This window comes from Lethenteron reissneri, chromosome 21 (genome assembly GCF_015708825.2).
Source record: "Lethenteron reissneri isolate LAM-NWPU_2019-01 chromosome 21, ASM1570882v1, whole genome shotgun sequence".
Lineage (NCBI taxonomy): Eukaryota > Metazoa > Chordata > Hyperoartia > Petromyzontiformes > Petromyzontidae > Lethenteron > Lethenteron reissneri.
This window is the reverse complement of record NC_083799.1, coordinates 21,294,354-21,430,286: the sequence shown is the minus strand read 5'-3', so window position 1 is coordinate 21,430,286 and position 135,933 is coordinate 21,294,354. Positions and strand designations below refer to the sequence as shown.

General features: G+C 44.6%; 4 protein-coding genes across 6 annotated transcripts in view; 3 read left to right on the top strand and 1 right to left on the bottom strand.

The window, feature by feature from the left end:
• Positions 1 to 14,320: 14,320 nt before the first annotated feature.
• Positions 14,321 to 41,956, top strand: LOC133345387 (signal transducer and activator of transcription 1-alpha/beta-like). Its single transcript, XM_061556092.1, is given in 25 exon segments — positions 14,321 to 14,571; positions 19,726 to 19,869; positions 20,046 to 20,190; positions 20,902 to 21,000; positions 21,703 to 21,801; positions 22,540 to 22,618; positions 22,893 to 23,035; positions 23,827 to 23,978; positions 26,470 to 26,628; positions 28,713 to 28,805; positions 28,925 to 28,984; positions 29,148 to 29,177; positions 29,528 to 29,621; positions 31,283 to 31,324; positions 32,028 to 32,111; positions 32,891 to 32,989; positions 33,410 to 33,545; positions 35,222 to 35,274; positions 36,702 to 36,796; positions 37,213 to 37,234; positions 37,236 to 37,362; positions 37,873 to 38,052; positions 38,543 to 38,612; positions 38,998 to 39,097; positions 39,343 to 41,956. Coding segments are annotated over 24 exon segments (2,319 nt in total). The 5' UTR covers positions 14,321 to 14,571; positions 19,726 to 19,741; the 3' UTR covers positions 39,373 to 41,956.
• Positions 41,957 to 42,133: 177 nt separating this feature from the next.
• Positions 42,134 to 109,556, bottom strand: LOC133345388 (glutaminase liver isoform, mitochondrial-like). 2 transcript variants are annotated; one of them, XR_009755436.1, is made up of 20 exons: positions 107,952 to 109,556; positions 100,267 to 100,360; positions 99,349 to 99,470; positions 91,943 to 92,072; positions 91,394 to 91,473; positions 89,973 to 90,136; positions 85,618 to 85,676; positions 75,023 to 75,055; positions 73,747 to 73,805; positions 73,193 to 73,259; positions 72,050 to 72,100; positions 70,877 to 71,053; positions 56,154 to 56,285; positions 55,776 to 55,868; positions 54,891 to 54,952; positions 53,144 to 53,220; positions 52,552 to 52,615; positions 47,471 to 51,562; positions 47,375 to 47,398; positions 42,134 to 47,302 (listed from the first exon to the last, which is right to left on the bottom strand). XR_009755436.1 is itself a non-coding variant. In XM_061556093.1 (18 exons), the coding sequence occupies exons 1-18, from the start codon at positions 108,323 to 108,325 to the stop codon at positions 51,403 to 51,405; spliced, it is 1,998 nt and encodes a 665-aa protein (XP_061412077.1). In that variant the 5' UTR covers positions 108,326 to 109,556; the 3' UTR covers positions 42,134 to 51,402. The 2 variants fall into 2 exon arrangements, 1 of the variants encoding a protein (XP_061412077.1); XM_061556093.1 differs by having other exon boundaries at positions 42,134 to 51,562.
• Positions 109,557 to 110,349: 793 nt separating this feature from the next.
• On the top strand, positions 110,350 to 117,559 carry LOC133345391 (UDP-glucuronosyltransferase 2B13-like). The gene is made up of 3 exons (XM_061556098.1): positions 110,350 to 110,385; positions 116,468 to 116,687; positions 117,119 to 117,559. The coding sequence occupies exons 2-3, from the start codon at positions 116,545 to 116,547 to the stop codon at positions 117,441 to 117,443; spliced, it is 468 nt and encodes a 155-aa protein (XP_061412082.1). The 5' UTR covers positions 110,350 to 110,385; positions 116,468 to 116,544; the 3' UTR covers positions 117,444 to 117,559.
• A 6,740-nt stretch (positions 117,560 to 124,299) lies between these two features.
• The window catches only part of LOC133345390 (UDP-glucuronosyltransferase 1A5-like), a 13,577-nt gene continuing 1,943 nt past the window's right edge, over positions 124,300 to 135,933 (top strand). For both annotated transcript variants that reach the window (XM_061556097.1, XM_061556096.1), the window contains exons 1-5: positions 124,300 to 124,549; positions 127,192 to 128,061; positions 129,237 to 129,368; positions 131,156 to 131,243; positions 133,781 to 134,000. In XM_061556097.1, coding sequence (XP_061412081.1) covers positions 127,195 to 128,061; positions 129,237 to 129,368; positions 131,156 to 131,243; positions 133,781 to 134,000 — 1,307 coding nt within the window. In that variant the 5' untranslated portion in view covers positions 124,300 to 124,549; positions 127,192 to 127,194. The remainder of the gene's footprint in view (positions 124,550 to 127,191; positions 128,062 to 129,236; positions 129,369 to 131,155; positions 131,244 to 133,780; positions 134,001 to 135,933) is intronic.

The window sequence follows — 135,933 nt, the reverse complement described above, 5'->3', positions numbered from 1 at the left end:
TATAAAATACTTTTGACTTGCTACAATGTCAATTTTTTTGTTGTGACAATTATTTCCTCAAAAAGGAATCGTGTTGAATGAGCATCTTCCACTAGCTCATCCTTAAAGGTTCTGCACAGTGCAAATAATTGTAAAGATACACCCACAATCAACTCAGGACAGTAAACCATTGACGCAAGACACCGTGCTTGCTTCTCCGCGTGGTACCACGATCACTCACAGACTTCGATCTGACCCCGTGTCCCTGTTTGCCCCGGGGCCGACCGCCTAGGACAGCCACTGCCCATGGCATACACTCTTGAGCACGGGGAGACCAGCAGCCATGGTAGCAGCAGCATCAGCTTGCACAGCAACCCCGCAGGGGCATTAATCTCAGCCCACAAATATATAAACTTCCATATATGCACAAATTAATAACAAACATTTCCATGATTTTGAAATGTAAAAGAATGTTAAATGTGCAGACAATGCTTAATTGTGGAAATAATTTCAAATTGTAATATCAAAATTATGAATAGGATTTGCCTTTTAATATTACTATTAGGTTCTCACATGGGGAAATCGACTATTCCTAAATGGTGTCTCTGTATCCCTAACTCATCTGCAACCACAAGCCTCACCTCCATAATGTCCATGTCCAATTTTTAACCACGATAGCACATTAAACCCACTTAATATTTTAACTATCACACCGTTAAAGATGTATTCGAATACTTACGTTTAAAAATTGTAACCAGTTAAAAGTATATGGTTCCAAATGTTAATAAGTAACCAATATTGTAGTCACACACTTCTGTAGTGTTAGTGAGTCGGAGACAAGGTTTGTAGAAGCACCTTTATTGAACACACACGATCTCGCCTGCACACTCTCTACAGTCACTAGCCTATACACAACACGAGCCGTCTAACATCGATGGCGCTGACCGAGACAGCGAACAGGCCGTCTAGCAGCGAAATATCGGTCGAAGACGGCAGAAACGATGGCGACGAGACAACAGCAAAGACGAGACAATCCAATCCCAGAACCGGCAGCCTCGAGCTCCCACTCTCGGCCCCGTTAACGCTACCAACGCGGCCTGACTCCACCCTGTCCGCGCCTCCCTTCTCAAACGCACTAGCAGGTTCTAGGGCAGCGGTCGGGAACCTATGGCTCGCGAGACATATATGGCTCTTCCAGTGACGGCATATGGCTCCCAGGCAATTTTGAGTTGAAAAAATAAAAAAAATCAGTTTGGAACTGATTTTAAAATACTTGTGATATTGCTTAATAATACTGTGTCATTTTAAAGTAAACAGAAATTAGTTTTGAAGATAAATTTCACGGGTCACGGGTCTGAAGACCAGCTGATTCTTAAAACTTGGAACGAGCTTCCTGTGACATACCACACAATGCAGCGTGAGTATTGCCGTATTGACCATGTTTGGCTCTACATATGCATGTGAGCAGTCATTCTCGCATATGAGGAACATTAAGACCAACCTACGCTCACGTTTAACTGATGGAAGCCTCAACACCTGCACGAAGCTCAACCTCACCACGTCGTATGAACCAGACTACAAGGCCATCAGCAAAACCACGCAGCACCAGAAGTCTCATTAAAAGTAAGACATATTTAATTTATTACACGTTAAAAATTACTATATGGCTCCCAATGAAATATATTTAGAAATATTTGGCTTTTATGGCTCTCCCAGTCAAAAAAGGTTCCCGACCCCTGTTCTAGGGGCTTCCAGATAGGGCCCTCCCTGACCCTTGACCCAGTTCCTCCGCCCTGCCGACACAGCCGTGTACATGCTCACCGGCGTGTGCACTGTTTGTCCACCTAAAGTTGCCGCTGCTGGTCACCAGCCAGCGCTATTACACTACACTTCTATTGATGATTAATAAGTAATCATATTTTAACCAAAAGTTGATATGGCCTTTGCTATCCATTGTATATGCTTAGCACGTGCGTCCAGCTTTTGGAGTTGTGGTTATTGTCATTATTGCTGTACTCAATTTCCAGAGTACTTGTTATTTTAGTGATTAGTACTGTCATAAGCATCAGCCATTATCTATCCACTTCTCGATGAAGGCCTCCCACAATCTCTCACAATTATGCTATGCAACGATCAGTCTAGCTGCTGCACACAAGCTGATTTCATATCTCCATCTTGGCAATGGACATCCTCTCAGTGGTGTTCTCCTCCTTTGCCTGCCACTCTGTAATTAGTCTCGACCACCAGCCATTATTCCTTGCAGCGACAAGTTCTGCAAAAGCATTCTTGCTTTTCTTTACAGTCATATATTTAACTTGTGTATGTTATGTAATCTATGTGTTTCTCTAAATAGCTATCAGTTATATTCCAAGCTTGCACTTCTCCATGCTGCTTTGCACACTTTTTAGCTTTTGTTCCATTTTATTTGTCAACGCCCATTTTTACACGCTTTTATTTAACTCGCTTCATCTGTTGTATCCTCAAAAAAGATACCTTGCAACTCAATTTTGACACACTTCCCAATGTGCTATCGACTGCAAACTTCGTATAGGTATGTCATATTGATGACAACACGATATTCTATCATAAAAAATCCAAACATATATTTTAAAACTTTTAACACGCTTTTATTTAACTTACTGTATGTGTTGTATCCAAAAATCGTGTAACTCAATTTCAACCGTATTCCCAATGTCGTATCGACTGCAAACTTGGTATAGGTATGTCATACTGATGACAATACTATATTCTATCTTTGAAAATTAAAAATAAATATTTTTAAACGATCTTTTTTACGGCTCTAATTGTCCACGCTCAACTCACGTTGGCTGTAAAGCACCACGTGGTCCCTTACGTCACGGCAAGCCTCGGGGAGCCACGCCCAGGGGCGGGGCATGTGGAAGGAGGGGAGGGGCGATGGGGGAAGTGGGCACGGGGAGGGGCAGCTCGGACAGTACATTTCATTAAAGCGTGTTTTTTTAAAAGTATTTTTTAATATCTTATTACGATTTATGTCACAGCAGGATGGTGTTTGTCATTGGAGGTCTTTTCATATGCAGTACTTCTCCACGCAAAGTGCTTGCTACAAGTGACCCACAATACCTTGCTGAGCTCATCAAGGAGCATAATCCATCACGCGAACTCCGGTTATCCTCGCAGCAGCTTTGGGTAGCCATCAAACAAATATGGTCACCACATCGCGCACTTTCACATGCGCTTCTGCGACCGTCTGGAACGTTCTTCCTTCCGATATTAGGAAGCCACTGGAGCTATGCACTTTGAAATCTACATTAAAAACTCATTTCTTTAGAACTGATTTTTGTGTTTAGTTCATTGTCCTTCCCCCGCACGTCCGATTGGCACAGTTGGCTACGTACGGTGCGAAAAAAGTCCAACATATGTACATACATTTTCCACACTGGTCCAGTGCAGGTTAGCAAAGAAGTTGGTGGGGAGTGGGGACAGTTGGCAGGAGCAATTCAGGTATCACTTTGTCACTGATGTTACCTGTGGCCAGCAACACAGCCAAAGGCAGGCCACTGCGAGTTGCACAGGTCACACCAGACCACATTTAAGACTCCGAAGGAATAAAAGCAAACAAAAGAAACTTGTTAACGATCCTAAGCGGGGGAAACGTCGCCAGCCCGTTCTGCGTGGTTGCCTTGCTGTAAATGTATCACCAAAATAGTTGGAGCGTTATACATGGAGATAATAGGGTAGTTCACACAAATCCCTGTAAGCCTTCCTGGAGTCGTGGGGTTCTGCCTTTACTCGTACGGTACATTTCATTAAAGCGTGTTTTAAAAATCAAGTATTTTAAAATATTACTTATTTTCACACGATTCACGGCAGAGGTAAAGGTTGTGAAACAATTCACATTCGGTCAGCTTCACGCTACAGTTGGTGTAATAAGTCTAGGCAGTGCCTGGTTACGAATATCGATTGAATATATATATCAAACTTCAAACTAACTTCACAACGGTCCTGTACTGTGGCAAATTCAGCACCCTCTCTGCATACTCCGTCTGTCGCTACGTGTTGGGATATCAGTCTGTCTCCCCTGCTGCTTTTAGTTCAGAATCGGAATCTTCATTGACACTGGAGGAATCCGATGAGCTATGAAGCTCTTTTTCACGAAATAATGTCCAGTAGGGGCCGGTCAGTTCACAATTTAAAACGAATGAAACGTAATGCATTTAAACATTTTACCACTTTATAACTCAAAGAATTTTTATTTTATTCCTTTTACTGGAGAGTATTTTTTTGTGTTCATTGTTTATTCTGCACCCCATCAAGTATTTCAGTGATATTTAAAATTCAACTCGTATGTTTATATATATATAATTAACTGGCATCTCCAGACGTTGTGGGCTGGCACTTACTTTCTCTGCCAGTGTGTAAGAACAACGCTGATAGGTTTAACTTGAAAAGTGCGACTGTGTCGTACATTATCAATGGCAGAAATCACTGTCCTGTTCGCCTTTTCGCGTTGTTCTCCGGTCTGACACTGGCAGTGAGACGAGGCCCTAAAGAAGGTTGCTGTCTCCAGTGTAGGCTAATCAGTTTCAAATAATATAAGAATAGGTTTGACCCTTTCTGGCAATAAACAGTTGTGTTAAGATGTAAAAACACCAAACAGAAACCTTTTGCAATGAATCATGTCTGCATTAGCCACATATAATTGTGGTGAAAATGCAAACAAAAAACATGCTCCGGTAGTATATGCATTGTCTTTGAAACTGACTGGTCCTCACCAGAGACAGCTTTCTTTAGAGCCTAGTCTCAACAGACCAGAGGATGCCAAAAGGCGAACAGCACAGAGACAATGCAACTATCAGGACATTGAGAACTCGGGGTGTTTTTTTGTTTGCATGTTCACCACAAGTACATGTGGTTAATGCAGACATAATTCCTTGCAAAAGGTTTCTGATTTGGCGTTTAAACATCTTAACACCTGTTTCAATTCCAGAAAGGATAAAACCTATTCTTATATTTTGATACTGGGAAGGGAGGTCCCATGATGATACAGTTTCAAAGACAATGCATATAATCAAGCATGTCTGTTTGCATGTTCACCACAACTATGTGTGGTTGATGCGAAATTAATTCCTTGCAAAAAGTTTCTATTTGGTGTTTGAACATCTTAATACAACTGTTTTATTGCCAGGAAGGGTAAACCCTATTCTTATTTTTTCCTACTTTAATGCCAGAAATACTTGTGTGAAACCTTTCAGCACATTATTTAACGACACTACTCGACTACCCTTTCGTTGCATGGCTATGTGCTCCATTTGCTTCCCGACAGAGCCCCCTGGTGGTGTTGTCGACAAGTGAATGTGCTCGAGCATTCTCTGTCTCGCTCCAGTCGACACGAGTCGCCCTGGTAAGGGAACTTTATTGTAACCGATCAACACCAACACTTGGTAGGACACGATACTGTTGTTGACGGCCAGCCTCCTGGCTTTGTAGTGACATCGGGGATGTATGGTGCCGGCCCGAGAGGGCCGTGGCGTGCGATGCAGCGTCATCGCGTTACACTCCGTAGGCGGGTGTAGTACCAGCCCTAGCGGGGCTTGGTGAGCGCTGGGATAGCGCGGGCACCCCACGCATTGCGTGTAGTGCGGGCTCCCACAAGGGGGAGTGTGAGAGTGTCAGCCCAGGGGCAGGGTTGCCCCGGGCCATGGCACTCTGGTTGACCCCGTAGACACGTGATCCGGAGTGTCCACAGAGAAGCGCCCAGGTGGGGGGACTCGGGGGCGATCACGTGTCCGGGGAGAGCTCTCGAGAGGGAACGAGAGAGAGCTAGAACGCTCGTGAAGGCGGGCGGGGCGAAGGGTGGAGCAGCCCCGACCCAGGGGGATATAAGGTGGGTCCCTGATAAGGACCGGGGTCGCTGTATTCTACAAGCTGAAGCGCTACGTCCTACAAGCTGAAGCTCGACGTCCTACAATCTGGAAGCTCTACAGGCATCAACACCTTCTTGGTTCTTTCGGTAAAGTCACGTAGAAGGGAAGTAATAAAATAATAAAAATAAAACATAATAAAATAAAATAATTATATTCCTTTTAAATAAAATAATAAAATAATTTTATAACATGGTTTGCTATATTATTATATTATGTTTTATTTTTATTATTTTATTACTTCCCTTCTACGTGACTTTACCGAAAGAACCAAGAAGATGAATCCCTGCAGTCACGAAAGCTTTAAATCGAAGGCATCAACACGTGGCCGGGACCCGAGTGAGAGTCAGACCCTTCGTAGCTGTAACTCCTCCATATAGGGTAGTTAGCTGGGTGGCCACCACCCTAGGCTGTATCTGAAGGGGCAGTTACCCCTTTGTGTTACGTGTTGATATTAGAAATACATGTGTTGCCTCTAAAGAACGTCTGCGGCTCAGTTGGACTCACAACATCTTTATAAACCTGCCACTTCCTCTCCCTTTTCTCACCAATTTGTATATTTTTGAGTTCCCCCCCCCCACCCACGACCAATGCCCTATCCCCCTATTTCTCACGACTTCCTTTCTCTGAGCTTGGTCCCTTGTTCTATGCGTGGCCCACACACTCAATCTTTCTTGACCGTGTGGACCTCCAACACACTAGACCAGGGGTCGGCAACCTACGGCTCCGGAGCCGCATGCGGCTCTTTACGGGCTGCTTCTTGACGATGAGTACGATGTACTCAGATGCATTGCGGCTCTTGAAATACTGAATTTTGTACCGAATTGGAAAGAAATGGCTCTTCTTGTTTTTTTGGTTGCCGACCCCTGCACTAGACTAATCTCCTATGGGGAATTTGTGTTCCATTATTTTCGTTATATTCCAAGACAGCATGGTCAAGTTCCGTAAATGTTTGCAAGCTCAAAAATAAAGACCTTTACTTGGAATTCTGCAAGTGTGTGAGTGTGTAAAGTTACACAAGTATCTTTGTTTCGATTTAAAGCTTTCGTGACTGCAGGGATTCATATTCTTGGTTCTTTCGGTAAAGTCACGTAGAAGGGAAAAAAAAAATAAACAATTATTTATTTTATGTTTTTATTTTATTACTTCCCTTCTACGTGACTTTACCGAAAGAACCAAGAAGAAGTATCTTTGTGTGTATGTGTACATCTCGGGCTTTTCATCATAATGAACATGCAAATTGTAATGCTTGACATTTGAAATGGAGTGCATTACAATACGTTTTCAGTGGTAAAATAATGTATAGCTTATTTAGAAAAAAAGCAATATGTTATACCTTGAAAACATACTTATTTATAGACTAATTCATAAGAAATTCAGCAAAAATTAGCCTTCATGGAAAAACAGTGGAAACTATGAGACAATATAACTATGATTAATGATTTCAATAAAATGCCCAAGCATTGTTTTGAGACCACCGTGTACGGTTTTGGGAACCAATGCTGGCACAGTGCCTCAGTTTCGAGTGCTGAGGTATAAACAGGAACTGTTTTGCTGACCACAGCCATCTGCCATCATTGCAGATATTGACCCTTTTTTAAATACCAGCCAAATGTACATTTAACACGCAACACGTGATTTCCTGTATAAACAAAAATATGTTGCTAGAAACAGCATGGCACCGTTGTTGTGCATGATTGGTTTCATTCTTGAAATTACCTTGCAGTATTGTAGAACATAATTTTCTACGCACAGTACTGCACATGGAACCCAGTCATACTCAAGTTCAGTGCATTTGTGAGCTTGCATTGAGTAACCATTAACGGCAGGATGTGCAACAATAGAAACCCTACGTGTTAAACTAACAATGGCCTTGTTTATCTTCAATCTCAAGCCGTCTTTACACTTAAGCAATTCAAGCCCTCAGTTGGTTGCCAGCAGATTTGTTCTGGACAGTTCACCAGCATGTGACACTGGCACCATTTGCCTCCTGTTGTGAGTTGTACAGTTGCCTACTGCCACATAAGAATACATCCCACATCCATTCACCCGTGATGGTTCCACGTGACAAGTGGGACGTCAAGCAATTGGTTCGACTGAGCCATCAGCATTCGCAGTCGGCTCGCTGGAAAGTTGTCTCGGTGGTCAAATTCACTTCTGAATTTTTTGACCAAATAAAGCAATTGACTTCTATACTTGTGCGGTGTGTACTGTTGTCTGTCACCGAGTGAACGGTGACCGCAAAAGTAGAAGCCTACGGGGAAGCGTGTGTGTAATGTGGGAGGGGAAAATGCCCATTTACGCTTTTGAGTGCGATCAGCCGCTGGGCGGTTCTTTTAAAGGTCATCTAAAATTCCTAAATGATTGTTTAGTTCATATTAGCAACATCGGGCATGGATTTCTCAGTAAATGATAAACATAGGGGATCTTTGGAATGTAAATAATTCTCAAACGAAGATTTTTCTGTAATTACCTACAACCATTAAATTCCCCTTTTTGTGTTACTAGTGTAGTGAGTTCAAGGAGACGTAGACGACGTAGTTGGAGGCACACTTTTTTATTATAACTTTACACTCAACACAGGCCAATGTATACAACACTTGTAGGGGTAACAGCCCCTTCACCCGTCTAGGTCCTCCACTCGAGAGCTAGGGGAGGCTAGCTGATCCAGCTCTGGCCAAGCTAGAATCTCGGCACCCTTAGTCAACCAGACCGGCTCTTACAAGAGTATCGGCTCTGGGCTCTCAGGGCCACGCCACTGGCTTGCCCTGGTCGGTCCTTAGAAGGACAGCGAGCCAGGGGAGTCCCAGGGCCTATCTAGCCGGTCTTCACTCTTCACTGGTTAAGCTGAAATACTGAACCCTGAGCGCACCGGCTCTCCGCCTTATATAGCAACTCCCCCCCGAGGGGTGGGGCCGTGGGGGATCACAGCGCCGTTACAGCCCCCCAGGGCTAACCGATGCGGACGTGGATGTAGACACCCTTATGCGTGCGGGCGCAACCACCCCTTGTGTGTTTGTTTGTCCTCCCGTAACACCCCTACACTAGTTCAATACTATGCAATTAACAAACATTAAACTTGAGAATTAAAAGTGCTGAACAAAAAAAATGTACGATTTTTTTTTTACTCATACCACCTGTGTATGCCCTCTTTAGTCAAACACCAGCTGCTTGAGTATATTTTAATTGAGTATTGACGATACGTTGTCCCATCCACTATAGCCTTAGCCTGCATGAGGAATCCATTCATGCATTTGTAGTATGTGACTCACGAGCCACACACAGAGGTCTGGAGGCACCACGGTTTATTAAACAACCAAGAGGGCTTAACTACACTCCGGGTTATCCTAGACCCAACCGGGTCTCCACGTAACATAACTCCCCCGACAACTGTTGACCGAAGATCCAAGATGAAGCGAAGTAACACGGTGAGTTCCTTCTTCCAGACAACTAGATCGCTCCGTCCTCCCTCTTATCCTCTTGAGCGTGGCCTTGCTCCACCTCCGGCCACGCCCCCTGATCGATCTCCTCCGACGGAACTGGGGCCAGCGTCACGTGTTCTTTAAGCCCCCTTTTCGGGCCCCCTTCACTATCCCGTGTTGGCAACGTCCCCTCTCTCTCCCTGTGACGAGACCCTGCCCTCAAGGGCCCGCTTCCCCGCCATGTCTCCGCCGGCGCCAGAGAGAGGTACGTAACATACACATTTACTAGATGTGGGCATAGCTGGTGTACATGCCCTCGAGACGCTATTTATCTCTCTACATCACCCCCCCCCCTTTATAAAACTCAGCCGTCCCGGCTGATCAATATATGACCATAGCAACGTGTGGGCCTCCAACTATTAAAAATGCAACAACATGAACAACAATAAATAATCCCGAATGAGCAATAAAACAATATTTGCAATATATACAGTACCAATTTACAAGGGCCGACCCCCCTTCAGGACATGCCCACCCTTACACTCCGAATGTGTGCCACCGCACACGAGCATAAGATGAGCCCAGCTCAGCCAATGACCCATCTGGCTCGAGCGGCGACCACCAACCACCAGTGCAGGTGCACTTTGATGCCAGAGGAGGGACATTTAAATTGGACAGTCTTTGACTGTGTCCTTGTTGCCGGGCCTTCCAGCGAGGTGGGTGCGGGCTCCCTGGAGGCTCCGGGAACAGGCGGAAGATGACCCGATGAGCACGGCACCTCCCCAAATGAAGAATCGCCATGTGGTGGGGGGTCGGGCGATGGCAGCTCCGAACTCCCCCGTCCGCCCCCGGCCGGCACGAACAGTGATGTTGAGGGCGTTAGGCGCTTGGACCCTGTGGGCGGAATGATAGAACCATCCTCAGGCAGGGCCTCAGGCGACGCACGCCCCAGCTCATTGGACTGACCAGACACCTGGTCCTCGGGAAATGGAGATGAAGGCCCAACGGCCGGTGAAAAAAAACTTTTAGACGCGATGGGTACACAAACCAGTGCCTGCGACCGCACTGAATCCGCACGCATTGCGGACTCCTCACCTGCACTACTTCGACGGGGCCCTGCCATGGTTTGTGTAATTTCGGGGATGTACCCATGGGGACATGGAGCAATGAAGCCAAGCCTTATCCCCTGGCGTCCATTGATGTGTGGACTGGCGGGGTATGACAAGCCGTTCATTGGCCGCCTGCCGCAAGGCCAAGTTCCCCTGGGACGCCTCCCTGGCTTCTGCCAATTGCTGTAGGGTAAGGCTCATGGGGTTCGGCATCTTTTTACAATCTTGCAGCGGCTTCAGCTGCACATCAATTGGTGGGTCACGCTCCCTTCCATACGTGAAAAAGAACGGAGAGAATCCGGAATAAATGTGCAGGGCGGAACTATATGCAGTAAACACACTTGGAACATGCAAGTCCCAGTCCGACTGGGCTTCATTGACACATTGGCACAACATTGAAGTCAGGGTCCTGTGTAACCTCTCAACAATACCGTCAGTCTGGGGGTGATAAGGCGAAGTACGCACCTTTTTGGTACCCAATTGTCCGCACACTTCCTTCAACAGCTTGGATGAAACATGTTTGCCCTGGTCCGTCAGGAGACGTTCAGGGGCGCCTTTGTCCAATACGTAGCCATGAAGGAACGCGTTCGTGATGGTTTCCACCGACTGGATCGGCCAACGCGACAAGTACTCCACCCCGACCAATAAATATTTATTCCCCCGCAGGGTGATGGGGAACGGACTGAGAACATCGAGCGCGACGAGTTCGTTTACCATGGAAACACATATGGATTTCAGCGGTGGACGATCCGTTTTCGGCGGAGGTTTGCGGCGAGCGCAGTCTGTGCAACCCTGCAGCACGTTATAAACGTCGTCAGCCATGCCGGACCAGAAAAAGTGCAATTTTAGAGTAGCCAATGTTTTTTGGACGCCAAGGTGCATTAACCGCTCGTGATCCCCACGTATAACCTTCCCCTGCAGAACGGATGGCACCACAATGGCATATCGATGGGATTCCTCGTCCCATCTCATCAGCAAGCCCCCATTAAGGATCACAGGAGATACCCCTCCCCTGTTCCCCTGACCCTCTGCCTTGCCGACACGGTGCCGCAGTTTGAGCAGGGAGGCGTCCTCCATCTGGAGGCGCCCCCATTCATCATGCATGATGTCGAGCATCCTATCACGCATCTGGACCGTGTCCGGAAGCCGCCAGGTGCGGCCCCAGCTGCCATGGCTGGTGCATGACCACCCGCTCGGGGGCCATGATGGGGAACGGCGCACTCGGGAGACCCTGCGTCACCAGTATCTCTGGCCCACAGGGCTGTCACGCTTGTCAGCAGTGTGGGAAGAAACCGGCGCGGTATCAGGTGCCCCTGAGGCCGTTCCGCGTCAGCTGGGCGAACCAGCTAGTAGGGATCGACCTACAGGGGCCATTCCCACAATCCCAGCGAGGCAACCGGTATATCCTCGTAGCGGTGGAGTATTTCACACGCTATCCCGTGGCGGTGGCCATCCCTGATAAAATGGCCCTGGTGGTTGCCCGGGCATTCGTGGAGCACTACGTGCTTAAACATGGAATCCCCGAACGAGTAATTACTGACCAACGTAGCGAGATCGAGGCAGAGCTATTTCAGGCGCTGTGCCGGGAGTTCGGAATCCAAAACGACTGAACTACGGCGTACCACCCCCAGGCGAATGGCATGGTGGAGCGTATGAACCAGACCTTAGCCGGGAAGCTCAAACGTATGGTGGCCGCCAATCACCAGGATTCGGACGAACACCTCCCCTATGCCCTGTTTTGCCTACGCCACCACGGTACACTTCTACGGGACAGACCCCGTTCCTAATGAGGTTTGGTCGTGAGTCTCGTCTACCCGCAGATCTGTTGTTCGGCGTTCCCCCACCGCGCGTCGGGAATAAACTCTAGCATAAAATACCGACGTTGTGTGATTTCTGTGGGTGTGGAGAGGGGCTGGGAGTGGTGCAGTGCAGGTGTGAGTAACGGGTGAAATACACGAGGCAACCTCGATTCGATTGTCGTTGCGTTTGCGCCACGCTAACCACGCGCGGTTGCGCAACGGATTGACGCGCGAGTGTCGTCGGTAATAATTCGCCATTGTGCCCGGTTTTTACGCGCAAATCCCGTCGACGTTCCTCTGTCATTTCACCCGGGGTTTGCGCGCGAATCCTGCCGACTATGCCCGAATCCCGTCGACGTTCCTCCATCATTGTACCCGGGTTTTGCGCGTGAATCCGGTCGACGTTCAGCTCCCCGTAGTGCGGGGAATTGGCGCGCAAATAAATAATTTCTATGCTACTCTATGTAAATAAAAAACAATTTGCTCAACCTTGGCCACAATATCTGGACTTGTCTTCATATAAATCAATGCATAGATTTATGTTTATATGATTGTGGTTATGGTTGTACTTTATTAATCCCTAATCTCTGCCATTACATACGATGAAACAAGAAATGGTAAAAAAGTAAAACCGAGCAATCTAATACAATATACTTTTAGACATTATTGTTACAAAAAAAAGTACATCCCATGTGTTACTGAATTTTTTTATATTTTAGGCAGGAAATTAGTTTTAAAATTTAGATATTTTTCAGGGTTGGGACCCCCAGACACCCTGGAAGATTTGGTCCCCCCCAATGTTGACTCCATGGCTACGGCCTTGCCGCTCACAATCAATCACGTACACAGAAATCACGTGGACAAAACAAAGACCCCCCCTCCCCCTATAGGCTCAACAGACTGTTGGGGCAAGTGCTATTAGCGAGCACCTATGAAGGCCGGCACGGCACACGACGAGGGTGGGTAGGACAATACCACGCCCGGCCGCCTTTGTCTCCCCACAGCGGCGATGTTCGCACACCGCATCAGGCACTTATTCGATGCTGAGTCGACCTAGGGGAGGAGGCCCAGGACCAGTTCAGACAATCGTCACCGGTGTCGTAGCGCACGACAACTCTCCATCTCACCCACAGCCCCAAGTTGAACGTCTGCCAATGCGAAGCGGTGCCCGTGGATGCCCCCTCCCCAAACCCCCCCGCAGGCTGCCATTGGTTCTGCCCTTTGTGATGATACACCGACTGGGGGGGTGGTAAGGGGGGTGGTAAGGGGGGGGGGGTGGTAAGGGGGGTTGTAAGGGGGGGGGTGGTAAGGGGGGTAAAGGGGATTATTAGGGGGGGGTGGTAAGGGGGATTGTGAGGGGGGGTTGTAAGAGGGGTAAGGGGGATTATAAGGGGGGGGTGGTAAGGGGGGAAAGGGGGGTTATAAGGGGGGGGGGGTGGTAAGGGGGATTATAAGGGGGGGGGGGTGGTAGGGTGGTAAGGGAGGGAGGGAGGGGGGTGGTAAGGGAGGGGAGGGGGAGAGGTGGTAAGGGAGGGGAGGGAGGGGGGGTGGTAAGGGAGGGGAGGTGGGAGGTGGTAAGGGAGGGGGGGTTGTAAGGGAGGGGAGGTGGTTAGGGAGGGGAGGGGGGGTTGTAAGGGAGGGGTGGGGAGTGGGTGGGGGGGTAAGGGAGGGGAGGGAGGGGTGGGGGGTGGTAAGGGAGGGGAGGGGGGAGGTGGTTAGGGAGGGGAGGTGGGGAGGTAAGGGAGGGAGGTGGGAGGGGGGGTAAGGGAGGGGGGGGTAGGAGGGGAGGGGTGGGGGGTGGTAAGGGAGGGAGGGGTGGTAAGGGAGGGTGGGTGAGAGGAGGGGAGGAGGGAGGGGGGTAAGGGAGGGAGGGAGGGGGATGAGGGAGGGGAGGAGGGGGGGTGGTAAGGGGAGGGGTGAGAGGGGAGGGGAGGGAGGGGAGGGAGGGGGAGGGGTGGGAGGGGGGGAGGGAGGGTGGTAAGGGAGGGGTGAGAGGGGAGGGGTGAGAGGGGAGGGGGGGAGGGGCGCCGCTCGTGACGACGTTTCTCGTTGGTGGCCGCTCCCGCTTCCCGGAACGCGACGTGACGTCACTCCCCCCCCCCATCATTCTCATCCGCGAGCCGCCGTCGCTCAACCTTCCGCGTCTAACTTCACGTACACACTTGCACACTTACGCACTGCACTGCACTCGCGTGTACTTCACTTGCACACTTACGCACTGCACTGCACTCGCGTGTACTTCACTTGCACACTTACGCACTGCACTGAGTGAGGTGCGACCGACGCTGTTGTTGCCGCCACCGCCGCGGCCGTCTTTGTCTCTCTCGGGGAGCAGCTTTCGTGAGCGCACCAAGAATAGGTGAGAGGGACACCCACACGCGCGCACTTCCTACTAAGTCTTCTGATTTTTAACAGCTTATTTTTTACTCTTTTTCAACCCCCCCCCTCCCCCCCCACACAACATATCGTTACGTTCACAAACTTCGCCGACCGTCCGTGTGTGTAAGTCGACGCTTTGCCGTCAAACATTGTGGAGCGGCGTCAATAATAACAACAACAACAACAATGTCAACTGCGGCGGCAGACACGGCGCTGTTGAGGCTGGAAGTTTGCCCTGTCGTGTGCTGAGTGTGTGCCGTGGATAAGGAATGTTTGTGAATGTTTGTGAATGTTTTGCTCGTGTCGGTGTACTCGCACGCGTGGCTACTTGCTGGCAACACAGACTACAATTGTCGCTTACAAGTCCAGGCACAAGCGGATTAAGCTAGTGCGGGATCTGTAGCATATGTTATAGAGGGGCCCTAAATAAATAAAAAACGTAAATATAAAAACATAATATTGTTTTACTTGCATAGTAAAATAATCGTATTTTTAATCCTTTATTAAATCCTTTATATTAAGTTCACTTGCTTGCTTGCTTACGACCGTGCAAATCTTTCGGTCGTTTTTTAACCCACTTCCCGTGATCCAATCGAGCTGACATTTTGCACACAGACTCGTTGTGCCGAGACAATTAATGTTCGTGAAATTTTTTTTCCAAAATTTTACACTGTTTAGGGAAAACAAATTAAATATTTAATTACCAATTGTTTAATACTGGCAGACAATTATCTGACCAATAGGTGGTAGCCATCTCAAGCCAGAGGACGAGAGGACTCTAGCCGCCACGCATATAAGGGATTTAGAGTGAAAAATTTTGTTTTTAACGGGTTATACTTATTTCATTTGCAATACAGCCAGATAATACGACAAATCGCTAACCTTAAACACTCAGTCGTTCATACAAGTTGAAGGCGGTATAGTGCTATAGCAATAGAGCAAGTGCAGAATTTCTGAACCGGAATTGATAGCTTGAAAGCATTTAGCGGCGGGGCCCTTGAAAGGTCGGGGCCCGTAGCTACATATGTAGCGACTTTTGCTCCTAAGATAATCCAGCACTGTGTGAACAGTGCAGTGGAAAGGGTGGTCATTTCCTACTAAAGTAAAACCTTGGATTGCGAGCATAATTCGTTCCGGAAAAGTGTTTGTAATCCAAAGCACTCGTATATCAAAGCACTCGTATATCAAAGCACTCGTATATCAGTTGTGATCACGTGACGCTAGGCAGACAAAGCGTATACACGTACTACTCGTATTGCAAGACCTCGCTCGTTTATCAAATTAATATTTGTTAAAAAAAATTGCTCGTCTTGCAAAACACTCGCAGACCAAGTCACTCGCAATCCAAGGTTTTACTGTATAATGAGCCAATAATGTTTGTGTGTCCTGCGCGTGACGTCACTCACGTCGGCCAGCCCCCCTCATTAATAATCATGAACAGGTGGCATCCTCCACATGGACCCCCCCCCTCATTAATAATCATGAGCGGGTGACGTCACTCCACATGTAGCACCCCCCACCATTAATAATAATTAGTGGATGACGGCACTCCACATGGGGGGGGGGTGGCGAGGCGCATCGTCCCCCCTCATTGGCGTCAACTTACAACCCTCACTACAAAGGCAGAACCCTCACGTCACGTAATCTCCGTGACGCTGTTGAGACATCAAAGTAAAAAGGACGTCATGATGAACAAGGGATTATAACCTTTAAATGAAATGAGTCTGTGTCATCGCGGCCTTACAAATTGCACACGAATTGATGCAATGAATATCACGTCGCGGTCTGCTTTTCGCTTGCAAGTTTCAGATTTACTGAAATACACCCGTCCTTGGACGGGCAAAAGGCTAGTTAATTATATATTCAAAGTAAGTTGCTTGTACTACTGTACAGTAGGCTCTTGCCCTAACTGCCCACCACGATTGTAGCCACAACTTTCCCGGGATATGTTGACACCCGTTGGCAAGACTCATCAAGCTCATACCAAATGCATGTGCCGCGCATTGCTATGGATGTAGCGTGATTGGAAATTTGCTGGAACACGCATTCAGTACTCACAGCTCTTCCCGCTCTCTACGGTGGCCTCAGTAAGACGTTTTGGAAATTACCTTCGACCATGCAGCATCCATGATGACTTATTTACCGTGTAAATTATTTTCCACGAAACATACGCAATGGGGTGATACAATTCAGTACTGTGAAGACTTAACCAGCAGGGTGGAATATGGCCAGAGTAAAGGTTTTTGTTTTCTTGTATTGGGATTATCGCCAGGACAATGTGGACAAGTAGCCAAGCTGTTATGGATGAATACCATTCGATCTGTCAAAACCATCCAGGAAAATAGTCCAGCATCATAATTATTGCTTTGTTAAATCACTACTAAATAAACGCTTCTTCATGCCATGCCCAGCGTGGTCATTCTTTAGGCATAACTCCTTGTTGGCACGCGTGTTCTGCTGATGCTGCTGACAGTTGCATTTGGGGGAATATAATATTTCTCTGATGTTCTTTTAGTCTCGTGCTCATCATTCGTCCTGTTTGCCCAACATAGCATTTACCACACGTGCAGTTAAGCTTCTGTTGATGGCTTCGGTATTACATATTTTGGATATCCCAAGGCATTCATTACGTTCTTTTTTTGCATTCTGTTCCATAGAGTAGGTAGTACTGCTGTTTACGATGATTACACATGGAGGCACATGCTTAAATTAGAAGGCCACTGGATGGTCATTTTCCAAATGGCATCTACCAGAACATATGACTCTGTCATCCGGTTCGGTTACACACATTTTCTTCTTCACCAAGGGTGCCATGACATAATAAAGCACTATAATAATGCTCTACTTTATGTTTTAATATAATATTTTTTTTGTCTGGGGGATTCAGACAGTTTAGTTGCTGGATATCGTAGCAAGTGTATTAGCACTGTGTCGTCTGTTTTGCAATAACTAAATACCAGCAACTGACCAATAAAGCTGTGTGGCCTTATCAGCAGTGGTGGAAATGGGCCGGAATGCCCCGGAACACCATGATGGAAGTAACAATTTGAACCCGACTGCTTTCCGGAAGGAATCAAGGATTCATATTTTTATTTTCTTTACTCACAGAAAGACGCCTAGATTAACAGAGAGACCCACAGACATGCACATAAACCCACAGACATGCTCAGAGACCCACAAACACGCATAGAGAGTCACAGACATGCATAGAGACCCACAGACATGCACAAAGACCCAGAGATGCACACAGATGATCACAGAAACCCACGGACAGATGTCCAGAGACTCACAAACGCACACAGAGACACACAGATACCCAGAGAAATGCACAGAGACTCATATACACGCATAGAGGCCCACAGATGCACACAGATCCCCACAGAAACGCACAGAGGCCCACTGACAAACAGAGGCCCACAGATGAAGCAAAGCTCCTCCTAAGATATAGTGTACGTCCAGATTTAGTGGGAGGTGGGGGGAATCATTTACGAGTTCCCCCAGTAAATTATTCTCATTTCCAACCCTGCTTATTAGAACATACCATCTACTATATATAACGATGGCCCAATCACAGATTTCACAACAGCGGACCATTATTTGCACTTCTAATAGCTGAAATCCCAAATGTGAATTCCCATTGTATATTTGCTAAATTTCCAATCGGCTAGTTGCAAGTTCAAATGCCAGTCGTGCCTCAAATTAACCTATAATTTATCTGGGGACACTACAATGGGTATCATGTTTGTGTATGGGGAGACTGATCCCTGCCATAGAAATGTGCAATGGCGGAGCCAGGATTTTTAGGTAGGGGGGGGCAACCCCTCCAGCAATGAAAAATGATAGGAGTTGTTAGTAAGGACTTGTCCCTTGCTTTTTATTCGACGCGTGTGCGGTGATGGCGCAGCCATCCATCGAAAGTCAAATTCGAATCGTGTGTGATCGGCATCGCGCTCGCTGAAGGTGTTGATGCCTTCAGGGAAGTCGTGTACTGTATACGCGACTGCGCACAATTCTGAGTCACAACTGCTTTGCCGTTACTTATTGCCAATTATGGACTCGGACTATTATCCTATCATCTCATATAGTCCCTGGCACATAATATGCTACACAGTGGCAGTGTGGTCGCAAAATGCCGATTTATTACTAATCAACCTCAGTGATCCGATTGAAATTAGGGATTTTGATCGGATCATTGGGGCGGCACGTGCCAACCCCCCCCCCCCCCCCACTGACTCCGCCAGTGGAAATGTGGAGCTTTCACCTCTGACTCGGTGTATCAAATAGAGATAAGTGCTGTTGCATTGCTTGCTTGAACTGTGAGCAACTTTGACAGACGCCTCCGGGTTAACTCCTCTAATTGGTTTGAGCCTGAGACGAACTTGTAACATTCTTCCCTTTTCTGACTTAAACACGATCTCCTCTAAACAGGAGATAAGCCAGTGCTTGTACATAAACTCAAACAATATTTAAACTATGGGGACCTCATTTGCCAGTAAAAATATGATAATTGGTTCTTTACCCTTCTATCTGGCAACAAAACTGACACCTTTTTGCAAGGAGTCATGTTTGCATAGACCGCAATACCTGCAGTCATAATACAAACAAAAGAACAACTCTGTTATGTTCTTTGAGTTGTGCGCCTTTTGGCGTCATCTGGTCCAACCCATATGAGACTAGGCTCGAAGGAAAGCTGTCTCGGGTGTGGACCAATCAACTTCAAGGACAGTGCACATTATCAGAGTTATGTTCTTTTGTTTGTATTATGACTGCAGGTATTGCGGTCTATGCAAACATGACTCCTTGCAAAAAGGTGTCAGTTTTGTTGCCAGATAGAAGGGTAAAGAACCAATTATAATATTTAAACTGCAAACTATTTTAATTGTACCAGGTAAGGCCCGCTGAGCTATATAGCAATTTTTCAGAAGCGATCTGGCTACAAATTATAGCTCAACGAAGTGGCTTATCATGTGCACATTTATAGTAGCCAAATGCTCTAAACTCACATTGATTCTAAATGTGGAGGGAAAAACCGGAGGAGCCGGAGAAAAATGCAGGGTCGGGATCGAACCCACGACCTCCTTGTTTACCAGGTGAGGTAGTTAACATCTCGCCATCGCTGTGCACAAATCCCCAGTCTACGAGGAAACATCATGGCGCAGTGGAACAAGCTCCAGCAGCTGGACATGAAGTACTTGGAGCTGTTGGACCAGCTCTACAACGAGAGCTTCCCCATGGAGGTGCGGCAGTTTATCGCCCCCTGGATCGAAGGACAGGACTGGTGAGGAGCCCGGTTATGCCAACGCTGCACACTGACGATGGCCCAATGATGATGATGATGATTACGACAATGATTTACAGCAACCTGGTCCGATTTGCCTTTAAAATCTTTCATTGAAACTCGATAGCGGCAATGCTTTTCCAAATCGGTGATTTGCGTGGGACATGTGGTTCCAGGAGCCATGCAGCGAGCGATCCGTCGCAGGCTTCTCTGCTGCTGCATACTCTGCTGAGCCAGCTGGACGTGCAGTATGGACGGTTCTCCTCCGAGCACAACCTGCTTCTGCAGCACAACCTGCGCAAGATAAAACAGAACATTCAGGTGCCTGGCTGAGCCTAAGCCCAACTGCAAACACAACTCCATATGCACACACCAACGGTGTGAATACATTCACAAGGACAAGCAGTAAACAGGTATTTGTGCATAAGCCAAGGTCTGTGTGGACATTTGCTTTCAAATAGATGTGTGTGTGTGTGTGTTTGTAGGGGAGCGGTAGTGCAACTGTTAGCGTGTTGCACTATGAACCCGGGCATCCGAGTTCCATTCCCGCTCACTGCCAACACCAGTGACGGTTTTCTGAATGGGTCCTGGGCCTCCCCTAGGTCGACTCGGCCTCACATGAGTACCTGGTGCGGTGTGTAAACATCAGCACTAGGGAGACAAAGGTGGCCAGCCTGTGGTGCTGGCCACCCATCCCCTCGGGTGCTTTGCCGGCCTTCATAGGTACTTCTAACAACACTTGTCCTGTTAAGGCTATATGAGGGATATTTGTGTTTGTAGGGAGTGGTGGCATCGTTGTTAGCGCACTGAGCTACAATTCTCTACTCTTGATGCAATTCCTGGGCACACACACACCTTCACTTACGTCGGGAATATGAACCTGTCCTGTGCCTCCCCTAATTTGACTCAGCCTTAAATTAGTGCTTGATGAAATGTGCAAACAACAGTAACAGTGCTCACGAACAGGACTTTCCCCCACCAGCCATATAATGCCAAGCAAGTTATCTGTCTCTGTATATATGTGTTCCACAGGCAAAGTACCTGGAGAACCCCACCCAGATGGCTTCCCTCATATCTCAGTGCCTGCAGGAGGAGCAGCACATCTTAGATAGAGCGAACAAGGCCCACATGGTGAGTTGAACTTGCGTGCATTCATGCATCACTTGTAAAGGTTGCCGTTATTTTTGCTATTGTTTCCTATTCACTCTTCAGCATGTAAATGCAGAGACAATGGTGAATTGCAAAGATTTACCTCTAGGTCACTTCAGTAAAGATTTGTTTCAAAGTTAAAATATTGCTGCATTGTGCGAGTCCATGTTCTCCTGAAACTCCGATTTCCTCTAACGGCACATGCATTTAACGATGACCACATCACCCCAAAAATGAAATCGCCCTGAATGCACCCGATCTATCTAACCAGCTAATCAGGTACCAAGCCTGGTTATTGCTTGATAGGGAGACTCCCTGGAAATACCAGATGTTGTAGGCTTGGGCTGTGATGTGGTCAGTAAATCATTATTGAGTACATCGGTGCCAAGCTCTTTGCTTGCTATCCCCTCGCATGCATGGGTGTTCTCCAAATCAGGATTCTCTGAAACAACCCGAACGACTGGGTAAGGCTTTCCTCGGTAAATAAAAAGCATGATTGTGAAAGTGTTTTAATGCAACAACTTGACCAGTTTTGCAGCCTATCTAATTGGTTAATAGATGCAATGAAGTGCATCGTACTTCATGTACAGATAGTTACTCATGGACTCACCATTACTGGTCACTACCGATTGTGAGTATGGACGTTCGTCCATGGCCATGACACTTTTCTTGTCTCTGCCACAGGGGGCTGAAGGTCAGCAGTATCGACCTCAGAGCTCCATCCAGTCTGAGAAGCAGAAGAACCTGGAACTAACCATCGCAGAGGTCAAGAAACGCGTGCAGGTATAACACCTGTGGAGAGTGGTGCTGTAAAACTAGGCTTGTATGGAGCCCGAGTGAATGGATCTGGATCAGTCGAGACACGATGATGATGTTACTGCACGGATGTGCACTTGCATATCTATATATATAAAAGGGAAATTTGTGAATATGTGTGTCTGTTCGAAATGTTTAGCATACTTCCCGACATGCAACAAACTTGACTATTTGGCATGTGGGTAGCTTCCAGACTGTACACAATGCAAAAAGTATAAAAATAGACTTTTGTATTTTGGGGGGCGGGGGGGGCGCAATAATGGATATATTTTGCACGGCAAGTGAGCGGTGACGTCACATCTGTGATGTCACCCGCATGCGGCAGCGTCACGCAGTGTGCCTACTGACGTCACTGCATCCCCCCCCCCCCAACTCTCCGCGTAGGCCGTGTATTAATCCAAGACAAGAATCCAAGCCCGGGCGAAGCCGGGTAGTAAAGATAGTGAGAAATAAAATGGAAACTTATAGATTTATCTGTGTTCATGTTCATGCACGTGCAGGTGTGAATGTGTAGTGTGCTCATTAAAAGACGTAATAGTAGTAAACTATTGGGATGCTGTTGGCGAACAGTAAACCTAGTGATATATTTTCATAGGAGATTAATGAGTTATAAGAGTTCTCAAATTACATTTGTAAAAAATGTTGTTTAGTCAAATAAATGGTACTGCACTATATATGTGTTCATATGTTGATATGTGCCTTCAGGTGACGGAGCAAAATATAAAATCCCTGGAAAATTGTCAGGATGAGTTTGACTTCCGCTACAAAGACTTTCAGACCAAAGGTGAGGACAAATGTTCTCAAAACGTGGGCATTGCCTACATTATTGTATCAGCTACTGGGCTGTTTTTTGACCACTGTTCTATTTTCTTATTCTTCGGTGGGGGCTTTTAACAACATTTTTCAGTCTTAAGTCTCTTAGAAATTGACTTCTAGATGAAAAATGTATCCAGTTTTGTCTTTTTTTTTAAACTGTCCACTTTCAAAGTATTTGCATATTTTATATTGTGTGTGTTTGATTTCATTGAACACGTGGCTGGATTCTTGTGTCACCACAGACGGTCCAGAGAGCAATAGCGCCAGTCTCTTGTCAAAACAGCAGCCGTCGCCACAGAACGGCAAGCCCAACGGGCAGGGGGACTCCAAGAAGCAGATGGCACGGCTGCAGGTGATGCTGCAGAACCTGGACCAGAATCGCAAGGTGCGGACCCTACAGCAAAACGTGTCGCGGCAATCTCGGTCTCCACGTCAGGGACACAGAATGATCTGGTTCTGGGTTTGACCACATTAGGCGGCTCTGCAATTGTGGTAAATCTGCACATTCATATCAAGCCACGCGTATGCATTGCGGTGGGTTGCGATTTGTTGCTTAATTATGGCGAGCGGTCGGGTAGTGGTGAGCAAATTGCGCTACGAAGCCCGACGACCCGAGTTAAAATCCCGATCACGGTCAACATTGCTAAATTACAGAGATGCACCGTATATATCTACCCATTCAGGGCCTCCTGCCTAAGTTAACTCGGCCTGAAATGAGTACTTGTGTGATCAGTTTAACACGTAGGCTTTCGCGACCAATATTATTCATAATCAACGTTTTTGGCGAATTGCCCGATGATGCTGGATGCAATTACGAGCGAAACGTCGTACTCAAATTGTAAATGTTGTGGTTTCACGCTTCAACACACCGGTGGGCTAAAGCAGTGAACTAATTGTCTTTTGTCAACGTGACACTTTTTTACTGATTGGCCGTGTCGGGTGGTGGAGGGTTACGACACATTTATAAATAACGCGATCTAAACACAAAACCGTTGATTATGAATACTTGTGTGATGTTTAAACATCGCCACCAGGGAATCAAAGGGGGTCGGGGGTGTGGTTCTGACCACCCACCCCTTCGTGTGCCGTGCCGGCCTTCGTAGGTGCTCGCTAACAGGACTCGCCCCAACAATCCGTAGAATCCTTCAGGTGATCTTATGTCTCTGTGCGACGCAGCAAATCTTGCAATCGATGACAGAGCTGCTGGCCATCGCCGACTATGTCCACACCAAGCCGCTGCTGGAAGAGCTGAACGAGTGGAAGCGGAGGCAGCAGCTCGGCTGCATCGGCGGCCCACCCAACATCTGCCTCGACCACCTGGAGAAGTGGTACACACCCTCCCACTCGCCCTCTTGCCAAGTCGCACGTGCCCGCTTGCTGCATGATGCCTGCTTTTCCCCCACCTGAATTGCACAATGATCAGGTGAATAAATCTGGCCAGGTAGCTCAGCGGTCGCGTTGAGTGGCTCGCAATCGTAAGGTTGCAAGTTCAGTTCCCGGCCGGGGGGTTGACTCGGCCCATAAACCCTCTGCGGTCGGTTAAAATAAGTACCAATTGTGTGGAGGGAAGTCAACAGTGGTTGTCTTGTAGATAGTCCCGCCTCCACCATAGGAATGTGGAATTTGTAAACAGGAGATGATCACCACCCTAATGTTAATTAAAACAGGAAAGCACCGTGATTTTGAACTGATGGTGTCTTACCCAAGAAATTATATTTGCAGGTAGACTACAGTGGCAGTGAGGTTGCACTCTGCAAGCACTTCACTTGATTTTCTAGGACGGGGATGCTTCTTGTGCTGCTTGGCCTGGCAGCACCACTGGTCCGGGGATGTTGTGTCGTAAAATCTCATCTCTGGGAGCCTTCAGTAAGAATTTTATGTATTTTTGCTCTGCTAAAGCAGGAACTACCATTATTCTCCAAGTACCGATGCAAATACAGATTTTCATAAACGAGTCTTAAAATACTCCAGAGCTGTGAACTTTAAGTTTTCAGGCCGCACACCTGTTCTATCATGCACACGTTTCACAAGCAAACTCCTGCCGATAAATACTGTTGATGTGGCAAGGATGAGTTTTCTCCAAGAGCTGCGGTTATTTCCCACAAGCCGCTTGATCATGGTATTGGCCAAATATCCAAATGCAAGAAGAGCCTTCTAAAATGATTCTTGAGACTGGTTGAAGTGTTTCCTGTTAACTACCTCGTCAGGTCTACAGGAGGTCATGGGTCCGATCCTGACCCTGCATGTATATTTAGAGTTTGCTTATTCTTCCCGTGGTCGTGTGGATTTTTTCCGGGTCCTCCGGTTTTCCCCCCCACATTTAGAATCAACATTCATTCAAGAGTATTTGGCTGTAATAAATTTCCACGTGATTAAGCCACTTCGTTGAGCAATCATTTGTCTGTAAATACATATTTTGAATGCCAATGATGTGTGGCAATTCAATGGATTAGAATACATCACAAAAAATGTCCCTCAGGCTTTTCATTATAGGCACAAGTGCTGTTCACACGCATCACACCCATCATTCTCTGTCTCACCAGTACTACAGTTAAACAACTGCACGAACTGTTTATTTTGAGACTGTATGTATGTTGAATTTTTTTCGCACCATATGTAGCCAACCGTGCTAATCGGAGGTGCCAAGGCTGAGTTGTTTTAAGCTAGTCATGAACAGCATGACTCCCATATCTGGCACTGACAGTATAAAAGTCATTGTCACGATTTGAAGTAAAAAAATATTTAAATTCATCTTAAATGTAAATTAGTTTTTCATTGTGTGCTCTTAAATATATGAAATTGTTGTTATCGTGACAAGCTAAGACATATCTAACTCTGTGCTCGATGGTTACCTGGATATGCCCTTGCACACTCCTGACCAGCTGGCTCAAAATCTCTGTAAAGTAACTGAGAAATGAACCCAGCTCAACTGGATCTTATAAATCACTATTCCACCACTCTCCTCATAAAAATGCAACGTAATCATCCCTGCATAAACCCGCTGTCCTTTTCCAGCCACATGAACAGGACTGTTTTAATTAACTATTGCTCATGACAATGCTAACGCGTGACAAAGCAGCTACATTAGGGTTATACCAATACTATACACAGTAGTGGGGAACGATAAACGGAACCCTGCTGGCTTTAGATTTCACGGAAAAGTAAAACGAATATAGGTTAAAGGTTGCTATGCCCTTAAACACGTGGTGGTGTACCTTGCTGAGGAAGGTTGCCCAACTGGTTTTCACGTTACTCCCAAAAGCCCGGGGGATTGGTGATGCCTATGGCAAATAAATGCAATTCAACAGGTTTGGCCGTCTGATGAAGTGAGTTGTGGCGCAATGTCGTACTCTGGATTGTAAATGTTTTGATTTGCTGTCCAACACACCGGCGTGCTGTTGTAGTAACGAATTGGCATGTTCTGTTTACGTGACAAACATTACTAATTGGCTGTGTGGGGTGGTGGCGGGTTTAACGACACATTTATATTTACACGATCTAACCCCAAAGAAAAACCTGTTATGGATGATATTGGTCGCGAAAGCCTATGTGTTAAACATCTTCTAAAATGCTCGTCTGTAAGATTTAGAGGCATCACTTTTCACAACATTAAATCACCTGTTGAGAAGAAAGTAAAATGATCAGTGGAGTATATATAAATGAATTGTCCTGTGTGTTTGATACATGTGGAGGAACAACCTTTAAACGTTTCCTGGCCGCGCACTGAGAGCATTGTTTTGCACAGTGACGAGGTCTGAAACACACACCTTGTGTGTGCGTGTGTGGGGGATCGTTGTCTTTGTTGTGTGCGCATTATAGGTACACCGAGTTGGCAGAGGCACTGCTGCAGGTGCTGAGGCAGCTCAGGAAGCTGGAGGAGCTGCAGCAGAAGGTGACCTACAAAGGGGACCCCATTGTTTCATACAAGGGCGACTTGGAAGAAAAGACCAGCAACCTGTTGCAGGCTCTCTTCAACAAGTACGCACCGCACGCTGTCACAGGCTCGAAACCCACAACCACACTGCGTGTATTTGAAGCCATGCGTATTGAACAAAAAATATATATTTTTTTGCTATTTCAACAGAAGAATCGCCTGCTTCTATTATTTCGCGCATCAGTCACGTGATCAGAATATTGATTTATACTGGAGGAATCCGATGAGCTGTAAAGCTCTTTTTCAAATGTCCAGCAATACAACCTCACAATGGTTTTAGTATTTATTTTTTATGAATCCTGGATTTTTTGTGTGAAAGAAATCATTATGAACCCACTGCTGGATGAAGGTCTTCCCATGTTTTTGCCATTGCCTCTCGATCTTGCAATGTCGTCGTCGTCATCCATCTTGTCCCTGCACATTGGCTCATCTCATCGCCCCAACCCATGTGGTGGTCACACATTGCTGTGTATGACTTTTGCTTTATTTCATCAAATATAAAAGCGTTACCAACATATGTATTGAATGAATACTTTAATGCATGGAACCTGGTCTGATAATAAGGTTCATTCCACAAAGTGTTGCAGCAATGTCTTTATACTTGTGTAGTGGGTTCTACGGAGACACACACTAGAACTTGGAGGCAACACGTTTATTATAACATCCCAACAGGCTAACTGCATAAACGTACACTTGGTTAACTATACCACAACGGGGTAACTATATAACCGGGTCAGTCAATAACACACTGCCTGACCCACGATGCCGAGAGTAAAAACCAAGGACCGAGGATCGAAGAGACGTAGCACCGACGGGTTCCATTCCAACAGACAGCCCAGATCGGGACTTCCCTTTTATGCCTCTGAGCGTGGCCTGGCTCCGCCCTCGGCCATGCCCCCTTCTAGATCCTTCTAGATCCTACTAGAAGGCTCTGGGCCATACATCACGTGTCCCTCTTGCCACCCTTTGGCCCCCCTCGCTACCCTCTCCTGTGACGTGCCCTCTCGGGTTCACCCAGACTGTCACGTCCTCAACTGCCCTCTCTGTGACCCTCAGCAGAACCATGCCCCCTAGAGCCCGCTTCCATGCCATACCCACTCTGGTGCCAGAGAGAGGCTCAAGACGCACAGTTCCACTCTTGTTACAGTAGCTGGCGCTTAACGCCATAGTGACCCCATTTACGTCAATACACTTGTGAGTGGTGATGCAGTGGTTAGCGCACTACACTCCGAATCCAGTGTCTAAGTTAGATTTCCGGCCACGTCTAATATCAGTGGCGAAATGATATCTGAACCAGTACTGCCACCCAGCCCTCCCTCCCTTCACCAACCCATACTGACCAGCATGGTGAAATATGGTCAAATGACCCCTAAAATTGACATCCCATGGGGAAGCCTTAATCCACTAGTAGATTGACAAGGGATTTATTATTATTAACAATTATTACAGTACCATATTGCTCCATACCCAAGCAAGCTTGTGCACAGTAAAAAAAAAACACATGAACATCTTCACCATAAGATTATCCTGAGATTTAATTACTTAGGTCTCATTTCTATGGCCTCTGTTTGTTGTGCGATAAAGCACTGAACACTCATGTGCACAGCCATTGCTGCAATTAAACCTGCAACAACGATTGGACAGTAGCTCCTGATTGAAATTGTCCAAAGCCTTCAACTTCATATCGCCTGCAACAAAGCACACGATTACTAGTTTCGTGTTTTTTAATGCTCGAAGAAGAAAACAACATTTTAACCTTTCACAAATGGAACATATTTCTAGATTATCCACTACTCTAGAAACAAACAGGAGAGGTTTACCACTTTGATAAAGCTGTTGTTACTTTCATATTGATAACGAAGTACCATGCAACTCACACCGCGTTAGTTTAACACATAGGCTTTTGCGACCAATATCCATAATAGGGGTTTTTTGGGTTAGCTCTCGTTACTAAATCATATCCTTCAGAACCTGTGAAATGGGTGTTTTCCTGCTGGTACAGTCTCGCCATGCAGCAACTGATTTATGGTAGCTGTTGGGTGCAGTCTGCAGGAGGGTAGGTTCTCATGTTACTCTGTTGCTCATCTGTCTCGCTTGTGTGACTGTCCACCCACGTGAATGACCTCAGCGCCTTCGTGGTGGAATGCCAACCGTGCATGCCCACGCATCCACAGAGGCCACTGGTCATCAAGACGAGTGTGCAGTTCACCGCCAAGATCAGGTGCGTGCATCGCACACGGTGATATTTTCCAGCAGAGCTCCGGCAACGCAGCCGGTACGCAACATAATTTCCACGGTTCTAAGCTGATACTGCATGTGCGTTGCTCCTTGCTGTTACAGGCTGCTCGTGAAGCTGTCTGAGTTGAACTACCAGTTGAAGGTTAAGGCATCCATTGACAAGTGAGTGATGCTTTCTGTAGTATCGGTCCCATTTTGGCCTACATGTCCCCTAAAACTAATGCAGTGCATGTTTTAAAATGAAAACCATAACTCTTGTCAGTTTGATAGGTGGTAATAAAGACTAACCTCGTGTATTTTTATTTTTATTTTCTGCCGTCATCAGGGATATTGGCGATAAGCCTCCAGTCAAGGGGTGAGTGCCTGAAATGCATCTTTTATAGTTTGTTTAATGCTCTGACATTGTGCATATTATTAGCAAAACAAAACATTTTAATCTGTCATATCACACAGCATCTTTGGCTGGGCAATATTTAATTCCAAAAACAAACAAGACTAAGTATACCATCAGTCCTTAAAGTCAGTTACTCTCAGACCACTCAGTGGCCTTAATTACCTGCAATATTGCTATGCATAAAATATCACTAGTTAGTTGACAGAGTACTCCGAGTCCATCACATCTTGTGCAATGTGAGCCAATCAGCGGCAAGGACAGCTGCAGCCAGTGTCGAGGACTAAAGTCACCATGTGTCCCACCAACCCTAGCTTCCGTCGCTTCAACATCCTGGGCACCAACACCAAGGTCATGAACATGGAGGAGTGCAACAGTGGCAGCCTCGCGGTGGAGTTTCGCCACCTGGTGAGCTCCTCACATGGCACACGTTCACAACGCGAGTGGTCACTGCACCTGGCAGTCAGCCACAGCTCACCGCTACAGCTGCCTGGGGATGTATGTATGTTAAACATATTTCACACCGTATGGGGACAACCGTGCTAATTGGTCGTGCAGGTGAAGGACAACAAACTAAACACAAAAAGCAATTCTAAAGAAATGAGTTTTCAAGATAGATTAGAAGTATATATCTCCAGTGGCTTACTAATATCGGATGTAAGATTGTTCCAGACGTCCACAGAAGCGCATCTGAAAGCGCGTGATGCACACTGGCGGAGCCAGTTGGGGGGGTGGGGTGGCACGTGCCCCCCCAATGATCCGATTGAAATCCCTAATTTCGATCGGATCATTGGGGTTTATTAGTAATAAATTGGCATTTTGCGACCCCCACTGCCACTGTGTAGCGTATTATTATGTGCCAGGGATTCTATGAGATGATAGGACAATAGTCTGAGTCCATAATTGGCAATAAGTAACGGCAAAGCAGTTATAAGTGACTTAGAATTGTGCACAGTTGCGTATACAGTACACAACTTCCCTGAAGGCATTCACCTTCAGCGAGCACGATGCCGATCACCCACGGTTCGAATTCGACCCTCGATCGATGGCTGCGCCATCGCCGCACACGCGTCGAATAAAAAGCAAGGGACAAGTCCTTACTTACTAACAACTCCTCTATCATTTTTCATTGCTGGAGGGGTTGCCCCCCCTACCTGAAAATCCTGGCTCCGCCATTGGTGATGCAGTGACCGTCTTTGTTCGATGGCTAGGTTTATGCTTCTTGACGAGATCAGCAAGGTATTGTGGTATTGTGGCAAGCGTGATGTTACAAAGCATAAGAGCAAGGTGCTCTGCAGTAATTTTGATGTGCAAGACCTTGCAATGTCATGCACAAGCATTGCCAGAAGAGTACCGGTGTCAAAGCCAAAATACTGAATTTAAAAATCACCTGCACACAAATATAAAATATTTCTTCCCATGCATGGGTTAAATTTCCCTATTGTTAAATATATATTTGATCTCAATGGGCTCTCACCTGAATCGAAGTAAGTCAAGCTGAATAAAAAAATCTCTGCATTGCAGTAGCATGATAATTGTACCGCAAGCAGCTCTTTGTTGAGTGTTTACCTGCCAGTGCACTAGAGAATATCAATGTGTGCAGGCAAGGTTCATGCTACACCTCCTCACCACTGTAACACTGCGTTAGAGCAGCAGTGACTCATATGCACACACATAGTCGCCTCTTACATAAACCGATCTATGATAGCCCCTTCCGCCTGTTCTACTGCTTTTGAATACTCATAGTTTAAAATAACTTTTAAAGGAGTCTTTGTGTGCGTGTGTGCGTGAGCGGTATTGTAGCGGTTAGCACACTGCGCGACGAACCTGGCGATCCGAGTTCGATTCCCGCTCACGGCCAACATCAGTGACGATTATCTGAACCGGTCCCGGCCCTCCCCTAGGTCGACTCAGCCTCAAATGAGTACCTGGTGCGGTGTGTAAACATCGCCACTGGGGAGACAAAGGCGGCCGGGCGTGGTGTGCCGTTCTGGCCTTCATAGGTGCTCGCTAACAGCACTTGCCCCTGTTAAGGCTTTATGGGGGATCTTTGTCTTTGTCTTCTGCAGCAAGTACGAGAACAGCGCACGCAAGCAGGAGGCAGGAACGAGGTGAGGTCCCCTTTACTGCACCCAGGGCCTCCATGAGGAACGCAGCTTGCCAGGGGATCAACAGTGCCCCACGTTTGATGGAGAACTCTTGATAATTCAGCATGTCGCCCAATAGATTTCCGAGCTCGTATAAGTAGTAACATCGCGAGGTGCCCATTAATTTCCATGGAATAGTTAATTGCAGGTTGGGAGATTAAAGAAAAAAGCATGGATTTCAGGGTCAATGTGAGGAGGAGGAAAACGTTGGTTGAGTGTCTGATGTGCATGTCAAAGTAGCACGGTGACTGTAGTAGGGAGCACAGGTGATGCATCTGCAAAGTCACCGTAGTCTGCTGACCCATAATACCTGTGTGTTCACCTGTCAGACTACTCCACATACTCCCAAAGTAAAACTAGCTTGGCACTAAATCTGTGGTGATATCACCTTCACTTTGCTGGTGTCAAATTTGTACGTATTGTGCTACATTCGCCATTATCCAGATTCGAATCCTGTATTCGTTACCTCTCTGAGTAGGACTGTGGCTAAATATTTGTTCTTGATAGTGTGCCAACAATTGTGACACTTGGGAGGCAAAGGCAATCGGACAATGATGTCTCCACCATTGTCACAGGGCATCCCAACCATATCAGGTTATTGATAATCAGCACTTGCCCTGCAAGTGTAAGGTGGCTTAGAATGTATTATTTGTGTGTGTGTGTGCAGGGATCACTGATAGTGACGGAAGAGCTCCACCTCATCAGCTTTGAGACGCAATTTTACCACCAGAGCCTCAAGATGGATCTGGAGGTAGCTGTCCCACGTGCAGTGACAAGATTATTGGTTGGAGTTTAGATTCGAGTGGTAAAACATAACTACTTCAGGTTTAGTAATTTCAGTGGACTCCTATCACCAACAATACAATTTGGATAGACATTGCATCTAAATGCAACTACATCTGAAGTCCGTGCAAAACATTCACAGATTGGTTAAACATATGGGATGATATAATGGATACACATTTACATTTCTGGCTAATATTAGTGTTGTTTTTTGTATCTGTGAATAACATTGGGGTTTTTGCATTGTTCGTAATATCAAACGCGACCATGAATGCTTTGGAGTCTGGCTTTCGAGCTTGGCATTAGTTATTTCTTTCCGCACCTTCGATAAGCACGGTTAGCTATGTATGGTGCGAAAGAAGTTCAACAAATTATATTCTTGGTTCTTTCGGTAAAGTCACGTAGAAGGGAAATAATAAAATAATAAAAATAAAACAATAAAATTCTCACGTTGTGAGAATATTGTGAAAATGTTATTGTTTTATTTGTATTATTTTATTATTTCCCTTCTACGTGAGTTTACCGAAAGAACCAAGAATATGAATCCCTACAGTCACGAAAGCTTTAAATCGAAAAAGTTCAACAAACATACTTTCATAAATGGGTTTAGAGGGCGTGATACTGCAGATGTCATCTCTTCTGAAACTCAGTGTGATGTAGTGATTGCATTGTCACGGAAATATCTTTGCAGCTTGAATGTGCATCACAGTGCGTGCATTGTGTGTGCGGTGCTTTCGTCTAACACAGACGACGTCTCTGCCTGTTATTGTCATCTCCAACGTGAGCCAACTGCCCAATGGCTGGGCGTCCATCCTGTGGTACAACATGCTCACCAACGAGCAGAAGGTGAGACTACATGCACAATCTTCTGGGTGGATGGGGCAGTGCAAGGCGATATTTTTTCCTCCGTTTCTAAATTCTAGTGCTTGGAGAAATTAAATGACGGCAATAGCCCTCTATTGTAAAAAAAATCTAACTTACAATGCATTTTTTTTTCTATATGTATGTTGAACTTCCTTCGCACAGTATGTAGCCAATGGTTCTAATCGGAGGTGCAGATATATAAATCATCTGGCATTAATATTGGTTGAAATATAATTATCTCTGCTAGATTGTACGACTAGAAAGGTACTTCCAAAACATTGTATTGAATGTGTTTGTGTTGCGCTAATTAAAGTCGTATCCATTACATGTCAGTGGTAGTAAACAAAATAGAACAGTCAGGATAACGAGAAGTGTGGCGCCACGTCTCTGTCTCTGCCACAGAACCTGTCCCTGTTCCTGAACCCACCGGCAGCGAGCTGGAGCCTGCTCTCCGACGTGCTCAGCTGGCAGTTCTCGTGCGTCACCTCCAGAGGCCTCAACCCCCAGCAGCTCGTCACGCTCGCCGAGAAGCTGCTCGGTGGGTCCAACGCGCGTTTCCCCCCCCCCCCCCCCCGCCAGCGGCGCGGCCGGAAGAGGGCCCGCTGTAGGGTCAGCGGTGGTGACGCAGCGCTGCGTTTAAAGGGTGCATCGATCCCATCGATTCTCAATTGTCATATCAGGGCTCTACGACACATTTGACCACTATTGAGTCGTGACGTAGCCAACACGTTGGCGTGTAGCATCGTATCGACAAGGCTCGGTTATTGCAACTCACTACTCTACGGGACGTCTGGCAAAACCATTAGCAAGCTGCAGTGTGTACAAAATGATTTGGCACGTGTCGTTGCGGGTACTGCAAGATCCGACTGTGTCCATCCAGTGCTCGCCGAAATGCATTATCTTCCAGTTGCCAAGCGAATACATTATCAGGTAGCACTCATTACACACAAAGTGCTTGCCACAAATGAACCACAATACCTTTCTGATCTTGTCGAGGACCATACACCATCACGCGAACTCCGGCTTTTGGCTAGCCATTGAACAAAGACAGGTTACTGCATCGCGCGCTTTCAGATGCACTTCTGCGGCCGTCTGGAACGTTCTTCCTTCAGATATTAGGAAGTTATGCACTTTTAAATCCAAAAATCATTTCTTTAGAACAGATTTTTGCGTTTAGTTTGTTGTCCTTCCCCCGCACCTCCGAATACCGTAGTCGGCTATGTATGATGCGAAAGAAGTTCAACATACATACAGGGGGAGGGCCCGCATTAGGGTCAGCGGTAGGGACGCGGCGCTGTGTGAGAAGTCGTAGGCGTTTAAAGAGTGCATCGATCCATCGGTTAAAATTTATTCTCACGTACACGGTTCACACGTGGATCATCCATGTGAGAATCGATTGCATTCAACTTATGCAAATAACATACAAATGATATGCGAAAGTTATACCTGCGCTGATGAAGCAAACTAAAATACAGAAAGATGCACAGTACTCGACTTGTGTTTAGTAAAAAGTCAGTTTCTCCTTGCTCAAGCAAGTATAGGGCAGTACTCATCTCTGTTGACAGGCCTCACCCAGTTACGGTAATTATACATTGCTATGGTGGGACCCAGTCTCTTCATAGGATGACCAATGTTGACTTCCCATTAAGTGATGTGAATTTTGACCCTGGGAAGGATGATGGGCTGAATTGACCTGTGACAAAAAATATATATTTCATAATTCAAACTCTGGGATAGAATTCTGGGATGACACGGTGTGTCTGTACCACCTGTGTTTATGGTGATTAATATGATGGCAGATAATTATTACTGGTAGGAATTATTATTACACCAGCCCACAGGGGATTATTGTGTCCGTCCATCGTGCAAGGAGGGGCTGGGTGGGGATGGAGGGGCTGGGTGGGGAGGGGAGGGTGGGGAGGGGCTGGGAGGGGAGGGCTGGGTGGGGAGGGGAGGGTGGGGAAGGGCTGGGTGGGGAGGGGCTGGTCACCCCGTGGTGCCCTTATAAAACTCAACGTTTAACCTACTCACGCCGGCTTGTGCCCGCCCTCACAGTCGGGCATATTTGCGGAATACACCACGCCGCCGTTGACCCTGGCCATTGACCGAGCAACCCAACGTTCCTACCAGCTCCCTCCGCAGGAATGTGTTTATAATGGCATAGCTTCTACTGTGACGATGCCTGACCCTGTCGATGGCTCGACATTGTTCCAGGTCTCACTACAAACTACAAGGAGTGCCAGGTGCCCTGGGCTAAGTTCTGCAAGGTGAGATCAGCAGCTCTCACTGGCAGCAGGTTCTAGCTTAATAAAGTGATAAATCTTCTTGGTTCTTTCGGTAAAGTCACGTAGAAGGGAAGTAATAAAATAATAAAAATAAAACATAATAAAACAATTCTCACGACGTTTCGGCCACAACGCAAGCAGCCGTCCTCATGCTTGCGTTGTGGCCGAAACGTCGTGAGAATTGTTTTATTATGTTTTATTTTTATTATTTTATTACTTCCCTTCTACGTGACTTTACCGAAAGAACCAAGAAGATGAATCCCTGCAGTCACGAAAGCTTTAAATCGAAAAGTGATAAATATAAAAGGGCAGAGAATATGCCTCAACATATCTGTCTCGCCACATAAAACGCAAACGTATTTCTACACATCCCATCAGCCACACATTCCCCAGGGAGTGCATATTATTAGCAGCCATTGATTCAACACGAGAAGATTTGGACTGGTTTTCACATTGAGTGTGTCTCATCAGCAGTCCGGCTTGCTTGAACCAATTCTGGTGACCTGCCAGATGTTTAAAGTCAAGGGCCCTCTCTATTATGCAAGGGTCATAGATCAATGCTAAACGATGAAATAAATACACATCACAGCATGACGCAAATTATAATGTTCGTGTTAATAAAGTAATGTAGAAGTTGACATGACCACAATGTTCTCATAAAGCATAATTAATAACCCAGGCTGCTGTTTTGTTTGTATTTTTGCACTCACTGCATAATGCGATTCATATTAATGGTTGTTATTTCATGATTACAAATTTGAATAGTTAACGACAATCATGACATTGTTTTTCTGGGTACTCAATAGACATAATATTTTAAAAAATAACGCGTCCCCCGCAATCCACTTCTGATTGAAGGCCTCCCAACAGTGTCTATCGTGTGCGGGGTTTGACCGTACTCTAATTGTTTCAACGTTTGAAGAGGCTGCTGTACTGCTATACTGGGTTGATGTAAGGGCCATCTCGTGTCATACAGTGCTAGTATTGGTAAAGGGTATTGAAAATGTTTGTGCAAGGTATTACTGATGTGTTGTTAAAAGCAGTGTGAAAGGAGTCTGTATGGTATTCATATTCTTAGGTTTTTTCGTTAACGTCACGTAGGTAAAACATCAAAATTAATAAAAAATAAAATTAAAATAAAATAAAGATCACGACGTTTCGGAGGCAACACAAGTCTCCGTCATCAGGTGGGACCGTCACAGCCAGATTAGCTGCATCAAGTGAGGCAATGATTCAAGATGTAATCCCTTAAAAGCAAGTTAATTTTATTTTTATTAATTTTGATGTTTTACCTACGTGACTTTTACCGAAAAAACCTAAGAATATGAATCCATGCAGTCACGGAAGCTTCAAATCTAGAAGAGTCTGTATGGCGTTACTGACATACACCGTGTGTACGTGGAGTGCAGGAGAACATGCCCGAGAAGCAGTTTTCGTTTTGGCTGTGGCTGGATGGGATCATTGAGCTCATAAAGAAGCACCTTCTGCCCATCTGGAATGAAGGGTAATGTATGAAATGGAGGCAACATTCACCGATTATTCCTGCACCACTTACCTCACCGGTACATCTCACTTTTCCATCAGCAATCGATCTCTCCCCAACACTAAGCCTCCCGCGCATTACTCACTCTTTCATAACCACACTCGCCCTCTTCATAGCACTCAGTCTTTCCGTGCTAGTCACCCACTTCACCATGAATGCTGTGGGCTTCCAATAGGCTGAATCAGCCAAGTGCAGTGCAGTTAGCAAAAAAACAACATGAGGACAAGAGGTTGGGCCACGCATGCGTGGTGCTTGCTCCATTTACCCCTCCACACTATAGCCACGCTCGCCTTATTAGACACTCGCTCATGGTACCTGTCCCAAGGGGCAAGCTGATGCTCAACGGACGAGCTTTGTCTTTGTCTGCGCACACACAGGTACATCATGGGCTTCGTGAGCAAAGGACACGGAAAAGTCCCTGCTGAAGGACCAGCTGAGCGGCACCTTCCTGCTGCGCTTCAGCGAGAGCAGTCGTGACGGTGGCATCACCTTCACCTGGGTCGAGAAGCAGGATGGCATTGCCTGCGGTGAGCTGGGGGGAGGTGGGAGCGTGCGTGCTTTGAGAATCGCCCACCGGGGCATCCCTGGCAACAAGATGAGGCGGTGGGCAGTGGGAGTATGGAGAGGTGGGAGAGAGGGAGGAGGGGTTCTGGAAAAAGGCAAGGAGAGGTGCGAATGTGATAACACGGCCACGACTAGAGGGTGGGCCGGCGTGAAGAGCACCGGGAGAGAGTTTGTGAATGGAATTGTAATAGAGGGTTAGGGAAAGAACAGGAATCTTACAACACTTAAGGCCACTCACTGCAGGCCCGGTGAAAACATGGGCAGAATAATGCATGTGGAGCAGTCCGTGAAGCCGGGTGGAGCAGGATCCTATTTTTAATTGAGTTAAGGAGTGCTGTGACCCTTGTTTGAATCAGCTGCTTGCCCCTCCTGTGAGTGGATCACTATGAGTGGAGGCTCACGTGCTGCCCATGTGATCATTGCCACCGCCCCTCCTTCTCTCATCTATTGTCCACGGGGTTGCGCGTCTGCAGGTGATGTTCAGATCCACTCGGTGGAGCCGTACACCAAGCAGCAGCTAACGGCCGTGTCCTTCCCCGACATCATCAATTCTTTCAAGATCCTGAGTGACGCCAACATTCCCGAGTGCCCCCTGAAGTTCCTCTATCCGAACATCGGCAAGGACCAGGCCTTCAGCAAGTACTACTCGCGCAGTAAGTCCTGAGCCTCTGCGTTTACTTGTGCGCATTATATGTATGCACAATACAACAGTCTCCCACTCGCGCTGATGAGACTCTCAGCAAGCCCCTGTGAAGGTCATCATGTCGCATGAGAAGGTGATGTGACCAGGAACATGCTAGGCCATGCCTCTGTCTCCTCAGTGTTACTGTTAACACAATTGCAAGAGTATCCATTTCAGACTGAGTTACCCTAGTAGAAACCCAGGTCATGTTCACCTATCGATTTCCAGATGTGTGCATAGGCACGAATCGAATGTGGGTTGCCAACATGAGAATGCACTTTTGACTTTTGTGGGTCTAATTGCTTAACCCCATGTTCAATTTTCCTGTAGTATCATAAACAATATGTTCTGCACAGACTTTTGTCATTTTTACAGAGCCAGTGAATAGCACTCTAAAAAGTAATGACAAATTACATTTAATTCTGGATTGTGTGTGTTTCATCTGTGTGTGTGTGTGGCAGAGGTTGATGCCATGGAGGAGGATAAGAAAGAGGGCTACATCCAGACTGTGTTCATCCCGGTGCATGAGTTGTAAGCCCCTCTTTGCATCATTGTATTATGGAGATTACCACCTTGGTCTTGTTTGTGCTCGGCGCGATGGACGAGCGACTTAGCCTTTCTCTGTACATCAGTTGAATGCGTTGTTACGTGCGCTGTGTTGCGAGCTCTGTGCCGTGTGCCACACTGTCTAGGGTGTACTGTGCATGCTCTGTTCTGTACTCTACGCTGTGAACACCGCTCGCTGCACTCGCTGTGCCATTCGGTGTGTGTACACTCGCACTGTGCCGTGCGTGTTGCTTGCTGTGCCGTACAATGTATTGTGCTGCGCGTGCTACCTGCAGTGTGGTGTTTACTGTGTGCCGTGGTGTGCTATGGGTCACTGTGCCTGTGTCCACCTTGTGGTGTGCCGCGTCAGCAGGAGGGTACCCCGTAACTCCGACATCTTCCCCATGTCCCCGGAGGACTTTCAGCAACTGACAGATACCTTCCCTGACTTTGACCAGATCAGCATGGAGGTGAGGTACTATTCAGTCAATCCCACATCGATCCTCTGATTTAAATATCATTCATCACAATCACAGATAAACATTTACTGTACGTGTATCCAAAAATATTTTAACTGCATGAATTAAAATTACATTCCGCAAGCAACGGAGTTGTGCATCATACTTTACACCAGTAGAGATTGACCTCGAGAGATGATATTACGACTGGATTACAACTGGTGTTTAAGAGAAACTGCTGTGTCTTGCCCCCGCAGCTGTGCAGCCCACCCCATCCTCCCCTGTGATGGAGGAGACCCCTCTCCCAATTGCACAAACCAGCATCGCGCGCCGGTGGTGGGAATGGAAGAACTGCCCTCATTCCGAGGCAATTGCACCAGTCCGATGATGACAACAATTAACAGTCGCCCTTAAACGCTGTCCCTTAGAGACAGCCATTCAATGAGAAACCTGCCCCCCCCCACTCCTTTCCTGTCCACAATTCTTGTCTTTGCTTGCCTCCGAGGTTATAGCCTGGAAGCGTATATGCCAACGCGTGTTGCTGCCGCAGTAAGTACATTTGGATCGCTAGCTCAAAGTGTATGAACGTTAAAGCTGGTTTTTTTTTTGTAAAATGTTTAAATCACCCTGAAAGTTGTTCATGAAATAAGCTCCTAAAAAGCTTTATTGATGAGGCGAATGCCCATTTGAGGTGACTGATTTGGCACTTGAGATTCTGGCTTGAGGCACTGGAGTGGATAGGTGTGGTCTCCCTCAAATCCCCCTACCCAGGTGATCATGAAAAAGGCCCAAATTGATGTTTGCACTTGGAACTCTCTGTGCTCTTCTCTTACCATTTGCAGCAGGAGTATAGACGGCCAGTGCACAAGAATACGCTGGTATCTGGCCCTACAGCTTACATGTATTAAGAGTTTGTGAGGATTCTAATTGGCAACGACAGGTGGGGTAAATCCCACACTTTCTGTTCTGCATAGCATTACCGCAGAAACAGCTGCTGTGCTATAATAATAGGTTTTTTTTACCCTTTTTTCTGGCAACCAAACTGATACCTTTTTACAAGGAATCATGGTTGCATTAACCACAATACCTGCGGTCAGAATGCAAAAAAAAAAGGGTAAAAAACCTATTATATTTTGCTGCTGGCAAAGGAGGCCTCATGATGTAAATGCTTACCCTGCACCCTCATACTCTGATAGTGCATTGTCTTTTGAGTTGTGCGCCTTTTGGCGCCATCTGGTCCAACACCATGTGAGACTGGGTTCTTAAGAAAAAGCTGTCTCTGGTGTGGACCAATCAATTTCAAGGACAATGCATACATTATCAGAGTTGTTTTTTGTTTGCATTCTGACCGCAGGTATTGTGGTTAATGCAAACATGTTTCCTTGTAAAAAGGTGTCAGTTTTGTTGCCAGAAAAAAGGGAAAAAAACCTATTATTATATTTTGCTCCTGGCAAAGGAGGCCTCGTGATGTAAAAGCTGCTGTGCTGTTCCTGGGCACTCCACTGTTATCCAGGGCATTGCAGGCAACCTGCATAATGCAGAGAACATCACGTGTACGAGACTCACAACTTCCAGGTTACAAATGAGCACGTAGTCAGTCGTTCAGCAATGTGTGTATGTACGGACGTTGAACTTATTTCGCACCATATGTAGCCAACCGTAGGTATGAGCAAGAAGGATGCTTGAGTGATTTCTAAATATATTGAGCGATGTATAATAGATTTTTGGGTCAGATCGAGTCAGTGGCATGCGTTCTGTAAACCCTGCTCCATTCGACACGGCCTGTTAAAGTTGCCACGTGATGTGCCAATATATAACCTGAGTGTTGGACAGCAATTCACATTTAGCTGGTAGTTCCAACCAGCTTCCATGAAAACACATTTTGAGTATTACCCCTAAAATTAGTCGTTTCTTTAGCACTTAGTTCCTCCCCTCCCCCCAACCCAACATTCTTAGTCAATAAGGAATTTGGTCAGTGTTCCAAGCAAGAACCTCCTGACAAATATGCACTGAGGCACCACGGTGGTGAGATGCTAACTTACCTTGCCTGGTATGCAGGAGTTTTTGGGTTCGATCCCGTCCCCAATGTCTGTGTATTTGGGGTTTGCATGTTCTCCCCATGGTTGCGTGGATTCTTCTCCAGTTCCTCCGGTTTTCCCGCCGTATTTGGCTGCTTAAAATTTTCACAAAGGCCACTGCATTAAATATATTATTTGTGGCCACGACGCTTCTGAAAAAAGTTCCTAGTTGAAGGACATTGTTGTTTTTATTAATATTAGTAGGGACTCCAATTGAGGGAAAGCCTTGGGCTGTAACATTTGCACACTGAAAAAAACAATTGTAAATACATTAGCAATCATTACAATTCGTGAATGTCAATGACTTCCAAACTTATTGCTTCTGCTGCAATTATTTTAATGGATATGCGTTTCTTTTTTGAAGCACCTATATATTTGTCTTTGTAATGTTTAAATATCGTGCATATGCTTTTTGTCTAAAGTAACATTACTATAGTATACCTGTTTTTGGAATTTCAGTCTGATATTATTCTTGCAACATATGTATATATGCGTAACATTAAGTAATGGGATGCATGTTCGATAGTGGTTCAGGAAAGTAGTCGACACTGCTTGTTCCATTAAATAACTTTATTGAAACAAAGCCTTTTTTGTACACAAGCACTCGGGCACTTAGATACATACGCGAACACACAAACAACAGTTGTCCGTTTAACATTTTGCTTCATGTCAACTTTACTTCAAAGTACTGCACCTCAAACTGCACTTAATGGGATTGCAAATAACACCAAGACGAACAAAGCGGTGTCCGTGATTCTGCTATCAATCATCAAATAAAGTTGCCCACAAGTCTTATTTGTTGCATCTTTTATCCTGCTTGAATCGATAACCTACAATTCACGATTGTCATTTGGAAGTAAATCTGCTGTGTACTTTTGTAACCATGTGCTTGTAAATTATTCAGAGCTGTCAGGGAACTAAAAAGGACAATAAAAATGATGCAAATGGTTGATTCGGAGCTGATTCTCCAACTTCATAGCAGGTACTTTTGAGAGCATGTTTTTTGTTTGCATTCTGACCACAAGTATTGCGGTGAATGCAGACAATTACTTGTAAAAGGTTTCAGTTTGGTGTTTTAACATCTGTTTTGTTGCCAGAAAAAAAGGGGAAAACCTATTCTCAGGTACTTTTGAATTAAAAAAGTGGTCACGTGTCGAAATAAATGAAATATTTTCAATGAAAATGCTGTAAATCTTGACTTAAAGCTTTAGCCACTGCAGGAATTCATATTCTTTGGGTCTTTTGATAAAGCCACGTAAACAAAAAAAATCGATTTCAAGCTTTCGTGACTGCAGGGATTCATATTTTTGGTTCTTTCAGGTAAAGTTACGTAGAAGAGAAATAATAAAATAATAAAAATCAAACAATATTTCCCTTCTACGTGACTTTACCGAAAGAACCAAGAATATAAATATATTATTTAATATTTTTATTATTAAAGCCACGGAGATGGAACAAATAATAAAAATATATTTTTAATAATAAAAATTATATATTTAATATTTGTACTTGTTCTATGTGGTTTTACCGAAAGACCCAAAGAATAAGAAAATGCTGTCCGTCTGCCCTTGGAAGCTGCCTCCGACAGACCAGTATTATTCCTTATAACGGGGATTCCGAGGTGTGGGGGCACAGTGGCCCTGCCAGCCCTCAAGCCTCTTGAGACCAAACCCAATCAATCGCCAACTCCATGCATCTGATTAACAAGCAGCCACAGCAGATCTGCCTAAAGGTCAATCAATCCAATTACATTTATTAAATTACCAACTATGGGCAAACTCAACTGGAGGAGTGCTGTACTCCCGGTCACAGGTATAATAAAAACCCATGGGTGTGTGTGGTAGGGCATTCAAAGTAATATCGTGTCCTGGTAAATTGCTCGTGTCCCAACGCTGCTTTCAGATTTTGGAAATCTTGAGCTGACTCCAGGGTGTGGGGTACCTGGTAATAGCGATGAGTGCTTCCATTGTTTTTAGTAATTCCTGAAGCTCATGAGCTGTGTCACTGTGCTAAAGGACCTCACACTGGCAGGAAAAATGTGATGTCTACATTGCTGACAATTCTGGAAATAAAAGCAAATTTAAAGCCTACTTGAGTGCATGCCCATCGATTTGCCTCGTACAAGATGTCTTTCACTGTCATTTTAAGACAACTTATTTGATCTTTGGGCTTGCCAATTCCACAATACCTCGTTTAGCATGAGTCACCAACTGGAACCAAACTAGATTATGCTATATCCTATATGTTTTGGTTGAGTACCAATTCTGGTTGTGGGCATGTGATAAGCATGCAGGCCAGTTCCCTCAAAATACGGGCTCACTCGCACACCCAATAGCTCATACCAAAAGCTTGCAATGAAAAACTCAACCTCCATTGCATGGAATATAGCTGGAGGCCAACTTCTAGCATAACAGTGAAAAGAATCCTAACGTTTCTACAGTGTATCACTTCTGCCCATGGTGGTTCACACAGCAGTAGCAAGTTCAGTGCATGCATCAAAACAATGCCAAACATGCTGATGAGTTGTGTTAACAGGCAGGACACTTGAGTACAATTATTCAAGTCAGCAGATGATAGGCTATCTTGTCTTGCAGCCATAAATAATGAACACAACATACATTCAGAAACTCAATAGTGATTCATGCTTTTTGAACCGATTGCCTTGAAAGTTATGTTTAATTTAAAACCGGCGGTTACATAACAAAAGTCGCAAACAGCTGTGGTGTATGTTAGATAGCCATAACATAAATTGTCGACATTTCAGACTAAGTTAAATGCCTCGACTCTAAAACACTGCACATCATAGTATCCTGTGTTGGAAGGCTGCATGTCCAGGATGAAGATACTTTGAACACAACCAGCTTCACTTCAGTTCACTATAGTTTAAATAAACATCAATACTAAACATAAACAAATGGGGAAATTACAAAAAAAAACACAAGACCGCTCATGACAACATCACACTGGAAAAAATCAATACAAAATACATCGCCATAAACAACGTGGGTTTGCAACAAAGAAAGCCAGTTGCTCATGCTGTACAAATACAATGAAGCAATACTCTTCTTAACAATAACTTAACTGCACATTTGTAAAAAGAAACACATTCCGAATAAACATCCTCACCTTTGGTACTAATGGTTTACTCAGGTCACAGAGTGACAACCAAAAACGATGGCGCATTCATGCACCGACTCGCGGAGCGAAAACGCTCGGCTCCTCGAGGTGTTTTATTCCGGCCAAGTGTGCGTCTCCTGCGCATCCACAATTGCGTGAATATTGCAGAATGCAATACAGACACGTATCAGTGCAGCACGTGGATCCACAACTGGCAGCATTGCGGGAAATCTGCTCGAGGTGGTATGCTCGCAACTACTCTTTGGTTCTTTCGGTAAAGTCACGTAGGTATCAAATAAAATACATTAAATCGCGACGTTTCGGGCGCAACACAAGCGTCTGATGCTGCGGTTGTCCCACCTGATGACGGATGCTTGTGTTGCGCCCAAAACGTGATTTAATTTATTTTATATCTACGTGACTTTACCGAAAAAACCAAAGAGTATGGATCCCTCCAGTCACGAAAACTTCAAATCTAGATTGAATGCTCGTAACTGTAAAGGCAAACATCTGAACCAAGCCAATGTGACAATTATCGGTTTACTAATAATGTTATAATGCCTCATACTTCAAAGTGGAAAGTGTTGTGAGACCCCGAATGTATTCCCAGAATGTTACTTGTGGACAGTGTTGACTCGTCATTGCATCCCTGCAGGTCTCTCCATATAGGAATAGGAGAGTAACTGCAAATCTGAAGACAGTGATTTTAAACTAATGTATCAGTTTCAAGTCTGCTTGGATATATACTACTAAAGGCATTGCTCTACATAGTTAAACTATCACTCAATTATCCTTTAACAAACCTATCCAATCGATCAACTATGTTAAATTGGCGCAAAAAATGTATTGCCAACAAAGATTGACTTTAGAATTTACGAGTGACGAAACGAGATACGTTCCAATTTGGAGGTCTTATTTGGTTTAAAAAAGAAAAAAAACCTTTTAAAAGTCAGAGCCAGCAAGTCGTATGCAATCGGTCCCAGGACACAGCGTTCCAATTTGGAATGCTATAGCATCACCTTAAGACTCATCGGACCTGCTCCCAACAAACGCCAGTCTCACCCAACGTGGCACAGCGATGCCAGCGATGATGAACAATGGGCAAAGCTGTGGCCAGCAAAAACACAACACCCACTGGGAAGGATTCCGAGATGTGCTGTGCGCCATCGGAGTACTGAGCTCCAAAGGATTCGGAATGAACACTACACCTCTCATTTGGAGATTGGCAGAAGCAAACAAGTTTGGTTTGTAACAATAAATATATATTTTTGTTCCGTACAACCAATAAGAAACATTTGTTCTTTCCATTTGTAGTGAGTCACTTCTGAGACACTATTCTAGGAGGCAACGTTTATTCTACACTATATATCTTACACACTGTTCACACACGGGATAACTAATTACGGGTCAGAGCAGCCAACACGCTGCCGGAGACGAAGCACCTCGGGTTCCATTCCACCTGTCGAAAGCCCTGATTCAGCCTCGGGGCTTCCCTTTTATGCCCCTCAGCGTGGCCTGGCTCCGCCCTCGGCCACGCCCCTTCTGGAACCTTCCAGGAGGTTCTGGGCCGACCTCCACGTGCCACCTGCCCGGCCCCGCCCTTAACCACGCTCCCTCCTGGAACCCTCCAGAAGGTCCTGGGCCATGCTCCCCGTGTCCCCTCGGTCACCTTTGTCCTACATCCTTCACCCCGACCCATCACGTGCTTCACCAGCCGGCCGGATACCGTGTCCCCACATGCCCCTCTCCGCCAGCAGCCAGCACCACGCACCCTAGTGACCCACTGCGTGGTATTACATGCTGTGCTGGCTGCTACACCATATTCCCTCATTCTATTGTACCCAGCTCTACGCGCCATATTGATCCATTCTATGTCACTACACACTTAAGATTTATCAGTTTAAGTCCGTAGTCTACAATGAGTAAATTTGACAAAGGAAACTACCACCACCACCACCACCACAGTAACACCAGACCAGCACGAACACTCAATTATCTACTTTAGGCACAGCAAGGTCTACAAGTGCAGTTCAAGCAACAACATCCACCTTGTGCCTTTACCACAAAGCTGCCATCATCCCACGAGCAGTGCACTCGTCACGGGCTCGTTATCACTACATCGCACTCCGATGACAACCTTTATATGCGTCTCGTCAGATCTTACAACTTGCACATGAAAAAAATTGAAGTCCGTAAAAACTAATTTCAGAAATGTACATTAGGTGTGTAAACATTGCGGTAAACAAATGGTTACAATTTCTATTGGGGTGTTTTTGGCAGGATACTATAGTCTGAGGGTCTGATGCAATGCAAGTTGGTGCTGATGCACAGCTCAAATCCATGTGACTGACACAGAAATCAAACATGACCCTTAATCTGAAAATGTTCCCATGCGCAGTGGATACAGCTCAGTGACTACATCGTCTGACTAAAAAGTTACTTCATAGTCACTGACCTATTCCAAATGTATTTGTATCAGTAATGCTCAACTCCGGAGAAAGCAAAACCAGTAGCATCTATAAAGGAAGTCTCGTATTGAATGGGCACTGGGAAAGAGTTCAGGCTGCAATTAGGGCTGTGATTAAATCTTGAATTACTGTATATTTGGTCTGGGCTGGGCCTGTTACCAGCACGACTAATTTACAAAGTCATTGAACACAAGGGAAAAAAAAACATCTACAGATGAATGCCTTCATTTGATAAAAGAGCAGTCAAACCACACTAGAAACATCATGCAACTTCCGATGTGACTGCTTTTCTGATTGAAAGGTTTTCAAGTCTCGGACGTCTCTGACTGCAAGAGGGATGATAACAGCCTTCATTGCACGCACGTACTACACCACTGGTTACAAACACATCTCACGATGCTCCGAAAGCTTTAAATACAGACGACACCCACCTCGCAAGGCCACAGCAGGACGGCCAAACAGTGCAAACATAGAAGACCACAACTCGATTCTGACTACAGCCATCCCAGAAGCAGCAAAACCCCAAAACGCACACTCAGGACCTGGATCAGGATCTAAGTCAGGACCTGGGTCAGGACCTGAGTCAGGACCTGGGTCAGGACCTGGATCAGGACCTGGGTCAGGACCTGAGTCAGGACCTGGATCAGGACCTGAGTCAGGACCTGGGTCAGGACCTGAGTCAGGACCTGGGTCAGGACCTGAGTCAGGACCTGGGTCAGGACCTGGATCAGGACCTGGAGCTGACCGCCAACGTCGTGGATGAGGGGCAGGGAGAGACAGTGGTGGAACACGTGATGATAGATGAACCCCTACGCACGTGGGATTGTGAGTCCACGCTTCAGCTGATCAACGCCTATAGGAACTTTGTGGAAGTGTTCAGCAGACGCCTGCACCTTAAGAAGGAGATATCGGCAGAGATCACGCGGCACCTGCAGCAGCTCGGACTCAGATTCCAGGCGGTGCAGGTCGAGGGTCGCTGGAAAACGCTGACCACCGCCTACCGCAGGGCCCTGGTGCTGAACCGACAAGCCAGCGGCAGCACGGAGCGGCGCTTCTGCCGCTACTTTAACGAGCTTCAAAGCATTTTGGGAGACGGTGGGGCGCAGGCTGCGGGGGGCGGCAACATGGCCGCCGGGAACTCGGGAAGCGCCACAGGAGGAGGGGAGGTCGCTGATGGAGCTGAGTCTGCCATCCTCCACCCGGCCGCCTCCACAACCGCCAGCAGCACCACGGTCGACTTAGCCTCAAATAAGTCGTCGGTCTCCCTCGCGGAGGCGGAAAAACTGGAGGAGGCTGTCCGCGTGGAGCGTAAACGCTGGCGTCGTACGACGGCCCAACAGCCACAGCCACCACCGCCGCAGCCAATGCTACCATCACCACAACTACCGCCGCGACAAGTACAGTGACAGCAACAACCCCAGCCGCCGCAGCATCTATACCACCATCATCACCACCACCATCAGACACCGAAGTACAAAATCGCAAGCTACTCGCTGTTCGGCTCTACCGCAACCCCCCTGGCTTCTGTGAGCGTGGCCGCAGCCTCCTCATCCTCCTCCACCTGCTGCTCACCTGGTCACCCCTCTCACGTGACGCTCGGCAGACAAAGCGTATACGTACTACTCGTATTGCAAGACCTCGCTCGTTTATCAAATTAATATTTATTTTAAAAAATTGTGCTGGTCTTGCAAAACACTCGCAGACCAAGTTACTCGCAACCCAAGGTTTTACTGTATTTGGTTGGATATAATCAAACAGGAAAAGAGAATTCCTGTAATTGTTTTACATCGAATTATCTGTAAAGATGTGACCGGAGATGAAATTAAGCAATCAGATCACGCGCAGGATCTAGACGGACTGTTGCATTGTGAGATTGTTATACATTGAGATTGCTTAGGGAGGCATTCATCCCAGCAGTTGATTGATCATGGCTGATATCTGTTAGAAATTATTTATGTTAAAATCAGTGACTGCACAGAGCTGCAAGCCAATCTTTCACGTGGACACTCAATATAAATATGTAGTCGTAGATCCGTTAGGCGTGCTTCAGCAGAAACCGTATGGTGATGCGCAACGGGCCTAAGGTACAGAGATGTACTGCCTCGTGTCTGTATGCGTTGGTGTGTATAGAAATGGAGTGCTCATATTTACAGTAAACAAACATATTCACGATAACAATAACATGCAAATGTAAAAAGTTTAGATGTAAAGTTGTCCGATTTTAAAGAAATCCCATGTTGTTGATGTATTGGTAAGCCAAACATTTTCAAGGATCTGCCTGTTTAGACTAAGCTTGTCCATTTTTATAATGTAAATGTCGGCCTAGTTAATTAATTATATTAAGTTGCCAGGTTTAAATTCCTAAATTTCCTCTTCTTAATATATTAATTCCCTGCACAAATGCATCACAGGGATTTTCATTGTATGCATATTTATGTTATATAACTGTGACTTGTAATGTGCATACGAACTTTATCTGACCAGACACTTAATATTGCAGCCAATTTACTTTAAAGTACTGCAGATGCCTTAGTTATAAGCAGCTCAGCACTACTTATTAACCAAACTCACAATATACAAGTGACCGGCTCATTATAGACATACAAACATGTCTTTAATGCCCTTATACACACACTTTTGATGATTGTTGGAACTACCAAATATTTAGCATATGCATTTGACGTATGATACTTCCTCATATAAAGCCTGCTATATCAGCTGAAAAGAGCCAGTACCATTTTAGTTGCTTTTACTTTGCTATGTCATGAATATGTGCTTGCATTCAACTAACAGGGGACAAGTCAGGTACTTTGAAGGGTGATCGCTGCTCATAAAAATGGGCAGTGCTTAAGACTCAACACATGTAAACACAACAAACTAAAAAGTATCTAACGTCTAACCAGATGAGAGCTTCTCAAAGAACCCTGGCAATCACATGACCATTTCTTTGTTCTTACGATACAAAAGCACAATTGACATGTGGCATGTATACACGAGCTGGACTCTCGCCGTCTGTTGGGGCTAAGATTCAGTGTGCGGTATGTCCAGTAGAGGCCACTGAAAGCCCACGCAATGCTCACTGAAGCTGCTTGCAGTCTCGGAAAATGTAGATGCATTTGCAGCAAGAAAAGTGTTTCACTGATACACTTTGAAAATCGTGCTGGAGATGCGGCTGCCGAAGTCTTGCCAGCAGGGTGTGCGAAATCTATTGCCGATGAACCTCACCTGCATCTGCATACTTTTACTGAAAGTCGTATATATGCAACTGTAATATTATTGTGAATAAAAAAAATCTGAGAATGTTATTCAACTAGCATTAGAGAGAGTGGATAAGTCTCCTATTTTATTCACACATAAGCAACCATGTTTAGCTGACATTTCATGCCTATCACGTGACCATAAGCAGCCAATCAGAAGGCAGATTCCCTCATGCAATCTCATCCTGAATTTAAAAATATCACAATACTTTTTGGCAGTATTTAAATGTGTCTTTTGGAAACACTTTCTTGCGGCAGATGCATACACAAGTACTGAAACCCGAAGAGCAAGTGTTCCCTGGTGCGTGAATTTTAGGGAAAGAAGTTCTGTAACATTCAGTTTATCAAATGTTTTAACGCGATTTTAAAAATGTAACGTTGCTTAAGAGAGACCACTCTGTTAGCTTAACTAAAATGCCCTGAAATAATGTTCTGACCACAACAGAAATAAAATAAAAGCAATTTAAATATGACGATAGCTTACTTTAAATGGCCGCAGAGTGTACGCTCAGAAATGTATAGAAATATAAGCAGTGAGCGAGTTCCACAGTTTAGATGTGTAAGTAAAAGGGAATTGGCCTGCTGCGTGGTTTTATACGAAGAGCCACACAATACGGACGGCACGTGAGAGCAGAGAGAAAGTTTGAAGCACAGCTATCTTGTCCTGAACACAGCAGTGGCCAATAAGTGGCTCGCAATCCACTTGTGGATCTCAAAATATTTGTTGTGGATATCAGAACAAATCAGAACACTTACATAAGCAGACAGCAATTTTCGTTACGGCTGACGGCAAATAAAAATCCTCAAATAAGAATTCACTTAAAAAAACTTCTTCCAATAGATGGCGCTAGTACTTTATGTCGATATGTTAGTGTATTGGCCACTGCTGCCTGAACGCATTTTGATCACCCCTTGTAAATACTGTCGATGCTCAATGTCATATTTATTTAAGCACTTACTTCTAAGTGTACAGCGAGCAGAGGTTTTTAATGACCGATTATATTCGGTGATGCTCTTGAAGGGTTGCAATAGATCTAAGTTGTCTTGTGGTTGTTGTTGTTGTTTGACTTGCATCCCACTGGGATTTTTGCACACAGCGTTGGTGTACGGTGTTTTTTCTGCAATATTTTTGCTGTCTTTTCTTGGATTTTCTGTTTGCACTTAGTCACATATTCACTTTAAGATGTTTTTTGTTCATGTTTTTGTTTTTTGTTTGTTGCGGTTGCACCCGATTCAAGAGCTGAATGGCTCACAGGGCTATACCTAATAAATGAACTTGAACTTGAACGCAGTGTCAAAGTCACAGGGCCACATGTGAGGTCGATACACTTGGCGTGCGCGCGCACACACACACGTACATGAGTACCCCGCCCTGTGCCGCCCGCTCGCTCGCTCGCTCACACCATGCTCTCCAGGTTGTCCTTAGTGGCAGATTCAGGCAGTGGCTTGTCGGCCACATTCCCCGCCTGCAGGTACTTGTGCTCAAACTGTTGCAGCAGGTGAACAATCTCCTGGTGTCCGAAGCGCACGGCCTCATCCATCGGGGTGTTACCCCACCTGTGGGTACATCACGCACACGTGAATGCACACACAGCAACAGTGCACATCAAAGCACCGCAGCACAGAGTAATGGTCAGAAATGGATAGCAGCGTGCAGCAATGCAGTCCAACAGAGAGTAATGGTTCAACAGTACACAGGTTTCTTATTTGAGATGTATGTTCTACAGCTGTTGATCACGACAACGCAAGGTTAAGTGGCATTTGCTATTTTTTTTTACGAAAAACTATAACTCTCAAACAGCCAAACTATGGCAATCTAGTGTGAAATCTAAGAGCGTGGAAATCGACATTCCAGGCCGGCCTGCATGGTTGCTTTGGTATTACTCGTGAGTCATCACTTCCAGTGCCAGAAAATAAGCATAGAGCACAGGCAAATTCTGTACGCCACATTTCATTCGGCACCATCATGTAAGACCTAGCATCTCCATATTCTCATCACTCAACAGGCATTCAAGTGGCCCCCTGTATCAACCCTGAATATTCCCCTCCCCCCCCATATGCAAACAATTAAAAGTCAAAAGCGTTTCCATGGCACAAGGGACAATATTGATCTTCACTGGCAGCTTTGAACAAGCGTTTGGAAAGCCACATTCTATCACAAGAGCCGATTTTCATACTGAACAAACGCTGTTGATCTCCACTACCATACTGATTTCATAATCGACAAAGGGATGAGGAATCCCAACTGTAATTTTAACGTGCAGTCTTTAATTTGTGAGTAGGGCACTGCCACTGTATATCTCAGACAGACAAGGCCATCACAAACATCACTGATCTCCTTCTGCACGATGAGCCACTTTATAATCAGTCACAGAGCCACTACTGCCACCAAAGACCTCATCATCTGAAGGACCGAGTAAATGTGTCAGTCTCTTCTTAAGAATTTCCCTTGTTTAGTCTAAAGAACACTTGGGCATATGTATGACCTTAAGTTATTGTCATCAAAGACAACGACTCCCTGCGACGCGTACTGGCGACACGCTTACCTGTCTTTGGGAGTCGGGTTCACCTTGCATTTCTCCAACAGGAAACGCACCACGTCCTGGTGGCCTGTGGTAAAGCAACCCGTCACGTCAGATTGAGCTTGAAGTACGCGAACAATACAAATACCATAGGGCGGATGTGAGATTAAACCGGCTCTTTTTCAGTTATCTCTGGGACCAGTGCACTTTTCAGTGATGTAAACACCACGTGTTAAATGACACGTTAACATGAGGTTAGTGCTGTCATTTTGACAGTCTCATTCTAGAAAACCATTTAACTCAAAGAAATGAGTGTCAGTGTCTCCATGCTCGTAAAAGAGGAAGACTCAAACATATTAGTGGCCATGCGCCAGCAATTGAAGTGTCTGTTGATTACCAATGGGTTGATATTGATTTTATCAATCCCACAGACACGATGGGCTGCAATGACAACCGACTGGAATTTGAAGTAAAAAAGTGATGACTGTAAGATGAGCGCCTAAAGTAAATGACACAGTGGCACTCGGAGGGCCCAATTGATAGGAGTGCATGGGCCACCAAATACGCGAGTTGCGGTCCAACAGGGTGGTGTCTACATAGCACACAGGGACCTCACCTTCAGCAGAACCCACGTGCAGCGCTGTGCGGTAGTCATAGTCCCTCTGCTCCATGTCCATTGCTGACAAGGCATACCTAAGCACAAGCAAGAAACACAGAGTTAAAATACACCACTTAAATGTGCCATTCACACCAAAATAGCATACACAAAAACCTTGAACAGTTTTTTAAAACTGTATGGTCCCATTGGACAGTTATTCAGTGTTATTTATCTCAAAAGAATGTATACTTGTTTTTTTACCAAATTGGTTTTTAAGACTATGAAGATTGCAGGTATAGCCAGAGATGCCACGAAATGATCAAAACGCCACATCGGTGGTAGCTTTATATAAACATCGTGTAAATTTTGACTTTGTGACTGCAGGAATTAATATTCTACCATCAGGAACCTGGAGGTTAGCCTCTGAGGGCAAGCTGTTTATAAAGGTTTAGAGATGGGCGGGGCAGTTCATGTTAATGTAGGAGAGGGCCTCCGACACCGGCAGTAGGTCTACACCAATCAAAACATTGCACCTCGCTCCACACACCCACACTGCTGACGGTAGAGGTGGACAAGAAAACACAAATCAAGTCAACAAAACTGACACCTTTTTTACAAGGAGTCAGGTTTGCATTGACCACAATACCTGCGGTCGGAATGCAAACAAAAAAACACAACTCTGATAATGTATGCACTGTCCTTGAAAGTGATTGGTCCACACCCGAGACAGCTTTTCTTAGAGCCTAGTCTCACATGGTGTCGGACCAGATGACGCCAAAAGGCACACAACTGGTACAAATCAAGTCATGACCCAAAGTGGTTGATGACATCTTTCCAATGATTTTATTCACTTTATTTTAATTTTGATTATTTTATTGTTATTATTTTTTCTATCTACGTGACTTTACCTAAAGAACCATAGAATAAATGTCATATAAATATATGCAGCTCTTTTGTCAATCCACTGCTGAATGAGGGCCACTCCATGCCATGCAGGCCATGAAGGATGTTTGATAGTACTTGACCACGCTGGTGAGCTTGGGTTGATAAAGGCAGGGCACATAGACGATGGAGTATAGTACAGTCCAACAATGGATTCCTCTGTATTACCTTATTTTCCCACAACTTAGCACTGCAGCAGCCTAAAACAACTGCTTACGTATAGTGGTTGTCAATCCAAGCAATATCCAAGCTCAAATCTGCTTAGCTTCTGAGATCGGTTGAGATCAGGTAGGTGCATTCCAGATTATTTGGTCATTCACATGTGTATACAAATAATTATTAGTTAACTATAGAAAACTGAAACTCACTATTGCAAAGCTGCATTGTATGGTGGATCCTCTGTGCATGCTTTTAGAGGAGAGCCAATAAACATGGGACCTTTTTGCCAATATCAAAGTATGAAAACTAAGAAGAAGTTTTACCATTTCTGGCAATAAAACAGGTGTTAAGATGTTCAAACACCAAATAGATATATTTGTAAAAGGAATCAAGTCTGCATTAACCACACAGTACTTGTGGTGAACATGCAAACAAACATGCTCTGATAATATATGAATTGTCTTTGAAATTGAATGACTTACACCAGTGACAGCCTTCTCTATGGCCTCGTCTCATCAGTCTCAGACCAGAGAACGGCAAAAAAGGTGAACAGCACAAAGGCAATGCACGTATCAGAGACTTTATAGCTCTGGGTGAGGAGCTATATCATGGGACCTTTTTTTGCCAGGATCAAAGAAGCACAAACAAAGTGCAGAAGCGTCACCTTCGGAGAGCCGACACATCCCCGCTGTAGGCCGCAAACAGGAGGCTGATAACCGACTTGGCCTGAAAAGAAACACACAAGAGCTTTTAGGCACTTCTAGATTTGAAGTTTTCGTGACTGCAAGAATCCATACTCTTTGGTTTTATTCGGTAAAGTCACGTAGGTAAAAAATAAAATAAAATAAAAATGAAATAATTTAGTTGTTTTTCATTTTTATTTGATTTTTTACCTATGTGACTTTACCGACTAAAACCAAAGAGTAGCTTTTAGGCACAATAAGGGATTAATAGAATTTCACCCACCAACGAAAAATTTTTTATATGACAAAATATATATTTAAAATAATATATATAATATATAAAATTATCTTATCTATGGAATACACTGAGCGAAGGATGACAAAAATTATCCGTATAATCTCCGTCATATAACATATGATAACAATTTGTTTACCCAGGAAAATATTTCGACTCTTTGTTAGAAGGGCCCTGCTTTGGATGGTTGGCTAATTTCTTGTGGAATTGTGTTTGTTTTCCAAAGCTCATAGAGATAAACTTTCCACTTCCCATTCTGCCTCCAAATAGTACGTTACTGCTTCTGTAGGGTGGGAGTCTTGTGCACGTAATTACAGTGACACCAACAAATCTTGCCTCCGAATCTCTGAATTACATGGCTATAAATGTACTTCACCTGATTCACAATGAACTTTGATAATGATGGCCAATCTCCCCATACAGATAGGCAGAACAAACGATGATGATGAACCAGTTTTGTTGTACGAGCCTACAGTGACCTATCCTCTGAGTAATAAGCATGCGTATGCACGTGGATTTGTAAATAAACGACTCAATAGAGCTCGTGTTGGTGAAGGGAGGAATATCTTACCTGTGCATCGCGACCCTCCGTCCGTGGGTCCAGCTTCTTGACAAAGTGTCGCAGGTTGTCATAGTTGTGGAAGTTGAAGACGGAGACCAGTTCCTGATGAAAACATGGGAGGGCATGAGACATCCACACGGCAAATGTACAGAGGCAGACACTCATGCAGCATGCTCTCAATGATATAGCCACACACAGCAGCACACATCCAATAACTGCAATCTCAAGCAGACCCAAAGCAGTGGTATCCTCAACACAATACGCACTGCTATCGTACATAAGAGTAATTAACTTTAAACTTGGCATCACCACATGCCGCAAATGACAATAATGAACGCCGCATCGGCCAGTGCCAATTATGTGCTCTGGCAATATTGCACACCATACCTGACAGAACTGAATGCCACGGACGCTGTTGCCCAGGCGATCGAGTGCGGGCGACCAGCACATGACTCCCATCACGTTGGGCACCACCAACAGGATACCACCCGACACCCCCGACTTGGCCGGGAGCCCCACCTAACATCGCATGGCACAATACACGGTCAGGAGCTCTACAACAAAGACGGCAAAAATTTCAGGCTAAGTAGCATGGCTGGCAGTGTATGTGCGGTGTTATACGCAGTGGTTAGCTTGCGTGATGCGCTACAATTTTGGTGACTTGGATTGATTTCCCACATGCCCATATCAGCGGGAAGTGGTATATGAACTGGTTCTGGGTTTCTATGGCGATTCAACCTTAATTGAGTACCCCATGTCGTCTTCGAATATTAGCAGCGGAGAGACAAGGGGGTGGATTTGTGCTGTGTGTTGTATATGTTGGGTATGAAAATTTGTTATGTTGTATGCGTGCGTGGGTGAAATTATTATGTTGTATATGTGGGTTATGAATATTCAGTGAAAATAATAATAATTAAATGAAATCTGGCCAAATGTGTAATTATCCGAAAATGTGTTAATTATGTAATTACGCACATTTTAATTATGCCAATTCGATAGGTAATCGTATTAATTATGCGAGTGGGTGTAATTATGATAACGCAAGTCGTTATGATAACCAGACCCCGGTTCACCCCGTTATCGCTTTAACATTTACTGAGTATGTATTAGTGTGTTTATTAAGGTCACCAAGTTCAAATCTCAACGCAGAAGCAGATCTTATGCATAGATTTCAGGAAAGAATCACACAACCACTTCTGTATTGATCAATTTATTACTAATTCAACCTTAACTATGATATAGTATGCGAACTCTCAATCCCGGAACGTCAATACGGCATCAATACAGTATCATCAACGATTGTCTGATTTCACTTTGACAACGGCACATGGATCCCGCATAACGCGATGGTTGTTAGTGAGAGAGAGAGTCGTTAAAACGTGCAAATACTATGCTAAGAAAACCTTAACGTTAATAAATGATTATACTCAATATTGTTCACGCAGTACCGCACTCCTTATTGATCATACGCAACCCTTATCACGTTGTTAACACCTTGGGTCACGGAACAGTTGAATATTCTGTAGAGGATGCGAGTACGTGCGGCGATTATGACTGAAAGATACTTGAAAGATTATACGGCGATAAAAAAAAAACACAATCAAAACAGTTACTATTCTTAAAGGCACCAATCTCAACAGATACATCGGCAGGTTATCTGACAGCAGAACGGCTCGGAGTAAGGGCCTGCGACGGTGCTCCTTTTCCGAAGATCGTTATCTTATACCAAGTTTACTAATTGGGGACCAGATCACCTGATAAGGATCCGGTGGCATCCACTCCCCACGTGAGCGTGGCTCGGCGGAAGGAGGTGCCAAGAATCAGTTCGTATTGATGGATCTGTTGGGAATTTATGCGATTAAGAGTACAGCCCACTAAATATTAAAGATAAAAATTAAGAATACTCTTATACGACGGAGGCCACCACTCGGTCTCGTTGTGATGCCTTCCCAGCCACGGATGACTTATGGGTTCGAGTGTGTTTGAGTGGTAAGAGTTGTCTTGAATAGTCAGTGTTCGGAGTCGATTCTTTAGGTCAAACAGACGCCTGGTGGTCGTGTGGTGAGGGGGCGGTGCGCGTCATACGTATCCATCGCTCCCCTGTCGGATGGCTGTTGATACGCTGTCGCAGTTCGGAACCCGGTCGGTAGGTGGCGCCCACAACTCGCTCGTAGCGTGCAGCGCTGGATCGTCGCCAAGTCGCGACGCTCACCACCGGCGGCAGCGGAGATCTCCGGCGGCAGCAGAGATTGACGAGCTGAAGATGAGTCGAGCCGACCCGCTGGTCGCAGCTCGCTCCTGAGTCGACCCTCCCGGTCGAGCTCGCTCCTGGGTCGACCCGCTGGTCGCCCTCGCTCCTGAGTCGACTCTCTGGTCGCACTCCTGAGTGGACCCGCTCTGGTCGCACTCGTTCCTGAGTCGACCCTCCCGGTCGAGCTTCTGAGTGGACCCTCCCGTCGCACTCCTGCTGAGTCGACCCTCCCGGTCGAGCTTCTGAGTGGACCCTCCCGTCGCACTGGTTTCCAATGTTCAGGATCCGTTCCTTTATGCTGAAAAATCCCCCTGGATCCCGCCCACAAGGCGGGGCTTCCGATTTTTGCTGTGTCAGGATCTGTCCGTGTAGGCAGGTGTGTCCATGTGTGTGTCCGTATGTCCTTGTGTGCATCACTGACGGTATATTCCGTTGTCAACTCCCTCCATAAAACCCACGAGCAAACAACCAGATGTTACAAATTGTCTCGAAGTCGTCTCTCTGTCTGGGTGCAATTTATCTCTTGTCTGGCCTTCTTCATGAACCCAAAACACAGACGTTACAAATCGTCTCATAGGCGTCTTTGTTCGTGTTGCACAACCTGGAGGGGGGCAACACTCTCTCCGACCCGGCGCACAAAGAAATGGTTAAAAGTTTTAAGTTAACATTTGTCCCTTACTATTTCACAGTTATGATTCTGTATGTAACCTAAGGTCTGTCGTTTCCCATCGTGGTTCCCGACCCAAGTGTAGGTGTTTCCCCGAGCGTACACACACTCCTATCCCGCGCTGCGGGGATACAAAGACGGCCGGGATCTCCCTTTCTCTCCGACCCTGGGTTTAACATCGTTTTTTTTATTATGTATTTATATTCGACCTGGTGGTGATTCATCCCGTTATCCTGGCTTTTCCATAAGTTTTACTTTTGTCTTTCATGCATATACTTATTACTATTAATTTATTTCCGATATCTTAGGTTAAGGGGTAAGTTTCTTGATCCTAGGAATTCGTATTCCTTGGTGCCTGGATGGTTATATAAGCGGAATATAGTTTACGGTGAATAGCGTTAACATTGATGTTATGTGCGATATTATGTATTGTGATGTCTTTAACTTAACTTGTTTGTCAGGGCTTTACTGACACGAAGTTGCATTCCTAGCCCGCAGTCTTTGCCCCACCCTATCTCTGCTCGCCGTTGTTGTTGCCTGCCGTTAATTCAAGGCCTCATTAATTTCCGTCACCCCTGAGTAGGTGAGGGCGGTTGAACCTTGGAGTCAGTTCTGGTTTTTGTCTGCCTACTTCTTCTTGTGTCCCCTGACCCCGGGAGTTATTATTCTACTTTATGGCCTGTCGAAGCCCCACTCGCTGTTGCTGGGCTGGTGTTGTTCCCGGCTTTTTGCTTACGTTTGCAGTTCGCCGTGCTCTTGATTTCCTTCCCTCTTCAACCTTATATTGACTATTCGCTCCTGTCTGGGTGCGATTCAATTTTGACTTAGGAAGGTTCTGATTGTCATATGCTTCGGGTCGAATTGTATAGAAAGTATTGAAGTATGGAAATAACATTTCATATTGACTTAATGATGGTGATGGTTCAGTAGGCGTAACTTGTGACCTGGTTTAATTGGAGTGGGTGTGAATATCAATAACTTTAGCCTACTCTGTTGTTAAATTCCGACTTTAACGTTACTTTAATAGCAATACAGAATAATTGAGCTTTTTGTCTTAACTAGGCGAATGCGAACTTCTGGTGACCCCCGCAGCCGTGTTGTTCAGCTGGGTCTTGTGCCTTGAGAGATATACAACCCTCTTTTAAATCACCTCTCCCCCTGCCAACCTTCTGCTCTGGGAGTGTTTATTCTTGATTCCAGGTCCAAGGCCCCCTCACATCCAGACGCGCAGGGTTGTTTACATCAGCTCCCCCCCCTGCACGTGTTCTAACTAGCTCGGAATTCCTGAACACACAATCAGTGATGATTCCTGGTTTTCTGTGGTTGTGATTTAGACAAAGGCGCCTCTGTTTTCTTCCATTGCCTTTGAGTCGACACTGCCCTATTATTTGCCCATGTGCTGAGGTCATAGAATTCGTTTTGACTTCAGTAATATTAACATTCAGTATTGGATTAGCAAATGGGCAATGGTTCATTGATGTAGCTCGCAGCCTGGTCTCCAGTTTGAGCGAGCGCGAGGATCGATAATTTAGCCTACTCTGTTGTTGAATTTCGAATTTTGACGTTACTTTAAAACCATGCAGGATGATTGGGCTTTTTGCCTTAACTATGTCTGGCTGACACTCCCACTGTCTCTGCCGCCTGCACGGGTGACATGTGCCCGTTCATCAGGCCTTATCTTCCCTTGAAGCAACGTTGTAAATTCTGCCATCCTAGCCCTCCTCCGGTTCATTACTTAACAACACCTGGTGTTTTGCAGTTTGCTGCGCTTGGTGTGTTTCACTCATTAAAAAAAACAAGTAAAAAGATAATATATAAAAATCATCAAATATTATTAATCTCAATTATGGAAGAAGGGTTAGTATACAACATTCCGCCCTTTTAAAAATGACCAGTGGTCAAATGGCCACGGGTTATTTTTAAAAAAAATGTATACCCTTCTTCCATCATGAACCATCGATTGTCCTCAAGTTTTGCTGCTATTCCTTACAACGCGCGCGTACGTGTCACAACTTAACATGGTTATTTTGAATTGAGCAAAGAAAATTAAACAAGCGTTAAACATCGATATTGCGTTACATCGGTTCTGATACATCATGACTCCGACGAATATTCATTTTTGTTTTTGTTAAATCCTGGGAAACGCTAGGTAGCGGTTTCGAACGCATTTATGCGTTACTTTCCTCATGTTGCCTCGTTCACCACTTATCACTTCGATAATTCGATCACGGTTTTCGGGGTTCGTTTTTGTAGTTTCTTCTCTCACTCTCTGTGTCGTGGGAGTGTGTGGTGAAAAATTGTGCTGCACATAACCAGAATTCGCGCACCCGACCCACTTTGACCCTTGGTTCGAGGCATTCGCTCTCTCTGCGATTACATGCACATTTGCCGAGTCCGTGTGTCGATTTAATTCTGTCCCTCGTAATGTTGCCCTCTTTGTTTTTACTAGTGTGTTGGATTTCAACACCATTCCCGATACGTCATGGACATTCGTCTCCATTTTAGCACTCCGATCCACATAATTTTTGGTTTCCCTTGGATATTTTCCATTCAAAGGCTCATGCCTGCGCTCCTCAGGGCGTGTCCCTGCTGTCTGTTTTTGTACTGTCCGATCACGCTTCAATGCAACCCTGTCCTTGTATTCGATCCGCGCGTCATTTACGGGAGTGCTGTCCACGTTTTTGCCCGCCCTGTCACTTGCAGCCTGCCTGTATTTCACATTGAGCGCCGGGTTTAACACCTCGGCGGGTGTGGCGCGTATGGGCTGCCCGCTCTCAATCACTGTGGATGGTTCATCACGTATTTGGACCGTATTCTGTGTTATTCCTCTATTCCCTCCTGGTATAGCCGGTGGAGGAATTGGTCGGAATTGTATCGATTGTGTTTGACCTCCCATCCTGCGATTCTCGTGAATGTTCGCATCCATACCTCCGCGGTATGTGTAACACCTTCCCGCTAGGTGGTTATCTTCCCATCTCTGTGCGTAATTTGAACCTTGCGTGTGTCGTGGGATGGGGTGTTGATATGGTTCTGTTCTGAACCTCCCCCTCCTACGATTCTCCTGCACCCTTGGCCCAGTGTTTTTCCCATTTGGGTGCCAAATTTTTCCTGGATTGTTACTTCGCCATCCCTGTGGGTAATCTTGACCTTGCGCATGTCGGGGCATGGGGTGTTGGTATGGTTCTATTCTGAACCTCCCCCTCCTGCGATTCTCCTGAATGTTCGGCTTTGTGCCGCTCTCATTCTCGTGCCAACCTCTCTCTGGGTTATTTTGCCATGTGTGCGTGCGTTTCTGCTGCTCTCTGCATGGTGGGACTGCTCGGTGATTTTTATTCCTCTCTGAGAGGCTGGGTTCCTCATCCCTCTCCCTGTGTTCTGGATCCGAATTATGATTCTTAGCTCTGTATAACCATGCCATGTACGCCTTGCTCTCTATGCGGCGTAAGGATGCGGTTTCTGGATTCAAAACCATTCTCACCCTTTCTGTAATCTCTGGGCTCAAGGATTCAAAAAACATTATTTTGAACATTTTATCCCCTTCGTGGTATTGATTCACATCGCCTGCGTAATACGCTCTTTTAAATTGGACGAGGTAGTCACGTGGATCTTGGTCCATGCCCTGGGTCATCGATTTTACAGCATAAAACCCCTCAGTGAGTGTCGAATATTCTCCAAACTTCCGAATCACTGCCAGGCTCAATTGTTTAAAATCATTTCTAACCTTGTGTGGTAGTGACTTTACCCATGGAATAGATTCTTTATGTAAGGTCCGTTTCAACAAACTCGCTTTTTCATCCCGTCTCCTCAGCCCTCTAATCATTGCCTCCTCTTCCACTGTCGCGATATGTGTGTGGATATCCATAGTCTTATTGTGGGGGTCAAAATCGGGAATTCTGACTAGAGCCTTGTCCATCAACTTAAGGGTTTTACTGGTGAACAGGTATTCCGAAAGTTGATTGCTGACAGCGTCATCATCAAACAAGTTATCATCAGGCAATCTGTCACTTTGGTCTGTGCTGTGTCTCTTGTGTTTAAGTGGTGTGCATTTTCTGTGTGCGCGCCCAGGGCCGTGTCGCTCGTGTTGCCATTTCCCTTCAGTTTTTGCCTCTGCCCTTAGTGTACCATGTCCTGGCGATTTTACTTTAACTTTTGTGCGATCAATCCCTGGACTCTGTCCACGTACCCAAGAGAGTGATTTGATGTTACTTCCATATTTATTTTGTGGCTCAACGTCTGTGAGTTTCGCTGGTGTCGCGAGCTTTGACTTCTCCTCCCTCTCGAGGGCGTCTGCTGCTTCAATTTGTTGTTCTATTTGTTCTTCTATTGTAAGGACTCTTCCCTCTTGGTTTGGATCTAGGGCCTTCGTGGTTTCGGGCGGCTCAATTGAAAGTTCCTTTTGCGTTACTATCGGTTGAGTTGCCTTGGCTTCATCCGAGGGTAATACGCTCTTGCCCTTGGGTTCTCCTTCATCAGTTTGCAGTTCGTCGGTTTGGCCTCCAGGGGGCGGTATATACTCCATGAGGGGACGGTCTTTCGGTGATACTGACTCTAAGTCGGCTTCCTTTCGGACTTCTCTCAGTCTGTTAGTCATTAGCTGAGTGATTCGAATTCCTGCGGGGAGCTTGTCTTCGTTCCTGATTGTCGTTGATAGGTCGTCGAGCTCTTGTGTTATCACTTGGATTCCCGTGGAGTCTCTCATAACGTCTTCATCTTCTGAGTCCCTTTGTTTCTCCGGCATTGACTGTGCCCAAATTTGTCGGGATTCAAGGTTCACAATGGGTTTCAGGCGATTCAGTAGTTCGATCCCAAAAATCAGTTCTTTACCTGGGTATTGTACGACATATAGGGGATGGTTCATGTTGATTTTGTTGAACGTCAACTTCGTCATAACTTTGCCCAATGGTCGCATGTGGGTCCCTTCACATCCTGAATAGGTAAGTTTACTTGGCATCACTTGTAGTGTTTCACTCTTCCTCTGGAGGGCAGTCTGGAGTTCGTCAAATAATTCTCTGGATATCATGGATATTTCTGCTCCAGTATCACAAAGGCCTTGGCTGGTCAGGGTGTCTTGCAGTATTACTTCCACGTGGACTCGTCCGACTGGTCCTACGGGAATCAATTCCCCCAGATGGTACCCTTTTCCCTCTGGTACCACTTCGGTGATTGCTTCGAGGCTTCTTGTCTTCTCTACGTTCACTTGGGCTACCTTTGCTCTGGGTGTGTCCTCCTCCTGTGTGGGTATAGTTGGTATTCTTCCCTTCGCTACTTGCATGGAAGTCTTCATACTCCCTAGGAGCTCTTTTTCCATCCTAATGTGGTGAGCATATCGATTCCTGTTAGCTAACGGTGGTCTATGCTCTATTGCTGGTGGAGGCGGCAGTAGGGGACGATATGGTGACTGGTTTGGTGGGTGTCGGCCTCCGCGGTGTAGGTATGGCCCGTCACTCTCTCCTCCTCCTCCTCCATAATTCCAGCCTCCGCCCTCTTCTGCATTCCATGGTGGTGGCGGCTGTGGGTGCCATGTTCCTCTGGCCTCGTTCCTCCTCTCACGTGGAACGTTATTCAGCGTGTTGTGGACGGGTGTTGATTCTATTGGGTTAGGCGCCCTCTCCTGGGGGAATTCATGTTCACCCCGTGTGGCGCTAATATTATTCCTTGGAGATTCGCTTCCCTCCAGATCGAGGCATTCTTTATCTCTGGTGACGATGTGGGTTTTGGCTATGCCAGTGGTTTTCCGTCCGTTCACCCAGGCCGTGTGGGCCTTGCTTTCAATCTGGCGTAGGGAGGCAGTCTCGGGGTCCAACATCATTCCTACTATTCTCACTATTTCAGGTCTCAATGATTGGAAGAACATCACTTTTAAGACTGTCTTATCTCCCTGGGCATTGTCCACGTCCCCTGCGTAATATGCTTTCTTAAGGCGCAGGAGATAATCTCGTGGGTCTTCGTCTACACGCTGGGTCATCAACTTTGCCGCGTTCAATCCCTCGGATAGTGTGGAGTATTCCCCAAATCTCTTAACTACTGCTCGGCTCAATTGTTTAAAGTCACTCTTCACCCTATTTGGCAGGGAGGCTACCCATGGTCTGGCGGGTTCATGTAGGCTCCTTGATAATAAACATGCCTTTTCTGCTGATTTACCCAGACCCCGGATCTTAGCCTCCTGTTCTACTGTAGTTATGTGAGTGTGGATATCCCTGTTTTTGTTATGTGGATCGAAATAGGGAATTCTCACGAGTGCTTTGTCCATTAGTTTTAGTGTCTTACTGTTAAAAGTGTGTTGTTCGTCATCAGTGGTGTCGGTTCCTGAAGAGTGCTCCCTTGAGCTACCCTTGTCTCCACTATCACTGTTGTCATGTGTCCCGTGTCTGTGTCGTGATCTCCCTCTGTCCGAGGATTCGTATCTGTCCCGTTGCTTGTGTCTCTTGTTTTCCTTATGTGGGTCTTGTGATTCGTGCTTGTGGGTTGGTGTGCGTGATCTCCTTGAGCGGTGTCTATGTGGTGAGTGTTTTTGTCCTCGACCTTCATGCTGCCTACTACGTGTGTGGTGCCTGCTAGGTGAGGTGTTGAATTTATGTTTGTCTCGTGCTTCATGGTTATCGGGATTCCTGTCTCTGGGATTTTTGGTGCGGGTGGTTTTGCGTGGGTGATTTTTACATGTCATGCGTCCCTCTGGTGAGCTCTCTCTGGTACCCATGTCGTGTTGGTCATTGTCAGAGAAGTCAGTGTCAGATGAGCCGTCACCATCACGATGGCTCTGCTTAACATAACTTTTGTAGTGCCTTTTGCACCTGTTACGTGGGTCAACTTGGCTCGGTGATTTCTGCTTATCCCATGGCTCCTGCTTGTGTGATGTGCGTCTCTCTGGTGAGCTCTTGTTACGTGTGTCGTGTTGGTCGTGTTTGTGCGAGGTGCGTTTCTCTGGTGAGCTGTCTCTGTCATCTGCATCATGTCGGTCATACTTGCGTAGCGTGCGTCTGCCTGGTGTTCTGTTTATGTCATGTTTCCCGTCTTGCACCAGCTCCGCCCTTTCCCGCTCTATCATTACAGTGTATCCTGATGACTTAGGGTTAATTATTTGTCTCTCTCTAACGTTGGGGTGGTCGGCCTCATGTTTTCCCGTTTGTATTATTATTTCCTCTTCTCTCTCCTCGATTTGCGAGGGTGTTACTTTATCAAAATTGCTTTGCATAGTAGCCACACTCATTGTGGGATCTGGCCCTGGGCTACGTCCCCGTGGCTCGGAGTGTGGTAAATTGTTACTCCCGTATGTGTTCTGTGTATCAACGTCTGGGTGTTTCACTGGTGCATTTAGTGCGGATTCTTTCTGTCTCACGAGGGCGTGCAGACGCTCTACCTGCACCATTAAGGACAGTTTCTCTTGTCTCTCCCTTTCAAATTTTTCCTCATTCCATAATCTTTCTCTGTCTGTCTGTGCGAGGAGATACGAGTCTACCCTCGCTATTTCTGCAATTTTTACGTCACGTTTGGCTTTGCCACATTTCATCACATCCTTAAGTAGTTTCCTTCTATGGGCCTTAACATCTTCTGTATGGCTCCCCTCCCATATATCTCTCTGCTCCGTCTGCTGGCTAGCAGTCCGTCCAGTACGTTTTAATACAAATTCCCGATATTGTTTTTCCATAGATTCCATCTCCTCCTCAGAGGTCCACTCTGTATCAGTGTTATGCGTTGGTGTGTCAAACTCAGAATGTTGTGGATCCTGTGCCCTCTCTATTATGTAGTGTGGTTAATAGACTTAAGAGTGTATCTTAATTCTAACATCTCATGTGCGTCGTGAGTTACTCTAGAATTCCCTTTCAGAGCACATATAAACAATTGTATCACAGGATGCGTCAGTTTAACTCGAGCAAATAATCTCAGCCCAGCTGTCTTTTTTATACTCTGCTACTCTGGTACCTCCCTTCAGAGCGCGTTTTGTTTGTATACCCCCGTTTACAATCACAAGGCAACGTTAGTTCACAACACTTTGATTAACACATCAGTGATTCGTTCCTGAATTCATGCATAAACTGTCTGCGAGAGATCCCGGAAGACGAGCCCCCATTATGTTGTATATGTTGGGTATGAAAATTTGTTATGTTGTATGCGTGCGTGGGTGAAATTATTATGTTGTATATGTGGGTTATGAATATTCAGTGAAAATAATAATAATTAAATGAAATCTGGCCAAATGTGTAATTATCCGAAAATGTGTTAATTATGTAATTACGCACATTTTAATTATGCCAATTCGATAGGTAATCGTATTAATTATGCGAGTGGGTGTAATTATGATAACGCAAGTCGTTATGATAACCAGACCCCGGTTCACCCCGTTATCGCTTTAACATTTACTGAGTATGTATTAGTGTGTTTATTAAGGTCACCAAGTTCAAATCTCAACGCAGAAGCAGATCTTATGCATAGATTTCAGGAAAGAATCACACAACCACTTCTGTATTGATCAATTTATTACTAATTCAACCTTAACTATGATATAGTATGCGAACTCTCAATCCCGGAACGTCAATACGGCATCAATACAGTATCATCAACGATTGTCTGATTTCACTTTGACAACGGCACATGGATCCCGCATAACGCGATGGTTGTTAGTGAGAGAGAGAGTCGTTAAAACGTGCAAATACTATGCTAAGAAAACCTTAACGTTAATAAATGATTATACTCAATATTGTTCACGCAGTACCGCACTCCTTATTGATCATACGCAACCCTTATCACGTTGTTAACACCTTGGGTCACGGAACAGTTGAATATTCTGTAGAGGATGCGAGTACGTGCGGCGATTATGACTGAAAGATACTTGAAAGATTATACGGCGATAAAAAAAAAACACAATCAAAACAGTTACTATTCTTAAAGGCACCAATCTCAACAGATACATCGGCAGGTTATCTGACAGCAGAACGGCTCGGAGTAAGGGCCTGCGACGGTGCTCCTTTTCCGAAGATCGTTATCTTATACCAAGTTTACTAATTGGGGACCAGATCACCTGATAAGGATCCGGTGGCATCCACTCCCCACGTGAGCGTGGCTCGGCGGAAGGAGGTGCCAAGAATCAGTTCGTATTGATGGATCTGTTGGGAATTTATGCGATTAAGAGTACAGCCCACTAAATATTAAAGATAAAAATTAAGAATACTCTTATACGACGGAGGCCACCACTCGGTCTCGTTGTGATGCCTTCCCAGCCACGGATGACTTATGGGTTCGAGTGTGTTTGAGTGGTAAGAGTTGTCTTGAATAGTCAGTGTTCGGAGTCGATTCTTTAGGTCAAACAGACGCCTGGTGGTCGTGTGGTGAGGGGGCGGTGCGCGTCATACGTATCCATCGCTCCCCTGTCGGATGGCTGTTGATACGCTGTCGCAGTTCGGAACCCGGTCGGTAGGTGGCGCCCACAACTCGCTCGTAGCGTGCAGCGCTGGATCGTCGCCAAGTCGCGACGCTCACCACCGGCGGCAGCGGAGATCTCCGGCGGCAGCAGAGATTGACGAGCTGAAGATGAGTCGAGCCGACCCGCTGGTCGCAGCTCGCTCCTGAGTCGACCCTCCCGGTCGAGCTCGCTCCTGGGTCGACCCGCTGGTCGCCCTCGCTCCTGAGTCGACTCTCTGGTCGCACTCCTGAGTGGACCCGCTCTGGTCGCACTCGTTCCTGAGTCGACCCTCCCGGTCGAGCTTCTGAGTGGACCCTCCCGTCGCACTCCTGCTGAGTCGACCCTCCCGGTCGAGCTTCTGAGTGGACCCTCCCGTCGCACTGGTTTCCAATGTTCAGGATCCGTTCCTTTATGCTGAAAAATCCCCCTGGATCCCGCCCACAAGGCGGGGCTTCCGATTTTTGCTGTGTCAGGATCTGTCCGTGTAGGCAGGTGTGTCCATGTGTGTGTCCGTATGTCCTTGTGTGCATCACTGACGGTATATTCCGTTGTCAACTCCCTCCATAAAACCCACGAGCAAACAACCAGATGTTACAAATTGTCTCGAAGTCGTCTCTCTGTCTGGGTGCAATTTATCTCTTGTCTGGCCTTCTTCATGAACCCAAAACACAGACGTTACAAATCGTCTCATAGGCGTCTTTGTTCGTGTTGCACAACCTGGAGGGGGGCAACACTCTCTCCGACCCGGCGCACAAAGAAATGGTTAAAAGTTTTAAGTTAACATTTGTCCCTTACTATTTCACAGTTATGATTCTGTATGTAACCTAAGGTCTGTCGTTTCCCATCGTGGTTCCCGACCCAAGTGTAGGTGTTTCCCCGAGCGTACACACACTCCTATCCCGCGCTGCGGGGATACAAAGACGGCCGGGATCTCCCTTTCTCTCCGACCCTGGGTTTAACATCGTTTTTTTTATTATGTATTTATATTCGACCTGGTGGTGATTCATCCCGTTATCCTGGCTTTTCCATAAGTTTTACTTTTGTCTTTCATGCATATACTTATTACTATTAATTTATTTCCGATATCTTAGGTTAAGGGGTAAGTTTCTTGATCCTAGGAATTCGTATTCCTTGGTGCCTGGATGGTTATATAAGCGGAATATAGTTTACGGTGAATAGCGTTAACATTGATGTTATGTGCGATATTATGTATTGTGATGTCTTTAACTTAACTTGTTTGTCAGGGCTTTACTGACACGAAGTTGCATTCCTAGCCCGCAGTCTTTGCCCCACCCTACCCCCGCAGCCGTGTTGTTCAGCTGGGTCTTGTGCCTTGAGAGATATACAACCCTCTTTTAAATCACCTCTCCCCCTGCCAACCTTCTGCTCTGGGAGTGTTTATTCTTGATTCCAGGTCCAAGGCCCCCTCACATCCAGACGCGCAGGGTTGTTTACATCAGCTCCCCCCCCTGCACGTGTTCTAACTAGCTCGGAATTCCTGAACACACAATCAGTGATGATTCCTGGTTTTCTGTGGTTGTGATTTAGACAAAGGCGCCTCTGTTTTCTTCCATTGCCTTTGAGTCGACACTGCCCTATTATTTGCCCATGTGCTGAGGTCATAGAATTCGTTTTGACTTCAGTAATATTAACATTCAGTATTGGATTAGCAAATGGGCAATGGTTCATTGATGTAGCTCGCAGCCTGGTCTCCAGTTTGAGCGAGCGCGAGGATCGATAATTTAGCCTACTCTGTTGTTGAATTTCGAATTTTGACGTTACTTTAAAACCATGCAGGATGATTGGGCTTTTTGCCTTAACTATGTCTGGCTGACACTCCCACTGTCTCTGCCGCCTGCACGGGTGACATGTGCCCGTTCATCAGGCCTTATCTTCCCTTGAAGCAACGTTGTAAATTCTGCCATCCTAGCCCTCCTCCGGTTCATTACTTAACAACACCTGGTGTTTTGCAGTTTGCTGCGCTTGGTGTGTTTCACTCATTAAAAAAACAAGTAAAAAGATAATATATAAAAATCATCAAATATTATTAATCTCAATTATGGAAGAAGGGTTAGTATACAACATGTGGCAGCATAAGTAGCTTCTTGCTATGAGCACTATTTCCCACATCCTCAATAGCACTTTCCACAAGAGTCTATGGCGTGATTCACATGCTGAAGGAATGCCATTTAAAGCTTGCGGATTGCTCCGTCTTGGCCTTGGCAGAGCGCACGCAATATACCCAGCCAGGCTTCATGGCCCTCCACCAGCTTGTGAATCAGACCTTCCAATCCTGAAAGAAATGTTTTTCTTGTATATGGGGGGCATTGGTGTGTTTTACACACTGCACAATTGTTTCGGTCGACCCAAGCTTGATTATTTGCCATACACAACATGAACAATCAAATATAGATTCAAGCTTTAACAAGCAACATAGGTCATGTAGAACAAGGGCACCAAAAGGAGGCAGTGGGTGGGCAAGGTGAGAGCAGAAGAGCAGGGTTGAGGGGAGCAGACAAAGTCATAAACCAGCCAGGAAAGTTTCACAGACATGCAAGTGTTCACTCACTCAAAAACAAGTGAAACCAAATTAACCACCGTGAGTGCATGTGTGCGCAAGCGACAGAAGCAGATCAGGGAGAACCTACTCGTGGCAAGAGCGTGCGAGCTTCTTGGCATTCAGTGACCAGTGACACCGAACAGTGAACAGCGACACCGTTCATCGAATGCCAAGAGGCTAAAAATGTGGCTCACCACACGCAAGCCGGCGCCACGAGCGTACTCGGACAACTCACCTGGAAGGCGAACTGCCCGGAGAAGTCGTACATGCCACACGAGTGCATGAGGCTCAGCGTGTTGCGCACGGCCTCAGGGCTCATCACACGCTCGCCCGTGGTGGGGCAGATCCCGCCGTTGGCTAGCGTGGCCGCCATCACGCTCGCCGACTCGCACGTCACCTCGATGGAACACAGCTGGAGTACCCATGCACAAACAAAGACAAAAGATCACCCCTATAGCCTGAACAAGCTTTTGGAACAGGTACTGTTAGCAAGCGCCTTGCACGCCGCCACGGCACGTCAGGGGGCGGGTGGCCAGCACCACGCCAGGCCACCAGACTCCACAGTAGCAATATTTACACATCACACCAGGTACTAATTTGGGCTGAGTCGACCTAGGGGAAGCCCAGGACTGGTTCAGTTAATCATCACCAGTGCTGGTGGCCATGAGTGGGAATCGAACGAAGGTCACCAAGTTTGTAGCGCAGTGTGATAACTGCGGTGCCACCTCTCCTCACAAAGACAAACACACAGAGGCATGGTTCCTGCCATTCGAATGTGAAATGTTCACCACTTTCTCATCTCTGGACTACCAACAGATGTGAGTGCCACCCCAAATGCTTCTTTAAGCAGAAATATATTTTGTACTCAACTGTGACTTTCAGTGCCTAATCAAATAAGTATCATGTTACTTTAAAAAAAACTGGGTAATCAGTTACGACACTAATTACTTTACAGAGCTCAAATTAAGATACTTGCCAAATCAGATCCATACTCACAATCGACCAAGCTAAATTAATTAGTTACCTTATCGATACAGTGTTTATAAATAATAACAAAATAATGAATTTAGTATGATGTATTCAAAAATTGTCAGAAGTACAATTGAAAATTGTGTACTCAGGGGCCATAACCATTTCTGCAACACTCAAGAGAACAACCATTCTGTTTCCATCCAGGTTTGTGCTAAGTGACCATTGCACTGCTCTTACTATAATACAGCAATGCTACATGACAAAATGCTGCATGCTAATCTTCATTGCCTACTACATTTTTCCAAGCTACATTTAAAAATGACTACTTTCGATTGTTAAAACTAGTTAATAGTTGACATCCATTTCCAAGTCACCGGCAAAAGGAAGGTGCCTGCAAAGCACAATGCAGGTGGGCAGGCAACCCAGGCTCACCCACCTGGAAGTAGAAATCCAGGCAGCCAATCAGATCTGTGCCCTCAGGAAAGCACTGGGGTTTGGGAAAAAAAGACAATGTTGTTATAGACCTTGCATACAACACTCTAAGAGATCCCGAACACTCCCACAAAGCAATGTGTGTGCGCGCACAGAACGGAAATGGCCTCGTGGTTCACATACTTTGTTAAAATTCTGGTTCCCTGATTTTTATTTGGATTGCAAAACAAAAACACTGTGGGCCTCTGCGATCAGCTGAGCATTAAATGAGTACCGTGCCTGATAAGGTGTATAAACATCAGTACTGGGTAGTTGTACGTATACATGTTGAACTTCTTTTGCACCGTACGTAGTCAAGCGTGCTAATCGGAGGTTAGCACAGTTGGCTATGCCAGTTGTGCTGACTTTAATAGGTACTCTCTAATGGCAACCTGTGGCTGCATACCAGGCCAGGCAGTTAACATCTCGGCAGCGTCTGCTCTGAGCTGTGAGGCTCTGAGAGCAAGAACGAACCGCAAGAGTCAAATAGCACAGTCAAAATCCACTGGAACAAATGATCGACCTTGGAGGAATTTACCAACATATTTTATTACGGTCATGATAGCACAGTGAATGAGTAGCAACTGTGATAATCATTAACCAATAAGTTTAGGGGCTGCAGGAAAGTAAATTTCTTCATCAAAACCCATAACTGTTACACAGCTATAGAGCTATATAATTTCCTATAGTTGCTCACAAACATAAAGCTTAAAATGATATCTACATAATGTAATAGGTGGACAATAAACCAAACTATAAATTGTAAATATGTTTTATTTAGCAATTCATATGTATGCAGGGTATATGGTTACATATATTTAAATGTTGACTTCCTTGCATCCCAACAGTAAAAACGATGACGTTGACAAAACAAAACTTGCTAAGGTGGATACCTAGGTTCTGCCTTAACCCACTGGCATAAATATTTAAGGTTTGGAAAAAGACAGAATCTGCACAACCCTCGGGAACCTTGGCCAATGAAGCGTGCAGGCATGTAATGAGAGAATGAGCAGCAGCGGTGTGGGCATGTGAAAGGATGTAAGTATGGGACGTAAGACTCCTATATAGCAGAGGACGGGGGAGGAGGTGTGTGTTTTAGTGAGCTCACCTTCTTCTCCTTCAGGTAGTAACCAATGGCGAAGTTGCGATCGCCCGATTCCCTCTCTGACTGGAACCTGCCAAGGCACAGCGAAACATAAAAAGTGTGCACGGGGTGAGGTGGTGAATGCTATTGACTGTCACACACCAATGAGACGGCCCAACAATAATGCTGCGTATAAAAACACACACAAGATGGCAGCTGTACAGTAGTATACATAATAGACTCTAAAATGTTAGCGTCAAATTGTCTTCATCGTTAATGGCGGTTCTGAGACAGCAGTGAACATTGCACATTCATATGACAGGGGCTAATATCTACAAAGGACAATCACAAATGACTTTCAAGAGTGTTTCATATTTTACCGACCAAGGAGGGATGATGAGCTGAGTTAACCAGAATTTTTTTGTAAATGACCATAGTTGCCATCCTGCAGAGTAGCTGCATACTGAGCGAATGCAGCAAATCACTATGATAAATGCACAAGGCTGACCTAACATGAGCGCACTGTGGATTGAAAGGGGAGTGAGAGTATGCCACAGGTTGCAGGGAGGTGAACTCACGTGGCATTGCTGAAGCCCACGTACTCGTGCCCACCCATCTTGTTGAGGTACTCCATGACCTGCGTTGGGAAGCGTTCGGCACAATATTGATAGCACAGCAACAGCAAGGTAGACCGTGATGCACAGGACAGGAGCAAGTGTATGACATGCAGCTGCTTTAGTAAAATTACATGAAACTTTTCACTGCCAGTGTGAAATGTGCTTCTACCAGGGCAATGGATCTCATCATCGCTGCTTGCCATTGCTTTTTTTTTCTCAGTCAACTTCTCAGATTATTTCAAGTCAAAGGTCAAGTGCCTCCATACTTAAGCCCTGGGGAAGCGCTCAACTCAACTCAATATTATTAACCCCAGATGGATGATGTGCTCAATGAATAATTCCCAATTAGGATTTGAACTCGAAAACTTTTAAATTAAGTTATGCAATCTTCAACAGCACCACACTAAACAACGTATTTAAGTTAGTTGCATTACTAATAATGCTACCATATTTATATGCACAACAGCATTATCTCTGCAAGATAGTTCTCACGCTCATTATTGTCATGAACAATAAAGACCGCCTTGTAAATGTATCCATGCAGATCATACACAGTGGCAGTGTTAAAACCAAAAATAAGCAGAGCAGCCTCAGGGCTGAGAATAGTTGGTAATTAAAGAAGACTTTCGATGGGCAATGCAAAGTGCTCATTATTGCATTTGAGCACTGATGAGCGACCATGTAAAATTAGCCATGGTGTTCTCTGGTGTACAAACCAATTAAGTCTGATCCTTGGAACTCGATATATAAATATAATCCTCATTCAAATTATTGGGATGGATTACACCACGACTGATTTCCTTTATATCTATGCAGCGCCATTCAACCCTGGAAATTATTCAAGAATCAACAATTCAGAATAACACAGGTAAATCTCCAAAATTCAACTCTTGAAAGTATGAACAAACACACAAGGTTTACAACCAGGATGTGTAATTGATATCGATTTTGCAGCACGTCATCATGGGGCTAAATTTGCCTTGAAACCCACAAAAAGACCACGAGGTCAATGACTAATTGTACTTGACACCTGAAGAGACGCAGGGGTTGGAGGAATGCCCTTGCTGCGGTAGACAGTGATTAGAAAAGTTATTTGACGCGAGCAAATTATGAGGCCCATTGGCTGGTGCTGAATCTAAATCCAGCGGAGCCCCATGTGGAGATTTAGGTCAGGAAGGCACTCGTGATCAAAGCTTGTGGGGCACACACGAATGTATTCTGCAGGTGAGTTACTCACATGGTCAAACTTCTCAGAGGTGTGTGCTCCTTGCTGTGAACAGAAATAAAATGCCTATGATGTTATGTTTCCAAAAAGATAAAAGGCCATTTTAGTTAATAAAGTACAGTATCATTTTAAATGATACTGTACTTTATGAACTAAAATGGCCTTTTGTTGGGGAAACTAAACGATATGTCTCTGACCGTGTTCGTGAACACAACACAGATCTGAAACACAGCAGGACCAATGCTTCTGCCATCGCTGATCATTACTTTATTGTGGCTGGCTCACGTGAAATTGATTTCTCTAAGACGATGGTACTTTGCAAGCCGACGGGCTATCAACAAAAATTAGTTCACGAAGCCATCCATATATACAGACACAAACACAATTTCAACCGAGACGACGGTTTTAAACTCCGCAATCATTAGAAAGATGTCATCAACCACTTTGGGTCATGACTTGAATTTGTGTTTCCTTGTCAACCTCTACCGTTAGCAGTGTGGATGGGCTTAGCGAGGTGCAAGTCCCACGCCCCTCCCATCTCTACCCCCCCCCCCCTATCTCTGCTCCACCCCCTCTCTCTCCCCCTGGCTCTGCCCCATTCCTTCCCCCCCCCCCCCCATTTTCTGATGGGTGTACCGAGGTGCAATTCCTCCCTTCTCCCATCTCTACCCCTCTCTCCTTCCACCATCTCTGCTCCACCCCCTCTCTCTCCCCGTCTCTTGAGCAGCCCCTTGACCCGCCCACTCACTCTGGAGCTCTTACAAGCAGCTACATTTGGAGGCTTGCCCCCTCTTCTCTCCATCTGATGAAGACCGCTCATGTTGTGATCGAAACATCGTGGGTTTTTTGCTTTTAATTTAGATTTTTGTTTTCTATCTACGTGACTTTACCGAAAGAACCAAGAACGCCATAAATAATCTATGGTATCGCGTTCCAAACTGATGTTTGTTAGTATCACGTATTTAATGGTGATATCATTATTGGGTAGAGCCACCGAGATGACGTCTCAGCTCATGTGAGATCCATGCCTAGCTTGAGAAGACCAGCCTCTTTGAAAACTGTCCTTTCCAGGTTGACGTAACTTCTTAACAGAATAAAAACAAAACGAGTCCTAAAGATCAATAACCTCAGTGTTTGGGCTTTAAACACCATTAAATTTAGATTCACTTATACACATGTGTACATAATATATCATGTACATAATAGTATTTGAAGGAATAGAAACCTAACTGATATAGCAATGACTAAGACTGTGAACACCTGGAATGTTTCATCAGTATGTATGTACGTTTAACTTCTTTCGAACAGTTTGTAACCAACCGTGCTAATCGGAGGTGCGTACGAGGTACATGTGGGTGCACGACGTCAAGTGCTTAGAAAGTCGGGTGAATTTTCCACTCAGGGATAGACTTTAGACAGTCCAGCATGGTTCTAGAAGCCACTGCACTGCAAGAGGTGCTGCGACTATGCAATGAGATATCATGGTGTGCCACTGCCTCATCTGAGAGCACTATGCAGTCATCATGTACATTGTTGCGTTTTATGAACCCATACAGTGCTTAGGTAATACTGCGCTGTAATACCTAAATAATGGCACGTTAGAACTTTGAAACTGGAAATGTACACAATAAGGAAATTTGACAGCCAATTTCTCTGGTGGCTATGTGGAACAAAGTTGTTCAGGTGCCATGTCCATGATTGTTTATAACCTACTTTAATGACATGTAACATTTTAAGACATTTGACATGCAAATGTGATTCATGGTATATATCAAAACACAAAAAACACCTTTCGGCTACACTGCTAAATTTAGGTCCTATTATGCAAATAAAACTACCAGAAGGCATTTCCATGCACTCATAATCCTGAAAATGTCAGGGAGCTGAGTTTTCATCATGCAATCAATGGATTACTTTGGGCTCGATATTTTCAGTGCTGCCCATTTGTACAAATTGGGGCAGACGTGCGTCAGCACAAGACCCACGGCTACGTGCATCCCACTTCAAGGTCAAACCAGCTCCACACATAAGCTACACTTGGCCCTTGCACCAACGCGGCAACCATGTCTTTGAAGTGATCATAAATTACCCAATTATAGACAAACTAGCTTGTTAGCCCGTCCTAGGACGGAAGCTGTAATATTAAAGATGTAAATTCACGTTTTATTGTGTGATTTTCATTTCATTAGGAAATGTAGCACATAAATACAATTTTCTTAACTTATTAAATGAAATTTTGATTTAAAGCTTTCGTGACTGCAGGGATTCATATTCTTGGTTCTTTGGGTAAAGTCACGTAGAAGGGAAATAATAACATAAAAAATATATAAAACAATAAAATTCTCACGACGTTTCGACTGCAACACAAGCAATCATCATCAGGTGTGAAATCCACAGCAAGAAAATTTTGAAAAAAGTGGCGTTTTTTTCTTAACGTCAGCACCACGGACAGCGATTTGACAGTTGGTCAGATGGACGAGTCCATCTATGTTCAGAAAAGAAGAGGGGGGAGAAGAAGATAATGGAATGCGGTCTGAAAATTACCATAAGTGTGAACACAATCAATTAAGACCCGAAATGGATTATCAAATCCTTCCAATGATTGCTAAGCCAGAATCCATCTTCTTGGTTGAAATTGTCTCTGTGTTTGTATATGTGGATAGCCTCATGAACGAATCTCTCATGCCATCTGGCTACCAAGTCTATTTTAATACTTTTTGCATTGTGTACAGTCTGCCAAATTTCAAGTTTGTTGCATGTCAGGAAGTATGCTAAACATTATGAACAGACACACATTCACAAATTTCCCTTTTTTATATATATAGATGACCTGAAGAATTGGCATGCCAATTGGTGTGTGCATTTAGCAAAATTTAAATTGTGCATTGCACTGTAGTTTTATAAAATATTGAAGATAGAAATGATACCTACCATGGCATACAAAGCCGCAATGCATAATGCATCGGTGGGAGCTGTGTTTAATGCTGTTCGTGCAAGACATTCAGAGCATGCACAGTAATGCAGTTTTTTCTGCAGTCAATTTACGGTTACAATTGCATTGAAATATTCGACTTGGCATGTGCTCTGCTCGTTGCAAACCTGATTTGAATTCGGCACAAAAGTTGGGATTCCTGGAGAATTTTCCCCAAGAAACAACTGTACTCATTGACAGCATGAAGAATTATTATGCACACACAGATACACCAACATATCTGTCACCACACTGCAGCGCTAACACATCGTAACAGTAAGAGCCCTGCTCATTCACATTCATCGCGCAATTCGTTTTAGTTAACGTAAAAAAAGAAATGCAACAGCACTGCCCCGAATAAATATTATAATGATAAACAGGAACAATTCAAGCACTGCTCAATAATAATTTGAGAAGCAGAGGGAGCGATATTATCTAAAAAAAACAGGTTCTTCCAGACTGACAGCTCTAACAAGGTCAATAAACATGGACTTTTAAACATCTCGCCATGAAACGCAGTCACCCGTTTTATTGCGCATTCAATATGCACCCCCACAGCAATATTTTTTGTTTTAGACAGGCTCCCTGAAATAACTAAAAGCCCCTCGGGGACAAACAGCGAATTAATAAGATCCCAGTGCTACACATACAATTCACCAAACTCCACAGCACTGACGCTGGGCTGCAAGTACCAGCTGTGTACACGGACATACGCACACACTTGGGCTGGCCAGCAGCACAGGGAGGCCCACTTGCACATGATCAACAGTGAATGGAGTGAAACCTGCCAAAGTCAAACGAATTCAGTATGTGGCTTCTCTGGTTATGGTGGGGGGGGGGGGGTGTATGTGGCATGCTGCAAATAAATAAAAACAAATATATATTTATTTGCATTATTCACACGTAATTAACACTCAGAAAATTGTAATTAGCACATACTATCTTAATGATAATTCACTAAATACTGATAATATAATAATTGCAATTTAATAACAGCAAAACAGGTCAACTGTACGGTGTAATCCAAGTCATGTACCAGCACCATGAAGCAGTAATAGAAGAAGCTCACTGCATTTGGAAGTTTGAACACATTTTCTGACAGGCCTGTATAATTTATTTTGTTTATTTGTAAACGAATTGCAAGATAAACATGAGAGCACGTTAGACAGAAAACGAGTGGAGCACGTGGAAAACCAAGGCACCCAGGAGCACGGGTTTACTGAATTCCATACAGGACACAAGTATCACGGCACAAATGCACATCAATTGCACCAATTACAACTTGCTGGTGTCGAGAAGCTGTCTCCTACACCACATAGCTTAATTAGCACGTATACAATGTTCTTTCTAAATGTGATCGTCATAATCATCGTGAAATTTATCGTGAAATATCATACCACGGAAACCCTCATATGAACGCTGTTTGACCATGACCACATGAGAGCTCTTGTATGGGTCACGTGGAGACTTTTTCAGACAGCCTTGTGGAGCCCGCAGACGTTTGCCCATGAATAAATCAGCAGGTCTGCCATCTGAGTGTGTGCCCTGCGCCGCGTTTTCCTGCACTGCCAGTCAGCCGTGATCAATCCTTTTTTTCTGTTTATTTGTCCGAACAGTGCAATGACTAATTGCTATACTGTACTGTACAGTTCTGTGCACTGTTAAAATAAAATGCATGGAATGCCTGGTGCTGTTGCATGTGCAAATTCGTTTACGTGGAAATGTTATTCGGTGCGAAGAGAGGTGCCGAGGAATGCACAACATGCCACGCGGCAGGCAGTTAAAGAGCAGACACACATCAAGGGCTTCTAACTCGTTTCGAGCTTTACCGCACGCTATTCACTGTCTGACATGGTAAAAAAAATGCTGCAACAGCAACCAAATTGCATGCATATTTTCCTCAAGAACCAGCTGAATAAAACTTCTATTAAAAATGGAATGGATCCAATTACAATATTATATATTTTTGTTAATCAAGCAGTGTAAATGAGATGTTTGGGCAAGGCCAAACTTTATATGGCAGAATCGCAAGCCAGAAAACCGACGGCTTATTTACGTATGAACAACATTTTGAATATACTCTAGTGTCTTCATTATATTCAACAAAACACATTTGGGTAATTGGGAAAATACCAGCTGCATCACTGAAAGCATGATTGAATTATGAGAAAGCTTGTTTATATATAGAAATGTGATGCATGGACTTGTTGCATCTAGCCTACTGTGCTCATTATAAAGGTCACTCTGAAAATAGCGCACCCATGCCATCTAGTTCAGCTTACAGCACATAACCCTCTTATGCAAAGATTGGGGCTCAATACCCAGTCTGGCACGCGTGCAGGATTACCCGGCACACTAATCGCGAGCCCCAACGAGGACTCCCTGATAAATCCAGCGACACAAACCAGCACGGGCGAATACTGCCTGGCATGAACACGGCAAGAAGGTGCGTCAAGCGAGACCGTCATGGGCCATTCACCCCGAGTGGAAGCCAACAGGACAGTAAGATGGGGAGAGGTGGCATAGCCAAGTAGCTTTTAATCACTGGGATCATAATAACCCACTCGCGTATTCTGCAGGTGGTGAATGGATACTGAATTTAGCATCATTAATAAATAAGGGGGCACACCATGGTGGCGAGATGTTAACTACCTCGCCTGGTATACAGGAGATCGTGGGTTCGATCCTGCCCCTGACGTCTGTATATTAAAGAGTGTGCAAGTTCTTCCTGTGGTCACATGGATTTTCTCCAGGTTCTCCGGCCTCTCCCTCTGCATTTAGGAAAATGCTATACATTTCCACATGATAAGCCACTTCGTTAAGCTATCATTTGTGGCCAGGTAACTATTGAAATATAGCTATATACCTCAGTGGCCTTACCTGGTAAAAAATATATAGTTTAGCAGTTAATAAGTGAGTCAGTCGTGAGTTGTAAGCAATAGAGTAAATTGCCGACCCCAAACACTGTTAGGCGATGTCAATCAGGCTCACTTGGGAAAAAGCATGGCTGAGATCAAGCCAGCGGAAGAACAATTTTCATTTTTCCTGACATTAAGTAGATTAATATTTGTTGTTCTGTTTTCCAAGTCATCAAGAGAATATATTACAAGTACATTTGCCCATATAAGCCAGTGTCTAGTAGACCAACGCCCATTCAAATATAAAGGGCCTCTGCATACATACAGACGTGTGCATACATATGTATAGAGACATAATGCAATGTTATAGTTGCCATTGCATGAATAATTGTTTGCTTTTTTGAATGACGTGTATATTTTTCTTGACTCAAAATAATGTATCAGAACATAAAACTGTACCTATAATTTACATCAATGTCAATTTGTGAATAAGCATAGATGCCCTTCTAGACTGAATATACAAAGGCCTCATTTAGCACCAACCAACACAAGCAATAGCCCCAAGCAACCACTCCCTAACAGCGAGTACAGCGCCTGAATAATGAGTAAAAACCATTAATATTAATATTCTTTATTTATCCAGGAAAGCCTCACTGAATGTTCTGCATTGGGGTGTTTGGCCAACTCCATTAATGTGTTGCAAATGCTTCTGAATCACTTCTGATACTCATTAACTGGGGACACCACATTGGAAGATAAAACCAGTTACACTGAGCATACAGTGATAGAGTGATGCATGCCAATTATAGAGCGTGCCTTAATATTGTTAACTCAATTTTGGAGGGAAGTTGATAGCTTACACACTGGCTCTGGTCACATATATCATGAAAACCCACACGTAGCTGGCCCTGATACCCTAACCAGAATTGTGCATCCCTCTTTTTTTCAAAGCTCGTACACAAACATGCCCTTAATGAAAACCCTTCTGTAGTCAATTCACTAACACAGATCAATGCATAAACATTAAAACTGATCCGCACATCAGATAGGCACATATTAATTGGTCTTCATAAGGAACGCTTAAATATTAGTCCGTTATTTCTTTACAGTGTTATAGGCAAGGCATTTTTGCTTAATTGCTCGCACTGTAAAAGCCATTTATTTTTACAAATGTTTGTATCATTCATGTAGACGGTTTTGTGAACAACTCTAGCAATCACATTCCAGAGTAATCATTTGTCCATCTATATTCACAGCTCGCACATACAGTAAATAAAAAATAAAGCCTCATTGCAACCTACTCTAACATACAAGTCATTCTCATTTTCAAAAATGCCATAAAATGTGCCCTAAAATTAGTTACAAATAGCTTTCCCTCCCATATCCCAAGGTGATTCTCCGTGGAAATCCTTAAGGAATTTGGCATTTAATCCATGGCAGTGCTGCCGACTTCCTACAAAGTGGCACTACATATATGGACTCTGGTGTGGTAATAGGCCGAGTAAAATACTTTTAAAAGGAAGGGGTGTCATTCATATGACCTATAAACTATCCATGACCTGGAAGTGTTTTTGAGAGCTACAAAGCCACGGTAAACCCTGCTCAGATTACAAACACAAACTTGACTATTGCAGCCAAAGCAGCAGCAGCACAGCCTAGTGACAAAGGAGGTGTGATACATTCTTGCCACATACAAGGCAAGGTCATGATGGACAGACCCCTAAAAAAACATTTTAAATCTGGCTAAAAAATGTTTATGATAGCGAATAAATTCAGCGCAGAGGACAGTTGTTCCAAGGGCAGACAAGTGCTGTGCCTGTGAAATATCGAGCTGTCGTTTTTGCCGACAGCGACACCTACGAACTAAATTATTTTTAAAAAATGTGTTGCACAGCTCTACGCTGTGCAGCGGAAGGATGGTAAGTGAGATCGATGGTGTACAAGGTCCGCTAACTGATCTGTTAAATGCATGTTAAATACCACCATTGTTGATCTTAACCACCGTGCATGCCTATTGGATTCTGCACTGCAGCGCAACACACAGAGCGAGCAATGGCAAATAAATTTAATCAGTCAAGGGAAACTTTCAATACATTACAATAGCCGTAATGTCAGCAATTCCACCTGACTTCCTTCTGATTAATATTGTGCTGCCGTGTTCATTGCGTCTCGTCTGCGCTGTTGCCCAGGCTGCCTGCACTGTTGCCCAGGCTGCGTCGATGCTGCTGTTAAAATGCCTGACTGCACATCACGGCTGAGTGCAGGCAGGCAAAACGCTTCCCACAGCCACTGTTGATATAAGCTTTTGACTGCGATGTGAGAAAACTACTATTTCCCACATGACATTGACATATACTCGAAGTTTAAAAGGCATATTATTTTCAAATTAAAATTTTTGCTTTGGTTATGAATAAATGTTATATATTATCACCAAATTGTAGGTAGCAAATACCATTAAAAATAAAGATACAATTGATAACATTTTAACAGTGGAATATGATAATAAAATGCCTTAAAAACTGGCCATGCACACGCCTTCGGTGGGAGTGAGAATTAGAAATGCAATAAAAATAAACTAAACACTCAGGTAAATTCTTCACCGTCTCTTGTCCCCCCCACCACGATGTGTGCAGTTATTACTACTATACAGTCGCTAGATGCTACCACTATAGGCTGTAGCTTTTACTGCAGAGCTGCCGGGGACATCGTGCCTGGGGGGGGGGGGGGGGGGCAGGAGTAGCAGCCCAGCCCCAGCCTGCCAAGGTGCCACCTCGGCAGGCTGGACAATCTAGGCGAGGCCGAAGGCTCTGCACGGGACTAGGCCTCACCACGCCCACTCTGTCAGGTGAGTACTTTGTGCAATAGAGTCGATAAATACTGCTATAGAGTCAGCATGCACTACTGTAGTGATAGTAGGTACCACCACAGTCGGTATGCACTGCTGTAATCATAGCAGGTACCACCACAGTCGGTATGCACTGCTGTAATCATAGCAGCTACCAACACAATATGCATTGCTGCAGTGAAAGCAGATACAGTGATCCCTCGTTTATCGCGGTTAATGGGGACCGGAACCCATCGCGATAGGTGAAAATCCGCGAAGTAGGATTGGCCCCCTAGGAATTTCCGTATATGTGTGTGTGGGTACCAGAATGTTTAAAATATGTATATTTATACTTTATATATATTTTACTTAAATCTATTTCATTATAAAACCTTAATATTATACATTCACTCACTCACATATATTTTACTTAAATCTATTTAATTATAAAACCTTAATATTATACGTTCACTCTCTCTCTCTCATACGATACGAATTATGATGCGCAGCCAATCAGCTCACGGGATACTGTACATCCACTCGTGCTCTCATTCGTCGATCTCGCGCCGGGAACCAATCACGTGTCTTGTCTGAGTGCCCGTGGGTACAGTATGTACAAAGCCTCTGAGAGAGTTTCTCTCTTTGTCTGGCATCCTGGGAAACCGTTTCTCTCGCGCATCACGATGAAATAACGCTGCTTTCCGCAATACGGCTGCCGATATGGCGGTATTTTTTTATTTTTCGATGAATATTTTTGAAAAATCCGCGATGCACTGAGGCCGCGAAACTTGAACCGCGAAGTGGCGAGGGATTACTGTACCACCATAGGATGCACTGCTGTAATCATAGCAGGTACCACCACAGTCAGTATGCACTGCTGTTACATATTTAAGAGTTATTTTGAAATATTTTTAAGACCCGGGCAACGCCGGGTACTTCCTGCTAATATTATGTAAATTTGTTTCTACATCTGCAAACATTTCATTTTTGCTGTGTTGCTGATGTCTAATAATGTTACCACGACCTCTGAAAAAAGCCCATTCAACACAACAGATGCAAGTGGATGCATGTATCCTCAATGGCTATGGACATCGGGCAGCAGCTGTCTCAGCATCTTAAGACAGAAGAACCGATTCTCTGGGTCAACGTCAAAGATGTCCATTTTATTGTGCTCTATGCCTCCCTACCCAATGGGGGCACAGTATTCTGGGTAACCCAACCATCACAGCTAAAGTCTCCCTGACACACACGCGTGAACATGTGATCAGCAAGCTCATTAAATCACATTCCATTTGACCCAGTCACTGCACAGTCACTGCACAGTCAATACTTACAGACGATTCTCGGTGTAACAAGCGATTTCATCTGCCTCGTGAACCAAGCAGGCACAGCAATAGACAACACGCGCAGGCGCTCTCGTGGCACAGACACACGCTCTCACATGAGCCACGGGCCACGCACAGAAATCAACAAAGTGCTGTTAGCGAGCACCTATGAAGGCCGGCACAGGACACAAGTGCAGTGCCGATGTTTACACATTTGCACCAGGTACTAATTTGAGGATGCGTCGGCCTACCGGAGGCCGAGGACCGGCACGAATAATCGTCACTAGTATTGGCCGTGAGCAGGAATCGAACCCAGGTTACTGGGTTCTTAACGCTAAACTACCACTCGTGACCAACGAACGCACAAGCACAAATCCAGCCAACACCACTCCTGCAAACATTTGCAAGTGAATTAAAAATCAGCCCACGTCACGGTTTGCGGCAACAGCATGCACATCCCCAGGCACCCTCTCACCACCGCCAGATCGAAGGATCCCCGAGCAAGCCAAGCAGCACTGTGTGCCCCCTGGGAACGGTTGCTGAGCAACGGCGGGTTCGGCGCGGCACTGTTGCCGAGCAACGAGCGATCGGGTCAGGCTGCTGGAAAGCAAGTACACTCAAGAACTCACCTTGATGAGGGACGTGATGACGATGGCGCCAGCATTCACCATGGGGTTGTGGGGTTTGTCTGCCAGAGTGAGAGACAAACATCAGCCACAGTTTGCATTGAGAACTTTGGGAATTGTGCATTTCAAATGGTATTTTTGTATTGATTTTATGAAAAACATGGACATTTATCTTTCGTCAATAATCTAATCTGTTTTAGTCCGACAATTAATGGTTCATGTGTTCAATAAAAAAAAAATTTGAAAAGGTGACAATCATAGCAATGAATGCCATCGTGTACCGCTGCCTGCATATCAATGAAGGTCATTGCTGAAGGTCATGTTTTATTGCAGTACCCACGCATGGGAGCAAGCAAACAAGGACACCCACACATTCCACTCACCCCGTTTATGCAAGAATTCTCTGGTGACATAAGCGTCATGGTGACTGTTGAATTCAGGTCCATTAGCGAGCACCTATTCACATTGGCACGCCACAAGAGGCGACTGTATTGCAATCACCATGCCTGGCCATCTGTCTCTTTAATTATGTTCAGTATCACACTAGGTACTCATTACATGCATAGGCTGATCCAGTCGAGGGCAGTCCAAGGACAGGGTCAGAATCAATGTCAATTATATTGTAAATGGCCAGGAATCAAACTTTATTTGCCTTGATTTTAGTGCAGTGTGCTTATCAGAAATGTGAGCACTAGGAAACTATCTCTTTCATGCACATACTCTGCATAGCCTTGGGTTATTGTGGCATCGCGGCTAACAAGGCACATACATGAACATAATGTGTTCGGTTAGCATGCTGGGAACAACATACATAACCTCTGTGAGCCGGTAAAATGTCACACCTTGCAGATGCAGTATCCCATTGCATGACTCAATGCACGAAGGATCTCGGTGAAAGATACTAAGCTTATTGTGAACATTTAATTGTTGATCATATTTTTTAGTATGGTATTTAATGGTTAAGTGTGTATATGAGCTTTCGAGAAACGGGATTCTTTCTGTTCATGCAATCTACATTTCTCAAGAAATATTTAAAAATGTTGCAATGAATCCTAGCAGTGATTAAAAGTCAAATTTTAAATGTAGTTATCTGTGGCTGACCACTATGAAACCTGGTTACCCGAGTTTGATTCCTGGCCATAGCTAACATCAGTGGCAAACGATACCTGAACTGGGTCCTGGCACACCCCTTCACCAATCTCCATTAACCAGCGTCGTAAAATATGATCCAACAACCCCCCATGTAAGCCACAGCAATAGGAGGCCATCATTACTGTATTATATAAGAACGGGAGACAGAGCAGAGCCTCACCATTCTGGCGAATTGCCCGATGATGCTGGATGCAATTACCAGCGAAACGTCGTACTCAAATTGTAAATGTTGTGGTTTCACGCTTCAACACACCGGTGGGCTAAAGCAGTGAACTATTTGTCCTTTGTCAACGTGACACTTTTTTACTGATTGGCCGTGTCGGGTGGTGGAGGGTTACGACATATTTATAAATAACGTGATCTAAACCCAAAAACGTTGATTATGGACTGTACGCATGTTGAAATTCTTCCCCACTATACATAATCAACTGTGCTAATAGGAGTTGTGCAGGAAGGACAAGAAACTAAACACAAAAGCAGTTCTACAGAAATTAGTTTTCAATCTAGATGTAAAAGTGCATAGCTCCAGTGGCTTCCTAATATCGGAAAGAAGAGCGTTCCAGACGACCGCAAAAGCGCATATGAAAGCACCCGGTGCAGTCTTTGTTCGATAGCTAGCCAAAAGCCGCTGTGAGGATGACTGGCGTGATTGTATATGCTCCTTGATGAGATCAGAAAGGTATTGTGGTTCATAAGAGGTTTTTTTGGGTTAGATCGCGTAAATATATAAATATCGTTAAAACCCGCCACCACCCGACACAGCCAACTAGTAAGGGTTGTCACGTAAACAGAAGGTGGCCAATTCGTCACTACTACAACACACCGGTGGCTTGGCTCTCCAACATACTGGTGTGCTGTACTAGTGACGAATTGGCACGTTCTATCTTGATTTAAAGCTTTCCTGACTGCAGGAATCCATACTCTTTGGTTCTGTCGGTAAAGTCACGTAGATATAAAATACGTGACAACGCTTACTACTAGTTGGCTGTGTCGGGTGGTGGTGGGTTTAAACGACATATTTATATATTTACGCGATCTAACCAAAAAAAACCTCTATTATGCATGATATTGGTCGCGAAAGCGTGTCTGTTGTGGTTCATTTGTGGCAAAAACTGTGTATAATGAGCGCCAAGGCATTATAAATTACGTTACCATTATAACAAAATATTGTTCTGTCAAACGAAAATGAATTCCTAATAATGTGTTGATAAAATACCATACTTCCACTCGTCGTAATAATAACGCTATAGAAATCCACCCAGATATTGTTATATACTATAGGATAAATGCCATGAACAACAAACGGAAACATCCAAAAGGTTATTAAGCTTCTCGTGTACTCTACCGCTTGGGAAAAAAATGATAAGATTGCTCTCGAAGTTAAATGATCACCAGTGGACTATTTTTCACCATTAAACTGAAATGTCATTGCCGCTATCAGGAATAATTGATCCCATTGATCATCAAATTTCACACTGTCCAATTTGTCTCCACCTTGCAGAAGTGCAACTTATGTTCTCAGCTGCTTGCGAGGCTCTTCCAGCTATGCCACTTTAACCAACGTTGTTTAATCCCCGAGCTTGCCACCACAAATTCCCTTTTCCAACAATATTCAAGTTTAAGCCAGCTCATGGCTATCAACATAACACTTTCCCATCTTCTAAAAAATAATTTTCAACGCTCTCTGGCCAGTCTGAGCATCTAATCTCAATGAATCCGAAAACGTCACTGACATAAAATGTGTTCATGCTTGCAGACAGAGGATGTTAAAACTGTTATCAAAGTACGAGTTTACTACAAAAAAAGAGTTCAACGTTCTACAGATGGCCAGGTTGTTCAGAGCACTGGGTCAACACTGCTGAGATGCTCGTTTCGATTTTATGGTGTTACACTGGTGACCAATGAGTGCACAAAAACACATTCCTGCGGAGGGAGCTGGTAGGAACGTTGGGTTGCTCGGTCAATGGCCAGGGTCAACGGCGGCGTGGTGTATTCCGCAAATATGCCCGACTGTGAGGGCGGGCACAAGCCGGCGTGAGTAGGTTAAACGTTGAGTTTTATAAGGGCACCACGGGGTGACCAGCCCCTCCCCACCCAGCCCCACCCTCTCCAACCAGCCCCTCCCCACCCTCCCCTCCCCACCCAGCGCCACCCTCCCTACCCAGCCCCTCCCCACCCTCCCCACCTAGCCCCTCCCTCCCCACCCAGCCCCTCCCTGCACGACGGACACAATAATCCCCTGTGGGCTGGTGTAACCAGGAGGTTCCTACCAGTAAAATTTCATACTATACTTATTTGTTTCAATGAATTTGCCTTATTCCAATTAAAATAAATGAACATTCTTCGCAAAGCATATAAAAGGTATCTGGGTGTGGATGAAGTAGTTTGTTGGAGTGATATCAACTTCTGAAGACATTGTTGACAATGCTAGGAATGACACTTCTAAATGGAAATTTCTTCTTCCCGTCACATGATAGTGAGTGAATTAACAAAACATGATTTTGAGAAAAAAGCAAACAAATATAATATTAAAACCAAGTTCAACTTTCCAGCCGGCCTCAAAATAGGTTGTACACACCAAACATGGAACATGAAAGTCACGTTAAGCTCTTAATATATCGCTCTGTCTGAAATAATGTGGCATGTGGAAAAGCAGGGGTCACTGGGGTTATGGGGCAGCCAGGGCACATTGGCTCTCACAGCTGCAGCCAAGCCCACTAAAAACTTTACAATGCTGTAATCCTCCGCATGTGCAGCCAGTGGAAAGGCCTTTCCTGTTTTTATAGCAAATTCCACAAGCGGCGAGGATGTAGCAAGACAAACGGTATTTCCATGTGGCTACAAACCTAGTTATTAACCAATAATGAATTGAGTCAAAAACCTCACCAACACCTGTATTAGGCTAATCAGGCTACAGGCTCTCTATCGGTCTGGGCAACAGTTATTCGGTTGATAAATTCACGTTAGTGCCATTTATTTACACGACTGTATACGTGTATAAACAAATATTCATAAGTAAATATGTACACAGTAGTTCTGTCCTTGATATAACAGGGGAATGAACCTACACAATTGCTATATGTGCATGGACCTTCCCCAGAACCCAGTGCAAAACACAGTCCCAAAGCGAGCCGAGGCAACTGGAATGTGGGGCATGTGGACATGCGAGCGGTGGGGGGGCATGTCCGCGCGTGTAAGCGACGTACTCTCCTCGTTGAGAGAGAGCGTGTTGAAGCGTAGGCCACTGGGCTCCTTGCCCACATAGCGGTGCACGTGTTGCGTGCCCAGCTCGTTGACGGCCACCGAATACTTGAGCGGCTTCACACACGACTGCAGGCAGAACGGAATCTTGGTGTCACCTATCGAATGCCTGCAGAACACATGCGTGCAGGAGCAGGCGTAAACAAACGTACGCCCACACGTATACCGACACTCGCCACTGACAGTCACCACGGCGCTTAAGGCCGAGGTGAAGCGTTGCTCGCTCGCAGGTCACAAGCCTGGCCTAGGTATTATGGGTGAAATGACTGAGATCACAGCCAGATATACGTGTGTGTATACACACATGTGCATTTGCACTTGTGTGTTTACTCACACACACACACACAAGTGCAATGCACAAACACAAACAGGCACACATACATGCACAACAACAAAAACAAATACAGTCTCTTTAGCATTAAAAACTGTTGAGGAAAGTACTTTTAAATTAGGAGACACAGACACAAATGGACTCAAAACCCCATACACAGGACACACATATACGAATGCAAATCCACACATACATACGAGTACAAATGCACCTGACACACACACACACAACACCGATATTCCATCTCGGCGTGGTTACACTTATCTATTATCATTTATATTCTCCACAATTATGCTGATTATTTTAAGTTATGTAGAATAGAATTTTCTCTCAAACTAAGACCCATATCTTATGACACGACGTATTATTTTGAGTGAGCTTGAGGCCATTATAATTTTGTAGGTATAAAAGACATAATTTCCCCAGGAGGATCCATGTCCTATGCTAATTGTGAGCAATGTGAAGTGCACAGTCAGCATCTGGCAATGCACACTGCAGACTCAGTACTTGTAGAAAGACAGCACGGAGTCTAGTGGCGTAATTCATGGTTGAAGCCACGGGAACAGACAGGATCACGTAAGGACAGCACGGGACCTAAGTGGTCGTAAATAATAATTGAAGCTGCGGGAACAGACAATATATATACATACCTGGACAACACCGTCTCCAAGTGCTACATTACACTTGCATCAAGAAGTCCACTCAGCATGATACCATTTCTAATGTCTCAGTCCATCAATATAATACACAATGCAGAGCCAATGTGCTAACGTCAACAGTGAAGCTGCTTCTAGAAGCTGAAATAATGGAATTAAATTTCATACATTCACGTCTTTTTTACCATGAACCAGGTTGTATATTTAGAAGATTATAACAAAACCATCAATTTAAATAAGCACACTTCAATTATATTATTGGTGTGTCAAATAGTCTATATTGTCATGGCAATAACATAACATCTGAAGCAATGAATGACACTCAGATATTTAGATGCTTTTTAACTAACAGGACAGGTATAGGAGCACATGCACCCACCTCTGCCCATCAACTGTACACATGGAGACCCCCCACAGGTCAGGGCTGAACTTGGCCAGCTGAGGGATGTAGTCAGCCACCTAGTCATGGACAAGCAAAACAATCAAATACAATTCACCAGGAACTAACATTGAGATTCCAATACACGGATGAGTCAATGGATGTCCACGGATATCCAAGGAGTGCCACAATGGCAAGATGTTAACTGCCTCGCCTGGTATACAGGAAGTCGTTGGCTCGATCCTGATCACAATCCAGACTCCTGCATATTTGGAGCTTGCATGTTCTGCCCATTGGCCGCATGGATTTTTCTCCAGGTTTTGCGGTTTTTCCCTCCGTATTTAAAAACATGCGTTTATAGTATTTGACTACTATACATTTCAACACGTGATAAGACACTTCCTTGAGCTACCATTCTGGCCTAGGTCACTTCTGAAAAAGAGCTATATAGCTCAGAGGACCTTAGTTGAGTTTAGATATTTGTATACATGTAGCAAGCAATTGATTGATCGTGTCGATGATGATGCCAGACTCATGCACACTGCTCACCTTCCCCCAGGTGAGGCCCCGGGCGTTCTCGTGGATGCGGTCCATCTGCGCCGTGAAGTTCTCAAAGTCAGGGATGACGAACTTGCGTCGGAACGCCTGCGTCAGCAGCACGATGTTACTGCCCATGCACCTGCAGCAGGCATATGCAGAAGAGCGGCCAGGTCAACGTCAGGGTCAATTGCCTGAAAATGTATCCAAGTGAAGGCTGGTACTGTAATCCCAGACGACAATGCACGGTGGGCCTGCATGGGCTTATTTCCACAATGCATATATGATCTGGGGGCTATTATGATAAAAGAAGATGTGATACAAAAGGTGCAACGGTCTGGCACAGCACGAATAGATTCCTGGGGAATGAAAGCAGGGCGAGAAAAAGCATTAGAAAAATAATGTTATGGTCTAGGCAATGAGGATGAACCCTGCTATATCAAATCATGTCAGCTTAAGTCACATTACACCACTTCCTCATTCACAAAAAAGAATTCACAATCCCAAGTTTTTTTCTTAATGCTATTGAAAGCACACTTGAGGGATTTGTGTTCAATTATTTTTTATACACATTTGGACATGTTCTTATAAAGATTTGAATTTTAAAAAACAAGACTTCAACAGAAAAATGTGGTTCAATAAAACCAAGCTTGATAGTCACATGGTCTCAAATGTATTTGCAATATCTTCTTTATGTGCGCACTGTTATAACCAAGTGGAATAATGTGCCCACAAGATAAATTTGCTAATGGACACATATTGCGACATGATGTGCAATTTTAACGTACAATTTGCAATGTAAACCTTTTACTTTTAAAATATAGTTGATTTGAAAACAAAACAAAATCAACCCTTAATATTTTTTGTATTTGTTTGTTTTACTAAATCTGAAAACGTACATTTGCTCTTACATACCTCGGCACCAGAGCACAGCTAGATGCAGAGGGAAGGGCTTTATTGCCACATAACCAGGGCACAGTTTATTTGGCCAAATCCACAATGAGTCTAAATAAAAACCAGCCATTATTTTACAACTTAAACAAATGAATAACAGATGTGGTTAAACCGAATGCACCAAACATGGCATATTTACAATTAGTTATGTAACAATTAACCTCTGAAAAGTTGTGTTGAAAAGTGGCAATTTGAGGTCACTATTAACTGTAAGAATCATATATTTTATATTTTAATACAATTTTTATGGTCTTGTTAGGAATCGTTTTTTGGGATTTTTAGGGGGATTGTTTTACATCTTATTTGTCAAGTTTTGTTCTCTCCATTAGCCTGATGTATCACAAGCACATAATTGAAACAAATGGTAAAGTAAATTATTGCTCAATTTATCGAAAGCATAAGAATACATTTCAATAAGTGAATCAGCATTGTTATATGCCTACTTCTAATACAAGTACATACCCTACAGTAGCCAGTATTACAAAGGCATTATCTTTCAGCTTCCGACTCTTTACATTTTTATTTAACTTGCTTCATGGTTCTTGACATTGACATGCTGAATTATGACTGGGTCTGGCCAACGATAAATAACCTCTGGAGGCAGCCACAGACACTTTTGTCTCTGGGAAAACACCGGCTACACCTCGGAATGCATGACAGATTGCAGCAATTGGTCACCCCCATCCAGTCTGTCGCAATACGCGATTAACGAGCATTACCGGCCATAAATAGTATCTCCAATCCAACTAAAGCCCCAGCAGGCAGAGTAATAAATTAGTTGCATGGGTTTTTTTTCACCCTACTGGTGTCATTTAAGTCCTCTGTGTTTGCACTCTGATACTACCATAGATCATGCCTTAATTTGACAGGTAACCAATTAATGTTCCAGCAGGCAATGGTAGCTCAGTATGCGAATATTCATGATATGGGGATATTTTAATATGACCCATTTACTCAGCAATATAGAGGCTGACCAAAACATAAACTAGTGAAAATTATGTATTTTGTATTTTACAAATGTAATTTATATTATATACCAATTTACAGATGAATTTCAGATTGTTATGGATAATTTCTGATATTTTTCTGATTTTCTAATAATTTCCATTATATATACGAATGGAAACGTATTCGTGCTAACAATAACATTGAATAAAAAACTAAAAAGTGACGTCATAAAAATGCCACTTTCGGTTTTGGATCAATGTGAAGAAAACATTTCAGAATGTCTGAAATTTCAAATCTAGGTCTGATTTTCCAATTTGTTTTATTAATCTGAAAATCGGGAGCATATTCAGACTACAAATCATTAAGGGGAGTCATTCTAGCCACTCCCATGGGTGTCCTGATTTAATCATTCTGTCCCACCTCTTGTTAAAGACAAACTACTGAATATGCATGACAATTATGACTACAAATTACGATTTCAGTGACTGAGTAAGTTGCACATAGTAAGATTTGGCACAATTATAATGACTCATTTATATGTAATCTCTGCACATAATTGCCAACAGTTGATGCAAGCTGCTTGGACCATTTAACTTCTGATGAAGGGCATAAGACAAATATGCATACTTTTTTACATGTCAGAATAGGTTATTCTAAAGCAAGGGAAACTATAATTCTGGCTGCTTGGACAATAAATATCTGAAGTCACTCGAAAACAGGTGGCTCTGCAGTACAGCGAACAACTTGCAATTGGCAGGTTGTAAGTTCAAATACTGGTTGGCGATTGACTCAGAGAATCATTACTCCATTGTCGATAAAATACTTTGAGGGGAAGTCAAAAGTGGTCAGCCAATGGAGACCTGACCCCTGCTACAGGAATGCGAAATTTTGATCAATGGCTCAGGGCTGTAAACAACACTGCCTCGAAGCTCATTTGAACAATACAACAAGAAATCATTGCTTCCAAAAACAATGGAATGTTGAAACAAGTGTAGTCCTTTCGCAGCTTTACGTATTGCTGTTGTTTCATGCTAAGACGGTTATTTTGTTACAGGCTTTTGAATGGTTTTCCATGAGGAACACGGTAGCCAGTACATATGTCCTATGAATGCTTAAGCAGTTCACTTTCAGAAAAGCCTTGAGGTGCTCACGAAAACATCTCAATGTCTCAAGACTATGCTTGTGCCAACATTAACCAATTATCATATTGATACCAAAGAATATAATTTGGTCCATGGTTCCCAGACTACACTATTCACTGTTTGGAGCACTATTTGTCAACCACCCAAGTTTATGAAAATTAGACCACATTGCTAAAGTGGGGACAAGTTCATAAGACACGTCATTTCTTTCAGCTGAAAAGTAACACAACCTCAGCTGTGCAATGTGAGCTTAACATCTATAATCTGGAAGGGAAATAATAACAGAATAAAAAATAAAACTATATTTCCCTTCTACGTGACTTTACCGAAAGAACCAAGAATATGAATCCCTGCAGTCACGAAAGCTTTAAATCGAAAAATCTATAATGTGATTAACTATGTATTCCAAGAAACCACTAAGTAGCTAAGGCGCATGCAACTGTGCATGGGCTGCGTATGATGTTGAGGCAGGAAACAGCTCCTTCGTAGGATGATAAAACACGGTGGTTTAGGTGGCTTCCTCAATGCAGTACCAGGTCTTCATAGGCAAAGAACATAACAAAACAGAGCCCTCTTCTTGCATAATGGCACAGCAGCCCCACCCATCCTGCAACCGGTTGGAATGCAGGCCAAGTCGACTTCAGAGGCTTAATATGCATGAGGTCATAAAGCAATCAGGAGTGCCTACACTGTAGCAGTGCTGACCAGCTTGAACCAACACTAACTGATTGCTACATATCCGTTCAGGGTATTTACACTTTCTAGAAATGTTAACAGCTACTGAAATTTCACAGGCTGCTTACAGGTGTATTGTGTGATATCCAAAACACCCAGCATGAACAACAGACAGTCTAATATCCTATCTAACTTGTTTTTATTGCTTGGGAGTTATTTACTATGTTTTTCTGTGCAACAGCACAAACACATTCACATGGACCATAAGATGACCTTAAATACCACCTGCAAGGAGGATAAGTATAGCAACAACGTTAATGCTCTGTTTGGGGATGCACATGAAATGCATCGTCGTGCCTCTGAGAACAGTGAATAAATCATGGATGAAATGCACACTGGACAGAATGCACAATCAAGGGCATTCTAGGACGGCATATAACTCAAATAAATAATAAATACATTAAATATGCATTCGTTTATCAAGGAAATCCTCACTGAATCTCAAATATCTCTTTAAAAACCCTGCACGGATATATTTCACTCATCCCATTTTTAAAGTAAGGATAGGCATGTAGGAGAAAATGGGATTAATCTGTAAAATCCCATGAATACGACCATCCCCTGATCACCTCAAAGCCTAGCAGGTTTGAAGATTAGACATATCTATGTGATCCATCAACATTTGCCTCTCAAGTTCTGAATTGCAGGTGTGCGCAATCACACATGTGTAAGCCACCGAGTCTTTAAGATGGTTTCTGAACAGACCAGTGGTTGTCCTTAAGAGAAACTGGCTTGTGTGATAGAAATGGGCAAATTTACCGCTTTCATTGAGCCACGAATAAGGTTGAGCATACACAACAGTCATACGAGCCGGGCGAAAACTTAACCATATGAAAGGTAATGTACAAAGCATTTTGGAATGTCACCCCTTATTTTGAATTTAAACAAATTTTATGCAAATGAAGTGTATGCATCACAGGGGAAGGACACAGAGACACCTTTGTAATGCGGAAAGCGGTTTAAAAATCAGGCTTCCTTCTCTCAGTCAACATCAAGAGGAGTCTTTCAGTCATGCTGCCTCTTAACGTTTTCCAACTGTAGTGACATCGCGGATGTCACTATATGGTGCAGGCTCGGGAGGGCCGTGGCGTGCGATGTCCTTACGTCACGGACAACACCGTGTGGGTTGCTGTGTGAGGCCGGCTCTAGCACAGCACGGCGTGCGATGCACAGTTATTGCGTACACCCCGTAGGTGGGTGTAGTACCAGCCCTAGCGGGGCTTGGTGAGCGCTGGGATAGCGCGGGCACCACGCATAGCGCGGAGTGCGGGCTCCCACAAGGGGAAGCGGGAGAGTGTCAAGCCCAGGGACAGGGTTGCCCCGGGCCATGGCACTCTGGTTGACCCCGTAGACACGTGATCTGGAGTGTCCACAGAGAAGCGCCCAGGTGGGGGAACTCGGGGGCGATCACGTGTCCGGGGAGAGCTCTCGAGAGGGATCGAGAGAGAGCTAGAACGCTCGAGAAGGCGGGCGGGGCAGAGGGCGGAGCCGGCCCCGACCCGGGAGGATATAAGGTGGGTCCCTGAGAGGGACCGGGGTCTCTTCGTTCTACAAGCTAGAAGCTCCACGTCCTACAAGCTAGAAGCTCCACGTCCTACAAGCTGGAAGCTCCACGTCCTACAAGCTGGAAGCTCTACGTCCTACGTCCTACAAGGCATCAACATGTGGCCAGGACCCGAGTGAGGGTCCGACCCTTCGTAGCTGTAACTCTTACGTATGCAATACCGTTGACGACTCTTGACGCCGGAGTTGGAGGCACACGGGTTTATTTCACAGCACAACAGTGGGCATATACCACTCGAGGGGGTATCGGCCCCCTCACCCGGCTAGCTGGGAATACACACGCTAGCTACCCTAGCCTGCCTCTTAGTCCTCCACTAACGGGCTAGGGGAGGCTATCTGGCCCGACACTGGTAAGTCGGGCCCGGTACCCGGAGTCCCAGACCTGCTCTGACAAGAGCACCGGCTCTGGCTCTCGGAACCACGCCGCTGGCTTGATCCTGTTCGGCCCTGATAAGGACGTCGAACTAGGGGAGTCCAGGGCTCTAGCTAAGATGTCTTCAGTCTTCTCGTTAGCTTAACATTTTTCCCCGAGCCCTCTGACACATCCCCTTTTATACTCAACCCCCGCTGAGGGGTGGGGCCCCGGGCTGCCCGGTGCGGACGTCGTTGAGAGCACCCCCCTGTACACTCACGTAGCCCCGCCCACTGTGTTTGTTTCCCATAAGCTGCCATGCATAACGGCTCTCTCTCTAACACCCCTACACGTATAGTGTAGTTAGCTGGGTGGTCACCACCCCAGGCTGTATCTGGTAAAGGGGTAGTTACCCCTTTGTATATACGTGTTACAATAAATGTGTTGCCTCTAAAGAATAACGTCTGCGACTCAGTTGGACTCACTACACAACTAAGGTTGCATTAGCTCTGTCCATCTACATTGGGGGGTGGTGGAGGGAGGGCATGATAACGTTCACCCAGGTAAATGAATATGAACAGAACTTCAATATCACAGTTATGTTATTAAAGACTTACCATATTAACGGACAAATGTATTAAAAAGTTAACGTCCATGAAAGTGTTCAATTCTTCTTCTTGTTTCGTATGGCTGATGTAGATGCAGAGCAACAACTAAAATTTTGCATTCCGGTGGTCAAGTCAGAAAACCGCGTCAGGAGGAGCTGAAAAGTGTTCAATTAAAATATTTAATATTGATTTTTCATCGGTTTATAAAGATCACCTTACTTTATTAGTTTTCACTGGTGGTGTACAGCACCCCACCCCCCATTATTTTTTTTCCAATATACCATGTGTGGCAATGCACCAAATTAAATGTTAAATTTTTCATAGGAAAGGCAGAGAGAGTGCCTGAACACAGACTGCTCATGACACTGAGACTTGGGGTCAGATACTGTGCAGCACAGTGTAACAACACATGCATCAGTATGCAACAGCATTGGCTCTTTAAGCCAATTAAAACGAGGAGAAAAAGCTTGTGATAAAAGTACATGAACACACAGTTCACCATAATGGCTAATGAGCCACACATAATTAGGCGAGCTGCACTGTCTCCAATACCATGAATCACTCCTAATTGACCCATTTTTATCACCTGTGATATCTGGATAATAGGTGATAGCTAAATTAATAATTCGCCAAAATAACCAAAGAAAAGTCAATGGTGTAGTAAAAATATCCTATTTAATGCAGTAAAATTGAATGTACAGGACTCCGAGATGTACGAATCTATTAAAACAAAACGACTGCTTTTAATTGAGATATTCAAAATGTTTTGCGTTTACATTATCGGGAAGCATTATGCACTACCCTTTCTCGAAGCCACACTGATAAAAAATCAAAACACATTACATACTATTCTTTGGGTCTTTCGGTAAAGTCACGTAGATGGTTAAAAGAAAATAACAAAAAACTACGACGTTTCGATCGTCATTCCTCCCGATGACAAATGCTTGTGTTGTGATCGAAACGTCGTCGTTTTTTGTTATTTTCTTTGAACCATCTACGTGACTTTACCGAAAGACCCAAAGAACATGAATTCCTGCAGTCACGAAAGCTTTAAGTCAAGACATTACATAATACGGGCCAAAGTCACCCAAAGCCATGTAACATTGCATCACTTACTTGCGGAAGAGCATTTTGTCCAGGACGACTCCGTCAGCTGCTGTCTGCACCGTCTTGCGCAGGGCATCCATCGAATCCTTGAGACGGGGGTCTGAGGTGCGCAGTCCGGTCGCTTTTAAGGCCTGATGACAAACAGGAGAACACACACAGGTGAACTCTTCATATTGGTATTAGGTTCTATGAAGCTGCATTCATCCCAAACCAGAATTTGAACTCAAAATCTTCTGATAATGAGGCAAGTGCTCCTCCGATAGCACCGTTTCAGTAGAAACTGAATATTTCGTTAATTTATAAATGACACCGTTCATTAGTTATACGAGACCATTAAAGCTGGCTTAGACATCTTTCCTTGTGCATTCTATATGTAAATAATTCCACTTTTTTTTAATGCAGCAAATTTACAGTCAATAGAAAATGGTGAATGATTAACATAATTGTATAAAGTAATAATTAAATACAGAACATAATCTGTAATGCTTTCATACAGCCATGTTTCACTAACAGTGCGCATGCTATCAAGAGTGGTGAGGTAACGTGCATGCCTGGTAAAATTTTGTTAAAAGTTCTATCTTGGTACAAAACCACACCAAGCAGTAATATAATGAATTCCATGTGTTTTATAGCATACCCCGTGTTTCAAGATATCAACCATAGACGCATGAGTACTGATGTCCCTTCAGTAGGGGTCATGATATTTACGAAATATAAATTCTGTTTATGACAAGATTTTTGTAAAATAATAACACACTATTTTATTTATTCACACTGTTTTTGTTGGGGTTATTTTTTGTAGCCGATGGTTTTTTTACAAGCATTTCACCCAAAATATTGATTTTATCAGCCCCCTGGGCACACTAAACCATAATTAATTTTAAAAAATGAGGTAAAAGACATAGGCATGGGGTGGTGATCACTCACAGTTATAAATTTGACAACAGGGATCTTGTCCTGACCCTCGGCGATGGCATCAAACAGCAGGTCTTCAAGGCGGGGCAGGGGCCTCATCTTCTCTCTGCATGCACAAACCCCCACACACAAACACACACGTGTCATCAGACGCACAACACACGGTAGAGGCACTCAATGCCCACATATGAAACTTCATTTGGCATAGCTAGTTTAATCTGGCAAGGTGGCACAGTAGGCAGAATGTTTGACTCACAACCAAAAGGACGCAAGTATAAATCTTAGTCCATCATGAGTAGTAGTAACTTTGTAGTAATTCAACAGCAGTCATGATGCGTAGAGGGTAGTCCCCCTTGCCATGAGAATGTGTAATGTCCACAGCTGCCTCAGTACTCACAGAGATGAATTCCCAATGTTTCTCTGTGCAGGCAGACACTTGAGGCCAGATTCATATTATTACGAGAGACAATGACGCATGTAATAAAAACAAAACTAACATTTTCCAATAAGAGAATAGAGCCTCTTGACTTTTTGATATTGTTTTACAGCAGCAATGACTGCTGAGGATATAACACCTTATTCCAGGCCTTCAGAGACCTCAGACCTCAGACACCATCAATAATGCAAATTAAGTTGAGGAACATTGATCACATCAATTGCCTCCCAACACGTAGACCCGTTCAAGGGCGGGGGATGGGGAAGGCATCATGGGAAGCCCTGCTTTGCAACGGCGTGCAATAAGCTGCAGTCCGAGCCGCCATTTCATTTCTCGGATCCTCAACATTTAGAGAGGCAATGCCTACAAAACCTCGCTACATATGCCTGTGCCCTGTGATGAATCCTGGACAAAGAAATAATGTAACCGCGAGGCTTTGGATAAAAAAGAATTAGTGCGTAAATAGAGCCATCAGTGTATTGATTGTGTGTCACGTTAATGGGATTATCTCATCCAGTGTTGATTTCCTGCAATATTCCAATGAAATTGCAGGACAATTTACCATTTTGCATGTCATGGAATAAAACATTACATGTTTAAACTTGTTCAAATACAGTCTATTCTAAAAAAAAGCTATCACAGTCTGTTCTTATCAGTTGCTTATTTTCCTTTTTCACACATATGCTTTCACATCCTCTTGTTACGTAAATGCATAAAATGTGTGATTATTGAGGTGGTTCTCTTCCCAGATGGCAGCCTTGAACCAGTGATGGAAATTGGAAATCCATATTCCCATGTCAGGGGGCACATATTGCATTCATAAAAATTATAAATATGTAAGTGGAATGAATGTATTTGGTTGCCATATTTAAACCAAAAATACTGACTGCAGATGCTATGCACACCCCTAAACAGCCATTAAAAGGTGATGTCCTACAAGTACACCAGAAAAACCGATGTAAACTTAGCATCAATATTTCACCTGCAGTCTGCAAGCCTTGTAACGTGATCGTGATGTACCATTAGCAGATGGATTTCGATAACAGTACACAGAGGGCTGACAGAGAAATCTATAGACAATTTAGGTAATGGTATACTTAATACAGGTAGGAACAACAGTTCCACACTGCCCACCAGGGATTATTTGTCTGTCGTGCATAGCCCCTCCTAAACATGTACGCTCCCGGATTGGTTGAAGTGCGTCACATGACCACGAGCTTTCTGTCGTGCACGAATGCGCTGTCCAACCAAGTTCCTACCTGCCCACTCCGAAGGAACGTGTTTCATTCTTTTAGTTTTACCAGGTAAGGCCCACTGACCAATATAGGTTTTTTTTCCAGAAGCGACCTGGGCACAAATGATAGCTCAACAAAGTGGTTTATCTTGTGGAAATTTATAGCAGCCAAATCCTCTAAACGCATGTTTGTAAATGTGAAGGGAAAAACTGGAGGACCCGGAGAAAAATCCACGCGACCACGGGGAGAATATGCAAAGTCCAAATATACAGGAGTCAGAGTCAAGGTCAAACCCATGACCTTCTGTGTACCAGGCGAGGTAGTTAACATCTCGCCACCATGGCACCTTACAATTTTAAGGTTGACAACGTAATTCCCAGTTGGAGATTTAATAAATGGAGCACAATCTACTTTGGAATTCAACAGCAGTTGTCGTATGGCGGTACTGGCACCCAATGCTTGTTTGAGCATGGAGACACGTTGACTTCTCGATGACTAATGCATCTGTTTGGTCAGCATCAGCAATCAGTACAATTTCTTGGCAAAGCACGTAGAAAACTATCATGAAATGCTCACCGTCTTGCTCACATACTGTCTAGTGAAGCACAACATTATCCTACTCACTAACTTCTTTCCACACAGCACAGAGCAAATGTTAGATAACACTTGCGGCACCGAAGCAAGAGCGAGTTTTACTGCAATGCTTTAATTACCCGAGTTTGTTCACGCTTTTAGTAGGGCTGTAAAGACCCACAGCACGCAGGAAGTGAAAAGGTCAACAATCCAGACAAACCCAACTCCACAGTATAGATAAAAACTTGACGAATACTATTCATTTATCTGAGATTGGATTAGCACCATAAAAACCTAACAAAATGTTACAGCTCCCAAACAGGATATACATGAGAATAGATCGTATTAACAATGGGCAATTTTCGGAATTGGCAATGATCAACTATTGCAAAAGATGTCACAGGATTGTATTACACCCACTTTATACTGCTGTAGCCCACTGATACCCCGTGACACTAATGGGCGCCAGCAGGACCAGCTTGATTCAACTAGCTCAGTGGTTAGTGATCTAACCACCGTGACTTGAAATGTGTAGTGAATAGTCATTGAATGTGCTAACAGGTAAGACAACAAAAGTCTAGCAGTGATCTTTTACCAATTGATGATAATCCGTTCTAACGTGAACTTATACACTTATATATAAAATAATTCTAACCACTGTATGGCATAGCCTTAAGTAAATTTTTGAAAAATATAGTGAACAGCAGCATGCAAGGTAAACAGTAGGAATGTATGAATGGTGTTGGGGATTAGAATGCCTGACTCACTCAATGAAGGGTTCACTTTTAAATCCCAGCCTAATGTTGACTCAGCCTTTCATCTCTTTGAGCTCAATTAAATGAGCACCATGAAGTCAACGATGGTTGGTTCGAAAAAAAGGGGATTTGGAATTATCACCACTGTCTCAGAGCTAACAATGGAGGGAGGAGAAAACGACCTTACACTTGCTGGAGCAGGGAGACAGATACTTTGATTTATTCTCTTGTGTCCATTTAAAGACAACACATGCCTTTGGAAAGACATCTATATGCTAAAAAAGCACCGCAACCAGCATTCTGGCACCGCTCACAAGGCAGGGTGCATGACATATTAATTTTCCAAGACTATTTCGGTGCCAGGAGGCATTTTTAGAATGTTTGAGAAGAAAAAAGGAACTGAAAATGTGTATGTATGCATATTAAATGGTTTCAGTGATGTATATACCGTATTACTGTACATGTGTGTAAGTGCTTGTTCCAGGTTTCAGAATGAAACGTGCAGTGTATTTCTCAAATACTTTCCCATACACACACGCACATTTCACGAGTCAATCTTAGTTGATGAACATTTCCATTTCAGTGCGAATTATGTAATACTACAGTAGAGTACACTTGTCCAATGATTAGTAGACATTGAAATACCACTATGGAAATACTCATCATAGTCCCTTTCATTAACAGATTATGTCTAGCTAAATGAAATGTTTCTCATTGTGTGACGAGAATAAGCTCATTCTATACATTGTCTCCAGATGACATCAATCTGATGCACAATTGTACACTGCAGTGAATTCAAAGTGAGATATGGAGAGCTTCAGTAACATAGAAGATTGAACATGAGCGGTGCTCGTGCAGTTTGCCCAAAACCAAATGCTGCTTAATCCAGGAAAATCGTAGGTTCTGCTGGTTGGCACTCGGGCACAGGCGAAACATTTGTGGATCAGGTGTGGTGGTCGCAGACTCCAGGATTCAGTGTTCGACTCGTGTAATGACGCTCGGCACCATAATCGACTTGAATGTTGTTTGAGCATCATGTGCAAAATAGATAGGTCCTGAAATTTTAATATCAGGGCTCTACAACACATTTGGCCACTATATGATCCTTATGGCGATACCCCAGGGTTCCAAATAATAAAATGGCCGAGGCAATTAAATAATTTATTTCTGGGACACTTTTTTCCAGGGGTGTACTTAACTCCGCGACTGGGGTACCAATCAATCCGAAATCAGTGCGACTCCGTGATGTCGAAACGCAAAACATTAGCATAAAACATCCGTTATCGAAAAATTCTACTTTGAAAAGTGCATCGTGTACAGCTCGTCGAGATAAGTCGATTGCCGCATCGCCGACCATCAACAGACTGAAAATGACTGCATCACAGACATGATGCGAGAGCCGGAGTACTATGGTACCGCCATAAGGTTCAAATGTGATATAGGCAACACGGTGGCGTGTAGCATAATATCGACAAGGCTCGATTATTGCAACTCACTACTCTACGGGACGTCTAGAAAAAACACATGAGCAAGCTACAGCTTGTACAACATTATTTGGCACATGTCGTGACAGGTACTGCAAGATCCGACCATATCCATCGGTTGCTCACTGAGCTGCATTGGCTTTCATTTTTTGTACGAATACATTAGAGTCACGCTCATTACACACATCGTGTTTTCCATAAATGAATCACAATACCTTTCTGAGCTAATAAAAAAGGAGCATAAACCATCACGCAAACTCCGTAGATGTGGTGACCATGCGCAGAAGCGTGGTCACCACATAAACGCCTCTATATAAGGAACGAAACGGTTAGACTTCTCCACAAATCTGGCTGTTGCCTGATGAAGCTAGTTGTAATTACTAGCAAAACTTCGTACCCGGATTGTAAATATTTCTGGTTTGGCTCTCCAACACACCGGTGTGCTGTACTAGTGACGAATTGGCACGTTCTGTTTACGTGACCACCCTTTCTAATTGGCTCTGTCGAGTAGTGACGGGTTTTAACGACACATTTATATATTTACGCGATATAACCCAAAAAAACTCTATTATGGATGATATTGATCGCGAAAGCCAACGTGTAACTGTCATTAGGCAGTTTGCTAAAATGTTGGTGGCTCAGGCAGATGTCATCATAGACTGAGACTTCTAACCTTCTGGCTGTGACAGGAGAATTAAATAAAGCAAATGGGTTTCTGACTCATCTGTGCAGCTTTTGAGTGGTATTCCTTTGTAAGCAAGTTTGCTTACACATACAAAACATCCACTCATTACATAACTTGTCTAACAGCGAAATGCAGACACTCCTAAACAAATATGCTAATCCCGGTACTCAAGACTTCTGAGAAATCAACGACTTCGTTATTATAGTATTTAAAGAGTATAATGACCTGAGTGCGGATAAATCATAAGATTGTAAATTTTAAACTCAATCAGGGGCCTACTCAGTCAATCTGGCTGACCTCCACAATAGGAATGTGGAAATTTCACCTCTGCATCACAGCTACCAACAAAGATGACTACCCTCCCAATGATGCTTGTTTGAAAAAGGAGACGCTGCGTCCTTTTGAATTCATAAGGAGCATTTATTTTATGCAGGCAATGAGGCAAGTATTGGAAATGAACAACAGATTGAGCCTAAGAATGAGAGCACTCAGGAAACCAGCCCACTGTACGGTCCAAATGAGTCATGGCAGAAAACAGACCAAGCTCCCTCCAACTCCAATGCATGGGATTCTGCCATAAATAGTGAATGTACCTGCACAGCCCTTTGCCAAACCACTGTGGGATTTAGGCCTCCCCCCACCACGGTGACTATATCGCGTAGGGGAAGATGGGGGGGAGGTTAGATGTGAGAAAATATAAGTCCAGTACAATAATGGATTTTTCTATACTGACTTTTTTTTCTGTACTGACTTTTTGCATTGAATTTTAAATGCACATAGTCAACAGAGCACTAATTCTGATTCATCTGCTTTTGGTGATTTTAAAGTAAATTCCATTAAGATCTTTTTTGCCAATACTGTGGCCACCACACATTTATAATAACATATTTCAAGTCTGTATTTTTTTGCTAATGTGCATGAATATAAACGTTTCAGTACATGAGCTGCACTTGTTGAGTGACCTATATAGCCAACACTTTAGCTCAGTTTCTTTAGAAGAAGCATATACTGGCATAAGCTAACGTAGTTTCTGGGAAAGCAGCAATCACGCTCGCTGGGTTTTGCAAAAATGCCTGGTGAGACAAATGTGGATGTTATTTTATGCCAGTGAGCGTAGCCCGACTTGTCAGTATTAATGGACAGTCTAACAATCTATTGATGGTGCACCCGTTATGCCATAAACCGCGTGATTGGAGTGTGATTTATGTAGACCATTCGCCAATTTGCATGTATTCAAGCATACAGTGCTGCATCCATCTCTCAATTTCAGACAAGGTCTCTGGCCAGACTTGCCGACGCCCGGCATCCCATTCAACTGGTGCGCAATTGCATTAACCTACACAAATGAATACCCCGTTTTCAATAACTTTATCGTTTTAAAATGCAAATTAAGTTGGCCGCCATTTTTCATCATGCAAATTATATTTTAGAAATTATATATTTCAATATTTTCATTTTTATATGCAGCTTAACATGGTTATACTTTAGGCCATGTTAGAAGAGGCACAATGTGCGTGTTTGCTGTTGATAATAATGGGGGTAATGATGTAAACTTGGTAAAGAAAAGTACAATGACCGATGAGGGTGGGCAAATATTCACTTAGTCATAACCACCCACCATAGCTCACTTCCCAAAACACTGCCTCAATCCTCAACCTATGCTCCTAAAGAGCAAGTAAATATTGCTCATTACTCTACGAATTCCACGGTGGTAAGATGTTAACTACGAGTCCTCTGGTTTTTCCCTCCACATTTAGAAACATGCTGAATATATCGCTCTCCCATGCTCACATAACTCTAAATCGTTTGGATGTGTTTCCTAGCAGCGTTTCTTCTCTATCTCCTCCAGTGGGAATTAATCCAATACCTTTGCTCTTGCATCATGATGATCTCATGCCATTAAAAGCTTCTTCACTCCCACACATCCATGGTCTTTGGCATGTTACATGCAAATCCTCCTGCTCCTCCTCAAGCAGCAAGGCTCTCCCACCAATTATCCCTGCCTTGGGCATCCCTTGCTTGATGTCTTTGTACTCTGGACAATTATAACAATGGTAGGCACCTGTTTCTTTTATGATTTGTATCCTGGTCCGCCTTAAATAAGTGCCGTAAAATATACCCCAGTTGTTTCCCTCTGACAGATTTTTTATTTGTTTATCGAACACGACTTTAGTTTTGCGCATATTTATCTTGAGCCAATATGCAAAATATTTATTTAATTATTTCCTCTCGGTCATTTCCCGTAGTTCATTTTCCAGTAACTGAGATTGTTCATATTTTCCGCTTTTTACCCCTTTATTTCTCCAATTATCAGAAAACACATGTTCATGTTGCTGCTAATAGCTTTGTCAAGATCGTCTCCGACTCCCCTTCTGATGCTGTCATTTCCTTCGTGCAATTTCTACGTGACTGTTCCTGTTCACATTAGGTGTTGTCATCACTTCTAAGGACAGGACATTTACGCAGTTTTTAAGATGACCACAGCAACGGTGATGCCAACCAGATGCCACTCGCCCTTCCCATACTCACGCATCCGTTCTCTTGGATGCCATTCCTTCTCCTGCAACTCCATCATCGCCTCCTCCTCCTGAAGTTGTTGCCACCGCTGCTGCTGCTGCCTCCTCCGTTCCATCTCCATCTGACTGTCCGTACAGCGCCCGTCTAGATCCCCGCGTCCACGTCTCCGTGGAATCGAGGGGGCCTCGACGTTTGGTCACAGGGTCCAGGAGGAGCAGGGCAGGCCCTCCGCGCTGTCGCTGCAGCAGGCACTGGTGATACTGATGGTTACCCAACTCATTAGGGATCCCAGTTCGAACCGCGTGCCAGGTCTTCTTCGCTGCCACGCCCCGCCAGGAAGGGGCATTGTGACGTAAGAACGAGGAGGCTCGTACCAGAGAATGCATGTTCCACGCACAGACTGTGCACAAACTATATTACCCTTTCTTCACTATAAAGACGCACGTGTCACCTAGATTTGCGCTTATGGTCGAACTGATATTGGCCCTATGTGCTGTATATGATGTTTGTATGGATTGTTTCTAGTCTATATCACTGTGCTGTCAGTGCTAGCACGTGTCTCTTACACTTAATTATGGTCGAACTGATATTGGCCCTATGTGCTGTATATGTTTGTATGGATTGTTTCTAGTCTATATTACTGTGCTGTCAGTGCTAGCACGTGTCTCTTACACTTAATGATGCCAATACGGAATCGCCGTCACTACAATAGAAAGTTCTACAGAGTACTACGTGTCTATATATAAGCAACGTGTCACTATTCGTAGTGTACGCCTCTTCACTATTGCTCAGTTATTATTATATCCGCGCACTGTATATTAGACGTCTGCGCTTCCTCTATACACGACTTGATACAGATCGCTGTGTGTCAATAGCCTTGGCCAATGTGCCCTCCGGCTATGTTACTATATCCTATCGACTGAAATATGACACACTGTGCAACAATCTATCGGCATCATACGCTGTATATATTGACGAGACAATCTCGGATGTCAATTATTGTCCCACACGTTGTATTACACTCGGGGTAGTTAGTACATCCTCGTCTACTTAACGTGTATGGCGTATTGTGCAATTAGTATGCCTGTGAATGTGTCTATATCACAGACGTATGGTGTATTATACCATTAGTATGTCTACGAATGTGCCTATGCCACAGATACGCCCTGCGTTATATAACATCTGTCTGCCTACAAGACGTCAGGTCTCGGCTATACACTGCAATGTGCATGCCTCTGTGTGTCTTATGTATATTTCCTAGACACCCGCTCTTATCGTACATACAGTGCCTGTGTGTCTATATCCTCTGCTATATCCTCTTGCCGTTACCCAGACGTCTGGCCTCCGTGCAATGAGTCTTATCACCTTACAAGACCACGCGTCTTCTCTGCTACACAGTGTGTGTGTCTCTCCGTCTACCGGGCGCGTATGCAGGCCGCCTCTCGCTGCCCCTCTCTTGCCTTCCTCGTCAGCCCGGTGTCCACCGCCACCCGCTCAGTCCTCCTCGGGTCGGCGTGCGAGGGAAAACCCTCGGAGTGGACAGACGAACAAACAGAAACACGCCGGAGCCGGCTGAGAGCGGCAGTGAAGCGAGCGAATGTGGGTCGCCTCCACTCGATCACCTAGCCCCACCCCCTATGCCACGCCCCCTGCCCTAAGCCACGCCCCCTCCCCTAAGCCACGCCCCCTCCCGTAAGCCACGCCCCTCCCCTAAGCCACTCCCCCTCCCCTAAGCCACGCCCCTCCCCTAAGCCACTCCCCCTCCCCTAAGCCACGCCCCCTCCCCATAAGCCACGCCCCCTCCCCTAAGCCACGCCCCTTTCCTAGGCCACGCCCCCCTCCCCTAAGCCAAACCCCACCCCCTAAGCCACGCCCCCCTCCCCTAAGCCACGCCCCCTCCCCTAAGGCACACCCCCTGCCTTAAGCCACGCCCCCCTCCCCTAAGCCACGCCCCCTCCCCTAAACCAAGCCCCACCCCCCAAGCCACGCCCCCTCCACTAAGCCACGCCCCCCTCTCCTAAGCCACGCCCCCTCCCCTAAGCCACGCCCCCTCCCCCAAGCCACGCCCTCTTTCCTATGCCACGCCCCCTCCCCTAAGCCACGCCCCCTCCCCTAAGCCAAACCCCACCCCCTAAGCCACGCCCCCCTCCCCTAAGCCACGCCCCCTCCCCTAAGCCACGCCCCCCTCCCCTAAGCCACGCCCCCCTCCCCTAAGCCACGCCCCCATCCCACGTGGTACCGCCTCTGCCCAATGGCAAACAACAACAACGGTCACACAACGGCGACGCTGCGTCTTCCGGAAGACGCAGAAGCACTTCCGGAAGACGAATGCTCAATGGTAGTTGAGTAAAAAAAACGAGCAGATGCATCTTCCGGAAGATTACTTCGCAGTGGCTGCGGGTGGGAGGGAACGCGTCGCTATCTTCCGGAAGAGCACGCGCGGCGGGTGTGTCTCATATAAAACGGGCCCGTGTCTTCTGGAAGATATTTTTGGAAGCAGGGTGGGGGGGGGGCGTTGGACGTGGTCGTCTTGTCAGACCAGAGGGCCTTATAATTCTAGATTTTAGATTTGAAGCTTTCGTGACTGCAAGGATTCATACTCTTAAGTTTTTTCGGTAAAGTCACGTAGGGAAAAAAATAATAAGAAAAATAAATAAGAAAAAAATAATAGAAATTAAATAATAAAGCACTATTTTTTCTATTATTTTTATTATTTATTTTCATTATTTAATTTGTTACCTACGTGACTTGGGAAATAACTTTGTGGGTTAATCTCAGACTTGTCAACGTGCAGTTCTTCATTATCCCCTGTTATGTGTGGGTTTTCTCCAGGTACTAGTTTACCACCACCAACAAGCAACAACACAATAAGGCTTTGGTCAAATATCACAATGCAGGACCCCATTCACTTCAGACATGAGTCAACGATAACCTCCAGAATGTGAATTCTACTGTATGATGACTCGTATTACATTCTTCTTGAAACGTGTTTTTTTTATTTCGTCCAGCAAGTGCTCACTGGGTCAGTTTAAACGTTTTGAATAGTTTTAAATTTTACAGACCAAACTATTGAGGCTTATTGAGCTCAAATATTACAAGTAAAATAATTATATTTGTGTTTGGAAATTTACAATGCGCATAAAGCCATGACATTTTCAACATTTCTTTTGAAGTAAGTTCATGACCCGCCCCTACTGGACATTTCCACATGAATTTCCACATGATAAGCCACTTCGTTGAGCTATCATTTGTGGCCAGGTTGCTTCTGAAAAATAACTAAAAGCTCAGTGGGCATTAGCTAGTTAATAAAAAAAATATTTATATTTAATTCATATCTTGATTTGAAGCTTTCGTGACTGCAGGAATCCATACTCTGGTTCTTTGGGTAAAGTCACGTAGGTATAAAATAAAATAAAACACGACATTTAGATCGCAACACAAGCGATCGTCATCAGGTGGAACAGATACAGCAGGAGAACTGCTGACATAGGAGAAAGAGCTGCTGCAACAAGAGTTTGTACGTAAATGTGAGAGATTAGCATGCCAATGTGAGACGGTCCCATCCACCGGAGGTGGCGGGGATCCTCCTGTGGCTGGGCTGCCACACAGATATTTAACCTGGTGATGTACTCAGAGAGTCGGAAATAACAGCTGACATAGGCAGGTAGGATGGAAACATCACAGTCAGTTAAGACTTTACTTGGTTAATAACGTCCTTCCAATGATTGCTCAGTTTGTATCCATCTTCTCGGTTGAAGTTGTGTCTGTGTTTATATATCTGGATGGCTTCATGAACAAATCTCTGATAATAGCCGGTGTGTGAGCTCGCAGCGTTAAAACAGTGATCAGCAACGGCAGAGGTATTGGTCCTACCGTGTTTCAGATGTGCCTTGTGTTCATGTTTTGTGATTTGCTTACCTTTCATATACTTTGCACTCCTATCTTTTTTAAAGAGTTTATTGTTGTAACTTTCTGACCCGCCCCTAATGGACATCTGTGAAAAAGAGCTTCATAGTTGATTTGAAGCTTTTGTGACTGCAGGAATCCATACCCTTTGGTTATTTCGGTAAAGTCACGTAGGTATAAAATAAAATAAATCACGACGTTTCGGGCGCAACACAAGCGTCCGTCGTCAGGTGGGAAAGCACGGTCTGCTGCTGAGGCAGACTGTTTTAAAAGTTTGAAATGGGTGTAGCCCAAGGGTCATAAAGACGTGGCGGGGCTAGTGATGTTAATGTGAGAAATTAGTATGTAACTGTAATATAGCTATCCGATCGGTTAAAATTATGTTTTATTTCTCTCTATTGGTAAGGCACTGCCTTACCAACACTTCACCTGGAATGGTACTTTTTACAAACAGAATGAAGGCACCCCAATGATGGGGAGAAGAAGCAAATTTCAGGAAGTTTTTTGCGTGATGTGGTGTTTGCGGAAAAGGGTAGCTCTACAGGATTCCACTTTACGCACTTGGAGAGCATGAATAAGAGGTTTGCCGTAATGTATGACAGCTTACTCGGCAATGTTGCTGTGATGCAGCGACTTCGTGCCCATAACTTCGAGGTTCTTCTCGCTGACCCCATGGATCCATGTGGAGCAATTTTAGCTGATGCACTTGGGCTCCCTTCAGTATTTCTAATGCGTGGTATTCCTTGTGATATCGACTTAAAAGCTGCTCACTGCCCAGCACCATCGTCGTACGTTCCCCGAAGTACTTCAAGGTTTACAGACCACATGAGTTTCACAGAGCGGGTCACAAACATGTTGACGGGCCTGGAGCAGGATCACCTGTGTATTGACTTCCTTCTGAAACGCTTTGATGAGCTGGCCAGGCGCCACCTGGGCCGGGACGTCACAGCCATGGAGCTGCTTAGCAATGCGTCCATCTGGCTGCACCGGACAGACTTTGTCTTTAACTATCCCCGCCCGACTATGCCTAACATGGTGAACGTCGGAGGTATGACATCCGATGATGTGAGACCTCTTCCACAGGTAAAAATGTTACCGTCAATGTGCACTCTTTACCTGCATTTGTTCAGACTATTAAGATTTATAATTATGATGTTCTGATGATATGGATAACATAACTTAAATAACTTTGGGCACAGCTTGAAGAGTTCATTTTCTGGAGATAAAAAAATACGTGGTGAGGGAAAGACGAATATTTAATAAATTCTAGCTCATGCTAGCCAAACTGGGTGTAGCATTTAACTTGTTTTAATTACATTTTTACACACTGGAGAATATGATTTGACACCACAATGGCCAATGCAAAACGCCTAATTAATCCATTTGGGCGTGTTTTTATCCTGAGAGATTTGGAGGAGTTTATGCAGAGTTCTGAGGAGCATGGTGTGGTCGTGGTGTCATTTGGATCCATGGTGTCGGCCATTCCTTATAGAATAGCAAACGTTCTTGCAGAGGGTCTGGGCAGAATCTCATAAAAGGTAATAAGGAAATTACGCATCACATGTACCGTAGATGTCTGAAGTAATATGTGGTCCTATCCCGTGGCTTCCAAACATATGTGTAGTAGGTTCCAGGAGACTTGGACGACGTAGTTGGAGGCACACTTATTTATTAACCGCAAAGTACATAACAGGCCGAGATGTACGACACTCGAAGGGGTATAGGCCCCTTCACCTGTCTAACAGGGAGATCACACGATCTATGTCACGGCTAGCCTACTCCTAGGTCCTCCACTACAGGGCTAGGGGAGGCTAGCTAACCCAGCTCTGGTTAAGCTGGGATTACGGCACCCTGAGTCCCCAGACCGGCTCTTACAAGAGCATCGGCTCTGGGCTCTCGGGGCCACGCCACTGGCTTGCCCTGGTCGGTCCTGAGAAGGACAGCGATCCAGGGGAGTCCCAGGGCCTATCTAGCAGGTCTTCTTGCTTCGCTGGTTAAGGCTGAACACTGAACCCCGAGCCCTCCGGCTCACCGCCTTATATAGCAACTCCCCCACTGAGGGGTGGGGCCGTGGGGGATCCCAGCGCCGTGTTAGCCCCCCAGGCTAAACGGTGCGGACGTGGATGTAAGCACCTCTCGGCGTACGGGCATAACCACGCCCAGTGTGTTTGTTTGCCCTCCGTAACACCTCTACATCTGAATCCAACTCCACTCTGACAAAATACATGTTGCATGATTGCACAGGGTATAACCATTCCCTTGATGATACCTTGTGCAATCTATATTGAAAAGTTATTTTTGTTCGAACTGCGTTTTGTGTTTAGTGTGTTGTCCTTCCCCCACACAACCGATCAGTACGGGTGGCTACGTACGGTTGCAAAATAAGTTCAACCTCCATGCATATCTGTCAGTAATTTGTTTTACTGATTGCTGCTGGAAGATGGTGGCATAAATGTTTCTCTCATGGTTTGGAAAATAAATATAACCGTTTCTATGACATATTGTATGGAAGGAGTTGATACAGAGCATGAGCGAAATCCCAAGGGGGCCTTCAGCCACGTGCAGTGGTTACCCACGCGTTCTGTTCGACACAACGCTTAGGAAAAAAATACAATTTGATGCAACTCGGTGGCTCAGAGGTCAGAAGAAGCATTGCCTCAAATAATGTATAACTCAATCCTGAAACAATTGCTTTATTGCCTTAATTATAATGCAATTCAGATACTAATTTATGTTGAGCTGTGTAATATGTAACCTATGGTGCAAACCAGTCTACACATTAATATTTCCTGGGTTACTTTCAAAGTTAACTTTTTTAATGCGTTTTTATCTGTTATACTATGTTTGGCTCTTAGTTTGATACGCAGTATTTGCATCTGGGGGACATTGGCTAGTCTTACCCGCCAGCCACACACATTATTAATACGCAAGATTGTCAGATATAACCGTCTGCTGTCCAGATCCCGTATGGGTATTGTTTGCTGACATTCCATCGAGGTGAAAGATGCAGAGTAGTCCACCAGAGTGTTTACATACGTCCCGTAATTATGTATAGCCTAGAGAGCACACATGGACAGAGAATTGCAATATATCTATGATTTTAAAAAATCTCCTACCTTCTCACCCATCGTCTTTCCTTGCTCTTGCAGCAATGGAACAAGCTCAACCGGTATGCAATGCTTTTTAAACACATGCACAATGAATATAGTTAGGTCCGTTTATGAAATGGAACGTAGTTGGGTCGATTGGGCGAGTACACGGAAAGACTAAAGTTTCCTAATCATTATCATGATCACCACGATCCATGGGCAGATAGTCCGTAGGTGTTCACTGCATATTTCGATAACTTCCTACCCATTACCAATATTCATAAACGATGTGTATATTCTGTGTTACCATGTAAGTTGATTCCATGGAATAAGCTCCTGCGACGTTACAACTAGTGTCTCGTTTATTGGTGAATATTCTGTCGATTCATTTGTGCTTTACTCCAAAGGTTATATGGTGCTATGAAGGACCAACTCTCGAAAATCTCTCAAACAACACAAAAGTGATGTCATGGTTATCACAGAGGGACCTCTTAGGTGCGTGCTGCAATATCTGTATTCAGCATTTGTTTAATTGCATCCGTCAGTGTCGGCTCCAAGTGCCAAGGCCCACAGCCAACGTGTCAGCACTTCCTCGAGCACTGCACATGCTCACATGCTATTCCCCATTATGAGATGTGTCTACTCCTTGATGTCATCCTACCATGTTCATCTTAACATTTCTCTTGCCTTCTTGGTTCTTTCGGTAAAGTCACGTAGAAGGGAATTATTTTATTATGTTTTATTTTTATTATTTTATCACTTCCCTTCTACGTGACTTTACCGAAAGAACCAAGAAGATGAATCCATGCAGTCACGAAAGCTTTAAATCGAGTGTGGAACCTGTTGTTCCTACCTGCCCACTCCGAAGGAACGTATTATTCTCTTTTAGTACCAACGTCCACATTCCGGAAATGGTCTGCATGCAGTTACCTCAGTTTTCCAATAGAGATCGCAATACATCTATCATAACAATATGCATGCTGCAAACTCAATTTTCAACGTTTTGCATTTATTTTGGTTAAGTTTAATTCAGTACATTTTATTTGAGCTTTTGCTTTTCAGGGAGTTTTTTTCTCTTTAGAATAAAGTATTACTATTTTTAGTTCCACTTGCAGTTGTTGAGGTTCTTTTATTTTTGGACAGCCTCAGTAAGAAATATACCGTAGTATAAGCTATAGGAATTCCCTGGCCATGTCAAAGCACGAGACGGTTACTCCTCCGTGTAGCTATAGCTCAGAGCATCCAACTCTAACGTCAGGTGTGGTTACAGCTCCGAATTACACTTAAGCTCACGTGCCATCACAAACTGAGAAAAACGGGCTTGTATAACATCTAAAATCATGATTTTTGACCAAAGCCACTGTATGTTCCAGTTCCAAAGCCATGTAACACGCACAACATAAATGAACGAGGCGTTCAAAGAAGCATCCGAATATGTGTGTTGTATGTTTAACTTCTTTCGCACCGTACATCACCAACCGTGCTAATCGAAGGTTGTCCCTGTCTGGCTGTGATGGTGCCGGTGGATGGCAGCCCACGCTAAGACTTGTGTATTCGTGACGCACGGGGGATTGCAAGGCATCTTCGAGGCCATCTGCTATGGCATCCCCATGCTCGGCCTGCCACTGTTCGGGGACCAGTTCGAAAACGTGGCCCGCATGCAAAGCAAGGGTGCAGCACTGGTGCTCAACATTCACTCCCTCGACGCTGGCTCTCTCGCCTCGTCCATCTCCACAATCGTCACCCACAAGAGGTACGGTGGTGGGTCGGTGCGTCTCAAGCGATTGGCTGATAATATCGCACCGGTGGGAGCTTGTGTAGGAAAGGCGTGCAGTCTCATCGCACTCTGCCATTCCACGCTCTTGTATTTTGTAAACGTGTTTCGAAGTTTGCATTGTTGCATACAATGTCAGTGACAGATATGATGTTGGCTAAATATGAGGGTTTAAACTTGGAATAAATAGTGCAATTTTTGTTGCTATCAAATGTATCACCAGCCACGTGAACAGGTGATTCAAAGCATGCACCAAAACTGTCACGTGCAACAAGTGTCCATAAACGTACATTTTGTTTAACCTGTGGCAGCGGACCACTCTCTCAGTGTGACAGCAGTTTCTGGGTGGGTCTTTACGGTCATGCGAATTGGATGATACTGCAGCGTTTGCCGTGTCTGGTTTTTCTTAGCAGCTACAAGGAGAAGTCATCACTTCTCTCGCGTCTGCACCACGACCAGCCGCAGAAGCCCGTGGACAGGGCAGTGTTCTGGGTGGAGTTTGTGATGCGGCACGGTGCAGAGCACCTGCGAGTGGCGGCTCACCACCTCACCTGGTACCAGGAGGCCGGCTTTGATGTGGCGGCGTTTCTGCTGGCAGCCATAGTCCTGGTGACAAGCGTGTTGACTGCGCTCATCACGATCTGCTGTCGCTGGCTCTGTAGGGCCAAACACCGTAACGCCACTGTAAGCAAGGAAATGGCAGCCTCTAAAAAACACAAGTCATTGTTATGTTAAACCGATTTTTCAAACAGCCACGCATGCTTAAATCGGACAGTGGGGGCAGCCTTTTGGCAAATTCCCTTCAAACCATTTAATAGAGAATGCTCTTCCCGAAAAATGATGATTTGTTGATTAAATGTAAGGTTGTGATTTGTTTTTTTTATTTAAAAGAAAGTTATGCAAAACTTACGACGATTTATATAAAGTCAATTGATTGGTGGCAAAGCCTAATACCCGTGGCCCTGTTAATGAGGTGATACCATTGCTCCGATCAGACATGGTCACACCAGAACAATAACGGTGGACCCTTTAATGAAGGATAAGCAGACAATAGTCTCCTTCGTATATCTGTCACTCCACAAAAAAATTGAGGAAAAAGTATTGTCTTGAATGAGACATTGTCTGCTTATATATTTTGTTACTTTAATTCCCCACACCAACGTGAATGATTGTTTAGTGTCTTCAATAAAGGGGCAATCACAGTCAATGCCGTTACTCGATTGTGCACGTGAGAACACGATCCTTGCATCTTAGATCATCGTGACCTCGCACCTTTGATTTGTGTCATACATAGGAACACACGTGGAGCAACAATAGGAGGATTAAAAAAAATGCATGCAAATCAAACCTTCCCATTATATTTCATACACTAAAGAAGGCATTGGGGCCCAGAAAACTAGTGGGAGTAGTCAAGTCACAGTATACTATACTCCAAGCCTTAAATGTTTGTTGCGAGGAAATCGATCCTAGGCAATTGGAAGGACCGTGAACCCCCCTCGTGGAAACACCGGACCCAATCGCTCACCGTATGCCCTGACCGCAATGGAGCACCGCAGTTACAAATTCAAAGGGAAGGCACGGGAATTCGAGGCGGTATGGGGCCATCATTTCTCAACAACCCTGTCTAGCACAAGCTACTGAATTGTACCATGGTGTAAACATGAATGGAGAAGGAATGGCGAGGAAGTGGGGAGGTGGGCTCGAGGTTTCAGTATATCTTACGTGAGAGCTGATCTCGTCAAGGAGCATAAACCATCACGCGAACTCCGGTCACACTTGCAGAGGCTTTTGGTTAGCCATCAAACAAATATGGTCACTGCATCGCGCGGATTCAGATGCACTTCTGCGGCCGTCTAAAAACGCTCTTCTGCTTTTAGGAAGCCACTAGAGATATGCAATTTTAAATCTTGATTGAAAACTAATTTCATTAGAACTGCTTTTGTGTTCAGTTTGTTGTCATTTCCCCTGCACCTCTGATTAGCACGGTTGGCTATGTACGGCGCGAAAGAAGTTCAACATACATACAGGAGAGTGGGTGGGTGTGGGTCCATTTTTTCCTTTCTTTTATTTTGTTCGTTATCTTTTTCCTACCCCCATGCCCCCGTTCCCCACCTTGGTGAGAACTTGAACCCTCAATACCTGGGTAAGCTCCTGTCAGGGAGTGGAGCCAACACAGGGGGCGCAATCTTCAGACCTACCAGAGGTTGCAACCGGGTACCCGATACCCTACCCGATACCCGGCTACCCGTACCCAGGTAGCCGGGTATCCGGCTGGGTACGGGTACCCGTTTGCGACCCTGGTGCGGCCGGGTACGGGAAAACCGTGAGTCACTGGTGAGTAACTGTTTGTCACTCATTTCCCAACGTCTAGTCTCTTCTCACAATTCAAGTTCCTAGAATCAACCCACCCACGCCTGCAACATAGCTTCATCCCAGAGGTCGCAATCAGGTACCCGATATCCGTACCCTTACCCGTACCCGGCTGGGTACGGGTAAGGGTAAGGGTACGGCCGGGTACGGATACCCGTTTGCGACCCTGGTGCGGCCGGGTACGGGTAAGGAATCAAAACCCGTTTGCGACCTCTGAGACCTACCAACCCTACTTTGCATATGAGCGTGTCCTTTGTTGTGACTGTATCAAACGGTTTCTATTAAAAAAAATAAACGTGACCCTTCGTTGTGAGCCACAGTACAGATTGGTCACTTTAGCCATGATTACATGGCCACGGCAGGCGCTGCTTCCAGGCTGGCAAGACCGGTAGTGTATCGATGCCTGGTCCGGCAGGCTAGGGGCCAGCGCTTTGGAGGCTGGTGTCGGGGCAGAAAATTCCTACTGGAGAGAACTGTGGAGCTGATGTTGGTGTGGATGCAAAATGAATCCAACACAATACACACCATAACAAACACAGCAACAACTGCAGCACAATATGATAACATATGAAATTAAACAGAGAAAAAACGAAGAACAAAATTATGGTATTATTTGAATGATTGCAGTGACAAAATCTTTCTATTTCTGTGCACAACATTCTATGAATAAGTGCCGGTGTGCTGGCCTGTTCGGTCTTGTTTAGCCTCCTGGATGCTTAAACATGGCTCTTCAGACTGGAACTGAATAGATGCAGCTGAAATCTCGACACACGGCGTAGGCTATCAACTCATGTATCGAAAGTATTTGTATGAAATGGCAGAGCTCCACTGGGGGGTGTATTAGGTATAGAAATGGTCCCAGAAGATAAATGGCGACGTTAAATGTTCATTCTGTATGATAGGAAGTGAAATGGTTCGATAGAGGTGCACACACTGTCATGGGAAGGCAACATTATTTATTAACACAACGTGGAATCACACTACACATAGGGTGGTGACCACTGACCTATCCTCGCTAACACTCGACACTGATAGCAACTGGCATGGCCAAGCCAGGAGGGCTACTGCTTGCCACGCTGAGGCTTGACTTCACTCTTCATGAGGCGTCTTCATGAGGCATATTTATCCCGGACCCGAGCAGCCCCCTTATATGCGCCTGGGCATGGCCAGGCCACACCCAGGCCACGCCCACCTTCGAGAACCCTCGAGAATGCTCTGCTTCTGGCCACGTGGCCCCACCTTGATCCGGTCACGTGTCCGGCCGGGTTCACACAGAGTGCCACGGCCTCACACGACCCCCGGTGGCACTGACCGACGGCCTCCAAGCGTTTCCCTCTCGAATATTATGTTGAAACTTTACGTCGAAACATGGGTGAGATTTGAGAGATTAGTCAGCATCATCAGACGGGAGACTTAATTCTCTTTTAATAGTCATATATCTGTTTGGAGAAAATTTTCATATTCTTATGGAATTAATATGATACATTTGTATTATATAGTACACAAACAGGCCCTTTTAAAAATATTGCCACCAGACAATTTATGGTGGGAATAATTAGCTGGGCTGTGGTGGCGTCTGCCTGTAATTCACTGTGCAAGGGAGGGTTGGTGGGTCACCCAGATGTTTCTGAAACTCCCTTTCCATTGGCGTTAAGGTGCCTGCCGTTTCTTGGCTTGCCATGAGAAGGCGGTACGGGCAAAGTGCAGATTAATTTAATCTGTCCCTTCCGTCTGGGATAGTGTTGCACCCTCCACGTGTAGGTTTTCTCCAGATGCTCCAGTTCCCTCCCAATTATATAAAGGCTCAGTAATTATCTGAAAACATCTTAAAATAGAGATGACTCCAGAGATTGGGCAATTGTTAGGGTCGGCTCACCATCTGGCTGCCTTCAGATTCACTAGTTCATCAGCGCTGTGAGATTCCATTTGCATGAACCACACGATATGAAAATAAACATGATTATATAATATTACCCATGACCGAGGTTGTAGTATCGAGAATATTTTTAGGATAACGTGGTGTATAGTCATCCATTTTAATGTATTCCAAATCAATCATGACAAATATTGAAAGGGGAGTTAGGGTGGAACACTTTTACCAAAGTTATTTATGTCAAGATAAGAAGATGTTTTTTGAAAATTGGATTGGCGAAACAGGGATTCAAAAACGCATTATATCACTCAACTTTCTCCAACATATCTAAAACTATTATATTTATATGTGTTCAAGTGTAGCTATCATAATTAGCGTCATTGTGCAGAATATATGCATCACAATAAATAAGTAAACAATACATCTTCATACATCTGTACCTCTTCATAAAACATAACCAAAAATACTTTGAACACATTACATCAGCCATTCTGGCAGTTCATAATTTCAGCCGCATGGGTTCAATGCAGGCAAACTCTGGACCAGTTTCGACAGACAGTGTCTTATCAGCAGTCAGGCTTGCTTGAACTTGTGAACTGCCAAATGAAACAGGAGAATTTCTCCACAAATCTGGCTATCGCCTGATGATGCTGGTTGTAATTACTGGTGCAACGTCGTACTCAGATTGTAAATGTTGTGAATTTACTCTCCAACACACCGATGTGCTGTACTAGTATAGTGACTGTGATTGTCACTGTGTGGTGCCGGGCTTATGAAGCCATGGCGGATAATGTTGGCATTATGTGTAGCCCGCTTGCTGGGCGTAGTACCAGCCCTAGTGGGGATTGGGTGAGCGCTGGTCAGCGCGGAGGCACCACGTACAGTGTGCGATGCAGGCTCCCGGTGAGGGAGCGAGAGGGAGTGTCAGCCAGCCACGGTTACGTTGGGGCATGATACGCTGGTTGACCTGCCGACACGTGACCGGATGATATTGGAGGGGGGCCACCAGTGGGGCCGCTAGGTGGTCACGTGGTCTAAAGGAGCTCTCAGGGAGTCTTCGGGAAAGAGCTCGAGAGATCTAGAAGGTGGGCGGGCGAGGGGCGGAGCCAACCCCAGCCCAGGCCGACATAACGAGGGCCCCATGAGGGGCTCGGCGTTCTTCGTGTTGCTGGTGATGAAGATCCACGTCGGGTAAAAGAGAAGCCTCTAGCCACGTGTTCTGGGACCCAGCTTGTGGTCCGGGCCAGAACAGCGAACCGTGTCTAGTTCTGCCGTAGTGTGGCTAGATGGGCATTCAACACGCAAGTGTAGGTTGTGTTATGTTATGTTGATTTATTGAATAAATAGTGTTGCTTCCAAAACAACGTCTGCGACTCAGTTGTACTCACTACACTAGGGTAGTATTGTAAAGGACGGACTAATAAATTTCTTTAAGGCACACACTGTTTATTGTCTCTTAATACACAGTCCCTAACACACAAGGGGTATACGGTCCCCTTACCCGTTACCCTGGGGAGATACAACCTCCGGACCTTACACAGCTCAACACTCACGCTTATCTCTTATCCTAAGGAGGTACATTGACCCACCGCTGGCCCGGTGGATCCCCGACCTCTGGTCACTCAGGACCTTCGCCCTCACAAGGGCGGGAAGGCTGGGAGCCAGGGTCCTGCCTATCCAGGACCTAATCTCCCCCAACCACTGGTTACAATGAGCCCTAGCCCTGATAAGGGCTGGAAGGCTTGGTCCAGGGTCCTAGCTGTCTTCGGCCGACTTGGGTCTTCATGTAGGCAGAACTGCCAAGAGCTCTCAGCGCTCTGGCTTTTATACTGGTTCGTGGCCAGGTTGTCCAATCCCCGGCCACCTTGTGGAACCCTCTGATTGGTCCTTCCCAATCTGGTGTTTGGATCCTACCTTACCCCATTTGACCCTGACCGTTAGATCGAGCAGGAAAATCGTGTTTACGATCCGCTCTCTCACAGCGTGCGAACAGCGAGTAGTTATCACCACTACACTAATAACGAATTGGAATGTTGTTTACGTGATAACCCTTACTAATTGGCTGTGTCGGGTGGTGGTGGGTTTAACGACACATTTATATTTACATGATCTAACCCAAAAAAAACTGTATAATGGATGATATAGGTCCCAAAAGCCTACGTCTTAAACTGCCAGATGTTGATTATTACAACGCCATCCTTTCTCGAATTCCAGCAAAGCACCTTAAACTACAGGAGTTTCAAAACGACCTGTCACGCACCGACCTCAGCATTAGGTGTCGTCATAAGGCTCCCATGGCTTTGCTAAATTAGCTTCCACTGGATACCGATCTAATAAAGGACCCAGTACAAAAATCGCTATCCGGTGCCATCGATCTCTTATTCAAGGTCTCCTGCCACACCTCTCCACCCTTCTCACTCAAACCACCACAGCAAACCTACGCGTCCTAACAACTTATTTATTACACTCGTAGAGTTTGTTCGGGGACACGGTCAGGATTGAGTGTAGGGGTCATGAAAAGAATAAGGGTCCACCCCGAGAGAAATAACTGAAGAACGGCACTGGCAAGGAAAGGTGGGGGAAATGAGGAATGAGGGAGAAACACAGATTGGCACGGAAGAAGGAGAGAAGGGGGGTAGGATATATAACGGGGTGGTAAACAAAGCCGGAGGGCTCTGGGAAAGAAATGACTGGTCATCAACAACAGTGGTGGTGCCCAACAAATGTTCTTGTCGATGTTGATGGAACAATAATGTTCCCTTAGCAGGACGACTCCTGTGGACTCCCTTTCATACCCAGAACCAGGGACTGTTTTGGCTGAGCGACGTTTCTCCGTAGATGCACTATCAGCCATTTGGAACTCTTTCCCACTGCACACACGCAGCAACAGCATCCAAGCACCACTCATCCTCAAGAGACGGCTCAAGGCTCTCTCATGTTCATGCCGGCGTATGAAGGAGTCCTGGAGTTCTGGCTCCGTGCCTCCGAGTTCTCAATAGAATATTTTGCTTTCTATTCACGAAGTAAATGCGGGTAAAACATAGTTTGTTATTTATTATAGGCAAGTATGTTGAAATTATGCACTCCCATGAGGACTTATGGCTGATCGAATTTGCAAAAAATACTTAATGTTGTATGTAGAGGGATATATTTGAAAGACAAATAGCTTATTAAAATTTAAACAAATGTGTCTAGAAAAGCTGACCAGGCCAATGAATAGGTAGTACTGATTTATTTACACCCTCACTTCTTATTGGAAAATAATTTCAAGCTTGTAGAGTGTTGCGCAATTTTACTGGTTATAAAGTAGACTTTTTTTTATCAAGTCAAAGTCCAACGTTTCTTGTTTGTTAACCAAAGGGCGTACACCCACGGAACGGTGCGCTGTGTAACGTGTTTCAACGTTTCGCAGTGTTCACAGCCGAGCTGCATTCGTGGTGTTTTGAAAGTTTATAACATTTCTGCCACGCTCCTCTTAATTGGACGATTGCCTTCTCTGCTTCCGAATGAGCACAATTTATGCAAAGCAGTGTCCCCTAAATCAAGATCTGCTGCCTCGTCCGAGCATCTAAGTTACTTCAGAAAAAAAGATTAAGCAGTAAGTACGGAAAGTATTTTTAGAATATTGAAGCCAAGTGCCTGGATTAACGCTGCGTTGTTGTTGGATATATATTGTTTATAACCAACAATAACATTCAGTTATTAAACTGGTGAGGACCCATCACCTGTTGAATCTATGACAGATATCTAAAATGTAGTTTTTGTGGTGAGTTTAACATTGTTGGAATGTTAAAATGGGTTATTTTTTGTTGTAAGCCGTTTTGTTATGATTGCTTAATAGCAGTTATAAATCCGTGTGTTTTTTCTTAGATGAAGGCATTCTCTCAAGTTGGGTCTTCCTGATAATTGTTTTGATTGGCTCGGCTGCAATAATTTTTCATTTCCAAATTCATCGAGATTATTGCACATCATTTATACACTGTAATAATCTGTTTTTGTTAATAGGTGTCCATACCTTTACATTGGATTTACTAACCAGTACCATACAGTATATAGGCCGTTAAGATGTATCTTTGCACTCTTTAAGTTGCTGTTCCAACAGTACGTACAAGTGCTAGAAATTCGCTTTTTGACTACATGCCACCAGCGTCTCCATTGCAGTTACTGTATTTGATGGTCTGAATTAGATTCAGCATGTTATTTGACCAAATTCCAGCACTGAGAATTAAAATATCGGTTAGACTGTCATGTGATTAACATTACTCTCGTATGCATATCTCAAGGGTAGCTCTGTGATATTTGCTTCTGCAGGCCATTCTCTAACAAAGGCTTGCACTTCTCTGTAAGATCTCCGAATGTACTCTTCACCTGACGACATGATGCCGATATCAAAATCAGCATAAAACTTTTTGAGAAAATCTATTCTTTCGTCATGGTGGAAAGGGCAGACTACAATTGGAAATGTGGCTCTTGCAAAAGCATTTAAGGATATAGCCAAGGTTACGCCAGATAAAAGCTGGCAACATGGCATGACTCGTCTTTTTTGAGATTCTTGCACAATACCCAACTGCATTAACGAAGGTCACGTGTAACACAAATGGCCTTCATCCTCTGCACTTCATGAATGTCTAAATTGTTTTAAGATATCCCATTTAAAATGTATGTTGCAAACAATATGCCTTCACGATATGTTACATTTTACAGAATAAATGAGTAAAACAGCAATGGATACTATATTTTGGAAATTTGAACAAAAAAACGTACTTTGAATACCTAAAAATATGATGTGAGCTGTTTCACGATAAGACATGCAGTTCTCTCGTACATATATTCAGTTGTCTTTAAACAAATCCATCATAGCCGAATAAATCAGATCTGAATTTTCTTCTGAGCTTTTGAATCCTTAACTGAATCAGATGAACACAAATCTTTATCAATGGAATTTTAGAAAGTGAAAAAAGTAAACGAAATGACAAGGCACCAACTTGTATTTGTATTTGCAGAGGACATAACTTTTAATATGTTAATTATCATTTGTTTATATAATGTAGGAATCTAATGTGATAACTCGTATCAGCTTCAAAGACACACAGAAAGTAAAAAATAACTGGCAAATGACAAACCATAACATCCATAATGAATATTTCCTAATGCTTGGTTCGGACATGTCATGTTAGTACACATCGCTTCATTTTAAACTAAATATTAACTTTGATTCATTCAATTTTGATTTGAAGCTTTCGTGACTGCAGGAATCTTTACTCTTTGGTTCTTTCGGTAAAGTCACGTAGGTAGAAAAAACAATAGATCACGACGTTTCGATCGCAACAACAAGCGACCGTCTTCACCTGAAGTTGTTGTTGTTGTTGTCACCTGCGATCGAAACGTCGTGATTTGTTATTTTTTCTACCTACGTGACTTTACCGAAAGAACCAAAGAGTAAGATTAATTCATTATGTTGCCAACATCTGTTATTTTACCACAGATGGTCAGTTTATATTTGTAAAAGCATAACATTCTGGATAAAAGGAAAAAACTTACAATGCTGATTTTTGTATGTATAAATTAGGGAGCCGTTAAGATTTTTGTCTGTTGTTTAAGTTAATATTTTACATAGTTATACAATATGTCATCCATATAGCATATATATAAACGTCCAACAACTCAATCTTGAGCAACCTGTCTCGTTAGAAGGACAGAAAGAGACCAATATAACATAAACTATCGTCCGTAGGTGATAAAATACAAAATCGTCACATAGCAATCCAGTTCCAAATCGTTTTTTGAGAAACATTACGTAAATTGTTAATGAAATAAACATTCACTACCAATTTTTCCCAAGAATTTACACAACAGTATATATACTATTATCTGTACTCCTTAACTTGTAAACCTTTTGTTTCGTGTCTCCATATAGTATACCAATATGTAATGTGTGTGTGTGATTGCCTCGTCTTTAGATGTAACAGTGTACCACAGATTTACACTTAAACACACTCAATTTACAGGATGCACATCTCTGCCCAAAAATGCATACGATTTTGAATACAGATTTGGATTTATCAACTCCGAGAAAAGTGCCACAGCAAATCAAATTTTAATCCAAATTTGGCTTCATCCTATCTCTAGTCTTTAGAGTTATCACAATTTCTACCTTAAATATTAACCAATGAAAAAGAACAAAAAGACAATAGCTAAACCACGACCGTATTTCGATCAATTGTGTATTGTTTTTGCCAGGCCATGCGGTGGTGTTTCAGCTTTGCTCAAACCCTCGTCTTCATGCACATGGCCATGGGCCAGGAGAAATCTGACGGTGACCGTGCTGTGGGTGGCATGCTGGTGTACCCAACTGATGGCAGCCACTGGATGAGCCTGCGTGATCTGTCCCTCGCCTTATCTCGGCGTGGTCACCGAGTGGTCGTGGCATTACCCGCGACAGGTAATATGATGGTGGGGGAGACGCCTGGGCTAGACTCGGAGACCTTCCCTGTGCCCTTTGTTGATAAACATAACATGTTAGAGACGTTTTTACGAGAAATGGTATTTAAAGAAACAGATGGCGTTACAGAATTCACCTTTAGGAGCTTGGAGAATATCAACAAGAAGTTTGCCGGAATGTGTGATAGCTTACTTGGCAATGTTGCTGTGATGCAGCGACTTCGAACCTATAACTTTAAGGTTCTTCTCGCTGACCCCATGGATCCATGTGGAGCAATTTTAGCTGATGCACTGGGGCTCCCGTCAATATTTCTAATGCGTGGTATTCCATGCAATATCGACTTAAAAGCTGCCCACTGCCCAGCACCATCGTCGTACGTTCCCCAAAGTATGTCAGGCTTCACAGACCACATGAGTTTCACCGAGCGGGTCACCAACATGTTTATGGGTTTCAAGCAGGATCACCTGTGTATTGACTTCCTTCTGAAACGCTTTGATGAGCTGGCCAGGCGCCACCTGGGCCGGGACGTCACGGCCATGGAGCTGCTTAGCAATGCGTCCATCTGGCTGTACCGGACAGACTTTGTCTTTGACTATCCCCGCCCGACTATGCCCAACATGGTGAATGTCGGAGGTATGACATCTGGTGAAGCTAAACCTCTTCCACAGGTATTTTTTCCTCCACTCTTTACCTGCACGAATAATTTGCTCTTATATTCACGCTTACACATATGTAGTGGTTTAACGCGCGCCAAGGGGGGAAATTGTAAACACATGTGGGTTGTGGACAGTGGGGTCGTATCAGGACAAGCAGGTGTTGCTGGGGCACGACGGCCGGACGGAGACGACTCGTTAGGTAATTATGGGATACAGGGCAGTGATTGGCCGGTTGTTGTTGTCAGGGGCGAGGTGGCGCCAGTAAGTCTGGGGATGGGAGCAGGTGGCAGCAGGGGCCGCGGGCGCGGGGCGTCGGGGGGGGGACGCCGGTTAATTAATTAGAAATTAATAGGGACGGGGATAAATACGTAAATACGGAAGCATGAGAGTGAGACGGGGAGTTGTGCTGGGAGCTGGACTGAGACGGTCGGAGCAGAAGAAGAATAGGTTAGCAGTAGAGACGGAGACGAAGAAGATATGAGAGATAGAATAGGGTAGCGGTGGAGCAGGAGAAGAAGAGGAGACGAGAGGAAGGATAGGCTAGCAGTGGAACGGGAACGGAGAGAGAGGCAGTCAGAGTGAGACGGACAAGCCGAGAGAGAGCGACGGTTGGAGTGAGGCGGAGACGAGAGAGCGACAGTCGGAGTGAGACGGAAAAGCCGAGGGAGAGCGAGACGATCGAAGCCGAGACGGGCGAAGCAGAGAGGAGAGTTGGGGGAGAAAGAGACGGAGAGAGAGAGGGAGGGAACGGAGCGAGCGAGGCCAGCGGAGCGCGGCGAGTGAGCGGAGAACGCGCTGGAGTCTGGGTAGCCAAATGTGCTGAATTTGATCAAATAAAGTGACGACGGAAAAAGAAGAAGTCCGCATAAAATTCAGCACTACACATAGATAAACTGAAAACATCGTTGTCTTCAGTATAATACAATTAAGTATTAGGTTTGTTACATGCTCTGCTCATATGGATAATATTCATATAATGGAAGCAAGTTGGGAAACAGTTGGCAGAGTTTAATTTCTGGGGAAATTAATCTAGAAATATATAATTTATAGCTAAATTGTATTTAAATGACAGGAGTACAAAAGACAACTTGTTTTTATTATATGTTTACACACTAGAGAATATAATTAGACACTGTAACAAATATAAAACGCCTATTTAATGCATGTGTGTGTTTTTTCTTTTGCAGGATTTGGAAGAGTTTGTGCAGAGTTCTGGGGAGCATGGTGTGGTGGTGGTGTCATTTGGATCCTTGGTGTCAGCCATTCCTCATAGAATAGCAAACATTCTTGCAGAGGGCCTGGGCAGAATCCCACAAAAGGTAATAAGGAAATTACGCATCACATGCAGATGGCTGAATTAATATGTGGTCCTCTCCCACGACTTCCAAAATATGAATCCAACTCTACTTTGACAAAATACATGTTACATGATTGCACAAGGTATAACCAAGGGTTATGTCAGTTATGTTTTAATTGATTGCTGCTGGAAGAAGGTGACATAAATGGGTCTCTCATGGGCTGTAAATATATATATATAGCTTTTAAGAGTTACATATCATACATACGTGTTGATGCAAAACACAAGTAAAAGTCGAAGCCCTGCTATGTGAGGGCCAACCTGAGAGTGGTTGTCATTGGACCCAGTGTGTTAGTATTTATGTATATCCAGCCATTGAATTGAGGAAATGAATATGAATCAAAGTGACGTCCAGCTGGCTTCACAATGCAAGAAGCGACCTTCCTTGCATAGTGAAAGGTATCAAGAACCACTTTCTCATCCCTCATCCTCACCATGCGTCTTCCTGGCATCAACTCGCCCACGTCATGGGCCTTGCTCAGCAGTTTCCGTACGGGCCTGGGTCATATGTGCAGCCAACCTCCACACCTGTGACCAGCGTGTCCACAACCCACTCTGTGCATGTCGTCAGTGACTGACCGTGTCGCACATTGTCAATGATTGCCCTTTGACTGGACTCGATGGTGGTTTATGCCTTTATGGCCCTCCACGCTGCTGATGAAGTGGCAGCTGTCGCTTGGCTTGGCAAGGCCTTGCGCGCGATAATAATACTTGTGGAAGGTCCTAGAGAACAGGTTTCTCCATGGTCGCTGACAATCTAAATGCGCAAACAATCCAGTTACATATTGCTTCAATTTAGTTCCGTGTGATATTGAAACATTAATTTAAATATTCACACTGCTGCAGATTGACGCTGTGGCCACGTGAGTTTTACATTGGCACTGTTGGATATCCAAGGCATTGCTCCTCATGTGATTAATTCCCGAGACAATATGTGCAGTCATTGCACGAGACATTGCATTATTGCCTCATTTACAATTAAATCTGACAATCATTTACAATGAGCTGTGTACACCGTAACCTACTTTTAAACACTGGATTTTATACATCATTAAGTTACTAGGTTACTTTTAAATTGAACTGTTATTTTTTAGTTATATATTTGTATCTTGTCTTATTAGACAATACTTAAATCTGGGGGCGTTGGCTTACCTTAAAAGACTGCCATGCACTTTACTCATTTGCTTGACTGTTAAACGTTAATTCCCACTGGCCAAATCCCGCATGGGTATTTTTTGCTGACATTACATCTGGATCAAAGATGCAGAGCAATCCAGCACCACAGTATTGGCACATGTCCCATAATTGTATGGTTGAATGTATGTTGAACTTATTTTGCACCGTGCGTAGCCAACCGTGCTAATCGAAGGTGCGGGGGAAGAACAACAAACTGATTATGCATAACCTCGAAGGTGTATATGGACTGAAAATGTCAATATAACCAGCAGACATGAATGTTTTTCGTCTATATTCTCACCAATATTCTTTACTTTCTCTTGGAGCAATGAAACAAGCTCGTCAGTATGCAATTATTTTAATACACACGCACATTGAATGCAGTTGGGCCCTTTTTCTTTTCACAGTGGGCTAGTATGCTGCAAGGGTACAGCTCCCCACACCCATTACTTACATTGTGTCGTACCATGGAAGGTGATTACAGTATATATAGAATTAGCTTGTGTGATACGATATCTAGAGCATTGATTGCTGGTGAAAACTCTGCTGATTCATTTGTGTTTTACTCCAAAGGTTATATGGCGCTATGAAGGACCAACCGTCGAAAAGCTCTCAAACAACACAAAAGTGATGCCCTGGTTACCACAGAGGGACCTCTTAGGTGCGTGTGGTAACACCTATAATTATAATCAGCATTTTAAAAGTGCATATTTCATTTATTTATTTATTAAACAGCATCAACTCATTTTCAAGCAAGCCCTAAAGTGTCTCTGGACATCTGGAATCCAGGGAGCAAATTGTAGTTGTGTCCAACACAGGTATGAGAATAGGTTTCCCCCTTTTTTCTGGCAACAAACAGGTGTTGAGATTATTCTTTGGTTTTTTCGGTAAAGTCACGTATAAAGAAAAAATAATAAATTAAATAATAGCATACTTTTCTTTATACGTGACTTTACCGAAAGAACCAAAGAATAATTCCTGCAGTCACGAAAGCTCCAAAGTTAAGGTGTTGAGATGTTAAAACACCAAACTGAAACCTTTTACAAGGAATCATACTTGTGGTCAGAATGCAAAAAAAACATACTCTGATAATATATGCAATGTCTTTGAAACTGATTGGTCCACACCTTATAAAAGATTTCAATTTGGTGTTTTAACATCTCAACACCTGTTTTGTTGGCAGAAAAAATGGGAAAATCTATTCTCATATTTTGGTACTGGCAAAGGAGGTCCCATGATCTAACACATGTAGTTGAGCCACTAGTTAGGGGTCATCCGTTCACTTTACAGTATTATCGTCCCACCTGATGTTGACACTGAACAGCCTTGCCCTGATCGCTGTTTCACACGCTGTGTGATAACCTAATTAAGGTATTATCGGACCAGCGAAAAATGTGACATTGTGGATACCCTCTAGAAGCGACTTGGTTGTTACAAATCCAAATCACAGTTCATTTGATGAATTGTGGAGAATACGGTAGGGGGCACAGATCCACCCCAAGGTTCAGAGGTCTCTGCAGCTGCAATGCCTGTGCATGTTTTAATATAAGCGTGTCCTAAACAAAACACGTGGAAGATGTAACATTTACCGTGGGGTGGTTTGTGTACTGCACAATGACCTGAGTTTAATTCCCATCCCTGGCTAATATCAGTGGTGTGTGTGTGTATGTACTGTATGTACGTATGTTTGTTGAACTTCTTTCACACCGTACGTAGCCAGCCGTGCTAATCGGAGGTGAGTAGCATCTGAACTGGTTCTGGCCACCCCCTTAGCTCATCCTCACTGTCCAGAGTGGAGCAGCATTGAGTGTATAACAAAGTGAAATGTTAAGTTCTTAAGAGATAATTACACTCAAGAAATCAGAATGTGGGTTTTAAAGTCTTCCAATTGGGCTAGCATGGGTGGTGTATATATGGGTGACCAAGTTTTGCTCGCCACTGTTATATCATGGATTATAACATGTAGTTATTCTCACATGATAACGTAAACTATAACATGTAGACATCATATAACTGATAGCACGAGCCCCCAGCATGTGCACCACTGCTCTGTTACTCCAGCTTTTCATCAAGAATACGGTTTCTCAAACACACATCCTCGTAGCCCACCACATATAAGTAAAAAAAAATGTTTTAGCTTTCGTTTCGAATTGGGTTTCTTGAATTGGTAAAATAGTATTACTCCTATTTAGCTTTACGTGCAGTTTTTTGCACGAACAAAAAAATCTACCGCAGTAAAATACTCAGTCGTATAAACTCGTCATGCCCTGGCCATGTGAACAGCATGAGACTGTTACTAATCCTCTGCCTATAGCTCAGGGCATCCGGCCCGAACGTCAGATATGGTTATGGCTGAGAATTATTATTTAGCTAACGTGTCATCACAAACTGAGAAAAACATGCTCGTACAACATCTCAAATAATTAATATTTGACCAAAGCCACTTTATGTTCTAGTTCCAAAGCTATGTATCGCTCAGTGATATGAACTACCTCGCCTGGTATACAGGAAGTCGTGGGTTCGATCTCAACCCTCATGCCTGTATATTTGGCGTTTGGATATTTGAAATGTGTATGTTCTACCAGTGGTCGCGTGGAGTTTCCTCTGGTTTATCACTTTACAAATAAAAACATGCGTTTAGAGTATTTGGCTGCTATACATTTCCATATGATAAGCCACTAAGTTGAGCCATTGTGGCCAGGTCGCTTCTGGAAACGGGCAATATAGCTCAGTGGGCCTTACATCGAATCATTGCACCAGATTGAATTAAATTATGACGTCACCCTGCTGCTGCTCTATTTAAGACCGGGAGCAACAGGAGAGCTTCACCATTCTTGCCCGATGAAGCTGATTGTAATTACCAGCGAAACGTCGTACTCAAATTTTAAAATACTGTTGATTCTCTCTTCAACACACCGGTGTGCTAAAGAAGTGAATTATTTTGTCCTTTGAAAAAACGTGACCCATTTTTTACTGTTTGGCCGTGTCGGGTGGTGGAGGGTTACGACACATTTATAAATAGCGCGGTCTGACCCAAAAACCTATATTATGAATAATATTGGTCGCGAAAGCCTACGTGTTAAACTGATGAAAACAGTTTATAGTTTCAGATTATAGTTTATTGAACAAAGTGTTCAAAAGATCATCCGAGTATGCGTTGTGTCCCTGTCTGGCTGTGATGGTGCCGGTGGACGACAGCCCACGCTAAGACTCGTGTATTCGTGACGCACGGTGGATCGCACGGCATCTACGAGGCCATCTGCTATGGCGTCCCCATGCTCGGCCTGCCACTCTTCGGGGACCAGTTCGAAAACATGGCCCGCATGCAAAGCAAGGGTGCAGCACTGGTGCTCAACATTCACTCCCTCGACGCTGGCTCTCTCGCCTCGTCCATCTCCACAATCGCCACCCACAAGAGGTACGGTGGTGGGTCGGTGCGTCTCAAGCGATTGGCTGGTAATATCGCACCGGTGGGAGCTTGTGTAGGAAAGGCGTGCAGTCTCATCGCACTCTGCCATGCCAAACTATCTTACTTTGTGGATTTTGCAATTTGATTATGAGTTTAATTTTGTAAGATTTCCGCTCGAGCCATTGAACAAAGACTGTCACTGCATCACACGCTTTCAGAGGCGCTTCTGCGGTCATTTGGAATGCTCTTTCTTCCAATATTAGGAAGCCACTGGAGCAATGCACTTTTAAATACAGATTGAAAACTCATTTCTATGGAACTGCTTTTTGTGTTTATTTCATTGACGTATATAATGTTTACACCATTGGAACCTCATTTGCCAGTAAAAATATGATAATATTTTACGTAAAAAAGGTGTCAGTTTAGTTGCCAGATAAATGGGTAAAAAATACAATTATCATATTTTGCTACTGGCAAAGGAGGTTTCAATGGTGTAAATGCTTACCCCGAGCTCTAATACTCTGATGGTGCATTGTCTTTGAGTTGTGTGCCTTTTGGCGTCATCTGGTCGAACACCATGTGAGACTAGGCTCTAAGGAAAGCTGTCTCGGGTGTGGACCAATCAACTTCAAGGACAGTGCATACATTATCAGAGTTATGTTTTTTGTTTGCATTATGACTGCAGGTATTGTGGTCTATGCAAACATGACTCCTTGTAAAAAAAAAGGTGTCAGTTTTGTTGCCAGATAAAAGGGTAAAAAAACAATGATCATATATAAATGTTTACCAAAAATCATGGTAGAGAGTTTTAAGATATTAAACATGGCACTTTTGATGGCATTCACAAAGAATATTTCTTTAATGTCACGGGTAAATGTCACAATGCATGCTGTCAAGTGGTAATGCGTTAATTTAATCATTTATTATGCTCAAAATACACGTATTGGATCGTGAATGTAATCATTGATTTAATTATTGACAATAATGTATACATTCAGGCTTATAGAGAGACAAAAAAGTGAGACTACTATAGAAATGCGATGGCAGAGACAATAACATATTTTTCGTGTTATTCCTTCTTGCATTGTATCATGACCTCGGATCGTAAGAAATCACGTCATCGTTGGTGGGCTGAATAACTGACTTGAGCTGATGCCTCTCTAAACAAATACCCGAAGGAGCTTCCTCTGAATACAGCCCCCCCCATACACCCCTTGTTGAGGGGGGACTGCAATTACATCCCTCCTCCCCACCACGAAAAAGAGTGCATTGCGATCATTCCAGCAATTAAAGAGACGGCCATAACATTGCCAAAGTTTACAGATACGTGGGATGAATATGAGCAGCGTCTTGAGGCGACGTTGCATTGCAGTTCGACTCATTGTGAATGAACATTGCGCTCGACATACTGAGAGTCAGCAGGCCGTGCAACGTGTACTATTAATCTCTCTGTGTGCTCCATAATATAAGTGGTGCACGAATTTATATAACACATTCCTGCGGAGGGAGCTGGTAGGAACGTTGGGTTGCTCGGTCAATGGCCAGGGTCAACGGCGGCGTGGTGTATTCCGCAAATATGCCCGACTGTGAGGGCGGACACAAGCCGGCGTGAGTAGGTTAAACGTTGAATTTTATAAGGGAACCACGGGGTGACCAGCCCCTCCCCACCCAGACCCACCCCTCCCACCCCCCACCCAGCCCCACCCTCCCCTCCCCACCCTCCCCACCCAGCCCCTCCCCACCCTCCCCTCTCCTCCCAGCCCCACCCCTTCCATTTTTGGATGCACGACGGACGGACGGACACAATAATCCCCTGTGGGCTGGTGGAACCAGGTGGTTCCTACCAGTATTGACGAGTAGACATTTCTGGCGTGGGTACGAACACATTCCAACGATGATGAAGCGCAGTCGACGTAAATTAATGGGCTGGAGAGAGCTCCGA

What these genes read in the sequence shown, in the direction of transcription:
- LOC133345388 (XM_061556093.1), bottom strand. Translation starts at nt 108,325, where the DNA reads ATGCATTCTCTGGTACGAGCCTCCTCGTTCTTACGTCACAATGCCCCT. An exon ending in CTGTTGTCAAATTTATAACT is followed by an intron (nt 99,471 to 100,266) that starts GTGAGTGATCAC and finishes GTTTGTCATCAG; the next exon opens with GCCTTAAAAGCGACCGGACT. An exon ending in TGTACAGTTGATGGGCAGAG is followed by an intron (nt 90,137 to 91,393) that starts GTGGGTGCATGT and finishes TGTGTTCTGCAG; the next exon opens with GCATTCGATAGGTGACACCA.
- LOC133345391 (XM_061556098.1), top strand. Translation starts at nt 116,545, where the DNA reads ATGCTCGGCCTGCCACTGTTCGGGGACCAGTTCGAAAACGTGGCCCGC. An exon ending in ACAATCGTCACCCACAAGAG is followed by an intron (nt 116,688 to 117,118) that starts GTACGGTGGTGG and finishes GGTTTTTCTTAG; the next exon opens with CAGCTACAAGGAGAAGTCAT.